General features: G+C 42.5%; 2 protein-coding genes across 2 annotated transcripts; one reads left to right on the forward strand and one right to left on the reverse strand.

Moving 5' to 3' along the window:
* Nucleotides 1-2992: 2992 nt before the first annotated feature.
* On the reverse strand, nucleotides 2993-3691 carry Ascl1 (achaete-scute family bHLH transcription factor 1). The gene has a single exon (XM_026399025.2). It carries the CDS (start codon nucleotides 3689-3691, stop codon nucleotides 2993-2995), a length of 699 nt encoding a protein of 232 aa, XP_026254810.2.
* Nucleotides 3692-29144: 25453 nt separating this feature from the next.
* On the forward strand, nucleotides 29145-95602 carry Pah (phenylalanine hydroxylase). Its single transcript, XM_026397524.2, has 13 exons — nucleotides 29145-29398; nucleotides 35463-35570; nucleotides 52028-52211; nucleotides 66576-66664; nucleotides 78947-79014; nucleotides 82856-83052; nucleotides 84952-85087; nucleotides 85609-85678; nucleotides 89176-89232; nucleotides 90340-90435; nucleotides 90976-91109; nucleotides 92898-93013; nucleotides 95026-95602. The coding sequence occupies exons 1-13, from the start codon at nucleotides 29339-29341 to the stop codon at nucleotides 95067-95069; spliced, it is 1359 nt and encodes a 452-aa protein (XP_026253309.1). The 5' UTR covers nucleotides 29145-29338; the 3' UTR covers nucleotides 95070-95602.
* Nucleotides 95603-144179: the final 48577 nt, after the last annotated feature.

The following is a 144179-nucleotide window of genomic DNA, read 5'->3' on the forward strand; positions in this document are numbered from 1 at the left end:
AAGCATTACTTCCCTCAAGTAAGCTCTAAATTGGCCCACTGCTGGCAGAAAGTCCGATTATTTATGGCGATGAGGAATTTACTGATTTTTTTCCCCTTAATTACGTTCATCTCTTTGAAAGGGACTGAAGCTGCGATGTGCATTCTATAGAGGGTCATTTAGCAAAATGACATCAGACGCTGTGGCGTGCTCCGCGCATCGCGGCTTTAAAAAATGATTATTCTGTGCCACTAAATGGTATAGATGTACCAACACAGACTAGATTTTTAACTCTGGAAGACGTGCTGGCTCCCCGTTCTTTGTTGGGTTTTGTAAGATGCATTTTGCGCTGGGCTTTCCGCTTGGCTGGAGACACGCAAACTGAATCTGCAAGTAATGCAGGCGGCGAGTGAGGAGCCGGCGAGAGGCCCAGTAGGATTCTAATCACGTCCTTGCTAACTGACAAGAAGCAAGCCAGCCAAAAACCCACCAATTTCTTTTTGAATCTTGGTAATTGGGTACTTTTACACGCAGCTCACGCTATTCGGATAGAGTCACAGGCTTAGATAGGCCAGTGTCTCAAAGCGACCACACATTTCTAATGCGTTTATTTAAATCTAATTCCTTCTGCAAGGAATTCATATCATACCTGCTTTTTACTTGAAGTCAACATGGAAAGTGTGTGCATGGGGGAAAAGGACTAGGCCTAGAAGTGAGAGAAAAGGAGTACACCCACCATCAAGGCTAATGTGTGGAAAAGCAGACCTGCCCCCAACCCCCCCCCCAACCTTCAGCACCTCCTTCCTCCACCCACCCCTCTCTCCACTAGTTCCTCCAGCCCTTCCATAGACTCACAAGGCTAAACTCAGAAAGTGAAGGTCTGAGAGTGGAGGGGAGGGGAGGACCTTCTCTTTCCAGTTGACTTTTTTTTTTTTTTTGAGATGTTTAAATGTACAATTTATTAAAGTGAGATGCAGCCATTAAATCATCTCTTCTCTTGGGGACATGTGTATATTCATAGCCCAAAAAGTAAAAATAAAAGAGGCCCTTTATTTTTATTTATACCTCAGCAATCTAGTGAAGCCCTAAGCAAATTAGCAGATCCTGTCTCAAAATAAAAACTGGAGCAGGCTGGGGATGTGACTCAGTGGTTAAGCCTTACTGGGTTCAATTCATCATACCAAAATAAAAAAATATATAAATAGAGAGACAGAAGAAAATAAAATACAGATAATATTTTCCTTCTGCAGCCATCACAAAGTTACCCACAGGGACTAGGACTGGCCATAGCCCTTAGTCTGTCCATTTCTGCCACTTAGCATGTTTTGGACCACCCTTTTCTCCCCTCCCCCCATCCACCCATTCCCTTTGGTAGTTTAATAATAACTTGGCCAGGGGAGTCAGAGTCAAAGAAGCCTTAGAGACAGCTAGTTATTTTAATTTTTAAAAAAAGGAAAAAAGTTTTATTACGAAACTAGTTTGTATAAAACAGGGTTATACATTTTTTTTGTAAGTTTGTAATAAAACAGTAAGGAAAAAAAAAAAGGCAGTGGTAGAAATTTCCAAAAGGCAACCTATCAAAACCAACTGGTTACCACTTTGCGTTTGGACAGTAGCTGCATAAACTTTGTTCTTCTTGAACAGTATTTAATAACATCATTAATACATTAAAAACGTTTCTATAAAGTAAGACACATTGGTGCTGAAGTACATCTGGTGGCATTTTGATCTCACCTATGAGGAGAGTTCTTTACAAAACCACATAGGGAAAACGGCAGTCGCAACGTGAACTACACATCTAAAATATGCAGAGGTAATAGCATTACATGTTAAAGTATCAAGATATACACATTTTAAACCATTTGTACAAAACTTCTATAAATTTTTTTCTCTTTCTTTCTCTCTTATGTACAAAAATATCTTAATATATCCCCAAACTGGTTAGGATAGATACAAATAGATTTTTCTTATAATAAAAAAAATTCACAAAAGATTGGAAGCCTTCTATGATGAAAACTGTAGAAAAGACAGTATGAGGGAGAGAGTAGGGTTTGGGGAGGGGTCCCAGGGAACAGGGGCAGGGTTTCAAAGTACTGAGTATAGCATAGTTGCACTGTGGACAAATCTCCACAGCTCATCGGGATGAGGGTTACTGAGATCAGAGACACCAACCCAATTCTATAGGGCTAAGAACTGCACTTTGAGAGAGGGCGGGGAGGTGAAGGCACCAGAGCAAGTGCTTTCAACTCTTCTTAGCGGTGGGTGGGAGTTACTACAGGGCATGCGCTGCTGCCTTCCGCAGGGAGACCACTGTTTTTGCACACCAGCTGGGTCTTGCGCAGACTTTCAGGTACTAGTTGCTCTTCATATCCCCGTAAGTGATTGGAGTGCAAACATGCTGTTCTGGGCGCATCCTTGATTTCTGAGAGCCTTGTCTCTCAGGCATTCATCAACCAGTGGGCGTTGGGGCTGGTGGCCTGTTGTGTGTGTGTGTGTGTGTGTGTGTGTGTGTGTCCTTCTTCTTTCCTTCTTCTTTTATCTCCCTCCCAACATCGCTGATAAGAAAGCACTAAAGATGCAGGTGGTGCGGTCACGCTATAACAAACAGAAGAACACGAAAAGTTAGTGTGAACGTAGAAGTAGCATAGAGCACCTGAGGTTTCAGGGAGACCCTGTCAGGTAGAACATCTCTTTTGACAAATCCCAGGACCCTATTCGCCAGCATCTCAGCTCCTCACCCCTTCCCTCCACTCCTTGAATTCCTGGTCAAAGCCACTTTCTCAAGGCAGTGTTGAAACCAACAAACTAGAATTTGAAATGCCATACTTTAACAAATTCTTTAAATAAATAAATAAGACCTTCATGTCCGTGAAGTCAGCCTCGCCTTTCACAGACACTCAACAGAAGGATGAAGGACCAAGACTAGAAGATCACCTCAATTTGTCCACCTCCCAAATGCAACCTACCTGCTTCCAAAGTCCATTCACACCAGGGCCAGACAAGCCCGAGCCCCTCAGAACCAGTTGGTGAAGTCCAGCAGCTCTTGCTCCTCGGGGCTGAGAGGATCATAAGAGCCTTCGTCGGACGAGTAGGATGAGACCGGAGAACCGGCCATGGAGTTCATGTCGTTGGAGTAGTTGGGAGAGATGGTGGGCGACAGGACTCCAGCCTGGAAGGCGGCGCTCACCGCGTCGTGTTCATCCAGCAGCTGCTGCAGGGCTCGGATGTACTCGACCGCCGAGCGCAGCGTCTCCACCTTGCTCATCTTCTTGTTGGCCGCACCGTTGGGGACGTGCTCCCGGAGGGTGGCAAAGCCCAAGTTGACCAATTTGACACGGTTGCGCTCGCGCTCATTACGGCGCGCCACGGCTGCTGGCTGCTGCTGCGGCAGGCTATAGCCGAAGCCGCTGAAGTTCAGCCGGCGTTTGCAGCGCATCAGTTCCGGAGAGGACGAGCGCTGTCGCTTGACTTGCTTGGGCGCTGACTTGTGACCGCCCCCTGAGGGCTGGCCGTCGGCCGCGGGGCTCAGCTGTGGCGCCTGCTGCTGCTGCTGTTGCTGCTGCTGCGCGCTCTGAGCTGCCGCTGCGGCGGCTGCCGCCGCAGCTGCAGCCGTGGCAAAAAAGCAGGCTGCCGGCGGCAGGAAGGGCTGCTGGGGCTGCGGCTGGGGCTGCTGGCCGGCGCCGCCGCTCTCCATCTTGGCAGAGCTTTCCATGCGCAGCGGCGGCCAAGGAGTCGCAGGATCAGAGTGAGCCCGGATGCAAGGTGCGGGGCAGGCGAGGGGTAGAATCAGAACTTGGGTGCACGAACGGAGAGGGAAGAAGGGGAGAGAGAAAAAGTGGGAGCCCAGAGGGAAGTTTTTAAAAAAGCAAAATCCCCGGGAGATTTCTTAGGGAGCAAAGAAGGTGCAAATGATTTTTCTCCTCCCTCTTTGCCTCCTCCTCCTCCCCTCCTCCTTTCGCGGGTTGGCTTTGGGAGCCTCGCGTGGCGCTCGCGTGTGAGTCTGTCGCTAGCGCCTTCTTGCTATTAAAAAAATAAGAAGGAAGAAAGGAAGGAAGAAAAAGAAAAAGGAAGAAGTAGCCAAAATCAGTGCTGAGTGAGCTCTGCGGAGTCTCGCGTCTCCAGATCCTCTCTACCTAAAGGTCGCGGTCTCTTGCGCCTGGTCCTGGTCTCTCAGCCCTGGCTCAGGCTGTTTTTATTATTTTGTTAACCCCCTTTCTTTCTTATTTCCTTCTTTCACTCTCTCTCCCTGACCGTCTCCCTGTCGGTGCGCCTTCCACGTTCCCTGGCCAGAAGTGAGAGTGCTGGGCGGCCGGAGCGCAGCCGCCTTTTCAATGGGACACCCAGCCCCACGCGCAGCCCTGGCCCCGCCTCGCCCCCCACTCCCCGCTGCTGTAGCGAGCGGCTGCAGCCCCCACTCCCCCTCCTCTTACCTCCTCCTCCCACCCACTCCCTAAACTCCCCCTCCTCCGCTCCCCTTCCCCCTCCTGTTCCCTGCGCCCGCTCCTTGCAAACTCTCCATTCAGCGGGGTTTGTTGTTGCAGTGCGTGCGCCTGGCGCGTGCCGGACTCCCGGCTGAATAAACAGGCGCCGCGCTAGGAGCGGGCTGCGGCCGGGGGGTGGCTCTAGAAAGGGGGGGCCGGCTTCGCAGGAGGGGTAAATGGCTCTGGGAATTGAGGTGTATGGGTAGAAAGTTCTGGGGTGACATGCTCTTGGATTCTCCTGAGAAACTGGAACAAAATTCAGGGAAGGGTTTGGGTAGAAAGAGTGGCACAGGGGAGGTGTGAAGGTTAGGGGAGAATTGGGGCTCTACTTTTCCTCTTCTCCCCACTACTGCTCTCTCGGGGTTCTTCAATGACAAGAACTGCAGTAGTTTTAAAATTAAAGTGTAGAAGCAGGAATGGAAACAGAGGGGAAAGGACTGGACTCTGCGAAGGCTTGAGTTCTAGTTCCGTCCGTCCTCTCAAGAGCTCTGTGGCTCTTGGTAAGTGCTATCCTCCTGAGCCTCGGTTTCCTCCTCCGTGGCCACAGAAGATTAGATTAGATGGTCTCTACCTCCCATCCTACCCTAATAACTAGGAGGTACCCACCACAATGGAAGAGTGCGGAAAGATTATAATTAGTTCTGCAGGGAGGTGCACCCCGCCCCCCATACACCTCCTCGCGCCCTGGGTAACCTCGCACCGGTTCCCCAGAGGATTATTTCTAGACTGGCTGCGGGAAGCCCAAAGAGGAGAGCGCTCTGGAATATTTCCGGTCTCTCCAAGAAGAAAGATGTGATGTGGGGTGGCAGAGGAGAGAGTGATGGAGCTTAGGGGACTGGAGGAGCTTCCTTGGCTGTTGGGCAGCGCTGCCGCAGGCTCCTCGGCGGCCTTGGCGCAGCCTCCATCCCGCCCCAGGCGTGTGCCCGGCGGGCCGGTGGCAGGCGACTGGGAGCTGAGCCCGGTGGAGCCGTGTGCTGGCGCCACGAGGGTGGGGGAGGCGCCTGCAGCCGTTGCTCGGCGGCTTGGACAGCGCCTGCCCAGGCGCCCTTCCTGGGCCCTCGGCCTTGGCACTCTCTGGCCAGAACCCGGTCCAGCTTCTGGGGATACTGCGCTCTGGGCAAAGCAAACCAAGCAAATGATCTGGTGGAGAGGGAGGCTGGGTCCCATCTCAGGTCTACAGAGGCAGAATCAAAGAGAAGGCAATCTGGTGGATTTGTCCAGTGGAAATAGTTCTGATCAGAGATCTAAGTGCAGGAATGATTGTGAATTATCCGAATAATTGCGCTAAATGAACTTCCTTTATGAAGCTGGGTCCTTCTAAAGGGTCGGTGAGAGTGACCCAGGCAGCCACACTGGGCGTGAGTGGCTGGTTATGAGTGTTTTCAGAACAATAATGATGGTGGGCAGTAAGAATATTAGCTCCCCAGGTGAATCACGTCTCTTTTCTGCCTCAGTTTCCTCTATGTAGAAGAGGTAGGTTTGGGAAGCATATGACCTAGTCCTGCCAAGAAAGGTCTGTTCTGTAAACCTCCTCACTCACACAGTCCCCAGGCCCCCAGTAACCTGTGTCTTGTTGAATACACAGGATTTCACTGAATCCTCCTGGATTTACTGGGAGGATGTCCTCATCCCAAGAAATAAACCAAGAGGTCTCCAGAGTCACATTTGTCTTTTCAGAAGTTTGGTTTCACCACCCAGTCTGGGCCTCTTGTGCTTTCCAACCTCAGGAAACCTCAGGCCACAGAAAGAATAAGATTATTCAGCAGCTGTCCACCATCCACATGCCCCACTGTGAGTCCTGGGTGTGCCACTAGGAGGCCTCCACAGGCCTTACCCACTCCTCTCTGACAAAAGTGGGGGCAGGTGGAAAGCAGAGAGTATGTGGTTAACATCAATGCATATAAGTGCAATTTAATTCATGTTATGTTGAATCATGCAGGAGCCTTGAATTCCCATGCAACTTCTATTGTTCTACATTTGAAAAAGTTTCAGAAGAGTCCCAGCTGTACCACTGTGGTACCTTGTAACCTGTAACAAGCTTCATCCCCTCTATATGCCTCAGTTTTCTGATCTGCACAGGAAAAGGCCTACATTAGTTAATTTTGAAAACCATATCTAGGAGCACAGAAAATTTTCTGGTAGCCATGTGTATTCTGGAATGGGGGCTCCAGGCCTATACAGAGATCCTAATTACCAGAGACTTAAAAAATCAGAACAACACACATTGGCCATGAAATGGGCTCTAAATGTAAGTACCTTGTGAAATCTTGCAGTGCAGTGTTCCTGCTCCTTAGCCCCAGCTCTGGAGAGAGGATAACAGGTATAGTAACCCTTCCAAGCAAAAGTACCTGAGAGTGTATCCCTAGTCTCCCTACTCCGACCCCAATTCTTTCCACTCTCATAGGCTAAGCCTGCTTCCATGCATGCTTTGCAAAGCTTTCCAGAAACCCAGGCATTGTTCTTTTCTTCCTCCAGGAAACTTAAGCACTCCAACGCTGTCTTCACCTCCTCCAAGCTTAAGGTAGAGCTGTCTAGATTTCTTTTTAGGAGAATGCAACTCTGCCCTTGGAGATGGTACAGAACCAAGGAGAGTTTTCCTCTGAGACTAGTTTCCTGGCTCATTCTAATCTAGGCCTGGTCACCTCCTGTATGGGAGTCTAGTTTGGAGCAAAGGACTGAGGCTCAAGGGCCAAAATTGGTATCCTGCTTCTCACTCTGTGACCTAGATTATAACACACTCTTTTCCCTCTTGAGAGAACTGGTAATGTGCTCTCCTAGGCCCAGGGAGCTCCAGATAAAGCAGAAGGACTTGGCAGGTATCCAGGCTTAATCACTTTGAGTACATCGTAGCTTACCTTCTGGGAGTCTTTGTTTCCTTCCCTGTACCATGCAACAGGTACAACACCTATTTTACAAGAGTTGTGAGATTTTGACCTGACACACATGCAGCACTCTGGACTAGGTCTAGATAAGAGATCGATTAGGAAGTCACACTCATCCAGCCTGCCCAGGCAAGGTTTGAGAGAGGGTGTTTTGGTTAGCATTCCCATCACCACTATGAAATACCTGAGATGATTCATTCATAAAGATAAATGATTTAAGCTCTCCATTTGGGGGATTTCAATCCATAATCTGTTGGCTCCGTGTTTTGGTGAAAGTGCACAGTGGAGGAAGACCAGTCACCTTACAGCCAGGAAGCGAAAGGGCAAGGAGTTCCACAATCACTTTCAAGAGCATGGCCACAGTGACCAAATATCTCTCACTAAGCCCGCTAGTCAAAGTGCCACTTCCCAATAGCGCCACCCTGGTGACCAAGAGTTCTACACATGGCCTTCTGGGAAATATTCCAGACCCAAAGTACAGCAGAGGAAAAGGTTCAGCTCTTGGCTTCCTGGAACCACACTGTGATAATTGCTCCAGCAGGTGGAAATCCAGTGCTACCATGTCTCCCTGTCTGAGCAGTTAGGGGTAAGTAATTCCTCTTATTTTTTAAGAATGACTGTGATTGGTAAATCAAGGTGATAGAGATAGCAAGCACATGTTTTAACTTGAGCAGTAGCAAGGAGTTTAAATATAGACATGCTATTATTTCATGTGACCTTCACATGAAAGTGGCTGTAGCACAGTTCCTGGCCCAGACATACACATTGGCTTTCTGTGGTTCCCTTGCCACTCAGTGGGCCTGACTCTGAACAAGTCATCCAGGATTTCAATTAACCAGGATATTTGAACAAGGTCCCATTTATCTGAACATGGGAAGAAGAAAACAACTCACACAAGAAGAGTTCTGATACCTTCACTCACAAATGGGGTGCCCTTTGCCTATTTGTCAAGGCTGTTATGAGAATGAAGTCAAATGCTGTTGCTGAGTTTGCTTTGCAAATATCCCACTTACACCAGGAATTGCCTTTCCATTCTTTCAACTAGTAGCATGCAAACAGAGTTCTATCTTCAGGAGAACAAGACACTGACACTCATTGGTAAGTATTACCCCAAATATAGGTATTCTAGGAAAATAGAAAGGTTTGATTTTTTCCTTCACTACAATAAGTGAATTCATTACTGTACCTTCAAACCACTTTCCTATGTCAGAACCTCCTGGATCTGGACCGTGCTTTCAATTAGCTCTTATCCACACCTTGCACCAAGGTCCACTTAGGGGAAAATGACTTTCTCTTAATGATCCATACAGATCTGCAACCCAAAAATCGGAGACCTTGTTCCCTGGAGTCTCTTGCCACTTTAATTTCCACTCACAGCTGAAGGCCAGACCAGAATCACCTTTTCTCACATGCTATCCTCAAGCCCCAGAATCCTATGACCTCTTTCTGTGGAACCAAGATATGTCTCATTAAAAAAAAAAAAAAGCCCATCTACATTTTATTTTTTTGGGGGGAGAGCAAAACTAAGTTTGTCATGGGATGAATCATTTAATAAAATTGTTCTTATAGTGTATCTTGAATAAGGGGCAAAGAGTGTACAAACATAAACACAGGCATTTGATTCTGGATTTGGTCACAAGAATTTTTGTGTAGTCCTCAATTTGGGGGAGACCTAAGTCCCAGAAGCTTCAGGTATTTTTTTTTTAATATTTTTTAGTTGTAGAAGAACACAATATCTTTATTTATTTATTTATTTTTATGTGGTGCTGAGGATTGAACCCAGGGCCTTGCTCATGCAAGGCAAGCACTTTACCACGGAGCCACAACTCCAGCCCAAAGCTTCAGGTAGTTTGAGAAAAGTTGAGTTTGCCCTGAATTAATTGTGAATACGTGTTTCTGGCAACCATATGTACTCTGACCTGCTGTGCATAGTACTCTGTCTTCTCAGAGAAAAGGAAAAGTACATTACTGCCCAATCTCCTGTCTCCGAAGGCACTCTTGCCAAGGTATATTGAGGGAAGACCACTGTGGAGTTGGAGCTTCTGTAGAGAGAGGGCTTGCTCAGAGGGCAGAACAGCGCAGCCTGCATTGGGCTGGGCTCCCTTCGTTGGTCAAAACAGCCAGGCCTGCACCTGCGTGAAGGAATTCAGACTTACTAACAAATCTATTCGCTTTTTCAATATGCCTTAAAAAGAAAAAAAAGTTGAAAAAGTGCAACACAAAAAGCACAAATTATATTTTATTGTGGCTTTTTGATGAAGGAGGAAAAGTACGGGGGGGGGTGGGGGTGAACGGGGTAATTTGCAGCCACCTCACAAGTCCTTTTGAAGTTCTCCAAATAAGGAGAAGTAACGCTAAGTCTTTAGTTTTTCTAAAGCCCCATTTACATTATGATTAAATACCTTCTTTGGATAAGCATAAAGAAAGTCGTTAATCTATATAGCTCTCCCAAGAATCAATACATTCTCAACTTTTGTAGGATTTGTTACACTCTATTTTGTTACAGTAGGCCAGCTCTGCTCTGTCTAGGCACATGGCTCTCCTTCCCTCTCCCTCCCCATCTCCTCCAAGAATGAAAATAAAGTAAAGGTCTTTCATGGTAAACAAAACCAGCTGATTCTTCACAGAGAACCCCTGAATAGCTGGAGAAGAAAAAAAAAACTTACAATAAATGGTGCATTTTTTTCTCTGCTGGGTATAGTATTCAAGGATCAGGGCAGTATTCAAACAGAGGTCCATTTTTTGCTCAGCAAGAGAGTTTAGAAAAGAAGCGTGGGGTCCATTCAGAGCCTTCCCCCCTTCACAATCGCAGGGCTCTATGAAACCTATCTTCCATGCCTTGTCAGAGTGTTTCTGGGGGCCAATTAGTGCTTTGTTGCACGGCTTCTTTGCTGAATCTTTGAGCAGCAAGAAAAAGCGCTCTTGAGTCTCCCCTTATTTTGACCATTTCAGTCATTACTCAGTGTAATAATTAATATGACAACTGGACGCTCGAGTTTGTATAGAAACACCTCAGCTACAGGAGCGAGCTTACAGTGGGTGGTAACAAGCCGCACATTGGCCCCAGAAGCCACACACACAAAAAAAGGAATGAATGGCGACAGAGAAAGAGAAGGAATAAAGATAAAATAGTTGGCACAACGCAGAGGGACATAAAACAGACTCAGAAAGGAGAGGGAGGGGGAGAGGGGGACAATTAGAAGGGGAGGGGGAAAACACCCTACAGAGGTTAACTTATTTTGAAACTGTTTTCTGACTAGAACCATGGACATGAGTGGCCAGATTTCAGCCGTCCTCTTTCTCCCCAACTGCGTAGACCATCTAGGGGCTTTAGTTTCTTCCCAGAGCTCTTCTGGAAGGTGTACCCAACAGTCAAGCCAGCCCAAGTCTCAGCCCCTTGCTCTGGGTTTGACTTCCATTTTTTTTGCAAAAAATTCTGTTCCCTTCGCGCCAAGTTCCATCTTTGTGGATCCAGAAGAGCCTGCGCAAGTGTAGACCAGGAGCCACCTATGTGGTGCACTAACTCCCCAGGGATAAATTTTGACAGTAGGACATTCCAGATAGACCGCTCTAACTCTGCCGCTTGCACTAGCTACACAGTGCTCTGGGGGACTCCTGAGCCAGGAAGGGTCTCTCTGGTAGCGCTGCGCCCCAGCCCCCGCGCGGTGCCCAGTTCCACGGTCCGCACAAGTGCGCCCTGGGGGTTGCGACCCGCTCCGTGTCGGCATAATAAATAATTAGAGGGTTTAAGCGTGTTAGCCACAGCTCATGCTAATGAGCCAGATAAGGGCTCACGCTAACCCGAAGTGACAGTTTGCATATAGGAGGGAAGAAAAAAGTCCTGCTGTTTACCCCAACTTGATGCTACTTCTCAAATTCATACATCCCCAAACCCCATCTTTCGTTCTGCTAGCCCTCTAATCACATGCCCCCCACCCCCTTCCAGCCACACACTACTTTTTGACCCTTCTGCTGCCTTTCACCCATGGAGGCTGCTCGGTGACGTCACTTCTCCGCCCGGTGCCTATCTGACCATCGCGGAAAGTTCACTTGCAGCGGGTTTTGAACAGACCCAACCCCTAGCCGATGTGGTTCTTGTGTCTTTTTCTCTACACAGCACGGAATGCACCAAGGCTCCATCCTCGTGCATGGACTTTAAGATCAGAGTCAGGGGCCTCTGAGCTCCCGCGCGCCAGGGGGTGCTCTCCACAATCCTCAGGGCGAAGGGAGCCACCAGCGGGGCAAGGAACTTAGGCACCAGGAGCCTTGGAAGCCCCGAAACGCTCCTGCCGCCTCCAGAAAGCAGGGGCAGTTTACCGAAGTGACTGAGGTCAGTCGTGTGTCCCCATTGTGTGGCCACGTGTCCTGTGTCCATCATCACCTCCCCAAAGTCCGGGCTCAGCCCGACTCCTTGCGGTGCGGCCCGGGAATGCTTTGGCTTATAAATCAGCCCTCTGGTCTCCAGCCTTCTCCTCCTCAGGGCAAATCTGGACACTGGCCCTGCAGACCAAGAGAATCTAGTTTACTGGTAAACTATTAGGGAATCAGCGATGGTCAAGGCACAGTGACTACCAGGATTAACTTTGCATCCCCAGGATCTGCTAATGAACTCTTTCCTCCCTCGGGACATTCTTCCCCAGGCCCAGCATTTGCAGCACAAGTGAGGAACACTAGGTATTCTCAGTCCTCTGTAGGAAAGGAGAAGGGGAGGAGGGAGGAAGAGAGTGACATTCTATGTGGATATTCATGGACATGGAAACTTAAAGAAACTAACAATTAAATTAGTTAATGTTTGTAAAAAATGACAGTTCCTGACATATGGGAAATATGTTAAATATTAGAAGCATAATGAAATATGTAACAGGAGGTATATGCTATTCATCTCAGATGTTAAAAAATACAGCTTAGATTTTAAAATGATAAGTGTTCATTTGATTTATCAAATAACTATGGAACATAACTAAGATAAATAAGACACCATCATAGCCTTGAATACACTTGTAGTTTAATAGATGGAAAAGGGGGGTAAGAAAACAAAGTCCATTAAAACACAAAAGTGGAACAACAATGGAGAACATTCTTCTTCCATCTCCATTTCTCTTTGGACCTTCACCCTTCCCCATCTGTCAGGCTATCCCCAAATAATTACAAAGTCTAGGTAAAAGCCGGTGGACTGCGAACACATCATATCGTCCAGCTTCTCCAACAGATGTTCCCAGTATGACAAATCTTCAGCAGACACTAATGAAGGAAATGCAGGTATTTGCCTAAATCACTTGAAGAGAAAGATTCCAGGATGTTCTAGAACTTTCTGACTTTGCAACCCCTGGCAAGTTGTTCATTCTCTCTTAGGATGTTCTCAATTTACAAACTATGGGGAGTGGGCAATATATATCCCCTCCAGTTCTCACTATAAGACAACACAGACCGGGCCATATCACTCTCTAGCCACAATTCCCCTCTTTGTACAGCCAAACATTCTTTGCTGTTCTGCCCTCATTTCACCCGCAAGAATCTTGGGAGGCAATGACGTCATCACCAGTTTGCCGGATTATGGCTTCTGGCGGCCAGAAGGCGGCATCCTGGGATCATGGGATCCTCAAGGCTTTAGCCCTGGGGACCAACCCAAAAGGTGGGTCGTTGGGGCATCGGGAGTCACATTCAAAGGGATGAAACTCACCACTGTTGCCAACAGCTGTCTGTCTTTTATGGCCTGGGCAGTTTCTGGGATTTAGGGACCTGGGAAACTAAATCCTTCTTTGCTGGTTATGTGGGTCGCCCGCCACCTGCCGGCCATTTCTCAAACTGCAGCGGGACCTGAGAAAATTCTGCAATTGGATCCAAAGTATCACCTAGTTCAATTCTATTAATTCGACTCCACACAATTCAGTTCAACCACAGAACACTGGGCCCCCCGTGTCACATGCCCTGGGATACCCACATTAGAGATTTATCTGAGATACTTCTGATATGCAAATTCTGAAACTTCACTCCAGATATCCACCAAATCAGAATCCCTTTTACACGTGAATGATGGGCAGTTCTCTATCTAGAGGTATTAGAAGTGATAAGACAGTTTCCACTCTCTAGACCCGTGGGGATCGAATGTCTTCTGATAAAGAAGCTACACTAGTCCGTTAAGCCTTGGGGGATACCCTATTGACTTTGAGGGAGGAGAAGAAGATGGGTAATTTGGTACACAGATGGCCTTTGTTGCCAGCCCTGATGAATTGTCAGAAACTTGCACGGGGAAGAAAAGGACGGTGTGAACAACCTGTCCAGCACCAGGCCTTTCGTTTCCTTGACTTTCGCAACTCCAGTAACTTTGATCTCCATTGTAGGCATTCCTTTTGAGGCTACATCTTGGACTTTGACTTCATTCAGAACAGTAGCACCTTAGAAAGTTTGACCAATTCACCCATAAATCTCTAATTTATCAAATATCTTTCCATCCTAAGAAAAAGTCAAGCCAGGAGTGGTGAGGCATGCCTGTAATCCCAGCCGCTTGGGAGGCTGAGGCAGGAGGATAGGAAGATCAGAGTCAGCTTTAGCAATTTAGCAAGACCTTAATGAACTTAGTGACCCGGTCTCAAAAAAAAAAAAATCATAAAAAAGGCTGAGGTTGTGGCTCGCTGGTTAAGCACCAATGGGTCCAATCCTTGGTACCAAAAGAAAAGAAAGCCTACCTGCACCTTGATCTCATGCCCACTTTCAAACCTCAACCAAATTCCTAGGTGTACAGTACTCTATACCTATTATTCCGCTCATTTCTCATTTGCCTCTCTTGGATTTGCCCTCCACTGAAGGTCCTCATTGCAATAGTTAATTTTAAATGACAGCTTGGCTGGGCCACAGATTCCCCAGATAGTTGGTTATGTATTATTATGACGATGACTCTGGAGGTGTTTCTGGATGAGATTAACGTTTGAATTAGTAACCTGAGTAAGGCAGATTGCTCAATGTGGGTGGGCATCATCCACCCTGTTGAAGACCTTAATAGAACAAAAAAGGATGAGTAAGGGTGAATTTTCTCTCTGCCTGGCTGTCTGTGTACTGGGGCATGGGGCTTCTCCTGCCTTTGAAGTCACACTTCAAAGGCTGGAGCCATACCCTGAGTCTTCAGTTTGCTGACTGTAGAAGTTGAGAACAAATGAACCAACTCCTTCCATATTCCAAATATCTACCTACCTATCTACTATCTCCCTAAACACTACCTACCTACCTAATCTCCTACAGTTTCTGATTCTCAGACTAACACATACCCATTAATACAGTACTTTGCTAGATGTAATAGATGTTTCACATCTTACCTTATTTGATTGCTTCACTGTATTTGGCTCTGCCGGGACTCAGCTGGTTGTTTTCTCTTATGTCAGTTACCTGGTTCTCATCCTTCAATCCTTTCACTTTCCCAGAACTCAGATTTTAGTTTCCTGTTATGAATGGAATGCCCTCCACCCCCACTGACATGCTGCCCTTAGGTTTTAATTACCATCTCCTTTGCTGATGACTCTCAAATTCTTATTTCTATCCTGCCTCTCTCTTTGGGATCCCAAACTTGTGTGACCAGCATTGCTACTAGAATATTCCCTGTGTAATATTTGAAATCGGGTTCATCATTCTTACTCCCTCAAATTTTTCCCTCCTCTTGTGTTCTGTATTTATGAGTTTGGCATCATTCACCCACCCAGAATCCCACCCCAAATCCTGGGAATCATTCTATATTCTCACCTTCATACCCTCTCCATTATCACTAAGTCTTAGCAGAAAAATACACATGTACATTTCAATGTATATGTTTATATTGTACATATATAATGTATGCATATGTAATGTTTATATAATGTATATGTAATGTGTATAATGTAAGATATATATTACCATTGACCCCCCATATCCACAGGTTCTGCATTTTTGGAATAAACCAACTGCAGATTGAACATATTTTAAGAAACATTTCTGTACCGAGCATGTACAGACTTTTCCTCGTCCTTATTCCATAAATATAGTAGAATAATTAAATACATAGCATTTGCATTATTTTAGGTATTATAAGTAATCTAGGGATGATTTAAAGAAAACAGGAGGTTGTGCATAGCTTTTATGCAAATACTACCTCATTTTCTATAAAGGTATTATGGATTTTGGTCCTGGAACCAGTCCCTTCTGGATACTGAAGGAAGGATTGTCTAAATCCCTTCCCTCTTATCTATCACCAATCCCATTGCTTAATTTCAAAATTCTCCCAACTCCATGGTCTGTTTCCAGTTTTCTCCCCCTGTAATACCTTTTCCTTGCCGCCACCAGAAACATGTGATTAAATGATGTGGTCACACGTTTAAAGGCATCAAAGTACAAAGAATATTGCTTTATATCACATCCCAGTCATCTTTTAAAACATAGTGTACTCTACGTTTCCTCTACTGAAACCTTTCAGTAGCTCCCATCATTCTTAGGACAAGAACCCAGTCCCCTCAAAGCTTCCTAACAGCAGGGATTAACCTCTTTCTGGTTGGGGTGTAGAATAAGGCAAAGACTCCACAAATGCTGGAAGGAATTAATGAACTTGGAAGGACTAAAGCAGTTTAAATGACATAGGCGTAAGCATCTATGACACTGAAAGTGGCATGCCAAACACTTTTCTAATTAATTTAATGGACTCAGCAAGACTATCTTCTTCCTCCTTTCCTGTCTGCAGCCTCATTTGTCACCTGACATTGTTTCTCCAGCATCACCAGTGATCTTTTTATGTGAGTATCTCGCTAGCCTCAGGTCTCCTCTTCAAAGAACACACAGATCCTGGTATATAGCCGGCAATTCATAAATATTTAGTGTGTTTGATATTGATGGTATTACACAATCCTTCATGAATATTTCCACTAAAGTATGAGAAAGGACCCAGTAAGAGGAGTAAGGACCATGTGTTGGTGATGTTGAACGGCTGTGTTGGTTGTGCAGGACTACAGGAAGCTTTGACAGACAGATGGTTTGAGTGATGGGCTGAGAGAGTTTTAAGAAGAGAGATGACCCTGTTTTGTCCATGGAAGATAAATCTGGAGCTATGGAAGGTGGGTTGGAGGGCATAGACTCTGAATGCTTTAAACCCCTTTCCTCATTACAAGGTAGTTCAGTTTGGGTACTGTGGTCATTTATTTCTTCAACAGACACTAGAATGTAAGTCTCAGGAGGCAGGGACTGTCTCCATTTCTGTCACAATGGTTTTTAATGTCCAGAAACACCTGGTTAGATATTCAGTAAAGATTACTGTATAAACATTTATAATTTACTTGCTATATGCCAAGCATTTGACAGGTTCCAGGATGCAATAATTAAAAAAAAAAAAAGACATTCTGTCCCTGTTTTCAGGGAGTTCACATCCTTTTTGTAAGAAGGCTAGCAAAGAGGCAATTCTGAATGCAAAATCAGAATATCAACAGTTCACTGAGGGAGATCAAAGGAAGGGACATCTGACTGTGGGGGGGAGGGAGGGAAGGGAGGTGAGAACATTTAGGGGAGCAAGAAAAGAAGAAATCCCACATTGAAGTCTCAAAGCTTGCATTAGAAATAATACCTGAACCTTGGGTCACTTGGTGAACAGTCACACTAAGTCTCTCCGAGGCTCAGGCTAGGCTTTCTAACCAAGAAATGCTCACAGCCCTTTCCCCCTGGTATCTTCTTCCCTCTTGGCCACCACCACCAACCCTAGTGCCGCCCCCCCACCGCCCCCCGCACAGTGCTTGACCTCTGCCAGGCCTAACGCTTACCCACCCTGTGGCCAGTGCTGCTTTTATCCCGTTCTTCTAAGACTTTAAGCTGGGTGTGGACAGGGTACTTTCCTGTCTGGTTCACAGAGTTCTTCATGGGATGAGGAGGGCGATCCAAATCTGAGGAGCCTCAGGCTTGTAAATCATTGAGGCACTCCTTCAGAAATGGAATAAAAGTATCTAAATATCAAATCAAGTAAAGGAATGAATAATGTCCTTAGAACAGAAATCCAAGGAAATTACTCATTGCTAAAAGCTGGGAGAATGCTATAATTAATGAGTTGTATTATAAATTTCTATAGTTACCTTTTCTGTATCTTTTGGTGCCTACCCTTAGGTCATCTCATGATTTTTACTCGCATTATCTTTAGAGAAGGAAAAGTTTTGTTTTTTGTTTTTTTCAGTAACATTTGATTGAAATCTATTTTTTGTTGTTGATATTTTGGATGCATAAGGAATATCACTTTATACACAAATATATGGATTATTGATAGACCTATGGTAGACATGTGCCATACAAATCCAAGGGCCTCTGATAAATTTATTTCATATAGTTGTCATCAAAAAAGAAAAAAATCAGTGTGCTTAAATTACTTATGCTTTATTATCAAGTTTATTACTGACAAGCAAATTCTATTTTGTCCAGGGATTAAGAGACAGATGTCAGGGGAACACACTCTGCAGAGTTATCAAGATCTTCAGACCTGGGGACCACACAGTGGACAGTCGTTGTGCTCCTGGAACCCTTTCTTATACCTAGACAACCAGCAATCACTCACCCCTCTAATGACTGCAAGTGACATAATCAACTCCACCATGATCACATCAAATGTATCCACATCTTAACTTCTTATCTAGTTTAATTCTCTGATGTTGGCAAATTTTACAAAATAGATGACATTCATAAGCAGATAAGCCAACATCTAGGGTCTCTTCAAACACTTTGGTGACCATGTAGATGTGGTGCCCTAAAGCTTTAACTTTGTTAGGTTCATGATGAATCTGTCAATGTTTCCTAGGGAGTTAAGCAGCAAAACCATGTTGAATGAATAAATGAATGAATGAGTAGATTTGCACTGAGACAACTCCTATGATTTTGGACACATCACTGAACTTCTCAGAGTTTCTTTCCTCCTTTTCAAAATGAGAATAATCACCTGTATCTTACATCTGTATCTTATAGACAATGCACATGAAAAAATTCTATAAATCCTAAAGTAAAATAATAAGAACATATTTTAGGAACAAGACATACAAAGGAAGGTGAAGATTCTCCTCCTTTAACTTAATATATTGCAATGAGTCCCAGTTCCACCCGGATCTTCTCAGTGGTGTCTGGAGACAGCAACTCAATGGTCCTTCTGGAGAAGAAAGAGGTGGAGCCCTCACTGCAGATGATATTGTTTTCATCTGCATAGCATAAGCCTATGAGGCATCTTTAATATGTATCTCATAACTAGGTTGACTCCTTTTTCAATCTTCTAAATTTTTTCTCAAATCCATCCCATTTTCTTTTATCTCCACTGTCACTGCTACTTTGGTTCAAGCTACCGTCGCCATTTCCCATTGGGAAAACAGCAATCACGCTACCACTCTACTTTTACCAAGAAATTGAGCATGACGGGCTGTGTGCCTACCTATATGCTTTCCAGAAGGTCTCTTAGGAGGACGATGACTGCAACCATCAAGACCCAGGATTTCAAATGGTCAAACCTGCCAAGGCCCTAAGGGACCAGCAGTCTCTGAGTGGGGGGTGTTTATGCCTCCCTCTTCACTAAGCACTTGGCTTTCCTTTGAGAGCCAGAGGGAGAGAATAATGGGACTTTACCCAGCCTAACCTCCCAGTCGTTTTCCTCCTGTCTCACAAGACCCTGATATTGTGGACTCCTCGTCCATACGGTGGGAATCCTGAAATCTTATCTCATTGAAGCGTAGAAAAGATGAAATAAGATAACCTCTGCAGTGTGCCTGGTTCTGAATAAATATCTAGGTGTGTGAAATATATATTCGCTTCATTCTTTTCCCATAAGGAATAAAAAAGAAAGAATAAAGCTAAGGGATGGCTCATTTATGTCTAATGAGAAATTCAATGTGGCATCGGGCAGATTCTCGAGGGAAAATACTTTTTCATTGCAACTTTCCTTCTTTTCATATGTTCACATGGAAAAATATAAATATGACACTCAAAACATCACTTCTAATCCCATATTCTAGACAAAATTCCTCTTTCCAGTCTCTTTTTATTTAATTTTTTGTGTATATACTTCTTGATGTATTTATGTAACAGATAATACAAGGCTTTCTGCCTTATGCCAGTAGCTAGTTTAATTGTGTATGTTAAGAAGTGATACGTTTTAAGATCTTAAAAAATTCTGTGTCTGCATCTATTTATAAACAAACTCATTTAATTATTCTCCTGTTGCTGAAGATTTCACTTCTCCCCATACTTTTTGGGATGGTATCACCTGAAACACTTTTATCCATAGTTTTCTACATTTCTGCTTAAACCACCAAGACTTGAATGCTTCATATGCATAAGGCTCTGTGTTTAGTTTTGAAAACTTAAGAAATATTAAGGTTTATTTTCTGGCCTGCAAGTTCCTGTTCTAGGACAAGAGACAGAAGAGTGAAAATAAGACTCCAAGAGAGCATGAGTTTATGGAAGAAATGTCCAGGTGCTGTCCGAGCCCAGGAGAATGACCACTTCTGACCAAGGGCAGTGAGCCAGAGAAAGCTTCTTGGAAGAGGAGGTGTTTGGGTTGATGAATTCGGTACTGTGTTAGTCAGTGTTCTGCCGCTGTGACAAAACGACTGAGCTCATCAACTTAAAAAGGAGAAGTTGGTTTGGGCTCACAGTTTTGGGGGTTTCAGTTCATGGCTGATTGACCCCACTGCCTGGTGGCATAGTACCTCATAGCAGTAGGAGCTGGTGGATAAGGCTGTCATCTCATAGCAGCCAGGAAGCAAAAAAGAGAGAAAGAGGAGGGGCCAGCCTTCCAAAAAACCCTTCAAGGGCACATCCCCAATGATCTAACCTTCTTCCACTAGACTCCGCCTCCTGAAGGTTCTTCTACTTCCTAATGGCACCAAAGACTGAGGACCAACCATTCAACATGTGGCCTGTAGATAATTATCCAAACCACAACAAGTACCAACCCTTACTTCTAAGTCTTGTCATTAGGGAAGCCTCCCTAACATTGATCTTGGATTCTTTTTTCAGATCAACACTTACCCTTCTCTACTTGGATTTGATGTCCCTGCTCTCTTAGCCAGTGGCTGAGCTTGCTGTGTCCCCAAGTGTCTTCAATTCCTGAGTGAAGTTGTGGGCCTGCCCTCTGCAGCATCTGGTTTCCACCCTTCTGTGTCTTTGCTATAGTGATAGTCGGTGGGGGCTTGGTGAATTAGTTTATCAACCTGCCAAACAGCTGTGATTCACAGTATTTAGCTGATTTCCGTGACGTAAACATTCACGGTGCACCTGATGTCAAACTACCCACATGATGTCGCTAAAGACACATTTGGCAAGAGATATGCAGTAGCTTATTATTATGTAATATGTTTACTAAACAAATTCAGTGGGCATAAATCACCTAAAGAGCATAGGTAGTAATAAAATGTAGTAAAATAGTGAGAATGTAATGGATTTTTGAGTATTTATTGTGTTTGTTTTTAATAAAATTTACTCAATTGCAAGTTTACACGATTTGTTTTTTTATCAGGCTTGCATTTAGCAACAGGCTCACAAAGTAGTTGAAAAATCATCTCATGAGAGTTTGCATGAGCTGCCTTTAGCCTACCTCTGGCTAAAGTGAACCAGCTACATGAACTGGTCTTGCTCACTTCTCTGGACTTATCCCATACTCTCTCTCTCTTTCTCCTCCTCCAGCCTCAATGGGCCTATGTATATTCCTGAGAAGAATCCCACTTATTTACATTTTAGAGATCTTGTAGAGGTGTTCCTTCTACCAGAATCCTCTTCCCCCAGATCTTTGCATTTGGAGTCTACTCATAATTCACTTCTCAACTCATAACTTACCTCGGTCAAGAGGTCTTTCCCCTGCATCAAAATTAAACCAGCTTCCACCACAAAGTCTCTTCCAACACTTCTTAAAACTTTATTTCTTCTTGGTCATTATCAGCACTGAGTTTGTTTTACCTTTTTGATTTTCTTTTTGATCTATGTGTTTTCTGTTAGTGTTTCCTAATAGAACAGGAGATCAATGATCTCAGAGACCTTGACTACCCTGCTCATCAGTGTCTAGAACAGTGCCTGGCAAATATATGTTCAACAAATATTTGTTGGAGGAGGGAGATCCTGAATGACAACACTCTGTGATCTCACTCTGATGCTGCCAAGAAGGCATGCCACTGTAATGGCTGCAGAGGCTTCAGATTGTACATATATATTATTTAATTGAACATAACTTTGATTAAATGCACTTGATTTATAATTGATTTTATTATGACCCCATGTAATGTCCAATTTCTGCTCAGAATTCCTGGAAGAGCCAGCTCTAAATCTCATTCTGATAAAAACCATGACTTCATATCTTTATTGCATTTAGTTTGTGTGGGCTTTGGTTGATAATGACCTTCTGATTTCTGGGTTGTCAGAGTGGGAAAGAAGACTGGAAAGAGGGATGCTATAAGAATGAGGTTCTGAAGAAGCTAGCTGGTTTTGCAGTTAGACATTGCATTGTCTTCTAAATTCTGATGAGCAAGAGTAATTGTCAGGTGAATCCATCCCATCATTCTCTTGTGTCTTACATTGTTAAGATTAGTTTTAGCTATGAGTGACAGGAACTTCAAACAATAGGCTTACACAATATAAAAGTTAAATTCTCTTCTATATTGAAGCTCAAGTCAGCAGTTCCAGGCTGCTGGAGTGATACTCCATGGTGTCAAGAACCAAGCTCCTTTTATCTTGGCCTCTCTTTGTTTTTGCTCTGAAAAACATGGTTCCTGTTCCTCATGATCCAATATGGCTGTTCCTGCTCCAACCAGTATTTCTGCATTCCAATCTCTAAGAAAGAGAAAGTGGATGGAGAGGGTGGGCCTCCTTAAAGGGCATTTCTCTTTGCATTTCTTTGGTAAAGTATTAGACCTGTAGCTATACCTACTTGCAAAGAAGGCCGAGAAATGTACTTAAGAAAACTTGAAGACAGGGTTGTGTCATTCAATGAGAAAGAAGGAAAGAAAATGGAGCAACTAGCTGTGGAGGCCTCGGCTTCCTTTCTTCTCTGTCAACTGGTCAAGCAGTTTCTAAAGATCAATGTAATGCTAGGCAGACTTGGCACGCTTCCATGAAATTGTGCAGTAAAGAAACAAATGAGCCCAAACAGATGGAGATAATTTATTGCTCAGGGTACAACAGGGAACATGGCCTTGGTGATTTCATGGAACTTGTCCCCCCAGTTCCACGGACATCAATGCAGAAGGGACCCAGGTGGATGCTGAGCACACAGTGGGTATGTTTTGCAGCAGAGGAACTCTGATCTGGCAGGACACCCAGATCTTAAATAAGGGCTGATAGCAACTTCTCCACCACCCTTTCCAAAGACAGGCATCATTTTTACTCTGGATTGAAAGCACAGTTGGATGGATTTCTCATCATGGAACATCTTCAAGGATGGAGATGTTTTCTATCTTTATTATACTATCAGGAAACTCACAGCAGGAGAAACTTGTCTCCGGCTTGGATTTCAAGTCTACTGCCTGTGTCTGTGTCCTTGAAAAGGTAGAGTATCTCTCTCGTTCAGGGAACATCACCTGGGCCCTGGAAGCATGTTTTAAAGCCTCCAGAGGCACACATAAAATGTTCCATTAGAGAAATAATCAGAATTTGTATTTTTTTTTCTTTTTGGTAACAGAAGATGCCAATACCAGGTTACAGCTATCAATGTCACCATGAAAAATCTGTATGTTGCACAGCTCAGCACGTCTGGTGGTGGGGGTGGGTGGTGGTTAGGGATGATGCCCTGGCCTCCGTTCTGCCTGGAGACTGCAAAAGCAAAGGGCAAGGACATAACCCAAGGTGCAGACAGTTCACAGGAAAGTAAATAGAAATCACTTTTTTGTTGATGCCAGGGATTGAACCCAGGGGTGTTTTACCACTGAACCACGTCCTCAGCCCTTTTTTATTTTCTATTTGGAGGCAGGTCTCACTAAGTTGTTAGGGCCTTGCTAAGGCTGGCTTTGAAATTGTGATCTTCCTGCCTCAGCCTCTTGAAAAAAAAATTACTTGTTAACTGTGTGAAAATATTGCTCAAAAATAAGAGATATTATGAGTTCAACTATATTGAGTTTTTTTTTTTCCTGTCTAGTTTAAAAATTCAGTAAAATCTCATGTACGGCTTAAAGACCACACGTGTGAACAGCTAATGTTTGTTTCTTGTGGGTCTAGAGGAGTAAATTCACAAATATTCTTGGCATAAGTGGTTAACAACACTCAGCCTGGGGAGACTGAATATGATGAGGGGTCTGAGGATACACAGATATATTCCATCCTTAAGAACTTGTGATGAGGGCTGGGGATGTGGCTCAAGCGGTAGCGCGCTCGCCTGGCATGCGTGTGGCCCGGGTTCGATCTTCAGCACCACATACAAACAAAGATGTTGTGTCTGCCGAAAACTAAAAAATAAATATTAAAATTCTCTCTCTCTCTCTCTCTCTCTCTCTCTCTCTCTCTCTCTCTTAAAAAAAAAAGAATTTGTGATGAGTGACCAATATTAATGTGCTGTACCTGTGCAGTTGGCTGGGTCTAGGCAGGACTGTTCAGAACAACTTTGACCTCGTGTTCATCAGGCTGGCTAGGCAGCAGGTGCAAAGCTTCCCTCTGGTCTACTTATTTTCTCATTTACTCACATGGTGCTCAGGTAGAAACTCCCTAGTGAAGATCGCAGGCAGAAACTTAACCCTCTGCTTGTGCTAGATAATGCTGATGACCTTTTTGCTGTGAATACTGACTCAGCAACCTTCTTTGATTTACTCAGGTGGTGTCTGGTCTTCGTGAATCTGAACTTATTGACACTGGTCAGCAGTGATGTATACAACCTCACCTGGAATTGCATTGAGGTGGGCGGAGGGGAGAGGACCTGCAGGTTGCTGGTAGACAATAAATTGGTAGAACCCAGTTAGAGATCAGAAAGGAAAACTAAAAGTATCCCAAGTGCTTTGAATTAAATAAGATGCTCCTTAAGACCCTTGGGTTATTGAGAAAAGTGTATTCAAAACTTAAAACTGAACATTAATTAGAATGATCAATTATCAAATACCAGAGACATAGATACAATAGTGCTTAGAAATATTGCATTTTAAATGCATTTATCAGGAAACAGATGTTGAAGACAAGTGAGTTAAAAGTGTTCAACCCAAGAAACTGGGAAGAGACCAACAAGGCAAACTCAAGCAGGGAACTAATAAGAACAAGTGTAGAGAAATTGAGAAAAGAGAACATAGCACAAGCATCAGGGAAGTTTCATGAAATGTAGATTTTTAATGGAGATTGCCAGATTGACATCTGGCAAGAAGAGAGAAGGTTCAAATAAACGAAATACAGAATAAAAAAGAAAGATAAATGTGCACAATACAGCTTTAAAATTAAGAAAATAATGCTAAGAATAGTAATATGTTCATTTTGTTGAGACTTTGACAGACTGAATTAATTTCTGTAAAAATATAAAATGAGAAGAAATAGAAAACATGAATAGGCCAATAATAGCTAAATAATTTGCAATGCAATCTCCTACTTTTGCTACTCTTTCCCCCAAGGGACACCCAATTGATAGTTAACTAACTGTGATTTATAGGAAGGTAACATCTTCAGTTACTGCCGAAGGCACAGGTTCATATCCACACTGTACAAATGACTTCTGCAAACCAATAATAAAAGACAGAAATCCCTGTAGAAAATAAGCAAAGATATGATGATCAGTGATTCACAGCATGAGAAATACAGGAGGCCTAAATATCAAAAGAGATGCTTAAATTCATTAATTATGTGAGAAGTGCAAATTAAAAATTGCAAAGAGACACGCCTTTATGCAGATGAGATTGAGAAAAAAGTCTCAGTTTTGGAGAAAGCTAAGGAGTAGGGGCACTCAATAACAGGAGCCCTTGGATCTGCTGGTGGGAGTGTGGACTGGTATGATCTAAGACAAACTGGCAGGACTTAGTGAAATGAGGGGAGTGTGATTCTCTCCCAGATCTAGAAGAGGGCAAGGATGAGAATGTTTATCTCAGTGTTTTCTGGGGTAGACAATCTAGGTGTCCATCATGGAGAATAGAGAAGTCAATAGGGTGGATTCACATGGAGGAACAATCTGCCCCCCCAATAAACAAATAACCAAGCAAGAATTGGATCTCAGCAAGACTAGATCCTAAGAATACAGCAGAAAGAAGAATGTTAGAAGCTATGAAATCTATAGTATATCTGTACCCTCACTCTAATAAATCCAGTGTAACATTACACAGCAATAAAAAATACACAGGTGTGTCAACATTTTATTATAAACATACACTATTAAACATATTCATAGGGGGGAAACGAAATGGGAATGGGGAGTCAAGATCAAAGAGAATGAATAAGTAAAACAATTGAAGAGTCTTCTATGTTTTGATTGTTTGCCATGACCTCATGGATCATGGTTAACTCGTTGCCCTGCATGTGAGGTTACATAAAAAGGAGATGGTAACCCAGCAATGATTGGGAAATTTTCAGCTTTCGAATCAGTGAAGGTCATCATCAAGATTTCCAGGTACACAACTGCTCATCTGGTGACATTGTGCCCACATCTGCCCAGCCATGAACAGGATCTCAGTGGTGGAGAGACTGAAAATCTAGGAATGTCAGCTTGAATATTCCTTCTGGATTGGTGCTTCCACCTCGGTTCCCTCAGTATCCAGCACCCACCCCCCTTGTTAGCTACAGTAACACACTGTGTCCCATTCAGTCCTCTTCAAAGTTTATGTCGTGAGCAATCTCATATTGAGTTTTTGCTGTGGTCCATAAATATATTATCTCTTTTCATCAGAATAATTTTTATTTATGCAGATGAGATTGAGAAAACTACTTCTGTTTTTTTTTTCTTTGAGATAGCAATTAAGTGTGTTCTCTCAATCTTGGGTGTCTTTATGTGAGTAAGAACTCCATTTTTAGCAGGTGTGCACAGGGGAAAGAGAATGGCTATCATTTTGTTCTCCTAAAGCCACATGGTTCCCATTTCAAAAGAGAAAGAGCATTTACAAACCAGGGACTTGGAGTTGGGTCCAACATTGTTTGCATTTGGACTATTGATTTAAATTTCCTGGGCCTGTCTTCCCTGATCCAAGAGAATGCATAGTTCATAGGATTGCTGAGGGAAAGAAATCATGCATGTAGAGAGCTTGGCACAAGCTCTAATGTGCACTGTGCAGACTCATAAGTGGCCATCACTGTTTGCTTTTATTTACTGTATGTAGCTAGAGTGCAGATGCTGTCAGTCTTTGCTTCCCTTGTACATCAGCCACACTAAGTTATGACATGGGGCTTGTAAAGGCAGTCCTGGAGGAGCTCAGGCAAACACTGTATTTTGTACTAAACTAGAATGAATACTGGAGTCAGAAAAAGGATACAGGTTGTCCTGATTGTAGAAGTCAAGGTCTTGGCCTTTCTTCCATGTTCAACATTGAGCTTCCAACCTACCCCAGGGAATATTAATGGGACATGCAAAGTCTCCATTGGAACAGACAGGATACTTCTTACGTGTTATTCTTAGCAGCCCGTAGAAAGCCTGGCACGTGGTGGAGGCTCAAGGAATCCTAACCGACAGCCCTTAAAATTGCCGTTTTTTAAGACAAAGAAAGTAAAGCATGGATTTGATCGAAGACATACAGCTATTCAGTGGTAGGGCCAGGAACTCACCTACTTGTTTTGAATCCCAACCTTGGGAAATGTTTTGTTTCATTTTTTGGCAGATGCTTGAATTGTGGGAGGGGAGAGGGTGGACTTCTAGCAACCTCGATTATTGGCCTGTTTTCTCATAACTCATTAACCTCAACGGGGTAAATATTAAGCAGGTACCCAGGGGCTTGATGATCCGATCTTTCATATCTTTCCTGAAACTCTGCCTTTTCAGCATTTTATTTCATATTTTTTTTTAAAAATTTCTGTTGGCCACCAATGACTCCCCTCAGTTTCCTCATCTGAAGGAATGGGATTAGTGACATCTTCCTGCCTGTTTGAAGACCATTCCCCAACACCCAACTGCTCACACTGCTCACCCACCCCCTCATTTACTTCCTTCAGAAGACAGCCTTGCCTGAACCTGCTCATTTCCTGTCTGCCCACCAGAATGGCACGATGGCAGGTCCTCTGTTCTGCTCCCAGTGCCTAGAACAGCACCTGGTACACAGCACATGTCCTCAGTGGCTATTCATTGTCAAATTAAGTGGGCATTTTTTAAAGGGATCTCTTGTTAAAAATATCTTTATTTAGTTTATTTATATTTTTATGTGGTGCTGAGAATCGAATCCAGTGCCTCTAGCCACAACCCCAGCACCCCCTAAAAAAGGGCTCTCATTCATGATTTTCCCCATCTATTTTTCCTTAATTTAACTGCTTTTATTAGTGCCTTCTAGTTATGGACAAGGGATTGGGTTTATTTTGACATAACCGTCCAGATATGGAATTTCATTTGCTCCATTTCAGTTCCTGGTGCCTCTTCTTTCCCTCTCTTCCTCCCTTCCCTCACTCTCCTTCCTCTACTTTACTGGTCTTCCTTCTGTTTATTTATCTACTTATTTTTAACCGGTGCTTTATAGAGGTACACAAAGGTGGAATTCACGGTGGTACATTTATACATGCACATAGTAGAGTTTGGTCAAATTCATTTAGCATTTCCTCCCTTTCCTGTCCCTCCTCCCTCCCAGTCAATCTCCTTCCTCTCCTCCACTGATCTTCTCTCTGTCTTTATGATATGCATTCCTCTCCCCCTTTCCCCCCTTACTTTGTTTTTGCTTCTGCATATGAAAGAAAACATTCTGAGTCTGGCTTATTTCACTTAGCAGGATATTCTCCATTTCCATCCATTTACTGGCAAATGCCATAATTTCATTCTCTATGACATGGTAATTAGGAAGGATACAAATAATAATAAATGCTGGCCAGGATGTGCGGGAAAAGGCACACTCATACATTGTGGGCGGGACTGCAAATTAGTACAACCACTCTTGGAAGCCATATGGAGATCTCAAGAAAAACTAGGAATAGAACCACCACATGACCCAGTCATCCCACTCCTTGGTAATTATCCAAAAGAACTGAAATCAGCATACTACTGTGATAGGGCCCTATCAATGGTTATATTTCACAAAAGTCATATTATGGAACCAGGTGCCTGTCAGTAGATGAATGTATAAAAAAATGTGGTATATATACACACACAGTGGACATACTTTTAAATACAATATTGCACTTACTGAATGCTGAATTAGGTGGCAAGTGGCTACTAAATGTTGAATACATCTCTTCTCACTGTTATTCATGAATATTCCAGCAAGATGCTTCTACAATTCTCCCTTCAGAGCCCTCAGCAGTTACACAGGTAGCTTAAGAACACATGCGTGAATTTTAGTCCAGGTGGCTCTTACCTTTGGTCTGTGGCTGTTGTGCTCAGTGTTAGTAACGTCATGCACGTGTGCTTCTTTAAAGACAAATCACAGCAAAGCCGTTCACTCAGTGGTTAATAAAAGGGACCAAAAAGAAAATCTAAATTAGAGTCCTGGTTCTGTTTGATTGGGGGAGGGGGAATTGTGCACATGCTTGTTATCAGCAAGCTGTCTCAGGTTTAATTCTAATTGTCCAGAGCCTGCCCTCCAGGATTCTGAGAGTCCCAGAGGTGTCAAACCTGTCTAATCACCAGGACACAGATGACCCTGCACTTTCTGACTTCTTTCCTCCCTTCAGGGCAGGTTGCCCAGTGCCAAGTGTCTGCCACACCCTCCTAGAGTCCTCCCCTCCTGGACGCCCAGAGCAGGTGACCTGGAGCCGGAGGTGGGCTGCCCTCACTCTCTGCGTCAGGACAACGCCCACCAGAGGGGTGTCACCCTGCTTGTTACGCAGCAGGAGGCACCCTTTGGAACCTGGTCTCCTCCCTAATGCAGGTTAAAACCCTTCCCTCCACGTTTGTTCAGGTTGCAAACCTACCTGCCACTGCAGCCCAGACTTACAGACTTTACTTCCTAGGGAGCCAGCATGTCGGCTGTGGTCCTGGAGACGCCAGGCATGGGCAGAAAATTCTCCGACTTTGGACAGGTGAGCCAGAATGGGCCGCAGCTACTCTGGTAGGGAAGTTTGGATCCTAAACAGATCTGAAAAATTTCTGTTTTTCCCCAGTTTCAGAAGCTCACCAAGATCTCTGAATTCATTTGAAGATGATGGGAATGTTTAGGAAGTCAATATATAAAGATTGTCCTCAATAATTATTTCCAAATGGAAGCATATCTGTCCTGGGTGGTCTTCAGGGAAAGAAAACTTGGCTTCAAGGATTGGGGATTTGGCTTTCAGCACTGCCACCAACCCACTGTGTGTCCTTGGATCCTTTCTGTTCCTTGCTTTCTCTTCTGTATACTGAAAGGGCTGGTCCTTAATGACCTGGGTGGGGTAGGGGGTCCTTCTAGATCTCTTCTATGATGTTTATAATGGACTCCCTGTCACTTATGAAAATGGACAAATTGTAAGAATTCCTTTCACTTTGGGGAGCAGATGGGGCATGAAGAGTGAAAGGAAAGTGACCACAATACTCGGAGCAACCAAGAGATCTTTATTGCAGCAGTGCAACAGAGGAGAAAAGAAAGAAGGAAAGAAGTGTGGGGGGGGGCAGTTGGGGAAGGCTTTTATAGCCCTTCTGCTGTGCTGCCTAAATCTAACAGGGTCTGGGTCTGCAAGCTGCCTTGTTGGCACACAAGGGGGTTAAGTGCTTGGCCTTGAGCAGCGGGCTATGTGTTCAGCCTTGAGCTGGGGATTGGGCGTTTGAGCTTGAAGCAAACAGGTGATAAAGAACCAGACGGAGGGTTAGAGAAGCCAGGTCATCCTGCAGCTAACTTTGTTTGGCATGCCCTGCAGACAGCTTACTCAGCCTGTCCTGCACCTAACAAAGAGGATCTGGAGACTTGCTCAGATCTGGGGAGAGACAAATGAAGCAGAGAGGAGTTGGAACAAGAGTCAGCACAGACAGTGACAGAATCCTAGATGTGACTAGGGATGCTGCCAGGGAGGGTGGCATTCTTCAGGAGGCTGTCATTCCCTCGAGGTGAACAGGTGCAGAATGCGTTCTATAATTTGACAGGCAGGAAATCTTACTCCAGGACTCGAGAGCAGATCCCAGAGGGGATCTGAGATTGTGACAGGGAGGATTATCACAGAGACCAAAGAGGTAGGAGAGGAGAGGAGGATTGATGTTTAAGTTAATATAACTGGAGAGACTCCTGAAATTTGGGCTGGCTCCTTTTGGATCCCAGGAGAAAGATCACCTCTGAAAATGGTGTGCAGTCTACCAGAGTCAGAAGAACTTAGTGTTGAAGAGGGGTGGTGCGTGGTGCAGGCAGGTCCTAGAACTTAAACTGTCCTCCGTTTTGTTTCTGTGTGGCTGGAGGTGGGGACCCCACAGCCCTAGGAGCGGGTCAGGGCAGCCATCTGAGCACTGAGGTGAGGACACACCAGTTATCACCACTATTAACAGGGGCACTAGTAAAGAGGAGGGTTCCAAGTGTGCTCTGATGCAACCTCTGCATCAAAAGCAGGATATTTTACTTTGCAGAGTCTCAGGTTGATTCATTTGTAAGCTAGGAATAAAAATACATCCTAGTATTATATGAGAATTAAATAAAATAATGCTTATAAATCTCTTAGTATAGTTTCTGGAGCACTCGAAAAGTGAGAATGTGTGCACCAGACCCAATTTGCTTTTTCAATAAAATGCAGCTCCGATATTGGCAGGAAGGAGGGATAGCAGGCCAGGCACCAGGCCTAGTGAAGCCCAGGAGGGGCATGCTGGACATGCAGTGGGCAGCCCTGGGTTCTCATCCTTGACCTACTTAAGCTGCCTTGGGAAGTCACTTGGCTGGGATGAGGAGACTCAGTTGGGTATGTGTAAGATCAAGGTGGGAAGTGTTGGACTAGATTATTCTTTAGGACTCCCTCTGTCTCTGACAGTCTTCAAAAGAGAGTTTATGCCTTCTTAAAATTCCCAACTCAGATAAGCAGCTAGACATCCCTATGATACATAAGGCCGACTGGGGAAGGAGCCATTTTCCTGGGGCATATAGTAAATCAGGGCCTTATTCATGCAATCAGCACAACAATCATCCACACGACCAAGACTCATTGAGCACCTGCTTTTCCCAGGCACCGTGGTTTTTATTTCTGGCAAAACTTTTATCTTAGTGTAAGAAATAAACAATAACAAATTAACAAAATGAACACGTGATGTCATATAGAGATGAATGCCGTGAAGAAAAATGGATCAGATCAATAGGATAGAAGGTGAACAACACAGAAATCACATCAATGAATGGCAAAAACAAACAAACAAAACACCTAGCTCCGACTCCCCAAACTGCACATTTCTTTACTATAATGCTTCCTCCCATAGGTAAATGCTAGAATATAGAAATATGATGTATTCATACCATCCTACGGAGATAACACTGAGACAGAAGATCGGTATCTTGTTTTCAGTAGTAGTACAGTATAGATCTCTTTCTCTCTCTTTGATCACACCTGCAAATACAAACCTCCTCCACAACCCCCCAAAGCACTACTATTAAAAAGTTAGGATTCCCAGAATATCCTTGCCAAAGTGGATTGCTTATAAATTCAAAATCAGCTCTTTTCCAAAGGTAATAGAATGCCTTTGATACACACAACCAAAAAGAACATACTGTGTCTATTGTTGAACTTACTGTGTCTATTGTATTTCTCAATGATCAAAATTCTTTGCACCCTGGTTCCTGGTAAAATTCTCTCCCCTGGCTCTGTTTCTTCCTATGTAACTTTGGAACTGATTTACTCAATCTTTTCTTTATCCTGAGCACACCTGTGGGTAAGTCCACCCACATGTTTGTTGGAAACAAATAAGGTATAGTTTATAAGCCAATAAAAGTCTACGACAAAAAAGTTTTGATCAAGGGTCCCTGATTGTCTGGATCAGAACAGCAGTATCAGAATCCAGACTCCAAATCTATTGAAGGCCACACCATTTCACAAACTACTAGGAGCTTCCTTTCACTTAAAGTCCCTCCTGTGCCAGATGTGGTGACATTTGCCTATAATCCCAGTGACTCAGGAGGTTGAGCCAGAAGGATCACAAGTTCAAGGCCAGTCTCCACAATTTAGTGAGAATTTGTCTCAAAATAAAATTATTAAAGGGCTAGGGATGTAGCTCAGAGGTAGTCTCTCTCTCTCTCTCTCTCTCTCTCTCTCTCTCTCTCTCTCTCTCACACACACACACACACACACACACACCCCTCACACTTCACAGAGAGGAAGCTATTGTACCACTTCAGAGTCTGCCACTGGGAGGCAGAATAAGGGCACTGAATAATAAGGGTTGTTGGACTTGGGTTCAAGGCTAGCCCTGCTGCTCTTTAGCTGGATGTTCTTGCTGAGCCTCTTCCTTCATTTGCAAAATATTGTTCCTACTTCAGGACTCACTGAGCCGTGACATTCAGACCCTTTGAACAGTGCTACCTGCTACCAACGATGATGCAAATTATATGTGAAAAAAGTACTCAGTAGGGTTCCTGGCAAAAAGGGGGTACCCAGTCAGGGACAGGTACTGAGCATTGATACTAATAACGACAGAGTAGCACCCTATCATATGGTAAATGCACATTTGCAGACACATTTGAGAAAAGTCATAATTTAAAAACGGACCAGATATTTATCCATGGTTTTGAGGTTTTCCATTATTAAAAATCACTGGGAATGGTTTTGAAAATACAGAAGTTTATGGGCAAAATTCTGTTGGAGTGGAATCAATGCAGATAGACCACGGAGAGCAGGATTCACATGATGGCTGTGGGAACAGAAAAAGAGATTAACTTCTAAGGTGGTTGCTGGAGACGACTGCAGTGAACTTCATGGGCTGGACACACGTTGAGAGTTGGGTGGGAGATGGGTAGCTGAACTTCATCCACAAGGACATCTAAGACTTCACTGCCTTTGTGGCAGGGAGCATCTGTAGAGCAGATATCAGGAATATCCTACTTTTCTTGGAGGTCAACAGGAGAAAGAAAGTTGCCAAGTGAATTAGAAACAGGGAAACCCTTTGTTATTTGAAGGAAACTGGAAAGGATTAAGGGCTCAATGTTCTCTGTAGGAAGGAGACTGAAATCAGACTCATGGGCACATCCCTGGGAGAGTTTATTGATTTTTATTGTTTTGGTTTCAGGGACTGAAGCCAGTGGCGCTCAACCACTGAGCTATATCCCCAGCCATTTTTATTTTGAGACTGGGTTTTGCTAAGTGGTATAGGGCCTCGCTAAATTGCTGAGGCTGGCTTTGAACTCACGATCCTCCTGCCTCAGCCTCCAAGCTGCTGGGATTACAGGCATGTGCCATTTTGCCTGGCCCCTGGCAGGATTTCGAAGTGGAAGGTAAGAGTCCGCAGCAGGTTGTGACCTTGCACAGGACACAGGGATCAAGTCTCCTAGGTTCAGATCCTAGCTCCCCCACTAACTGCCACACCATGGGCCAGTTCCTTACCCTCTACAGTTGAAGAGGGAACTTGGTACATAATCAAACCTAGTCATAAGATGGTTTTCCAAATCAAGTGCTTATAATACCCAGGACACTACAGATTCTTTTTACTTTTTTTTTTTTAGTTATACATGACAATAGATTTCATTTACAAAAGCATGGAATATAATTTGTTCTAATTCATTCCTCAGTACATTCTCCGCTTCCTCCCCTCCTCCCTCCCCTGTACCCTTCCCTCCACTCTACTGATGGTTCTGCTATATGCTTATAATTTTTTAAAAAATTAGTAATGGCAGATTAAAATTTTTTAAAGAAAGATAACATCTGGTCCAAACAGGGATATGTAACAGTTCAGTCTTTTATTTGAACCACCCCATAGTCCTACTTGCTGATAAATTCCCCATACTCCTATTTCATGTGAACTTCTGGGAAACTCTGAATTCTCTGAATCCAAAGAATTTTGTCCTAAGGGTCATCAGTGTTCATGTAGGGCCATTATCCTGAGACACTGATAAGAATCTGCCCAGTGTAGCTTTCTGTCACTGAGATGATGTAACACCCGCCCCGTTAACCTCATTAACTCGCTTACAAGAGAGTCATTGTTCTGCACATTTTTCTCCTTCCTGTTTTTGGGGGAACATGCTGCCTATTTATGGGCACACTCAGAATTTTACATATGATTTTTTAAAAACTCCAGGAACTCTGTTGGCAAACTCACAGACTGTCAACTCTAATCCCATCTCGGTGTGCATGTCACACGCATAGAGTCTGTGCTAGATCCCCGACATTCTTCACCAGGTAGTGAAAGGCATCCATCTTCTGATAGGTTATTTGTGTGGTTTGCAATTCTCTTTCAGCAATCGGCCATCTCAGATCCCAGGACGTGGCAACAAATTCATGCTGAGTTTTTTTTTCCCTGCCAAAGGTTGAGAGGTCATTTATGTGTTCTTTATGATATTTCCATCATTTTTATAGACTCCTTTTAATATTCTATTGAAACTTCTTCTTTTTATATCATCTGAATAGTGATTGGTTAGGCTTATCAAGAAAGTGCATTTATAGGCAAGGAAACTAAGAAGGCTACAGCTGATAAATAAAAAAGAGAGAGTTCCAAACCAGGTCATGGACTCAAAAGCCTGCCAGTGTTCTATTTTTAGCACTTTCCAATCTATTTCTCAATGCTTTCCTGGGATACTTTTTGAACCATATTTGATCACTTCTGTGGATCTTTTGATTTACTGTACGAATGGCGTAGAGTCAGATTGTAGCTCCTAAAAGGTGCAAACACTTTATTCATCTTTGCATCTCTCCAAAAGATACAAAGTAAATCCTGCCTGACCTTTAGTAGTGCTCATTAAAAGACCTCGATTCTTGGTGACGTCATGAATAATGGAAACTTCTTAAAATTGAAAGCTGACCTGGGAGTATCATTGACCATTCCATTGCCCTTTATTTATTTATTTTCTACACCACCACGTATTTCTGTTTAGAATACATGAAGCTCATTGTATTCCAAGGCTTAACAAAAATACAAGAACATTGTATTCCTACTTGGCTTCATGGGAATGAATTGCTAAGTGATGAAAAACACTTTAACCAAGTGCATCTGATTCTGTAGGAAACGAGCTACATTGAAGACAACTCCATTCAAAATGGTGCCATATCACTGATTTTCTCGCTCAAAGAAGAAGTTGGTGCACTGGCCAAAGTCTTGCGCTTATTTGAGGTAAGTGCTCTCTTCATTTTTGTCTTGAATAATGGCATAGCAAAGTTTTGAGGAATTTTATAATTATATGCAGTAAAAAAAATAGGATATAGAATTGAAGGCTCGATTTTTAGATCAGGCCCTTAGATTAACCAGCTGTGCAACTCTGTTAAAGTCACACAATCTCTCTGAGCTTTTTAGTTTAAATATTCATAGTATGGTGCAGACAGTATGTGACTTGTTGTCTTCAAATGGGATTCTGTGATAAAATCATGTGTTTTGTAAAATGCCTAGATGCATGTTATATAAATGTTATATAGGATTGTAACTAAAGACGAGCCAAAAATGAAATGAAGAACCATTTGTCCTTTTATTCTCTAAATTAATTTTGATTATCTTCTATGTTTAGGCAGAAGATAACAGTAAGACACCATCCCTTCCTCAAACAGCTTAAATCCAAATTCTGTTCTTGAAAACAGTTGATGTTCTTGAAAATACTGGTAGTAGAGGTCTTATGATTAAAGGGGGTTTCATGATCAATGTGCTTGGAAAACTTGGGGTTGTTTCATCTTATCTGATTTCTTTACTGTAGGAATTTTAGAGTCTATAAAATGCTAAAATATATCATGTTAGTTTAAATGGGAAACGTGTGTACTGTTTTCCAAGCTTATCACTGTGGACTCTTACTTTTTAGGACATATATTAACATGTTGGAACAGAATTTAGGAAATGCTGATTTGAGCTTTTGCTGGGCATGTCTTCCTAACCCAGATTCCTCCCAAATATTTTGCCAATATTTTAGCTGGGACTTTTCCTACATGAGGATACATTGCTTTGTACCCATTTTTCTCTGACCTCTCAGCTGATTGACACATTGGTTTGATCACACATTCAACAAATCCTTCGAGAATCTGGCTGGGTAGAATGAGACATCACATGGAAACCTATGGGGTTCTCAGTGCTTGGAGAAGTGTGGGGGCTACACAGAAGTTGTAAGGAAAAGCTGCCTTCTTTAAGATCCAGCAGAAGGTCTGAGTAGCTGTGGAGCCGGGTTAGAGTGTGGGAATGTCTCTCAGTGATGTCAGCTCTACAGACATGATCTCATTGAATGTTATTTTTATAGCATGAGGTAGGGGCTATTTCTTTCTCTATATTTCAGGGAAAAGAACTGAAGTTCAGAGAGGTCAAGTAACTTGCCCAAGGTCACACAGATCCTGGAGATATTATTGGAACCCAGGCATTCCGACTCTAAGACCTAGTCCCTTAACTGCTATTCAGTACTGCCCCAGAAAAGACTGGCTTTATTATTCACCAAAGACAAGAAAAGGCACTTTAAGAATAAACTAAAGAAAAGTGCTGTCAAGAAAACCAAAACATAAAACTGTTCCATTTCTTCTGCAATCTCTCTCTCGTGCTGTCTCGGTGGCTTTTGTTATTTAGTCGTCTTCACCTTTCCTGGGCATTGTGGCCCCTTAGCTGCTGGACTGACAGCCATGCTCCTGTTACTGGTGGGAAAGACCATCTCCCCTCTTCTGGGTCTGCTGTGCCACCTCACAGTGATGGTGACCCCCCAAGAGATTGCAGCCCTGGAAGAGAGATTCACAGAGGACCAAGTCATGCACCAACCACCTGCCAGATCTATGGGTGGGGAGGGTGGCAGAGGAATGTGTCTGTCCCTCTGTCCCTCTTGCCACCTGGTCACGACTATGGTGATGTGGTGAGCCTGGGTGGGGCCCTTGGTACAGAGAGCTGGGAACAAGTCCCCTATACTCCCTGCTGGGAACTAGGGAGGGGACAGAGGCAGGGTTCCAGGTGAACTGGGACTCCACACACCTGGTGCGTGCTTCACTGCCCCCTCAGACTTGGCTTATCACCCAGAAACTCAAAGACGGAGTGAAGAATTTCAAGAGGACTCGTGGGCACCTTAGACCCCGAGAGTGAGCTCTGTGGAAATGCAGGTTCCATACCCAGGAGATGCACCTGGTCTCAGACCTAGACCTCCTATCTCCAGCGTCTTTGAACAACTGGCTGTCTTCTCTGTGCTTCCAAACACTTTGACCTTTCCCTGTAGAACTGATTCGCCTCTCAGCGTGTACATTTCTGTCTGACCCTCAGGGTGGTTTCTTCAAGAGGATGTGATTATATCATCAGCCGACCAAGATTTTATAGACACTAATTGTTCAATTAAGAATCAAACTAGATTTAAATATGAGCAAAGGAAATTCGAATCTTCACTCTTTTACCATGGATTTGAAGGCGTATTCCTGAACCAGTCCATTGTTACTCTGAATTTGCTAGTGAAATTAAATATCAGTGATGAGTACGTAAATAGGTGGAGAACACACGGATTTCTTACACAGAGGAATTCTGAATAATTTAAGCGGTTGTTCCTACTCTTCAAGTGCAGACTTCCTTACCACACTTTGACCAAGGTAGATAGATATTGTGAAAAAAGAAACCTGATATTTAAAACAAAGCTTTTCTTAATGTTAAAAAAGATCAAAGAATATGTGGTAAAAGTGGCCCTTCACCCCTGAGCTCTTCCAACCCCAAATCCAGAATCCTGTCCAACCACAAGGAAAACATCAGATAAACCCTGATGGAAGGGCATTATAGAAATTATCTGGTTACTATTCCTCAAAGTTGTCAAGGCCATTAAAAACCGGGAATGTCTAAAAAGCTGTCCAAGAGGATCCTAAATAGACTTGAAGAGGAAACGTCTGTGGCATCTTGAGTGAGCTCCTCAGATGGACAAAGGACATTAGTTAGACACAAACTCAAGAAATATGGATTAAGCATGACCTTTAGTTTACCATAATGCATCGGCATCAATGCCTTAATAATAACACATGCTCGGCATTAATATAAGATGTTCATAATGAGAGACACTGGGGCCAGGGTATGTGGAAACTCTCTGTACTATTCTTTTATTTTTTTTTAATGCTAGATATGGAACCCAGGTCCTTGTGCATGCTCTAACACTAAGCAACACTGACAGGTGCCTGACACTGTATAAATACAATGTCATTTTGCTGTCCACTGAAAATTGTTCTAAAAAAAAATGAAACCTCTTGAAAAAAATCAAACCGGGTTATCCAAATGAATGGAGGCTGTACAGCTAAGCCACAGCAAGCAAGATCTGTCAAGAAGACATCATGTTTTCTGAGTGGCAAAGTCTTCCTTCTGGTCAACTTTTGTGTTCCACAGTTAATCACATTTTCTCTTTGAGAGGTTGCCCCTCGGGCTAAAGTCAGAGTTAATAGATTAAATAATAGTAAATGAGCAGGATGTTTACAATCTAATAAACAAACTGCAAGTAATTAAGTTACTAGAACTGGATGGAATGCACCCAGGAGGGTTGCGTGCGCATGTGTGCTCTGGGAGAATTCTTTGGTGCATTATCCAGAATCTCAACTGTCCAAATCATTGAGCGGTGTTTCTAAACCCATTGTACAGAGGAGGAAGCAGGATACTGTACTGGGTGGTCAGTGAACAGTTGTTAGTGTGTGTGTGTGTGTGTGTGTGTGTGTGTGGTGTATGTATATTTTTTTTTTCAAAAAAATTCAATTCAGCAGTTAGTCAAGAAATTGTCTAGAGCAGCATTACTCTGATACCTTTTTAACAGCCTGACAAAATCATAGTTAAATTAGATGCACATATATGAATACACCACAGTGAATCTCAATATTGACTGTGAAACCACAAGAGTGGTATCCTAATTAGAATAAGATATATCCTATGCTTGTATAAATATGTCAAAATAGAGTCTACTATGTATAAGTAAAAAGAAAAAAATTAAAAAATTATAATCATTCGAAATACTTAGTTAAAGGAGAGAATCCAGTTTTAGTATTTGTGGAACAACATTATATGATGTCAGGCACATAAGATTCTTGCTCTGATCCTTATTGAACTTGCAGCGTTCTTGTTTTCTGGATGAGGGAACTGAGGTTCTGAGAGGTTGTGTAACTTGCTCGAGATCACACAGCTGATGCTCCGTGAATGTGAGTTTGAACCCAGAATCTCAGATGCCAAAGCCCATGATCTCTGCACTATACCCCACAGCCTGCCCACGGCTGTCCTTGAACATCTGAATCATCTTTGGAATGTTTAAACAATGCAATTATCCTGACCCCATTCTCTTTTTCTTGTGTTCTGTCTCCAGATATTTCTTTCTTTCAAACTGAAAAATGCATCAAAGTCTAAGAAAACTACTCAGATTCTCACTAGTCACTATCAACCACTTTTAGCATTTTGACATATTCACTTTCCTTTTTTGTATAATTATGGATTAAAAAATCACAAACACATTGTTTCTTTGCATGAAAAATTAGTACGTGAAAGATGAAGCTATTTTCCTTTCCTCTCTTCCCTCAATCCTGGCCCTCTTACAAACTTCCTGGCCAAGGAAACATTTATATGGGTTTAGTGTAGCTCCACTCTGTCCTTTAAAACATTAGTTGACATTTCAGGTGTCATGCTGTGCACATTGTTCTGCAACCTCTTTGAGCAGTCCAAATCATGGACTGGATGGAGGGACAGGGGCATAGGCTGTGGCTTTGAGAGCTTTGTTTGAGGACCTGTGCTTCAGTTCCTCATCTGAAATATGGGAATAACTACTGTGTCTGCTTCATAGAGTAGTTCTGAAAATTCAACGACTTTAGAACAGTTGCTTTAGAACTATTCAGTAAGAATGAATATATCTGTATATTATATATACACATATTTTATCAATTGCAATATTTTGATTGTATATACATATTGATATATATGCACATGATTAATACCTTTTAACTTTTGAAGCATAGTTCTTAATATGTGTGCACTACAACTTATTCATCCCCTTAACTCCTACAGGGTTTTTTTTGACTCCTACAGGGTTTCCTCTTTTGTGCAGCCACAGATAATTCTGTAGTACTTATTTTATTTATTTATTTGCTTATTTTGGTACGTAATATGCAAATATTTATCTAGAGTAAGTACCGAGAAATGGACTTGTTGATATTAGGGTATGAGCACTTTTAATTTTAACATAAAGTACTAATTTGTTCCCTAATATTGTGTACCAATTTATACTCCCAATAGTTTACCTTTAAGAATATGCGCTTAAGAAGTGGCTCAAAAGGCCGACCAAGGAGGATCACGAGTTTAAAGCCAGTCTCATCAATTTAGCAAGGCCCTAAATGGCTTAGAATGTCTCAAAATAAAATATTTTTAAAAAAGGAGGCTAGGGATGTGGCTCAGCGGTTAAGTACGCCGGGTTCAATCCCCTGTGTGTGTGTGTGTGTGTGTGTGTGTGTGTACACATGTATATGCACTGATATATGTATCTTAATATTTATTTTAATCTCAGACCATAAAATGGGTTAAGCATGATAATTTATTGCTTTAGGTTTTATTTCCCTGATTATTAGTGAGAAGAGGGCATCTTTTTATTTTTCATAATATTAGAAATTTCCTCTCATAAATCATGAATTGTTCACTGAGGGTGTCATTTTTTTCTTTTGGAAATTTGTCTCATTGATTTTTGAAATTTTATCTAATCTGAAGTTTTTTATGTGTGTGATAAATACTCCCCCCCCCAACCCTTTCATTTTACTTGGGTTTATGGTATCATTTGTCATCCTGAAACCTTAAATTTTGATATATCCAGTGTTTTCTGTCATTTCTCTCATGGCTTTGGATTTCTAATCTTTCCTTAATTTAAAAAACTCCCCTGATGAATGTTTTCATACTCTGACTCCAGGTCAGGTTTTAAGCTACGATCAGACACTGACCTGCCGGGAGGAAGCTATTCAATGTTCTCTCTCAGAATGTGCCAAACACATTTGATCATGGGATCCTGTTTAGGGAAGTCCTCTTACTAGTTTTTCTGGTATGAGTGTCTCACTAAATGAATGCTGGCTTAGAGTTATGAGCTCTTGACCATCAGTATAGCCTAGGTGTGAGGTGCTGGGGAACAGAACAGCGCTGGGGTTCACAATGTACTGTTTGGAACCAAACCATGTGGATTCAAAATCCAGTTGTGCCACCTCTGAGCTGGATGACCACAGGGAAGCAATTTATACTCTTGGTGGCTTGGTGTTCTCATGTTTTAAAGCAAAGGTAATGACAAGCCTATTTTATAGGGCTGCTATGAAAATTAGATGAATTAATTCGTAAAAAAGTCATTAGAACAGTATCTGTCAGATAGTAAGATCTCAAGAAATAAACGTGTTCTAATTATTTCTGTGCTCCATTATCTTTACAGGGATACAGAGCCTCAGGGACTTTTAAGTTCTTAGTCATAGGAAAAATAGTTTAAGGATGAGTTTTATTTGGTTTAAAGAAAGAAGACTTAGTGTAGGCAACATGAGAGTTTAATGAACAAATTTTAAGGTTGATCATGGAAGAATCCCAGTTCTTTTCTTTAACTTGAGAGTCAAGGTCAATGAGTAGAAATTGGAGGCGACATGTTCCAAATCACTTACAGGCAATATCTCTACTGCAGAAGGGCCCTGGAAGATCTTGATTTCAGCATTTCAAAATAGTCAGCAAAATGCAGGGCAGAATCAATATATAAATAAATATATTGTCTTTCCTTAAAGAGACAAAAGAGAAAAATCTATGCAGCTCCTCCAAGATCGGTAATAGTGAGAAATCTCATGTATGGGCAGGCCCATCTGTGTTCTGTGGATTCTTGCTAAATACCATGGCAGAAACTCCATGCCTGAGGAAGTAGAACCATCCCTTGCTAGGCGAGCACTCTACCACTGAGCCACAAACCCCAGCCCCTCTCCTCTAATTCTTTCTATGTTTATTTAAACATTTTCCATCACTCTCTATATTTTTAGCCCCTACTAGTTTATGTCCCACATCTTCTTTGGAAAATAATCTCCCCAGAGTCTGACTGCTTAGTAATGAGCTATAAAATTAGAAGCAGGCTCCTGGGGGGAGTTGCAATGACGAGGTCTCCCTTCCTCCTCCCACACTCACCTTACCGTGTATTCTCCAGGGAAGGGAACAAGCAAAGACACAAGAGCAGAGATATGGAGCTCTGAGATCTCAGAACATCCCAGGGGCCCTCGATTAGTGACATTTAATGGATGGAGACATAGAGCTTCAGACCATGGAAGCTCTCCAAGGCCAGGCACATAAAATTTGCTTCAGAACTGACCTCCACTTTCACAGTGCACTGGTCTTTTGTAAACAAAAGGAGAAGACACAGGCCATATTAGTCACATCCATTTGCTGTACCCTACTCAAGCCCAAATAATCCATTCCTCCCTAATCAGATATTGGACGATCTCACATTGTCTCATTTATGCATCTAATTAATGTCTTTGGAGTATCTGCTGTGGTCACCACCTAGACAGGTGATGCAGACGCGGGCCTCAGTGAAACAGCCCTCCACTGCCCGTAAAACGTGAAGACTGCATCAACAGGGAGTTTCCATGGTGTGTGTATACAGCAGGTGCCCTGAGGAACTCAAGGTTCTGTGGGCTTCTTCACCCAGACCCGAGGCCGACAAGGTGGTGGTGGTGGTCGTGGGTTCTTGGAGTCATAGTGTTTCAGGTGAAAAGTGAAAATGATGGCCAAGAGGAGGCAGAGGAAGGGTAGATTCTAGAATCAAGGAACAACAGCCTTAAGGTGAGAGAAGAGCAAGTGGTGAGGTTGCAGAATCCGCAAATCCTTTCCTGTGTGCAACCTCAGCGTTTCTGGGAGCAGAAGGACCAGAACATACAGGTTGTTTGTCGTTCTCAGGTTTGGACTTTAAAGCCTCACCTGTGATCCCCGGGGCCTTGCTGAGCAAGACGGGGTTGAAGGTCAATCACGAGAACCGCTTTTACCCCCTGGTCTTGGGTCCAGAACATCCACGGGCAGGAAAATGTTTCCCAAGAACATTTCGTCTTCTTTTTTTTAAAAGAAAATTTATTTATTTATTTTTTAGCTGTAGTTGGACACAACACCTCCATTTCACTTGTTTTTTTTTTTTTTTTTTAATGTGGTGCTGAGGATCCCAACCCAGGGTTTTGCACATGCGAGGCGAGCGCTCTACCGCTGAGCCACATCCCCAGCCCAAGAACATTTCTTCTTTATTTAAAATAAGACATTTGAGTTCTAATGGAGGAAAAAAAAAAGGTTGTATAGCCCAGATGACATTTTCACTTGATTTAAATGCCAAAATATAGATAATGCTATAAAGAGGATCATGTAACTCACTTGCTTAAGAAATAAAACCGTATAACCAACTAAGTCCCTGGATGCCCCTTCCCCAGGCACCTCTCTCCTCAGAGGTAGTTATTAATCTGAACTTGATACATTATTCTCAGACACATTTTATATTTTTGTTATATAGAGATACCCCACCAGTGACACATAGTTTTGTAAACCTCTGCTCTTTGTAATAGGGAAATCATATTGCAATTCCCTCTGCAGTTTCCTGTTTAGGGGTGGGGGAGTGGACCTTTTTTTTTTTAGAGAATTTTTTTTAATATTTATTTTAGTTTTCGGCCGACACAACATCTTTGTTGGTATGTGGTGCTGAGGATCGAACCCGGGCCACATTCATGCCAGGCGAGCGCGCTACCGCTTGAGCCACATCCCCAGTCCTGGACCTTGTTTTTGAGGTTTGTCCATGTTGATGTGTGCAGCTCTTGCTTTTCATTTCCCCCTCTCTCTATTCCATTGTGTGATTACACATTATTCACCCACTTGGTGGACATTTAGGTTGTTTCCATGTTTGTCTGTATAAACGCTATTACCCTGAACATGTTACAGAGGGTTGGTGACTTAGGAAGTAGAAGAATCTCTAATGGAAAATTAGCCTTGCTTTCAGCTGCACGTATTTGAGAACTAGCAACACAAAGCTGGCTCTCAAAACATCCATTAGGAAGCCAGATCTCATATTGTGATGGTGTAGACAGAAGACGGTGGCCCATTGGTGACACAAGAGTTGGGACTCCTCATCAGTAGCCTCAATGGAAATAGTCCGCAAGGTCTTTTTGATCCTCCATCTCTTATCACTCAGCTGGCCAGAAAAATTGTAGAAGGAGGGATAAAAAGAAAGAGAAGTTCTTCTCCCTGAGGCCTGGGCAGAGGCTGGGATAAGCTGCTGCTCTGGCTCTTCTGGCCCAGGAAGGGGTTCCTCTGAATTGGAGGCATGGGGAAGGCAGAATCTCTAACAGAGGGAGAGGACAGAGAGAAGACAGTTCCCAGGGGTGGCAGAGGACCCTCCAAGAGGGAGCCAGGGTGAGATCCTGGAAGAGTCTCCAGGGGGAGAATCCACTGAAATTCCAGCTTTCTTCTCTTGGAGACCCTCAACTCCCACCCCCGGGTGCAGTGGACTAGTCTTGGGCTTCATGTAGAATTTAATTGCATTGCCTCGATTTTCCTGGATGACTCTGGTTTTCTGATTAAACCCTGTTGGCATAATTCCTAGACCTTTGGCCAGCCAGGGCTGTTGCTGACCAGCCAGGGCTGTTGCTGACCAGCCAGGGCTGTTACTGAGAGATCAGTGAAATATCCAAGAAGTCCTGCCTGCACCTCCGTGACATTTCTCTAATCTTTGCAATTATCTTTTATCGCCCCAAACATGGTAGTAGCCTCCGCCTCCTCTCACTAAAGTCTACTCTTAAAACAGCTGCTGGGGTGCTCCTGTTAAAATATGAGTCAAATCATCTCTCTCTTCTGTCTCCCATAGCTTCCTTTATCACTTAGAGTAAAATCCGAAGATCAAAGTCATGGCCAATGGGCTTCCAGGGTCTATCCTGGTCACTTTTCCTCCTCTTGTCCAGTTACCTTCCATCCTGCTCACTCTTCCCCCAGTTGTACTGGCTTCCATTGTGGTCCTCAGTTATATCGTCTATCCCAGGACCTTTGCCCTTGCTGTTCCCTCAGATTTGTCCCCACACTGACATTAGGTTTATGCTTAGATGTCCCTTGCATATATATTTTGAATCTGATCCCTCTTTCCTGCTCTACTTTTCTCTATTGGGCTGAACACCATCTGGGGACTGTATTTGACTCATTTTCCACAGCTCTTGTTTATTTCTTCCTTGGAGAATCTGAGCACCACGAGGTCAGGACATGTTTTTTTTTTTTTTTTCCTGCTTTGTTCCCTCGCTCACACCAGCATGGAGAACAGCACTGGGCACAGGGCAGGGGCTCAGGGGAACGAATCATTGAAAGTTCTCTGAGACCAGTGACCAGGGACATTCTTTACAGATGTCTTTCATGTTGTAGAAGGATCTCTAATGGAAAATTAGCCTTGCAACCTCCCAAAGAGGTTGGGGTATCACTTAGTTGACAGCAAAGCATGGCGGTAGCACAAGTAGCCCTTCCCGTCCACCCTGGTCTCATCTCAAAGTGGGCTCCCCCTTCTTCCCTTCTCTTTTTGGAAGTCTGCTCTCAGAGAAATGGCTGAGAAATACTGGAGGGCCAAAAAAGGTTTTAAAGGGAAAATGACCTAAAATATCATGTGTCCCACCTGCCAGGGAAAGGCGTGTCTATTCCAAGGTGAGGAGGAAGAATACAGCAGGAATTGACTGTACTTGTAAGAGTCAAACCCAGTGGTGCTGGGCATGTTTTCACCCTTCTAATTCTCATTCATTTAGCTGCCAGGGAAAAAAAAAAGAAATGTTATCTCTAAACACAAGCAAAAATTCAGAGTGGCCAATGAGCATATCCAAGGGCAGTGAGCGGCAGAATGAGAATTTGAACTTCCGCTGGTTCTAAAACCCATGCTATTTTCAGGAGACCAATCCCCTTTCCTCATGGAATCAGATACTGACAGAGAGAAGGGGACTTCAGTGTGAAGCCAGTTTGGGACCCATTCCATGGCAGAGTTACTAATAATGTAGCAAATATTTCAATTCAGAGAGGAATTTAAATGTTGTCACCACAAAGAAATGATAGTTAGCTGAAGCGATGGATAGGTGAACCTCCCCTGATCATTCCACAAGGTACACAGAAAGCCAAACTGGACATTGTATCCCATCAATATATGCAATTATTTGTCAATGAAAAATAAAATACAAAATGGAACTTAAAGGATCCAGAATATCAAGCCAAGGCATCGTCATTGTGAATCCTATAATTCTATTCACTTGCTTCCAAAGCCTCTTTAAAAAGTCTCCTCCAAGATGGGAAAAGAAAGGGGCTTCTGGTCCATCCTTTGTAAAATAGACAATTCATCTTAACCTGCCACCCACTTTCTATTCCAGAGTCCTAATCAATCAAGGTTTTACGTGGGTTATGTGTATGAATAAGTTAACTTTTGAACAAATCATGAACTTGGTTTTTAAAAGTTTAACATTTGCAGGGCTCAGTGGCACACACCTATAATCCCAGCAGCTGGGGAGGCTGAGGCAGGAGGATCGCTAGTTCAAAGCCAGTCTCAGCAAAAGTGAGGTGCTAAGCACCTCAGTGAGACCCTGTCTCTAAATAAAATACAAAATACTGGGGATGTGGCTCAGTGGTCGAGTGCCCTGAGTTCAATCCCAGGTAACCCCCACCTCCAAGAAATGTTTTTTTTAACAGTAAACCTTCTTGCCCTTCCTTACCTGTTCCCTTGGAGTAAGATCAAGATATGGTGACTGTGGGTGGGTTGGTTTGGAGACCTACAAAGAACTCTTGTTTAATTTAGAAAATTCATTTACAAAATTATGATCTTAACTAGGCTCAGAAATTAATTTCTAAAGCCTCTCTTGGTAATCAGAATTATTTGTTTCTAAGGATCTGTACTGATAAGCGGGAACACACCCCAGGAAAGAAATTGCCTGGTAAACACAGGGTTAATTATTAACAGATTGATAGAAATGGGGAAGAAATAAAGACCCCAACTGAATGTTCAGTGCATGCTGAGCCAGAAACTCCTCTCATGTAAGACTTGGAATATTCACCTGATGTCACAATAAATATTTTGATGCTTTTCATCCAAGATTTTTTTTTTGACCTGACATAATTGTTTTAAATGTTTTTAATTACCACATATTAATATACATCACAAGTATTTTTTCTGAGTGGTTATCATTATAATCATTTAATAAATAAAGTTAATTTTTATAATATAAGTAATAAATGATATTTTTAGAAAAGTTCAACTATGATACAAAAAATAAAGAGAAAAATGAAAGAAACCAAATCACCCCTAAACCCATCATTTAGAGATTTGTACTTTTAACACATCTTAAAGGATGGGTGACCCTTCATTTTTTGAATGTCGTTGTTACTTGCTTTTTAGTGGTTGCATAATTTTCCACTGAGGGAGGGTACTACAATCCACTTAGTCATTCCCCTTGGTTTACCTAGAATAAAAACTTTGGTGAAAAGTGTTGTGAATTGTTCCCCTTAGCCTGATCTGCAGCACTATGACTGAGTCATGGCATATGTGTTGTGGTTATTCCCAAAGTAAGAAACTTAAACTTCTCTTTGAAAGCGGCTGCTTCACGGGGTGGGTGGTGAGCACTCCTGACCTGTGACTCGCCTCCCAGAACTTCCTCCCTCTGCACACACCCCCTCCTACTGCCCCTGGCCTGCATCCTAAACTCTAGGACAAATAAGCCTGCCCCACACGTGTCCCTTTGTGGTTCATGGTTCTTCTGTGTTCTCCGCCCTGCAGAAGGCAGGGGTTGGTTGCCTCTCGTTTGGAAGTTTCAACATAGGTCAGTAAATGGGAAACTTCCCATTCTCTTTCTTCCTGAGCCAGGAAGGATGATCTTGCTCTTTGCTTTGTTTAGGAAATAATCTGTTTGCCAGAGATAGCTTCAGAGCTTGCATTATCTCTCTGGCCTTCCTAGGATCCGTCTGTCCACCACTCGGGCCTCCTTCTAGTCTCACCTGGTCACCACGTGAGCCCACAAATGATGGCAGCATCTTGTGTCCTTGGGGTCATGGAAGAGAGTCTGAGGTCACTTAGTTAAAAATATCTAGGGCCCTTAACTTTTTGCATTTGACTTAATATTAATGATAATGATAAAAGCTGACATTTGAGGAGGGCTTGATCCCTGGCAGGAAAGGCAGTGTGGTGAGGAGACTAATGACTCAAAACCAGAAGAGATAATTGTCCCTCCCTTTTGCTGGCAGTAAAGCATCTTCATCTCTAATTTTACCTTTTTTTTTTTTTTTACATTTTCTTTAATGTCCTCAAAGGATTATGGGAAAGCTCACGGAAAAGAAGATCAAACTGTAAAGTGATCCTCAAGTGGGAAAAGGTTTCATTATTGTAGTTCTATGTGGCCTTTCCTACCCTCGACCATAAACAAGGCCAAAGATAAAGACCTCTTCAACTATCTGGTTGATGAACTTTCTTTTTTTTTTTTTTTGACATTTTAGAGTTATTTAGGTTGTTGAATTTTCATGGCATTTTCTGTTCATTTAAATGTTGAGATCACCCTTGTTATTTGTTTGTTTTAATAAAACATAAACCATACTCCCTTGGTTTTTCTCTGTAATGAACTAGCACTAGCAGTGTTCTCAGCAGATGATATGCTCAGTACTTAAAATTTGAGGGTGGACTTAAGTAACTAATTATTTGTGTGCCTATGTAAGAAAACAACCAAAAGAGCTAAAATGTCACCGTCTAAAAACATGGAAGTAGAGTAGCCACAGTAGATTATCCTTATTTTTGCTTCTGTATGGCATTGGACACAGCAACTTTCACAGCTCCTTGTAGGGATGTGGGTGTGGCAAGCTGAAGCTTCAGGGGAACTTCCCGTGGGGAGCTGACTAATGGCTGAAGGTTCACTCCTTTGTGTTGGGGTCCAGCAGGTTTTACCAGATTTCACCAGGCTCTGCTGCTGAGCAACATCAGTCTCTCCTTCTGAACTGATATAATGTATCCAGATGTTGCAAGAGAACTGTGACATCTCATTGTTAGAGATGGGCTCCAGGCTCCAAATCCCCTCTGTTTGGAAGGAAGTCAGAGCCAAGAAATAAGTGAGACTTTCAAGTTATCCAGCAGTGCCATTGCCATCACCATTATTGTCACCACCATGATGATTTTAGGAATGCATTTGGACAAATGACACAGCCAGCTGTGTGCTTCTTGTTTATGTTCTGGTGATTTTGCACCTAGAACTCCATCAATGCCAAAGTAAATCTCAGGGAACTTGATTGTAAAATTAGGGAGTTCTTTGGACAAATTGAGGAAGACCTGACATAAAGGTGGTGATGAGGAACAAGTTGCTCTTTTCTAAGAATGCATTTCAGGTGCAATCCCTAAAAACTCATAAGAGACTTACTTACATTTTTTTAGTTCCCTACATTTTTTGAGAACATTTTAAATATTTTTTTGTATGTGTGAAGATATTTAAGAGTAGCCAAGGATAAAAAATGACTTGAAAAAAATACATATAACAGAGATAACATCAATATACAAATGGTTATTATTAATCAGTTTAAAAAAAAAACAGAAAACTTCATAATGGGAAAATGGCATGAACCAGTAATTTATGAAAGAAGAAATACAGATGATCATTAACCACAGGAAAAAAAATGTGGTCTCCTCTAAACAATTAAATTACAAAATTGAGTAATGAGTTACGAGTTTTCTTCACTATCAGGTCAAGAGGATTGAAAGTTTGGGCAGATGAGAAGTAAGAGTTCTAATAGAGAAGTGGAATGGATGAGTATGGCGTTTCCCAAGGGCAACGGGTCAATATATAAAAAATATTTTAAAGAGAACACAACTTTGCAACTCAGCAACATGACTCCTAGGCATTGATGTTGAGAAATCAGGCAAGGAGGGAAAAGTGTATGTGTAATGTTACTCACTGATTCTAGTGGTGAAAAATAACAGAGCAACTTACTTGTCCATCGTGGAGTGCTTATTGAAGAAGTTATGGAGCAGCTGGCCTGAGGGGTTGGGGAGGGTAAGGTCAAAGTAGAAGCTGCTTCTCCATCTCTGTGCCTCCCCTGACTCACTGTGCTTGTCTTAAAGAAGACACTGAAGGGAGACAGGAGGCTGAATTGGTGCCTCTTCTTTCCCTGGGGTTTCTACAATCTTCCTTGTTCTGCCACATGGTGATTCAAAGCCATGGTGAAATCTGAGTGTGGTATGGATTAGGATGGACCTTTTCCTACTTCTTGACCCACAAATCTTTCTCATGTGCCTTGATAATTTTGGTCCTTTGAGGACATTGTACAAAGTGTCAAGAATTTCACCTCTTCTCACCCCCCAGGGCACAGCCACCGTCACATCCCACATCACAGCAATGGTCTCCTGGCAGGAGGCCAGACCTATTGGTGGGTCTGTCATACCCCCAAAGCTTATTCTCCAAGTGGGAGTCAGGTTGAATCTGTGGGCACTGGGAAAGCCTATTTTCCTATGCTCAAAACCTCTATTTCTTTCTGAATAATCTGCATAACTGGCCTCTCCCCTGGCACTATTCTGACTTCTTCTACTTTTCCTTCATCACTTCCTCGGCCTTGGTCATGCTGGTCTTGCTGTTGTCCCTTCAACAGGGCAGCACATGACCTTAGTCTCTTTACCTCTGTCAACTCCTTAGGACTGACCCAACATCAGTCTTGCCTTCTCCCGAGACCTCATGTGTCCCCCTATCCAATATTCCAATGCACCCTTCTTCTTTATCAGGACCGTCTCTCCCCTTCACCCTGCTCTGCTGTGCTTTTCTTCCTTATCCTTTATCTTTATAAAATAATAACTAAATTATCTTTTATGCTTGTTGTGTGTATGTCTTCAACTTGAATGTTTTGTTCACTGAGGGACCCCAATTACCTAGAAAGATTATTGGCATCTGATGGGTGTTTTACACACACACACACACACACACACACACACACACACACACTTGTTGAATGACATAAAAGAAACCCAAGGGATCATATAAAGAAATTAATGGCAATTACTTAATTTTTACTGAGCATTTACTATGTGCTAAGTAGTGGGATGGTATGCACCAGCTCATCCAGGGCTCCCAAGGAACTGATGAAGTGGGTATCTTTAAGACCACTCATTTAGAGATGGGAAAACTGAGGTTTAGAAAGATGAACTAAGCTGCCTAAAATCTCATAACCAATATATTTTAAACTTGTAAAGCCAAGAAGTCTGAGTGCTGAGAATTCTGTTTCAGCAAACCAACATTGCTTCTGCACTATCTCTTAATTGAGATTGTGTGAGATTTAACTTGGGGGAGGGGTTTTTTTCCTATGTAAATAATTTTGGCCACCACTGTCCTTGATATTTGAACCAAACAAAAATCCTGTGGTAGCAAATCCAAGCCAGTAGTAGGTTTCCATGTGATCAAATACCATGACATTTGAATAATTCCTCCCACCACTTGCCATTTGGGACTCGGTTTTGCAGAAGAAAAAGTAAACATCTGTTGATAATTTAAGGACTTTTTTCTACTGTTATTAAAAACAAAATCCTACCCCTCACCTCCACACGTTGCTGTGCTGTGTCTGGGTGTGGCTTTGCATCTTTGGCCTCTGTTGGTCACAGTGACTGTCCCCTGATACTCGATTCTTTCTTCCAGGAGAATGACATAAACCTGACCCACATCGAGTCCAGACCTTCTCGACTAAACAAGGACGAGTATGAATTTTTCACCCACCTGGATAAACGCAGCATGCCTGCCCTGACCAGCATCATCAAGATCCTGAGGCATGACATTGGCGCCACTGTCCACCAGCTCTCCCGGGATAAGAAGAAAGACACTGGTAAGAATCAGAAGGGCGGGGTGCGGGTGGCACACACCTGTAATCCTAGAGGCTCAGGAGGCTGAGACAGGAGGATCGCGGGCGAGTTCAAAGCCAGTCTCAGCCAGGCGAGGTGCTAAGCAACTCATTGAGACACTGGCCTTAAATAAAATGCAAAATAGGGTTGGGGATGTGGCTCAGTGGTCAAGTGTCCCTGAGTTCAATTCCCAGTACCTCCCCGCCAAAAAAAAGAATTTGAGAAATCCTGGGACACAGGAGTCTGTTTTTATAAAATGACACACAAATAATGCCTCCCCTGGAAACCATTGTGGGGGATTAGACAAGAAGATGTAGGTAAGGGACCAAGACTAGCTTAGCATGTCAGGGACATATAGCAAATTAATTTCCTCCCTTTCAAAATAGCTGTTTGTTAAATTAGTAGTTCTCTTTCTCTCGCTGCGATTTTTAGACCCTGAATCCATCATCTCTCAATCTTCTACCTCTAGGTGGGATGGTTAGGGTGCCAGGTGCTTCCTATGTGAGTGCAAATCCAGAACAAGACGCCTTGTGGTCTCCATTGCCACCAGAGGACTGTCTCAAGAGCTGTGCATAACATGCCAGTTCTGGAGCTGGGCCTGCCTGGTTCCTTGGTCCTAAAGGTGTCATTGTCATTGTCTGTGTTTTTATCTGCCTCTGCTCCTGAACTGCCAGCTCCTCATGGGAAGGGGTTCCCTCGTACCTGTACGTATATCCTCAGAGTTCAGCTCAATATGCTCGGTACACAGCAAATATTTGTGAGTGAATGATTAAATACAGGATTTATTAAGACTTATGCCGTCCTGTTCTCTGCTTACCAAAGTGCTGCCCATTTCTGTCACCTGGAGAAGTGAAGCGTGATAGGGCATAGGTATTGTAAGTATGGGCTTGAGATTAGATGGACTTGGGTTCAAGTCCTACTTCCTCCTCATTATGACTTTGAGACTCTGACAAGTCCCTTGAACTACTCTGATCTCAATTTTTCATTAAGCTTATACAAGCATTAAATAAGATAATATGTAAACCATGCTTGGAACAGTATCTGACATAGTAGAGGGCTGGTTAAATGATGGTATGAAGTAGTTATGATTATGATTAGTCTAAAAAGAATATAGTGAAACAGGAAGCTGTGTTTTAGGGTCCAAAGCATATTTTTAATAGACTTTAATTTTAGAACAGCATTAGGTTTACAGAAAAATTGTGCAGAAAGCACAGAGAATTCCAATGTCTTCATTATCCTTATCCCGAGTTCTCCTTATTAAGAATTTGCATTAGTGCAATACATGTTTTATAATTTGACGAGTCAATATTGATAAATTTTTGTGAACTTTTGACGAGTCAATATTGATAAATTTTTGTGAACTAACATCCACGGTTTACATTTAGAATCGTGCTTTGCATTGTATAATTCTATTGGTTTTAACAAATGCACGTCATGTATCCTCATCAAACTAAACAGAGTAGTTTCATTGCTGTAAAAATTCGCCCCACCTAGTCCTCCCTCCTACATGACCCTCCCTTCAGCAACCTCTGATACTTTTAGTGTCTCTGAAGTTCACCTTTTCTAGAACGTCGTAGAGTTGGAATTCTATGGTGTGTAGCCCCGTAGACTGGCTTCTTTGACTTAGCAACACACACGTGCGGTTCCTTCATGTTTTCTCCTGACTGGAGAGCTCATGTTGTCTCTGAATAATATTCCATATGAACTTCACGAGTTTGTTTATCCAGTCGCCTAGTTTAAGGACATCTTGGTTGCTTCCAATCTTTGGTGATTATGAATAAAGCTATGATAAATATTCACGAGCAGGCTTTGGTGTGGACATAAGTTTTCAACTCATTTGGGTAAATATTTAAGACTGTGGTGGCTGTGGTGAACTTGTTTATTAATCAAAATTTTTTTTCCACTGTAAAATCAAAAGTTTCTTTCAGAACAATAAAAACCTTTAGGTCAAGAGAATTTCAAGCACTGTAGCTGAATTGGTTAATAGATACTAAGTTATAGTTAGGTAAGAGAAATAAGTTCTGGTGTTCTATTGCACTGCAATGTACTGTCTTTTTCAAAAACAAAAGCTAGTAAAAAAATATTTCTAATACTCCTACTACATCAAGGTGATCCATGTTTACAGAGATGGATCTATTTACCCTAATTTGAGCATTATACAATTTATATATGTTTTCTCGTAAATAGTAGACTTTTTTCTTTATGATGGGGATTGAACCCAGGACCTTGAACGTGCCAAGAATATGTATAGTTCTTATGTGTCAATTAACAATGATTTAAAAATAGGATTTTAATAGGCAGATGCTTTAAAAATGAGCCTCAAAAAGTGGCTTTTGTCAAACAGGCCACTGAGTTATTTCCTAAATGGTAGCTCCAAGGCCCTCCTAGGAGATCCCTTCTGCCCTGTCCTCCTGAAGGTAACACTAGGACAATGAGGCCCGCTCCTGGGCTCTGCCCTTGCCCACCATGGACAGCCATGCAGGGGCTCAGGTATCCAGGGGCTGGGCCCTTGGAATTTGTCCTCTGTTCAGCCCTTTCTGTCCCCCCCCCCCCCCTTTTAGCCTCTCAAGCTGCCTCCCCAGTGACTGTCCTCTCCTGCTTTTCCGGCCACCTGCTCCCAACAGGAGCTGCAGGCCCTCAGGACAAAGGGCCTCCAGGATCCTGGGGCAAGCTCTGCCTCTGGTCGCAGCAGGTGGAGGCTGGGCCAGCTGGGGCTCTGGGGTCGGAAATCAAAGCAATTGACAAGCAGGCAGGCGGCCCCTCGAGGGGCCCGGAAGATGTATGTGGACCAGCTGGAGGGCCGCAGCCCAGGCTAGAGGCTCAGAAAGGAGGTTCTCAGCAGGGATATCACGGGACAGTTAGGAGCCAGGGCGCACCGCACTTGGTGTGACTTTGAGCAAATGACTGACCTCTGCAGCCTTCTATTGTATCCAGTGGGGAAACCAAGAGTCTCTGCCCTGCAGGACGAAAGAAATCACACCTAGGAAGCACCGGAACAAACTTAAAGACTTAATCGATCGTCTCTTTTCTTATCATTATCATCCTTACAAATTATTATCATTGGGGACGTGAATGCAGGAGCCGCTAACAGCCAGTCTGTACACAACGTCTCAGAGACCCTGAAAACGGCCACCTGACCTAGGAGGTGACGTGGCCCTGCAGACTCCCTCCTTAATGTTTCATTGTAAAGATGGAGGCCACGACTCGCCTCAAGGCACAGTGAGGATTCTGTGTGGTCACTGGCAGGGGTGCCCTGAAGCCCCGTGCTGTGCCTGACACTGCTCAGAGCTGTGGAGAGCGTGGGGCCAGCTGCCTGTTCCGCAGGATCTCACCGTCTGGCAGGGACAAGACACCCGGGTCAATGCCGTGGAGAGAAGGATGCTGTGAGAGAGACAGCTGGGTGTCTCTGAGGACCAGCAACGTGACGGTGAAAAGGTACCACGATGTCACCACTGAGTCTATCAGAGGCGGAAGGTAGTAGGGGTATGGTCCCTTAGCAGGGTTCCTCACCACCTTGCTCCAAATGGCAGGGTGCTGATGTTTGAAGCTGGGAGGACATTTTACCTGGAGAAAAGAAAACTTCCAAGTCTTTAAAACAACAAGTGTTTCAGGACCCTGACTTCTTGGAATGGCCGGTCAGACATGCCCTGCTGACGACCACCTGACCTCCTCTTATTTTAACCGCTTCTAGGGATGCAGCAGATGCAGAGGTGGCACCTGCCAAGGGAGAGAGGGCCCCTTGGGTCTCTGTGGTAGCAGTTGTGGAGTTTGGGCCCAGATTTGTGTAGCGGAAACAACGGTCTCTTTACAGAGTTGTTCCTTCTGCGAGGCCTCCGTGGGCAATGATCAGAGGAAGAAAAGCCTTGGAGTAGCCCGGAACCTTTGATTCTTTCTCTGGACAAAATGCCCTTTTTAATGAGGGGCTCAGATCTCGGGCGGGTCTGACAGCAGGTTCAAGTGGGAGATCTGAACCCCTCAAATCAATTAAGCTAAACCACTTTCCACTCTAGTTTTCAAACCATTCAAAGAGCCATGTGGGGGACAGAAAATGAAAGTTTTTTTCAGTTTCTTAATTGCTAAAGTTCCCCACCCAAAACAGCTTAAGGGAAGGTTAATTATGGTGACATGTTAAAGAAACCCCCAACCTTCTCAAATGCCTCCTGGAGAAGCTGATGTAAGTTTAATAGGATTTTAATCCAGAGAGTCTTTTGAATAGTTGAGGTCTATTCTCCTCTACTCTCTCTCCTGAGGACCTCAAATCCTTCTCCAACCCAACATGAAAGAGCATTAATATCGGCCATCGATCAATCTCCTAATCCTTTTACTTTCCCTTTGAGTCTTCTGCATGACATTGCATTTACTGGGGGGATGGAAAATGCCTACGTGGAGACAGACTGCAGCCAGGGGAAGCAGACGGACAGCGCGTCTTGGAGGGACGGAGGTCGAGGAGATCACTTTGTGAGAAATTTATCTCCTGGGCGTTATTTTTCCAAGAGCAGATGGATACTTGTTAGATTTGATTCAAGTTATAGTAATTATGAGGGTATTGGGGTGGAAGTTAAGCAAGTCCAGGCTGCAAATACAACTGCATATTCTGTGTGGAGCTGAAAGGCTGTCTGTCTGTCTATCTATCATCTATCTGTCTGCCTGCCTAGGTAATATGCATGTATGTATCTACCTCCCTACTTACCTACGTATGTATCTGTTTGTGTATATATATATGAATGTCTACATATTTTTCTATGTCTCTTTCTTGTCTATTATCTATCTATCCATCTATCCATCCATCCATCCATCCATCCATCCATCCATCCATATAAGCTGGGAGCTCTTGTGATTATTGCAAGAAGACAAAAGCAACTCCCCAGGGCTTTCTCCCTCCCTCTAATAGCCAATCCCCATCCCCTTGAGTTTTCTCTCTTTTCCACCATTTCTGCCTTGAAAGCTGTGCTGAGTAAGGTTGATGCTTCAGATCAATTTAGGATAGGGGAAGGACAGGATCCCTTAAAGTACTCTGAAAAGCCCCCCTGGGATTGGGGGCACAATGGCACATTTGCATGTGCATGCACACTTTTTAGGAGAGAAGACTTTTCCGTGGAGTTGTGGTTCCCAAAGAGTTAGGAATCTCTAGAGGAAGGCTGCTTAGGGCTGGAGGCCAATGCGGATTCTGTTGGGATTTTCCATCCCGGCCACCTGTGCCCTTCCACTTGTTTGTGTGTTCTGTTTCCATCTTCTTGCTGCCTTCTTCTCAGTTCTAAAATTTCTCCCATGCATTTCGCTTTGCCCCATGAATGCCTGTCATGGCCATGGTTAGACATAGGTGCTTGTAGCCCTATATCTGCAGAAGTCCATGGGTTTGCATGTTTTTAAAAACACACAGAAGTGACTACAGTTTTTCTGTTTTAAAGGTTGCCTGCTGGATGTGTTGGTGTAGCCCTACATCCTGACCACTGGAGAGTGACTTCTATTTCACAGGCCTGCTCCTGTTGAGAGCAAGCAGACCCCCAGCTCAGAGAGTAAACCCATTTGGGGAAGGGGGTACCCAGTGAGGTCCTTGACGTCCTTGGTATTTGCTTGCTCCTTGAAATCTGGGCAGCACTATTTATTGGCAAGAGAAAACCTGAGAAAATGCTATTTCTGAAGCCATCCAATTGGCCAGGTCACAGGGGATCAAGCTAAGGGAGATTACAAAATTATAACCAGATTCTAGGAAGAATTCCTTATTTGTATGCCGAATCATTTTTAAAATTCTTTCCCCATAAGATTGTCTCATTTAAACTTTGCAATAACCAACTTAGGAAGGTACAGCAAGCAGATGACATATACCCTTGTTGTCAATAATAGAAAACGAGACAGAGAGGTCAAGTTGAAAGGCAGTGTGGATTTTGCAGTCTTCATTGTTCTAGTTCAGTTCCTGGGCTGCTGTTGTTTGGCCAGGTTGCCTGTCTTCTCTAAACCTGTCTCTTCTCATCTGAAAATGAAAATACCGGGGTGCCAACGCATTTATGTGGATTATACAACATAATTTGCATAACGTATTTGGCACGTAGGACCCATGTTGGCAGGAAACTTATCCTTGAGTCTTTTATCAGGATAGACAATGAATCTTTTGGTTAAGCAGGTCCAGAATCCTCAAATTCATGATCTGGGATAAAGAAAATCCACCATCTCTCACATACTGGGAACAACTGTGAAACTTAGAAGTCAGACTGAGAACACCTTTTCTCTGTGGGACAGGTGTGATCCCTCAATTGAAAAAGGAAGTAAGAGGACATGAAGTAGTTATAGTTGAATTGGGGCCGAGGATTCTTTCCCTCTGGATGGCCCTTGTTGAAACGTGGATCAAGACTGTTACCCAAAGTTTTGTCTTAGTTATTGCACCTGGCTTTAGGATCCAAAAAAAAAAAAAAAAAAAAAAAAAAAGAAAGAAAAAGAAAAGAAAATATATGTTTTTGCCAAGTTGTGCCTTTCCTTGTGGAATTGTAAGTGAACACAGTCATAGTGCCTGTTTACACTGTGACGCGGATATTGTTACGGAGAACACCCCAGTGGCTCTCACTGCTGAGCTCACAGTGCCTAGTGAATGTGTGACCAATGGAGAAACCCCTGTAGGACCTGCTGATGCTGTTTGTCTGTTGGAAAATAAACTTTGAATGTTTTTTTTTCCACTTACAAAAAAAAAAAAAAAAAAAGAATGGAGAGTCAGAGCCGGGTGCAGTGGTGCACATCTATAATCCCAGTACCTCTGGAGATGGGGGCAGGAGGCCAGCCTCAGCAACTCAGCAAGGCCCTAAGTAATCTAGAGAGACCCTGTCTCAAGATAAAAAATTAAAAAGGACTGGGAAGGTGGGTTAGTGGTTAAGTGCCACTGGGATCCATCCCCCGTATATAAAATAAATAAATAATAATAATAATAATAATAATAATAAATAATAATAAAAAATCGAGAGCCAGAATTTCAGGATTTGAATCTCTGCTTTGCACACAGACACTTCCTGTTGCCGGTGATCATATCAGGCTTTTCTCCATCTGTGAGATGGAACGAAGACCCTCTTCACCACTTTCTGTAGGTCAAGGAGGGGATCTTGTGAGATATGCTGGCTGTCAGGACAGACCTAGTGGAACAGGCTGAGGTAAACAGGCCCATGGTCTCCATCAGGAGGGCGAGATCTCTGTGACCAGTAACCACCAATAACCGTCCATTTGTCAACCCCAGCTCCCTGGATGTGGACACCTACCAGGCCAGTAACACATAGGGAGACGGTGGCCACCTCCCCTCACTGGGGCCAGTCTTACATAGAAACTGGGGAGGCAACTTCAGGTGTGGGATTAGTGGGGACCTGCAGAGTGTCGCCCATTTCCAGATGTTTCTTCCTGGGCTGGGTGTCCCCCACCTGGCCGTGGCACCTACTGGAGACAGCACAGGCCTAAGAGGCAAGAGACCAGTCCCCCACGTAGGTGTTCCTCCTCCCCTGGGTTTTCTTCCCATTTTCTTCCTCCTTCCTCCCTTTTTAACCTTCTTCCTTTCTTTCCTATCATTCTGACCACAACCATTTCCAAAACAAAGAGCCTACTTGGTTTTCGTCATCCTCCTTGGCAGTGTTTGTAGCATGGAACAGCACCAACCCTTTCTTTAGCATTTTATAAATGACATGGCCTATCTTACTAAAAATCCTATTTATAGGGATTTTCTTTCTTCTCTTAATAGTCCTCAGAAACCAGAATCAACTTGGCCACCTTTTCCTCTTTTTTTCACATTTGTCCCGAATTCAGTTCATTGACGCATGTCACCCAGGGGCATACCCGGGATAGGAGGCAGGAGAGAGAAGAGACGGAGCTGGTGCCTGCATCTGTGTGTCCTGTCATCTGTGGGTCGCTGCTTCTTGCAGGATGTCCTGCAGCAGTGGAGAAGTGTGACATGCCTGGGGATCTCCTTAGGAGGTGCGCTGAGCCTAGTCTTTCTTAATTTGATGGAGGGGAGGGAGAAGGGCCAGGCTAGACCACTTGGAGTGAGACAGACCATCCGTGGAAGAGGCTTTCCATGTTTCAACTTGCATTGACACAATGCAAGTCCATCACAACTAAGTCCCATCACCAAGTTTCAGTGCTACATGAGAATTGGTACTTGGGGACAGAGTGGCCAACCTGCCATTAGATGTCTTTATGAGATATATGACATCTATTGGGAAGGTAGTACTGCATAGGTAGGTGGCTGGAATAAACAGCCCGCAGGATGTTATTTATTCATAATTTCCCTCATATCCTATTCCTTCACTTCATCTATTTATTCAACACATTTACATTCTTTCCTTTATAGGCCAGATCCCTTTATTCATCTGGCCCTTTGGTTTTCATTTTAACATGTGAACAGAAAGAACAGATGGTTGGCCCTGAACCTACCATTCCTGACCACGCCTCTAAGAGGTAGAGGGTAGTAGCTGGCCCCAGCGTTCAACTTTTGTATACTTCAGACCTTCCTGAAGGGTATTGATCCTCTGAAAAGAAAGAAGTTCTTGGAGAAGTGAAAGATGAAACCCTCCAACATCTTCTTCTGCAAGGTGCAAGCTGCCACCCCTTCACCCCTTGTGGGAACCACCAGGATCAGCACAGCGATCGCTTGTCTGAGTGGCCGGAGACCATTGCCTCGGAGGCGACATCCAGGAGCCTGGGTGGTGGGGGTGGAAACACCCTTCTATTTTGGGCTTCAGAGCTGGAGGATTTATGGCTTTCCCTGAGACAGGCTGGAGGCAAGCCGGGGTGCCTCCTTGGCTAAGCCCTGGGGCTAGGGGACATCTGGTGGCGGGCGGGGTTCCACTGGACTCAGCCTGCACCTTGAACTGCTGTAAATTTAATGGGCCTGCTCTGACCTGCTGGCCAGGAAGCAGGCTCCAGCCAGGCCAGTGGGGGCCTTTGGCTCAGGAGCACTCCTGAGCCAGCCGCCCCTTGGTGTTCTGGCTGAGCAGTTGACCCTGACTTAATGGGACCACGACGTGGGTGTCCAGGGCCAGCTCTCCAGCGGGCTGCTTCCTTTGGAGCCAAATCAATATTTATTAATGATCTGCCCCCCACTCCCCGGGTGACTCTGACTTCACAGAGGGCCTCTGTTGCACCAGCCGGCCGAGTCATTCATTAACCGGGGCCGGTGGCCTGTGGAGGGGCCCGTGGAGGCCGGCCTACCGCCAGGGTATTTGGCAAGGTCATTAATGAGCTAATCTGATTGAACTTTTCAAAACAGAGGCCTGGGTCGCAGGGGTCAGTCTCTACTCCCAGTTCTGTGAGACCCGGGTTCGTGGGGGGAATCTGCAGCCTTCAGTGAAAAAGAGAAAGCGTAGAAGGAGGAGAATGTAGGCGGAAAAGGCTCAGGAGAGAGGGCCCAGGGTGTCCTAGGACTTCTTCCAGCCTCTTTGGGGTCCTGCTTCAGCTTAATACCTCCGGTCTCTCTCCAGGTGGGGGGACAGGAGCCAGTGTGGCCTGGGGCTGACCTACACAGGTGGAAAATTCTAATATTGGCCCAGCCAGTTCAGTGACCTTGAGCAAGCCACTTTGTGTATTTGTGCCTCAGATGACCCCTGAGTGGATGGAAATAATAATGTCCACCTCCTAGAGATAGAGGAGACAATGGAACCAAGCCAACCACTTAGCTCTGATCTGTTATACAGTAAGTTCTCTCTCTCTCTCTCTCTCTCTCTCTCTCTCTCTCAAAAAAAAAAAAAAAAAGTAACTTTAGAGGAGAAATATAACTTTTTGGCCAGTATAGAATTTGGGAACATGGGTATAGGCTCTGGCTCTGTTACCAGTGGCCTGCCCTGACTGTATTTAACCAGGCAAGCATCTCTAGGGTTTCTTGTGAGGCTCAAATACAATGACTGATGATGAAGATCAACCTGCTGTGAGTCGGTTGCTTCCCACCCTGAACAAGTAGGCAGTGAGGGATCCGTTCCCTGGCCCATTTCACAGATGAAAAGCCAGGATCCCAGGAATTAGGGAATGGGCTCAGAAGTGTATGGTTTGTCGGTGCGAGAGAGGAAACTTGAGCTCAGACCTGCCGGCTTCCTGGGTGCTTATGTCCCTTGCATGATATCAAGTGTCAGTACAACTGGACTTGGGGTTGAGCCTGTCTGGGGGTCCTGCCTTTAGCTCCTGGGGTCCTTGGACTGGGCTTGTCCTTCATGTTTTGCACAGCCAGGAAGTGAGCCACTGCTGAGGGACATCCTACTATAGTCATTTGCAAATGGAAAACTAGGAAGAGAGAGATTAAAGAATTTGCCCCAAATCCCAGTGTTACAAAGAAGCTTTGGGTCTTGGAACAGGATCTATGTCCTTAGCCCCCAGGGTTTGCCACTTCTCCAGCCTGACTGTATTTGGAGCTTTTTTTTTTTTTGGGGGGGGGTGATAATGGGGCCCAGAAGCCACCAAAGGCCTTTGGACTCTAGTGGATACCCTGTGACCTTGCAGTGCTGCTGTGGGGGGTCCCTCACAGCCTCTGACCAGGTCCTGGGCTCAAAGGCCTGTGGTTGGTAGCCTGCTTTGATTTTTTGACTTGAATACTTGAGTCTTTGTAACTCTCTCATATTCTATGCATTGTTGCTTTCCATAAGGTGTCTGAACTAAGCCTTGTGGCCCAACTAGTCTTTCCCCTTTGGAAGAAAGTTAACAAGGAGCTGGAAATAGCTGGCTCTGCTGCCCTCTGGTGGTCTGTTGGGAGACAACCAAGCTCCCAGCTCTGAGTCCTGCTCCAACAGGCTATGTATGGCTTTGTCCCTTGGGTGAGAAAAAAAGGAGAAATGGCAGGTGGGATGGGTTTGAGGGCTGAACAAATGCAGTGACTATGTTTCCAGGAAATAAAGGATGGTGACACATTGGTTGCAGCAGGAGCTTCTTTGCATGTGTCCTCTGATCAGCTCTCCATAGGATCCCAGAGATCCCAGAGATCTCAGAATAAGAAATCCCAAAGGGATTATAGCACCCTGTTATGGGGTATAATGTACAGCATAGTGTCAATGGTTAATTACAATGTAAGGTAGACCTAAAATTGCCAAGCGCTATCTTAAGTATTCTCAACACACACATGCACTCACAAACACACACACACACACACACAAACACACACAAATGGTAGCCACGTGAAGTGATGGGTGTGTTCATTAACATGATTGTGGTAATCATCCACACACTGATCATCTTTTTCAAGAACTTCCTGGCATTGGTGAATATTTGCATTTATTCCTTACTTATTTCATGGTGCCCTGGCTGGGGTGTAAGCACCACAAGGAGCCAATGTTACAGTCACTCTGGTGGCTATCATGCCCAGTGCCGGGTACATAGTAGGTGCTCACTTCACGTTTGCGGTATCTTCTTTATCTCAGAGTCCCCCAGTCAGAAGGAAGAACAGCAAGAAGGCCTAACTTACCTTGTCTCAGGTGGCAGCTGCTGGGACTGTGGGTGATTCTTAGGCAAAGGAGATGATGGAGGAATGGTAACAGGAGGCTGTGGAATTGAGGAGTTGGGGTTGTCAATGGTGCTTCATGCAGGGGAGAGGGATAGGCCTCCTTGCCCAGGTGGGTGCCATTCACTAAACCCTTTGGTGACAGTGTTCTGGAGAAGCCAGAAAGGTCCCATGGGAGATCCTGAGCCCTGCCTGTCCACAGGAGGCCGTTCTTTCCCCAGTTCTTCTGAAGTTGGCTGGGAAACAGCCCCATGCTGGACTCAAGGAGAAAGAAGAGCTGGGGAGGAGGACAGCTGATGAGGTGGGAGGCCAGGTCCCATGCCAGGCGAGCAGAGCATGGTGCTGAGTCACGGAGACTTTGGAGTCTCAGCTGTTGGGAGCAAGGAGGTCTATTAGTGGTCTTGCCCTTGTTGTTCCCCAGTTTCCTTGTCTGCAACATGGGGTAACAGTACTTCCTGCTGCTCAGCACCATGAAGACTGATGTGTTGGACAGCACCTGGCCCAGAGTCAATGCTACACACGTGTCCACTGCCATTACCAGCACAAGCTTGGCTTCTGTCCTGACCATCCCTAGGGAGTTGATCTCAGAAGTGGGCTGGGATGGAGGGACATGGAAATCTCCAGAAACTACAAAGAGCCAGTCGGGCAGTCGGGCTCCAGAGCCAAAAGTGGCAGGATAGATTGGTGGTCAAGACCAAAGATGACAGAATTGTCTGGGCCAGCATTTGCACCCTGACTCCACTGCTTACTCACAGCGTGTGGTTGAGCTAGCCATGCTTACCCCAAATTCCCGAAACCCAGAGATCTCTGAAATAAAAGGGCTCAATAAGCCCTTTTACTGAGCCATTGTAGATGATGGCCAGAAAGGACCAGTCCTGGAATAAGGACCAGGCCAGAAAGGACTGGTCCCTGTCCTCTACTGCCAGCAACGGGGCAATGAGGCAGAAGTTGGAAAAATGTCTGCTCAACCTTAACGAACCAGACAACTTCATAGTGAAAGACTGGGGAAGGCACAAGCTGTTTACAGTGAACCTATATTGGACATAGAAAAGTGAGGTGGGATTATAGGAAGCAGGAAAGGCTTTGGGCTAGGAGGATGTCCACAAGGAGAGGTAGCCATTGCCTCTGGATTGGTTTGAGGCTGCAAGCAGGATGCCGTGGGACCTAGGGGTTCACAATAAATTTAAGTTAAGGTTTTAACACACATTCAAAACTATAAAATGCTTTTTTTTGTCTGTAAAAGCTATTAGCTTGTTACTAATTAACCTCCCTCGTCTCTTCTCCCTTCTCCCACCTGCATAATTAAATTTAGGACATCTCTTGCCTCTGTTTTCGTATCTGTAATAGAGGGCTACCAAGAGTTATTGAGAACAGAATTCAGTGTTAGTTTTTATTGTTGACATGGCTGATAAAGAGCTTGAGCAGATCCGAGCTACAGAAAAGAGGCTCTAGGCTGCGTGTATGAACACCTGAACACCATCCAGGTGTGTGCTGGAAAGTAGTCCAATCTTGTCCTTGTTCACGGACAGCATCTCCCCAGATTGGCCACTAGATGGCAGACATGCTCTTTTCTGCCCTTCCTGAGCAGGTGGGAATCAAAACCTCCCTGTGCCAGACCTGGGCTGCGCCCACTGCCTACTTTCTCATTTACTCCTGGCGGCAAACCTCAGATTAAAACAGATGCTCCACCAAAAATACCGAGTGAGCACAGTGCCTGGCACACAGCAAGGTTTTAAAAATATTTGCTCTTCCTTCTGTTGTTATCATTATTATTCCCTTTTACAGAGAAGAGACCGAGACACAGAGAGAATCAGGAGGCAGAAGAAACCTGGGTTCCAAGCCAGAGCTAGGGGGTCAAGTTCAGCTGTGTCCCCCGAGGCTCATCTAAGCACTGGGTTGCCCTGGCTCGCATCCAGGATGCCTCCTCTCCTCCCTGCACATGTTCTGGATCAACACTGTGAGATCTTAAACCAGCTATTTAGACTTTCAGAGGCTCACTTTGTCACCTGTACAGTAGAGGTCATAATGCCTTCCTCATTTTGGAGACACTCCAGAAACAGCAACTAGACCAGAGTAGACACTGTGGCTGGTGGTTACTGCTGTCAGTGCCTCGTGTTAACATATCTAGAGCTACTTCTTCTGTTCCTTCACTCTTCTTTCTTCCTGGAACTACAAAATACTCCTGGTTCCTGCTCTTATGGAGCTTACAGTGCCAATATTCCTAGTCTCTGTTCACTTCTGGGGTAATTTCTTCCCAGTGTGTCTGCTTTCCTGGAAGCCCCAGGGATTTGGGTGATATCACCTCCTATTTCCCTGGGGTTTCTCTCTCTCTGCAAGACCCCATGGTTCAGGGTTTTGTGAGCCACAAGACTCAGGCCCTATCTCCTCCCTACAATAGCAAGTCCACAAGGTTTTTAGGTACTGCAAGGTGCCTCCAAATCCCACACTACCGGGACCCACCCACTCTGCTTCAATATTGACTTTCTAACTGGCTTTTGGATTAGAAATATTTTTCCAGCATATCTGGGGAGACACAAGTAGGAAGATGGGGTCTCATGAGATCATCCTTGTTTATAATAGAACAGTTCTGGTATTTATAGTTTGGGACTATATAATATGCTAAAAAGTCATAGAAGACAACTAATAGGATGGGTGAGAGGGAGAAGAGTTTGAGATAATTCAGGAAAATCCCCAGGAAACAGAATCTGTTTGGGATATACTTCAAAATTTAATTTTCCAAGAAAATTAAATAATGAACTTTGCAATTACAGGAGTTTAGGGGTTGTGTGGAAACCTTCTTGCTGACACCATCAATATGACCGACTGGGGCCAGGCCTGTGCTTTCTGACTCAGCCACATCCTGCGCATCAGCACTCAGGACTTTGCCTTTTCTGTGTTGCAGTGCCCTGGTTCCCAAGGACCATCCAAGAGCTTGACAGGTTTGCCAATCAGATTCTGAGCTATGGCGCCGAACTGGATGCCGACCACCCGGTGAGTGCATGGCCCTTGGGATGCTCTGGGTGAGAGTCTTTCATTGACTCCCTCCTCCCACATCCTCATCTTATAGCTGTGTGTTTGTTTACTTCTGCAACAAATATTTATTGAGTTCCCACTTACACCAGGGCTGCAGAAGCAAAGACTGACTTGTTAGACTTCACGTCATCTTCATTATCACCGTCATGCTTGGAGCAAATATGACTCCCTGTCCAGAAACTGTCTATTATATATACAAAGGTTCACATGCATGATCTGTATTTCTGCATTTGTACATTCTATGAAGGCTTAAATCAAGTGCCTGGGAAGGGCAGAGTGGACTAACAACTCTGCCAGCTGCAAAGGGTGGTGGGGAGTGGTGACATTGGACCTGGACCTTAGAAGCCGAGTCCCAGATGCTGGTCAGATGAGGGAAGGGGAGGCTTGGTGGTGGGGAGGAGGGTGTATGTGAAGACCCAGGGTCTGCAAGGGTGTGGGACTGGCTGGTCAGTGTGTCGGGTGAGGATGGGAGCTAAAGTGGGGCTGCGGTTACATTTTCAAAGAGCTAAAGTATCAGCATGAGGAACTTGACTGTGCCTCTGCCCTGTGGGCAGGGATGGCTCCTTTAAAGCATTCTGAGTAGAGGACGGGGCTGGGGGGAATCTTCTTGTTCCCTCTTCTGTGGGCAGAATCCTGGCTGCAGCTCAGGGTGGGCTCTGAGGGCCTCCCTGGGCGTGAAGGGCACCAGCCTGTTGACCACCCTTCATTCATGGCCAGACAAACAGCTCCCTGGTCTTTAACAACTCAGAAGCTGTTTAGGTGCAGGAGGGTTTGGCGTGGCTCTGTGCAGGCAGCATCTGCCTCCCATCCAGAGACTGTGTTTTGCTCAGGACCTTGTGGGTCCTGACGGTTGGGGTGGAGCTGGCTCTTCCCAAAGCTACTTCTCAGCAAGCAACACAGAGGCCTCCATCTCCCTGATATGTGGAGGCCGACCAAGGGCAAACGCTCTCTGCCCAGCGCTCACAGCACCTGGGGACAAAGGCCTGGCTGGTGGCAGAAATCCAGCCCTTCACAGGAACAAAGGTGGGAGGGCTTTTTTAGGGGCAGTCTGACCTTCTAAAATATGGACAACTGATGATGCTTGCTCTAATTCAAATAGTAAAACCCCCTGTAGTGGAATTGAACATACAGAAAAGCATGAGGGAGAACTTGAAGATCAGCCATAATTTCAATTATTTCTATTTTTCTCTTCCTATTATTCTGTGTGTGATTTCTTTTTTAAATAAGAGAAAGTATTTGCAAACAAAAACAAAGAAGAATTCCCTCCTATTCCCCAGACTTCAAGACAGAAAAAAAATCATCTGTTATTATGCTGTCCTAAAATAATCAACTTTATATTTGGGTATGCTTCCTGTATCCCTATGCATTATGGCAGTGCACTAATAAATATGTTAATATATGACATTATATTACATATAACTAGATAAATATGTTTCTAGAATAAACTAATTGATTAATTATTATAATTAATATGCATATATTAATAAAAGTATATATGAATATATATACATATCTATATTTGCTAATGCAGTTCTTGCTAAGCAGCACCCATCAGTGAGTCTTGAGGAAGTTTCTAGTTTTCCCTGTTTAACCATAAAGTGAAGGTCCTGCCTGTTCATCTTCACGTGAACTTCCAGGGGCTTCCTCAAATATTCATTGTGAAGTTAAAGTAAATTATCCTAAACCGGGGGCAGAAATGGTATTTCAGTCTCCAAATCTATACTACTTAAAGAGCTTGTCCAAGAATCAAGGGACGTGGATGCCCGGATCCGTCTTCCCATGTAGGATGCAGACCACTCTGGAGCCAGGTGACAGAGGTCACCCCAGGCAAGGCTCTGACACGCTCTTGGATGGGCCTCCAGTGTGGCACTTCAGCCATCTGTCCCGTTAGCCCAGCCTCTCCCAGGTCTCCTCTCAGGAAGGGATCCGTCCCGCTGGAAGCCAGCCATCAATATCCCTCTCCCCCCAGGGTCTCTGGGTCTGTCCTCCTGTGTCCCTGTAGTCTTCTTGCTGGCCTTTCTCCCTGGTCATTTGAGGCAGGAGGAGAGGAAGCCAGTCCAGAGAGAGGGACATGTCCTTCCCTGAGTCTTCATGTCCTCTCGGAGGCCGACGGATTGGCCTTAATGCTCTGGAATTCTTTCTTCTCCGCCAACCCAAGCCCCACCTCTGGCTCCCTGGCCTTTCAGTGTCATGAATTTTATCGTAAAAATACAACTTATCAGGTACACAGTCCCCCGAAGAGGAGGCACCAGGCTCTCGCTGTTCCTTGGATTTCTCATCAGGTTCTGGGAGCCGGAGCCAAGCACAGAGCAAACCCTCCAGGGCGCCTCTCCGCAGCCCTCCAGGCCCCCAGGCCTGGCCTCAGCGTGAGAACCTGGAGCCCACACCAGCCGGCGGAGAGCAGGGGCTGTTCTCCCAGGGACCCTCTGTTCTGCTCTGTGCCCTTGCAGACAGTATGATCCCTCCTTTCCTGACCCCTGCCTTTGGCAAGGGGCCTTAATTTTGGACCCAGTATCTCACATCAGGGCCTCCAACATAGCCGCTGTGAGAAATGAGGGAAAGGAAAGGTTGTCACCGAAAGAGAGACATCTGCCTTCGGGCTTTGGCTAAGTGGGAAAATGAGTGGCTGTTCTTCCCCCTGCGCCTCCTGCTCTGCCGTACGCCTCTGTCCTCCCCTCCTTCCCTTCTTCCTTCCACAAACATTCATCAAGCTAATGATGTGAACAGCTAACACTTCCAGAGCACAGGCTGCGAGCCAGGCACGATGCACGTGTTTTTAAATCTAAATGTTGGTCACCAGCCTGGGAGGGTTCTGCTCTTCATCTTCTGATGAGAAATCTCGGGTGCAGAGGGCCTCGGGGCCTCTGGTGGATGTGAACTGTGTTCCAGGCCAGGTGAATGGAAGGAGGTTGGAGTGACAAATAGACACGACCCCTGCCCTCCAGAGGCTTCCAGGTGTGAGGCAGACGGTGAAGGTGTGTCAGAGTGATACCAGAAGGAACTGGGACAGCCCCTGTTTTTTTGTTTGGTTTTTGGTGCCGCAGTGGATTGAACCCAGGGGTACTTCACCACTGAGCCACATCCTCAGCCCTTTTTATTTTTTTATTTTGAGACAGGGTCTTGCTAAGTTGTTTAGGGCCTTACTAAGTTACTGAGGCTGCATTCGAAACTTGCGATCCTCCTGCCTCAGCCTCCTGAGTTTGCTGGGATGATAGGCATGCACCTTCATGCCTGGCTTGGCACAGCTTCTGTAAATGAGGTGGGCAAAATCCCAGTCTCATTTAATTTCAGTTTCCAAAAGTGGCCGTGCTGGGTCTTCCCCCTTAGATGCTTTCCCTTGTTCTTTCCCTGATGGAAAACCTCAACCCATCTAGGGAGGCTTAGCTCCTCTCCCCTGCCCTCCTAAGCTTTCTCATGTCTCTTTCCAGGCTTAAGCACTTCACATGATTGCTGTAGGAAGAACCGTGTCTCAGGGATGGTCGTATCTCAGTGGGTTCACACTTTGAGCACAGAGCATCAGATCCAAGTAAATTCCCTCTTCCTTTCCTCACGCCTAAAACCTCATAAGGCCACAAGATTATATACACACACCAGCAAAAGGGTCTCATGTGTATTTCCCAAACTGTAGTCTATGACGAAATCCCATAATCGAACCAAGGAATGTGGTATTCTATCATCCATTGTAAGATGTTTTGTAGAGACCAGTCATTTCTACAAAAATGAAACCCATTCATCTTCATGTTTCCTCATGGAACTCCCTGTCCATGAAATACTTAGCAACACTACCTTGCAAGCTCTTGTTCTATGGAACACGGTTTGGGTAATGATCAGTTAAACAGTAACTCAGACCTGGCTTAAGAAGTCAGTGTGTGCTGTTAGTTTTATGGGCACCGTGGTCTGGAAGGGTTAGGGAGGCCTTCTAGAAAGGGGGAGACCTGAGTTGAGCCCTCTAACAACCAATGTAGGCTTACTGTCTATCAAACCAGCCCCAAATCTCCACAGCCCAAACCAAGAAAAATGTACTTGCAGCGTAGCTCAGTGGAGAAGCTGCATTACACTCTAGAGACCAGGCCCTCATGGCTGCACCCTCCTCCAGCTCCCCAGAGCCCTTCCTTTTCTTCCAGCACCTGGGATGGGGGAAAGAAGGAGCAAGAATTGCTCTTGGGAGGTTCTTCTGGACCATGCTGGAGACGGCTCACGTCCCTCCACTCAAATTCTACCATGTAGAACTCAGCCGTGGGGCTAGTACCAGTCACACAGGAGACGAAGTCAAGTACTTAGCAATGCGCCCTAAATAAAGGAGGCAGGACAGATCTTGGGGAGCACCAGCAGCCTCTGCCACTCAGAGCTGAACCCCAGGGTCCCCTGACCCAGCTGACTTGGTGCCTGTGCTTCAGTCTTGTGAAGATGGCACTAGAGGGGACTGTCGGGGGAGAAACACCAGCCACCACAACTGTCCTTCTGTGTGGAGCTCCACATCTGGAGCCAAGTCTCTCCAACTGCTTTTTCATCTTTCACCCTGTGGGTGTTGAGTTCCCTGCTCACCAGCAAATTCCCCAGGAACAGGATATGCTCTCCAGGGCTTCTCTCCTTTCCTCTTTCATTCGCCCTCTGTCCTTCTCCACCTGGGGCTGTCACAGTCTGTTCTAAGGGTCAGCCATCCAGCTGAGTCATCAAAGGCCCTTGCCCTCTTATTAGCTGCTCCGCCAAGGCCTAGTTTTCACAGTTAAAAACAACTGAAATACAAGTACACGGTGAACACCTGTGCACGATCCATTTGACTCATTAACGAGGAACTGTCAAGAGATGACGAAGATGGTACAAAGGACACGAGACACCAAAGTATATAGAGTCAATAGGAGACAGAACCCTGGCTCAGATCACAAAGAGGGATGCACCGATGACTAATGTCCACCAGGCAATGCAACCACAGTCCACAAGTGTGACTTTTTTCTTCCTAGACAGAGATCAATTGCAACTTAACCCTAAAATAAACATTTTGCAATGTTTAATCTAAAAGTCAGCATCCACTTTGAAGATTCTTAATTAATAAGTAGTAAATATGTTTTCCAAGATCAGACAGTGAGCTTGGAAGACCACGCTCTAAGATGACATTGAAAAGACATAGGGTAATTTTGTTTTGCAAAATCACCAAGTTTTTGTAAAATTTGTTCTTAATAGTTACTACTCAGGGGTATTCCAAGTGGGCTATACACTGACAATTAAGTGATAAGGAAGACAAACAGGTTCTGTGTTTGGTTGTAATCAATACGCGTGATGGTCTTATAAAAGGAGAGAGACACAGATGTTGCAGAGGGAAGCCAATAAACTTTGGGGAAATCAAAGAAGGTCTCTAAAGGAGCCCTTTAAATCAAGATGGAAAGAAAAGGTCGTCGCTCATTGATCAAATCCAAGTCATCAGCAAGAGCACGTGTGAAGACCTTCAATTGGGGAAGAGTGGCAGGTTTAAGGAATTGAAAAAAAGACCAGTACAACTGGGAGTCCCATTGGAGAACAGCAGTGGCTCAGCCTAGGGCAGGGGACATAGACAGGACCAGATCCCATAAAGCTTGGTGAACTGTGCCAAGGGCTTTGGACTTTATTGCAAAGCAATGCGAAACCCTTTGAGGTTCTTCAGGAGGGGATAACCCTCGAATATCTGTGTCTTCCAAGTCTCCTTGGGCTGAAATAGAGGAGGCAAGCAGGCTCTGGAGAAGCCACTTGGAGGGTAGGTGAAAGACCACCTGGACAGCAGACACAGAAGTCCAGGCAGGAAGGGAAAGTGGCCTGAATGAAGGAGGAACAGTGACAATGAAGAAGGTGGCAGGGATGTTTGGAAGGTCGAGTGGGCGGAAATGGATTACTGAACACCAAGGAAGAAAGTGGGGAGAAGCTGACTCCCAGCGCCTGGGCCTGACCAGCCAGGTACCCAGATCCTCTCCACAATAGGCTTCTTGGTCTTCTCAGTAGTGACCAGGACAGCAACCCGGAGTGAGCTAGGGCAGGGTCATGGTCAGCGTTTCCCCTGTCCATTGGTTTGCAAGCCTCCTCTGACCAGTCTCTATAGGGTGGGAATGATAGGCACCTAGTAAATACCAGCTTGAAACTCTTGTCCCCTGGGTCCTTATGGAATGTGAAAAGCCTCTCATTACTGGCCTACATGAAACGTGAATAGCAAAGTGAGAATTCTGCAGGTGTCATTTATAAGGCCCAAGGTGGGTGGTGGGACTCTATAACCTATTCCAGAGAATCCCCTCCATGCATGGCGAGAGGCACCCCTCAGGTTTTGGAGTTTCTAATCATTTTGTGCAAATGTATCATACTTTGAGTGCATACTTTGTGCTCAGAACTTTATCTCATGCCCTACCTCCATTACTGAATCCAATCCTCACAATCCTGTGAGGTGCCTAGGATTAATGATTCCATTTTATTGATAATGAAACCAAGGCTCTGATAGGTAAATCAGCCAACACTGGAGGCCATGCTTCGGTGAATGAATGGATTCTGATTCCAAGCCAGCCTGTCTGACTTTAAAACGTGTGTCCTTTTCCTCACTTATCCTAAAGATGGCATTTCTGGGGTTTACTCTGAGTTAGAATATCAAGAAAGATGAACTAAATGACTCAGTCTAGAAGAATCCTTGGGAGACTTTTCTATATTGTTAACCCCCAGTCCCACTCCCACCCTGCCAAAGTCGTACCTGCAAATAACAAACTTCTGAACTTAAGGAACCGTATGAAGACTTCAGGCAATATTATAATTTTGCATCCTGTCAAATTCTCTGCTCTTTCCCCTTTCTCCTCCTTGTTGCCAACTTTCCCTCACCACTCCTTCACCAACAATGTATTTTTCCTGTCAAAACATACTTGGTTACTTGCAGTGCAACCAAAATTGCTGCTATTAGCTTAATTGAGACAGGGTGATTATAAATAAATGACATGCAGTGCTACTGAAATTGCTGCTATTATCTAAATCAAGACAGGGTGATTAGTTGTCACCAACAGCAGCTTCATTGAGAAAGCATTTCATGTGGATGGCCACAGAGACTCCGGGGTCACCTGACACCCCAAAGATGCAAGCCCAAATCGTGGAGAAGCTGGGCTTCAGGTCCAGAGATCTCTCTGGCCATTAGCCACTGAGAGGGCAAAACTCCCTGGGATCTGCCTGGTGGGCACTCCTTGCAGGCTGATAGTAACATAAAGCTGGAAAAGGCCTTGGTTGAAACTCTCTCACGTAGAAAGTCTGTGTGGCATGTGATAGGTGTGTTCACACAGCTCAGTATGTGGCTCTTCTGTCACTTTCCCAAGATGACTTAAGATGGATTTTAATATTACTTTGCTTTCTTTCCAAATTATGAAAGATTCATACTCACTCACGGTAGGAAGCTTCAAATGCACAAATAGTATAGAAGAAAAAAAACATGGCCCCCCACTACTTACAAGTAACATTTATTAGAGCTTGGTGTATTTTTTCCACCATTTCATTTATATAATTTTATTTTCCCTCTGACACAGTTGATGCTAGACATACAACCTGTATGAAGCTTTTGTTTTCACAGGTGGCAAAACATTAGGCCACACAGCATATTATAGATCAACCGTGGAGCCAGGTGGGGAAGAGACATGGCCACGGGCATCCTATTCTGGAGGCAGCATGAGACGGGGATCCACTGATTAAAGGAATTCTTCTCTTGCTTCCCCGATCCTCTCATTCAGCTCTCAAATCTCAATTGCCAGCCTGGGTAGGATTGGAAAACCCTGATGAAGTTGCTGGTTCTGCAGTTAAGGACCCTTTAGCAAATGGCCCAGTGGGATTAATTGTCCTCATTTCTAGATCAAAATATACACACATTCCCCAAGGTGCCTGGAGCAAAGGTGTTCATTTTATAGCTAGGGACTAGAAATGACATTTCTACTGACTGTTAAGACGGACAGTAAGAATGACAAATATTAAATTTATATTTAAATGTACATTTTGAGTCCTAAGCATGCACATGTAGACAGATAAGTGTTCTCTGTTTAGTCCAGTAGATGGGTTACTTGTATGCATGTTAATATTGCTTGGAAGTCAAATCACGATTCCAGGTTTTCTTTTCTTTTTTTTAATTCTCTGTTTTTTTTTAAAATATTTGTTTTAATTAGTTATACATGACAGTGGACTGCATTTATGCACTTTGACATATCATACATAGATGGGATATAATTTCTTATTTTTCTGAGTGTACATATTGCAGAATCATATTGGTCATGCAGTCACTTATATACATATAGTAATAATGTTGGTTTCATTCTACTACCTTACCTATCCCCACATCCCCTCCCCTCCCCTCCCATCACTTCCCTCTGCCTAATCTAAGGTAATGCTATTCTTCTCTAGTGTCCTCACTTTATTGTGAACTAGCATATGCATATTACAGAAAACATTTGGCCTTTGGTTTTGTGGGATTGGCTTATTTCACTTAGCATGATATCCTCCAACTCCAACTATTTACTGGCAAATGCCATAATTTCACTCTTCTTTAAAGCTGAGTAATATTCCATTGAGTATATATACCACATTTTCTTTATCCATTCATCTATGGAGGGACACCTAGGTTGAAACATTCATTAAAAGAATAAAAAGTCAACAAATAAATGACCTAACACTACATTTCAAAGCCCTGGGGGGGGGGAAACAAATCAACACCAAAAGCAGTAGAAGAAAGAAAATAATTAAAATCAGAGCTGAAATTAATGAAATCAAAACAAAAGAAACAACTGAAAAAAAAATTGACAAAACAAAAAGTTGGTTCTTTGAAAAAATAAATAAGATAGATAAACCCTGGCCATGTTAATGAAGAGAAAAAGAGAGAAAACTCAAATTACTGAAATACAAGATGAAGAAGGAAATATCACAATGGACACATCTGAAATATAGAAGGTAATTAGAAACTATTTTGAAAATTTATACTCTGATAAAGTAGAAAATACTGAAGACGTCGACACATTTCTAGAGACATATGGCCTAACTGAATGAAGAGGTCACACATGATTTCAACAGATCAATTTCAAGTAATGGAATAGAGAGCTGAGGGCATCAAAGGCAGAGAAACTACTTGGGGTGGGAGTTATGCTTCCAGGGCATAGCATTGGGGGTCCTGTAATCCTGCCACACAACTAAATGCTTTTTAAAATTTTTAAGCACTAACTTTTGAAAAAAAAAAAGCAATGAAATAGAAAACACCATCAAAAGCCTACCAACCAAGAAAAGCCCAGGACCAGATGAATTCTCAGCCGAGTTCTACAAGACTTTCAAGGAAAAATTAACACCAATACTCCTTAAAGTATTCCATGAAATAGAAAAGGAGAAAACCCTTCCAAACTCATTCTATGAGCTAATATCACACTGATACCAAAACCAGACAAAGACACATCAAAGAAAGAAAACGTCAGACCAATATCCCTGATGAACATAGGTAATAAAATTCTTATAAATCGCATACAAAAACATATTAAAAAGATAATGCACCACGATCAAGTGGGGTTCATCCCAGGGATGCAGAGTTGGTTCAACATAACGGAAATCAATAAACATAATTCATCATATTAGTAGACTTAAACCAAGAATCATATGATCATCTCAACAAATGCAGAAAAGCATTTGACAAAATACAGCACACCTTCATGTTCAAAACACTAGAAAAACTAGGGATAGTAGGAACATACCTCAACATTGTAAAAACTGTATATGCTAAACCCAAGGCCAGCATCATTCTGAATGGAGGAAAATTGAGAGCATTCCCACTAAAAAACTGAAACAAGACAAGGATGTCATCTTTCACCACATCTATTCAACATCATCCTTGAAACTCTAGCCAGAGCAAATAGACAAAAGAAAGAAATTAAAGGGATACAAATAGGTAAAGAAGAAGAACTCAAATATCACTATTTGTTGATGACATGATTCTATATCTAGAAGATCCAAAAATTTCTACCAGAAAACTTCTAGAACTAATAAATGAATTCAGCAAAGTAGCAGGATATAAAATCAACACCCATAAATGAAACACATCCCTATACATCAGTGATGAATCCACTGAAAGAGACATTAGGAAAACTATTCACAATAGCCTCAAAAAAAACCCCAAAAACCTGGGAATCCAGGAATCCAGATTTTCTTACAATATTATTTTACACCAACTTATCTCTGACCAATGGTAGAACACCCAATGGTAGTCTCAAGTTCCCAGTTTCCTAAGCTTCCCTATCTATAACTAATGATTCCAAACCAGTCAGTTCTCCAGGGAAGACAATAGGGTTATACATCATCATCACCATGCCATGTGAGAGTCAGCTTTCCGTTGCTCTGATAAAACGCCTGAGAAAATCAACTTACAGGAAGAGAGATTTCTTTTGGCTCATGGTTTCAGAGGCTTCAGTCCATGGTCTCTTACCTCCATTGCTCCTGGGCCTGAAGTGAGGCAGGACATCATGGCGGAAGGGCATGGTGGAGGAAAGCTGTTTACTTACTACCTGGCAGTCAGGAAGCAGAGCATGAGTGGAGGTTGGTGGGGTGGGGTAGAGGGGAAGGGGCTGGGGACAAACTATACCCCTAAAGAACACTTCTGACCTACTTCCTCTGGCTGGCCTGACCTTCTAAGTTTCTACTGTCTCCCGTAACACCATCAGCCAGGAACCCAGCCTTTAACACATGATCTTTAGGAGGACATTCTAGATCCATGGCATCTTATCTAAACTCAGTAGTCACTTACTATAGTAACTAGGATTTGGGTTTGTCATTTTAAAATGTGTAGTCATTATTATTATTATTTGCTTTTCTAAGAAGTATTTGGATTTTTCAATTTCTCAAAATTCACCCTAGTTAACAAAGTAGGTTCCTACCCCCAATTCTGTCCATCAGCAGGTGTCCGTAGTTCCTTTTGCATGCCAGATCCTCTGTTCCAGACTCTCTGAGGAAATTTCATCGCATTCATTGACTTCTGGTTCTTCATAATTATTGGTTGTCCATGATATAAAAAGGAAAGAAAGAAAGAAATAACAACAACAACAACAACAACAACAAAAAAAACCCGGCCAACCAATCCAGCAAACAAAAGAACAGCAATATTTGAAAATCAGGAAATTATTTATCTTAAAAAAAAAAACTTCTTTAAATGCTGAGCTTCATGTTACAAGCCTTAACTTTCAGTTCATTAATGCTGTGGTTTGGGGGTTATTGGGACAGAGAATTGCAAGGGAAAGTGGTGGACTGTGAGGCTTACTGGGAAATGCTTGGAGGGAACCAAGCAGAGTTCTGAGGTGATGTACCAGTCCGTGTCTCACCAAAATTCAGACTATAGTAAACTTTTTTGGAAAATGCCCTTTTGATCAATTGCAATCATTTCCCACTCAAGATGTGCCCTACCACCCACTCCCCAACACTTGAAGACATACTTGTCCTCTGTTCACTTGGAAATGTTCTGCTTGGAAATTGTTTAAAAAGACTGGCTGACAGTCAGCCTCAGAGGAGAAGCCATTATCATCCTTTTGATGTCCTGAGATGGATTTCTCAGTTGGTTGGGCCCCTGCCAGGTTGTAAAGGCTGACAAGCGACTGGAGTGCAGTGGAAAGGGCTTAGAACTGAGTGATCCAGGTCCTGGCCTGGCCTTTGTTATGACTCCATTTCTCTGAGCTGCTGTTTATTCTAGAAAGAAGGAGATGGTTGCATTGGTCTACCTTGCAAGTTTGTTGTCAGAGTTGTGGATAGAATAACCCTTTGGCACACAGAGACTGGCACGTAGTAGGAACTCAATAAAGGTTATCTTTAAAAATTGCTATAAGCAGGTACCTATTTAGCTGTCAAGCAGTTAGGAAGCCATGCTGAACATGCTCCGTGGGTCAGGAAGGAAGGGCTGGTTGTGATCTTCAAGCCAGCTGTCTATCCTACTATCTTTGCCTGACTTAGCAGGTTCAGAAGGGAAAAATGCTGTGGATGAGATTTCTTTAAGAACAGAGTGTGCCTGTAAACCTTGGAATCCCACTGCAGGGTGGGTCTTGCCTAATTGAAGGCATTGCTGATAACTTGTCATTCAGAGTGTTTGGTGTGAGCTCACCCTAAGTTTAATGAGACTGTATTTTTAGGGTGCAATCAGATGAAGGAGACTCTCACTGCCCAGCACGGAAGCCCCCATTCAAGGTGTTTATAGAGAAGCTAAATTTTTACTACAAAGGCCTGAGTAATCAAGTGTCTCCTCTCTCTTAGGGTTTTAAAGATCCTGTGTACCGAGCAAGAAGAAAGCAGTTTGCTGACATTGCCTACAACTACCGCCAGTAAGTCTCACCTATTGCAGAAAAGATCAGAGAGAAGGGCCTACCCCTAGCCTACATCTCTTTTGCTTTTGATTGGAAAATACCAGCATGGAGTGTGCCATGGTGTATGTGCGCACGTGTGTGTGTGTGTGTGTGTGTGTGTGTGTGTGTGTGTGTTTAGGCCCTCCTTTTAATAGCACATGTTAAAAAAAAATTGCTACCAGACAAAACAAAATTACCCACTGCATTAGGCCTCAGTTCTCTCCCAAACTTTGTTGCCTCATGACACAATGTCTGAAATCATTACAGAACGTCTCAGTCTTGAATGAAACAGCCTCTGGTCTTCTCCACATTGAAGGAAAAAAAAAGAGGATAGTTTGTATTCAGGAAGGAACTGGCGGCTTTACTGAAATAATGAATCATGAGAGGTTTGGGGCCAGCAGAGTTCCACTTCTGTCTGGTCTCACCCAGCTGTGAAGGGCAATTTTAGGATGTTTTTCTCTATTCAGGATTGAATGCCCCTCCCCGATGCTAACTTAGCCAAAAGAGAATGCAAATATCAAAAACGTTGTTTGGGAAGAGAATGGTTCTGCTATTTTCAGTCCTCATGAATCCCATTGATCCTACCATGGGACACTTATGTTTGGAGGGACAGTGCCATTCCCGAGTTAAGGAAATGAGCAAAGATATGCACAGGAAGAGACCAAAAAGGTGGGCAGAGTACTAAGGTGATAGTACTTCAGCAGCTCTGATGAGATTATCACCGAGGTAACGGAGATGCTGGGACTTGGTACACTGAGGTCACTGAGTTCCTAGTTAACCTGAAAACAGTGGAAAGACCTCTAGAGAAAATGGGGGAAAGTTCCTTCTCTGAAGAACTCCTGATAGTAGAAGGATCCAGAACCTGGCAGCCCTTGGTCCGATCTAAGCCCATTTGGGCCATGGCTTCTGCTGAGCAGGAATCACAGAACAGGTGACTTCTCTCTGTCCTCACCTTTGTCCCTCCATATCAGGCACAGGCAAGAGTCCTCCTTCAGAGTCTGTGGGAACAGATCATATTTGAAATGTCCTTACAGTGTGTTTTGGGTTTTGCTAAATACTTTGCATATGTTATTTTTTTTTCAATTTTCAAATGAGAAAACTAAGGCTTAAAAAGGTGAAGTAACTTGTCAAGGTCATATAACTAATAGGTGATAAAATTAGGCTTTTAATTTTACCTCTAAAGTTATTCTCAATACTTCTGTGGTGTCTGACAGCTGGGTACAGGCAGGTGCAGGACTCAGGGATTCTCTCTCTCTCTCTCTCTCTCTCTCTCTCTCTCTCTCTCTCTCTCTCTCTCTGGCTGTAGTGGCCTCTGCACTAGATGGTTTTCAGGCATTGACCTCACCTCTCCTGAAGATGGACTCTAGTACCTCTAGGCTGACCCAATAGAGGTTCCATCTCTTTCCAACAAAGTCAAAGTTCCGTGGTTGAGTCTCATCAGCTCTGACCAGGACTTGTCTATCCCTCAGCCAGTCACTGTGACCAGGGAACAGGACTCTCTCATTGGCCACATCTGGTTATAACACTCACCTCCGAAGATGGGGAATGGAACCTTCTTGTACCCAGACATTGTAGACTGACAGGGGAGGTGGGTACTTTACTGAAAGAATAAGGAACAGATTCTGGGTCCCTAGAATAGCAAATCTTGACCAGGGGGACATCTTGGTGCTTTGGATATTACTATCTCTTGAAATTTGTTGCAGAAGTATCAAGGTATGGTGGCACACACCTTTGATCTCAGTAGCTCCAGAGGCTGAGGCAGAAGGATAGCACATTCAAAGCCAGCCTCAACAACTTAGGGAGACCCCAAGAAACTCAGCAAGATGCTGTCTCAAAATATAAAATAATAAAAAGGACTGGGGATGTGGCTCAGGCTCAGTGGTTAAGCACCCCTGGGTTCAATCCTTGGTACAGAAAAAAAAAAAGAAAGAATGAAAAGAAAGGAAATATCAGATGCCTTTCTTTTTAAATGAGAATCAGTTAAAATGGTCATGATCAACAATCTCCTGGTTGCTCTTTGTCAGTACCAGTGTTAGGGACTTTACCCTTAGTATTTCACTTAATCTTATCCACACTTTACCAATAGTTATTGCCATTAACCTGTGTTACAGCTGCACAGACTGAGACGCAGAGAGGTTTATTAAATTTCCTGAGGACACATAGCCAGGAAAGGGCAGACCAGTGTTGAACCAGTTTCTGTTCATTTCCAAAGCCTCCCCCGACCCCCGCCAAGTGCCAGCGCTTGGCCCTAAAATAATGGTACATTCCGAGGGGCTCACCTGATGTTCTTTCACAGTCCTTGATGGTCCCCACAAGATCCTCCAAGCTTGTCTAGCTTTTAATTCATAAGCAAAACCTTGTCTTTTCCCCTAATCCCTGCTCATATTTCTGTAGAAAATAACAGTGACTTGACTTTAGTTTCCTTGGATGTGCTACAACTTTGAAAGGGCAGGAGGGATCAAATTTGGAGCCCCATCTGAAATTCCGAGGTAAACAGTTTGACTTTGTCCTAGACTGTGTCCCCTGTGAGGGAAACAGGCCCACAGCCCAGGACACATCACTGGTCTTTGAGATCAGACTTTGTTTTGTTTTCGTTTGTTTTCACTGTTCAGAACACAGCTCAGGGCCTTTCAAATAAATGACTCTTCAACAAAATACGTATCAGTCACCTGGGGAGCTGATCAGAATTCCAAAGTCTGGGTCATACATTCAGTACATTCAGAACCCGTGGGGCAGGGCCCAGTGTGTGTATTTTGTCAAGCTCGGTGTTGGCTCTACCTTAGCATGTATTTATTTACCTGTCTCACTCTTTATTTAATTTTTACCCTTGAATCTAGAATTTTTTCCTAAATAAAAAACACATACAATACACTTGTATGCATTCTATATAAAATATGTTTGTACTGACAAAACACATACATGTTTATATATATATATATATATATATATATATATATATATATATATATATATAGTATTTATACATATATATACATTGTGGACTCCTAGCAGGTAAATACCTTTGTAACTTCCCAGGAGTAGAAACACCAAATTCAGCAGGCACACACCCACTCAAGAAAGGTGTTTGAAACTCATGACCCAGGACCCACCTATCAGATCCAGCTTAGCCCACAGGGTTAATTGCGTTAGTTGCTGTAACACAAGGCGCTGTGTGGCTTTAACTGAAGTCAGGTATCTTTGTTTAGAAAGAGGAAGCATTCTGGAATTGCCTCAGCACCCTCCTCCTTATCACCTTATACCTGCTACTTTATACCTGTTGGCTACCTGCCTGGCCCCTACAGGTAAACAATTAGAACAGCAGCAGGACCAAATGATTTCCCACAGTGAGAGCAAATTCACAGTGGGCAGTGAAGTGAGGGCATATATTGCTGTTTAATCAAATTTCTCATGCACCAGGAGAACCAACACGATAATGTTTCTATATCAGTACGTAGAATTTTCCCCTTTTGCATCACTTTTTTGGAGGAGGGTAGGTACTGGGATTGAATTTAGGGTCACTCAACCACTAAGCCCCATCCCCAGCCCTATTTTGTATTTTACTTAGAGTCAGGGTCTCTTTGAGCTGCTTCGTGCCTCACTTTTGCTGAAGCTGGCTTTGAACTCTCGATCCTCCTGACTCAGCCTCCCGAGCTGCTGGGATTACAGGCATGTGCCACGGTGCCCTGCTCACATAACTTTTGAAGCTAGGCAGTGGTGGCATCCCACAAACCCTGGAGCTCGACTCTTGGTGACCTGGCCTGCGTCCCCCTGTCTGCTCTGCCCGGGTCCCCTGGAGACACCTGTTTCCTGTCTGTTCTAGTGGGCAGCCCATCCCTCGGGTGGAATACACGGAGGAAGAGAAGAACACATGGGGGACGGTGTTCGGGACCCTGAAGTCCTTGTATAAAACCCACGCTTGCTATGAGTACAATCACATTTTCCCTCTGCTGGAAAAGTACTGTGGCTTCCGTGAAGACAACATACCCCAGCTGGAAGACGTCTCTCAGTTCCTGCAGAGTGAGTCCCCACCAAGGTCAAGGGTCCTGAGGGAGCGGGAGGGCTGGGGGGAGAGGAGCGGGAAGGGGTGGTACCTGGAAGCCAGAGTGAGTCAGAGAGTTGGTAGTAATGACCTACATCTGTCCCTGAAGTTGGGTTTTTTTTTAATTAAATTTTTTATTTTTTGATGATACTCAAAGCTCAAGGTGCCCAGTGAGGGTTCTCTCTGCAGGTTTGCTCTCAGGAGATGGCTGCAGTATTTATGTAAATGCCCTCTGTGGGGTGGTCTGTGCCTGGGACATGAGTCCTGCCCTTGACCTTCTCTAGCTGGGTAAACCTGCCTCAGTGTTGCCACCTGTTCAATGGAGACAACGCCAACCATTTAGCCTTTCTCACAGGGATGTCATGGCAGTGAAATAAGATGTCGCACATGAAAGGAGCACCTACTGTTGGCTGCTGGGGGAATTTGGACTGAATTGCCTCTGAGTGGCTCAGAGAGAGGTACTCTCCCTTCTGCAAAGAGGGTGTGAATCCAGAAAACAAACAAACAAAATAAAACCATCAGCACGTACTGAATACCTACTATGTGCCAGGTAGAATGAGGGAAAAGGTAGGAAGACAGAGTGCAGGTTTATAGCAACTGAGGATTTTCTGTTCAGACTCTGGGGCGAGGCTCCAGGAAACTAGATGGCAGGGAGGGATGTTGTAGCTGGGACAGGTTGGGCTCTAGGAGCTTTGGGATCTTTTCTGTTGAGAGAGTCTCCTAAGATAAAGAGAAGAGCAAGAGGAAGCTTTAGCCTGAAGATACTGTGAACACGAGGGAAGAGGCAAAGAGGTCCTGAAGACATTCTGTAGCTGATTATTATCTTTAGCCAATGATAAGAATAATAAAACAGTAATACTAGCATTTGGGGAATTACATAATCATAATTAAGTGACCAGCCTCTGAAGCCAGATTGCTTGTGGCGTGTGACAAGAGCTTCAATCTCTGTGTCTCAGCTTCCTCTACTATAAAGGGGGATAATAACGGCATCTACCTCAGTGTCAGTGCAAATATCGGTGAGCACATGTAAAGTTCTCAAAACAGTGTCAAGCATGTGGCAGGTCATGTAGAGTGTTAGCTGTTCTTATTATCATTATCAATGTGATTAGTGTTCTCCTTCTAAGTATGGAACAAATTGAATGACAGAGGACCTGGAAAGATGGTGATCACAATGTCAGTTTTAAAGAAAAGATACGCAGGTATAGATGTCCAGTCAATCCTGTGTTAGACTTCCCAGAATTTTATCCTTGGTTAGGGAAACTAGCCTGCCAATTCACAGTGCATAGCTAAGAGTAGACCAGAATGTGTTCCTCCGTGGGCAGTCAATGAAGAAGGAGCCCTAGGGGAAGGGTTAAAGTCACGACCTTTGTTTCTTCTTCCCCAATACTATAGTCAGGTTCCAGCTCCTCCTGGGGTGGACTGTGTGAGGCACAGCAGAGAAACTAGAACTATTCCTTCCATTCTCTTTCCTCTGGGCAACAGAATGAAAATTCCCTTCCAACTCTGGGAAAAAATAAGAATTAGTGAGTAAGTGTTCAACTCTAACAAGCAATAATAAAAGTGAAATATACTAGGTATTTCCAGTGAACTAAGCTCTGTGCTAAGTACTTTGTACTTAGCACTCTCGTGATGTTTGAAATATCCTTAAGCACTATCTATCTACATTTTGCAGATGAGGAAACTGAGGCTCAGAAATGTGTTTACTTGACCCAAATCAGCCATTCATAAACAGTGGGGTAGAGATGTGAAGCCAAACCAGCTTGGCATCAGAGTACCTGTTCCAGGGCAGGTGCATGTACTGCTTTCTTACCTGGAGTTCTTTAGGACCCTCTGGCTGCTCCGCAAAGGGGTTTGAGTCTTTGTTCTTTGCTTCTCAGGTTGTACTGGCTTCCGCCTCCGACCAGTGGCTGGCCTGCTGTCTTCCCGAGATTTCTTGAATGGCCTGGCCTTCCGAGTGTTCCACTGCACACAGTACATCAGACATGGATCCAAGCCCATGTACACCCCTGAACCGTGAGTACTGACCTCCAGCACCTGTTGCTAGCCACGGTGGGTGTCACCCTTTCTGCTCCAAAAACAAGGTTTAGGATCACTGTAGGCTGATCCTCAGGAGTGGTTGTCTAAATTATTTGATGGCAATACTAACAGGGAAGGAATCCTGTCTATTCTGAGGATTTTCTCTGTCCAAAATGACCAAATTTGAACATACAGAAGACTTGGAATGGGAAAGTGCTTATGAGCCACAGCTCACCTGGGTGTATGAGAGGCTCTTAGGTCCTGCCCTACACCCTAGTGGACATATCCATACGCCCCCTGGCTGCTGTGCCCTGCCCTGTGCCTGATCCTTACTTTCCTTGCCCTTCTTCCGTTTCTCAACCGACCTCACACTCTGCATATCACTTATTCTTGAGAGTGAAGGCGTTAGCCTAAAGGAGTTTTTTTTACCTTCTTTCTGCCCATTCCTCATGTAGAAAGATGAATTCTGGCCTGGCCTAACCCTCCTCCCCTCCAAACTCTTTGTTTGTGTCTTTCAGTGACATCTGTCATGAGCTCCTGGGACACGTGCCCTTGTTTTCAGATCGCAGCTTTGCCCAATTTTCCCAGGTAAGGAATGGATTGATCTCCCCCTTCTAGTTATAGGGTTGGGACTGGATTTCTCAAATGAGCCGAGCCCTAGAGAGAGCCTTACACATCCTTTGCAAGAGTGGTCGAGTCCTGTGATCCTGTCTGAGAGGGGCGTGTGGGTCTGTGGAGTTGGCTAAATACCCACTTTAGGGCCATCATCGAGGATGAGTTGCTCATCCTCCAAATCATATTGTGCACGGTCAAACTTACTTATCTTACTTATCCTACCAGATGTGGTTTAAGAGCCTTTCATTTGTGAATGTCTCCTTGATTCCCGTGCAGACATCACCTTGCCTTCTTCCAAGTTCCCCTGGTACTTTTCCACTCTCATTTTCTTTAGGGACTTTCATACAAGTATATACACCAGTCATTGGTGTATGTATTTGAATTAAATAAGATGACATTTATTGAGAATCAAATGCCAAGGACCTGAGTTGCAGTTGAAAAAAAATAAATAAATATGTAAATAATTAAAGAGCCCAGTGTCTCCTCACCATTATCAAAGCAGCAATCTAGACCTTGATTTATCTTTTACAGTGATGAGCAAACTCAAAAGAAAAATCTTTTGGGGTGAATGAAAATATTCTGCTAATTCTCTCCAGGCACTGAGAGGCAGCTGAAAACCAGGCTTGGGGTAGCTGGGATCATGGTTGAGTGGCATGATGGCTCTGATGCACTCAGAGGATCCAACCCTACCAATGCCCAGCTCCGTGACCTGGGACAGATTGCCAGGGCACCCTGTCTTTGTTTGCACAGATCTGATCAGTAAGAAGCCTTCCCTGACAGTTCTCTTCCTCACAGTGAAGAATGAGGATCAAATAGAATAACCCATGAGGAAATGCCAGGCCAAGTCTGAATTTGAGAATAGTGGGATTGAGTGTGAATATTATAATCATTTTTTTTGTCAGCTGGAAGAAATAAATATTTCCACGGAGAATTAAGAGGATATCACTTCATGTTTGAAACAAATGGACAAAACAGAAAGCCAAACTCATTGCTTACTAAGTCTGGGAGAACTGTGCTTGTAAGACACAGACTCTCTAAACAAACAAAGCTTTTGTTACTTCTGTGTGAGGTTTGGGGGAGCTAATGGAATTTGGAGATTGTTGGACTTTTAAAAGTGGGAGGGTGTACAGCTTAGTTAACTTTGATTCTGGAAGCACTTTCACTGACAGTGTAGTTACAGCTGCCCAGATAGCATTGATTACTCAGGACAGGCTTCAAATAGGGGCTGGTTACTATATTAGAGAACTATCCCTTTTCTCCTTGGAGAGTAGATACTTCTTATTTTCACCTCCAGGAATTCTTCTACCAAGTGAAAGGCTAAGTGTCAATCCTCCTTAAACCATTTCCATTTGGGGGAACCCACAGAGGGGTGGACAGTTAGGTATCACAGATGACAGCTGTGGGGCCATCAGTGTCACATGGTTCCAACTTTGATCTGGAAAATCCACAGGCAAGGAGACATTTTAAAAGTTCTATGAGAACATTCCTTTTTGACCTAAAGGTAGAACTTGCTTTTCCCTATAGGGAAGTTTGGGGTTGGGATGGAGCACAGGGAAATAATGGGGGCCAGCTCTGGGCTCAGGGAGAATGGTAATGAAAAAAAATTGGGCACCATTTTGATCTTGGATTTATCAATGGATTTTGTTGGATTTGGGATTATGGCTTTTTTGGAAAGGTGGTTGGAATGGAGACAATGGAGGGAGAGCCAGGTTAAGGACAATATCTGAATCTGATTTACTCTACATTTGATGCCATTTTCTAAGCAGAGTGGGGTTGAGGCTCTGGGCTCGGTGCAGGAGGGATATAGAAATGCAAACCATGTATCCTCTTGCTTCAAAGTTGTCTCAATCATTAGTTCTATCTGCCTAAACTTATTCCTTGGGTGATCTCATCAAATCCCATGGCTTTGAATACTTTCTTGACTTTGATGATGAACAAATTTATGTCCTCAGCTCAGACTTCAGTCCTCAAACTCAGGCTTATATATCCACCTGCTTACTCAAAAGCTCCAGTTGGGTATTAATTAGATATTTCCATCATCTGGTCCAGAACTAAATTTCAAATCTTGTCCAAACTTCCACCTACAAACATCCTCATATCAATCCATGACTACTCCATTCTTCCAGTTGCTTAAACCAAAAGCACAGGAGAATGTTATCACCTCCTTATCCGTTTACCACATGACCAATCGTTCAGTCTCTTCTGTGCATTCTACTTTTCAGATAGGCATAGTGCCTGACCATGTCTTACCACGTTCACTGCTGCACCCTGCGTCAGTCACCCACTGTCATCTTTTACCCTGTTGACATCATAGCCTCCTTACTGGCATCCGGCCTCTATTCATGACCCCTACAGCCCATTCTTGCTCAGTGGCCAGAGTGAGTCTTTGATAACATATGTCAGATCCTGTCCACTTATCTGGTCAAAACCCTGGAATGGCTTCCCATTTCACTGAAAAGAAAAGCCCAAGCCCTAAAAGACCTAAAATGGTCCGACATAATCTGACTCTGAATCCTTTCTCAGCCACACTGGTTCCCTCTCTATTGCTTGAACCAACTTATATTTTCCCACTTTAAGGAATTTTTACGTTGTCTGTGTGCTTGGCCTACAATGTAGTTTCCTCAGAGATCAGTAGAACCAATGATCTTGTTCAAAGTTCTGCCCAAATACTGCCTTCTCAATGATGCTTCCTCTGAAACCCCGTTTAAGGTTGCATCTCTCCCAGACTCCCTTTTTTCTTCTGTCTCTTCTTTCCAAAGAACTTTGATTCAGAGTACCACATATCTATGTATATGCATGGATATACGAACCACAAAGTCAAGAATCTGTGTCAACTTTGTACATAGTCAGGCACACAGAAGGCATTCAATAAATATTTTTGGAAGGAATGCATAAAGTCGGAAACACACACAAACACACACACACACACACACACACACACACACACACTGACAAACCAAAAGACCATGAGAGGAATTCTGCAATTGAAGTTATGATGAGAAATGATCCATGACATTTCAAACTCTCCAGCTGGGTGATAGACCTGGAAGGGTTTCACACACTCATCTGAGTTCTCCTATGGTGTCCCAAGGTACATGATTAAGCCTCATCTGATACTCCAGGAATGTTCCATGTTTGCTATGGGAGAAAAATAACTGGACTGGAAATAAGAGATGAAGCTTTAGATACCAACGCCCTGTGTGACCATGGACAGTCACCTCCCTTCTCCGTACCTCATTTGTAAAGTGAGCGCAAAAGAACCAAATGATGTTGAAAGGTTCCGCAGGCTCTAGAGATCTTGGCTTCTATGAGGTGTGGCAGGGAAGACTTGACAGAACACCCAGGATCCATCTGGGCCCTTCTGAAGACAGCTGGACACTCGTGACCTTTCTGTGGTCAAGCCTCAGCCTGGAACCGAGGGTAGGGGTTGGGATGGGCCGAGTTGGTGACACTGCTTCTCCACCGTGCAGGAAATTGGCCTGGCCTCTTTGGGTGCTCCTGATGAGTACATCGAGAAACTCGCCACCGTGAGTCTTTCCTCCCCCCAGGTGGATGGTGGGAGTGCTGTGATGTGGCCCTCAGAGCTTAAAGACTTGCTCTTTCCTGGAAGGCAGGCTATTTGGGTGTGTGTGGGGGGGGAATCAGAATGCAGTGGGTTCCATTTGCCCAGGGGAAGCCTCACGTTTTGATTTCTCCTTCTTGGATTATTTTGGAGGCAGCTGCATGCAGATGTTTACACATAATTTTAAACAGAGTGTTCTTAAAAATCACAACTGGCTATACTAATCAAAATGCCTTGGTGCTGTGAAGTAGTCTGGATTCACAACTTTGAAGAGGGAATGTTCACATCTCCACCTTTATAGTGGAGCCAGCATTAGGCTCTTTTCTCAGACACAAGGTAGGAACGAGGCGGGCTCTCCATTCTCTCTCCCATGTGACTCTGATGACACTCATTCACTGAAGCTATAGACGCAGCAAATCTGCGTAGTAGATGATTTCCTCCCTTTATACTCCACAATTTCAACACATCCTTCCCCAGTTTCTAAGCCAAGAACCCCAAGACACTTTTCCCCAGCACAGGCATCTAAGACGTGTTGGACTGTTGAAGGGAAAGGACTTGGTTATTTGTGGAGATAAGTACAGTGGTTGACTTTAACAACACTCCAAGTTTTAGAATGGACAATGGGATGCGCCCCTCATTGATTCCATTCATTGAGGTGAGGTGGTGACCCGGTCCTCTATCACCCACTGCTAGACCTGATGGAATCACCTGACAAACCCTACCAATTTCAGAACATTTTAGGGACATAGCACCATACTTTATGCCACAGTGAAAAAAATTAAAAAGAAAAGAGGGGTTCCCATGTTAGAGGAATTTATTGGGGTTATCTTTAGGAGATTTCCTTAGTGCCCATCAAGGTGTATTTCCCATCATACTTTGGACTCAGCCAACTCCTGATTCAACAGGTGAGTAGGTCGGGTGAGGCACAGGATACAGAGAAGTGAGGTCGAGTAGCACTAACTCAGAACAGACTCACACAGGCTCCTACCTGGGCAGTTCTGTCCTTAATCCTAGGGTATCTGATACCTTCTCCTTCCTTGGGATATGCTCTCAGCATGGCTTTCCATTCCAGATTTACTGGTTCACCGTGGAGTTTGGGCTCTGCAAGCAAGGGGATTCCATAAAGGCATATGGTGCTGGGCTCCTGTCATCCTTTGGTGAATTACAGGTATGACCCTAATAGGAACCAGGAATGGATTTAAAAGTGGTGGGTACAGGAGACCATTCTCATTTTCTTGGTATTGTTGAGGCCACATGTATCCATTCTGAGGTTCAATTGGAGGCTCATCATCCAGTGATTGGCACCTTAGTAGTTATGGTTTGATTATGACTGTGGGTGTCAGAAGTAGAAGTTCAACTGCAAATGCACAGGGCCCTAGGGAGGAGGGAACTCCTGATTCTAAGATTGACCTGTGTATGCAACTTTCCATGGATGCAAACACATGCCAGAAGATGTGGTTGACTCCCACAGTGCCTGTTGATCTCTTTGCTTGAAAGTACTTGGAATGAGTTACCACTTCCTATCTTGGTTGTGGGTTTTAGATGAGCTAAGAAGGGTTGAATCTAGTATATGCAAAATAGCGTGATTGACTGCGTTTGGGTGGAGTGTAGAAGGAATCAAGGTAAAATAAGATGTGCAGATAGCCTATGGGAAGAGCAGGACCCCTGTTCTGGGTTTAACTGAAAGCCTCTCCCTTGGTGCCTGCAGTACTGCTTATCTGACAAGCCGAAACTCCTCCCCCTGGAGTTGGAGACGACAGCGACTCAGACATACAAGGTCACAGAGTTCCAGCCCCTGTATTATGTGGCTGAGAGTTTCAATGATGCCAAGGAGAAAGTGAGGTGAGGTGGTGACCAGGTGGGTCCTTAGCTCTGGGAGTCCCTGACCCGGGCTGGTGATGCTGATCTGTGGGCGGTCGGCCTGCAGAACTTCCCCACCTCTCATCCCTTTCCACTCTCTGTTGGGAGACTGGATATCTGACTCCCTCAGACTGTTCTGACATCAGGTCTCTGTTCAGCGTAGACACCAAATCCAGTCATGTGTGCAGAGTGGCCACAAAAGTCTCCCCCACCCACCCCACCAAATCAGTCAGGGAAGTCTTCCAACCACAGGAAATACCTTCTTCATTTTGCTCTTCTAATACCTGCATAACTTGCTTCTTTACCTCCTTTATATCTTTTCCCAAATTTAATCTCTTTGTCTTCATCTCTTATGGTCATTCATACATCAACCAACCACGTATCTGAGAAATTCATCACTAGGTGATTGTCATTGTGTCATTGATGTCATAGCAGGAACATACATAATAACCTAGATGGTGAAGCCTACTGAACCTGCAGCTGTATGGCACATGTAAGGCACAGCCCATGGCTCCTAAGGCCAAAATGAACAAAATAACACAAGATTAACCAAGCACCAGAGAAAATGATGCAAACATTCTTGCTATGAGGCACAATAAAGCCGAGATGTATGAGGCTGCTGCTTGGCATGACACGGAATATTATTTGTTTTTACAAGTAGAAGAACACCAAAATAATGATTAAAAAGTACAGTATAGTAAATCCATAGAAAAGTAGCATAGTAACATAATTGTTGCCAAGTATTTTGTACCATACACAATTGTATTGCTATACTTTTGTATGACTGGAAGAGTAGTGGGTTTTTTGACATCAGTGTCAACATAAACACATAAGGCACTATGACATTACAATGGCTATGGTGTCACTTGTCAAGAGTAATATTCCAGTTCCTGGATAACCTTCTGGGACCTCTGTTATATATATGGTCTATAATCGGCCAAAATGTGTCTATGCAGTACCTGACTGTACTTAAAATCTCCATCCAACCATTCCCTCCGCACTTCTGTGATTTATTTTTCTTCCTAGCACTTCTTAACTTCTAACATAATTTAAGCTCCATAAAGGAAGGAATGTTTGTGCTTTCTGTTTCCTGCTCTTTCTCGAGTCCCTAGAATAGTGCCTGACATAAAAAAGGCATTGAATCGATAACTAGTGAAAGGGGTCAGTCCCAGAGGCAGTTCAGCAAGAGGCCTCAGAGTGGTTTCAGGACTCTGGGGCTCTCGGGCCTCTGAGCTGAGAGCTTGGCCTACAAGCCCTGCAACCCTCAAACCAGGTTCTCATCCAAGCAGGAGACAGGCCAAGCAGAGCATCTACCCAACGTGGATGTCCTGATAGTCACCGTCACCACTTTTAGGAAATAGCTTAGAACCATCAGGTGATGGACCCAGGACATGGAGGCCTCTGGAAATCTTAGGCTGAGTATGTCAGCCTTTGGTGCATTTAGATTGAGTAATTAAAGGTAAAATCCTGGCCCACAAGTCCATTTGCTCTGCTCTAAAATGACTCCCACCTCCACCTCTCTCTCAAGGACCCTCAGTCCTTCCTGCTGGGCATTTCTAGTTCTCTCCTCCATCCTCCTCACTCCGGGAGCCTCACCTTCCTCCAGCATCATGAAGGCTTCCCAAGAGGCTCTCCCTAAAGTTCTATGTGGTTCTCAGCCCTGGCTTTGGAAGCCCCTGTTCTGGTGAGGCTTCAGTGTTACCAACAAGGGAAATGCCACAGGAAAAAGGAGACTTTTCTCCAAAGGCTGCCCTGCGGTTTTGGTTTCAGGAACTTTGCTGCCACGATCCCTCGACCCTTCTCAGTGCGTTATGACCCCTACACCCAAAGGATCGAGGTCTTGGACAACACCCAGCAGATTAAGAATTTGGCGGACTCCATCAACAGTAAGTAGTTACCCCTCTTTCCCAGAAACACAGGGTTGTATTTTCTTACCTCACTAGAGGAACAATAGGAGATTTATTACATGTTGGATTTGGAGACATCCCCACGTCAGCCCCGGGATCATCGGGAGAGAAGAATTTGGCAAAAAGGAGAGGTTGCCTTGAGAGTTCCTTTTCCTTTCACCCTCGGAGACTCCCTTCCATCTCCTTTCTCTACACCACTTTTCTACACCTGGTCTGCCACTCTCAGGTGCCTCTCCATCCCATTCCTCCAAGTGTCCGGGTGATATCACTCTGCCTGGAACCTCATCTCCTAAAGAGCTAGCTCTGTCTCCATTCTCAGCTCCCCAGTAGCTCATCTATTGCCTTCTACTCTTCCTTGGTTATAGAATTATAATAGCTGTTCTTAAAAAAATTACCTTTTTCATATCTGATTCTCCCCCAACCCTTCAAATTGTTTTCTAGTAATTTTGACCAGTTTCTAGTTCCTGTGCTCTCTGGTTGTTCCTGGCCTTTTGCCCATGTAATTCTTTCCATTTAAAATAGTATCTTTCCCAGGCCCTTTTAGAGATGTCCACAACCTGTTTACCTTTAAGTCCTGGGTAGATACCTCTTCTTGTAGGAAGAGTGGTTGGAGGCCCTTCCTTTGTCTTCCAGTGTCTGGAGATTCCTCTCATAGAGGATTTCTCACTGTTGTTTTATAATTGTTCGCTTGGCTGTCTCTCCAACTAGACTTGGGCAGAAAGCCACAGCAGGTTTATTCATAGCTCTATTCCTAAGAATTATATTAGGTACTCAAGAACTATTGAATGAATAGATGGAACTACCAAAGAGGGGAGCCCATAGGGAGGTATTCTGGATTCTGGGCCAGGCAGGAATTCCTGCCTTGCATAATGCCAATGCAGTCCAAAGGGATAGGTTGGCTTGAAGTGTCTCTGTAATGCCCCTTTCACGTTGCCTGTGGTAACCTCCAATACACAGAACTTGCCCTCATCACTGACAATGTTCCACAGTAGGTATGGCTGCCTGTGATTTCTCATTTCAAAAAATCACTTGAAACACTCATTTGGTGTCAATGTGTTCAGTGAAGAAGCGCCAGACACTCCAGAGGCTGGGATGTAAGACAGAGGTGTGAGGCTATAGCTGCTTTTACCATTTCCATAGCTATTTTTTTTCAAATTGTTTCTGAAAAGACAAAAATAGATTATCATTAGGGAGTTCTTAAGAGCACAAACTAACCAGTTTAGGAACTGAGGGTTCTTAGAACTATATGACTTTATATAAGACCTCATCATCTTTCCACTTTTGATTCTTCTGGATCTAGGAGGGAAGGAGGTTTATGGATACCCAAGGCTTCTTCCACTTTTATGATGAGTATCTGACCTGTGTTCTTTGGCTTGTGAAAACTTGGCATGAATGGAATCACATGACACCTTAGTCTAGGGATCTGACAATCTAGGCTATGTGATCTGCTTAGAGCACACATTCCCAAACATTAGTGTGCACCAGAATCATTTAGGAAGATGGCTAAAAATTAAAAAGTTCCAAACTAAATTCACTAAATTTGTGCTAAGTTTTGGGTGTTTTTATTGGCAATAAGACCTCAGGCGATTCTCACATGTGAGATTTGTATGAACCACTCTTTTGGGTTTAGTGACTTAGTTCCTTGAGGCACTTTTGGATAGTCATGTAAAAAGTAACAGAATAGCTAGTATGTGCCTGGGCAGAATCCTGTTAAGTCCTTCCCTGGTGAACAGACTCTGGGAAGAGGAAGATAATTATATTAATAGCTCTAGCACATACTAAAACATGAGAGTACCCATATCACAACTGCCCAACTCCTATCTCCATAACATATCTCCTATCTACAGAAGTTGTAGGTGCCATAAAATTTGAGTGACACCCAGCTTCTTCAGGAAGTCCACTGATTCCCTAGGGTTCCACACATTGTGGATACTCCAAGGGTATTTTTAAATTATATGTGTGGCCCTTACCAATGGTTTTCTTCTTTTTAGGTGAAGTTGGAATCCTTTGCAATGCCCTCCAGAAAATAAAGTGAATCTACAGACAGAACTTGGGTCAACTGAGAAGCTGTCCATAGAAATCTGGCTACTTTTTTCATCCATACAACTGAAAAAAAAAACAACAAAAACTTTATGTGACATTTTAGCCTTAAATACTCTTTTAGAACAAAACAGAAGATCAACAAGTAAATCAAAATAATCTGAAATGACAGTATATTAATACAAATCCAAAAGCATAATGATGGATCTTTTGGAGTCCTCTTTGATTTAGAGATCATGATCTCAGACTCCCAATTAAGATAAAATAGTATTCTGTAACATTTCATCAAGGTGAATTAATATTTGGGAAGGGCTTTATTGAAGCTTCATATATGCTTTTATTTCTCATAGAGAAGTCCTAAGGGAGTATATGTGGCTACACGAGAGAGAAGACTGTCATCAGAATCGAATTAGTTGGTTTAATATAAATCTTATTCTACAAAATTCAGTTTCTATTTTCATTAACTATGACTCCAATTACTGCTTTGTTATTGTGCCCATGTAAAATTTCTTTAATTTTGGAGCCCATTAAGATCATTACAAACATTAAAATTTTAAAGCATTGTAAAAACATTCTGTATGTTTTATTGTAATCATAATTACTGCTGTGGAAGGCATTAACTCCCCACGGGATCCCACAACTTCCAACATCATTTTCCAACAATTTGCCAAGTTTTTTTGGGGAACTTTTAAAAGACACTTATGGTGCAGCCGATGTTAACTAAAGACATAATTGGTAGATGTTCAAAAAATATTCATTGAAGAAATAAGTGCATATATTATTAAATAGCAAGTCCACTAAAAATAATGAGGAACTTACATTAGAAAGCACATGAGGGGTTATTAAATTTTACTGTTTTAAATGCTCCTTGGAATGAAATATTCCTTTCACTGCCTTGGAAACACATTAGCTGGATAGTCTTCTGAATTGAAGGGATAACCGGAAGCTCCTATGCCCCAACCATCACAGAGGCTCATTGTGATAATCAGTCATGTGTGGATAGTCAACAGGCTGACTTTTGTCAAATGTGCATTTTAGCTGAACACATGCATGTCTGAGAGGCAGTGGGAGAATGTCAGTGTCTTTAAAGCTTTGATTTCAAATTCTTACACGACCTTACATTTTAGCTAAGTCTTAAGGGGTTTGCATAGTGCTTCCTCAAGAGCAGTTCTCAGACCAGCTGTAGTACCATCAACAGTAAATCCTGGGCCCTCTCCCGCTCTACCCAATTAGAACCTTTTGGGATAGAACCGAGAGACCTGGATCTTTAAGTACCTGGGTTGTTTATTATTACTATTAGTGTGCTTACATCAACATAGGGCAAAGAGGAACAGGAGAAATGAATGGAACATAATGTCACCAAAGGAGCACAGTAATGTTCCAGTAACTTCAACTCCCCAAGTGGAGATCTGTCAATGGCCTGACAAAGAATTAAAAAACAATTGTTTGACAGAAGCTCAGTGAGCTTCCAGAAAATACTTAACAAAATCAGAGCAACAATAAATGGGAACAAAATGGGAAATTTAATGAGTTGTAATAATAAAAAGAACCAAATGAAAATTCTAAAGTTGAGGAATACAATGAAAAAAAAAAACACACAGTAGAAAACACCAACAGCAGAATTGACCAGGCAGAAGAAAGAATTTGTGAACTCGAGACAGAATAATTGAAAAGATACAGACTGAGGAGAAAAGAGAAAAAAGAATAAAAATGATTAAAGAGGGTTCAGAGAACAGCATCAAGAGTGATAGTTATCATGATGTGGGAATTCACAAAGGGAAGAGAGACAGAAAAGGACAGAAGCTTACTTTAAGAAGTAATAGCTGGGGGCTGGGGATGTGGCTCAAGCGGTAGTGCGCTCGCCTGGCATGCGTGCGGCCCGGGTTCGATCCTCAGCACCACATACCAACAAAGATGTTGTGTCTGCTGAGAACTAAAAAATAATAAATATTTTAAAAAAAAAGAAGTAATAGCTGAAAATTTTCCAAATCTGGGAAAAGGCATAAATATGTAGGTACAGGAAAGTCTCTTTTCAGATTCAATACAAAGAAGACTACATCACATTATATATTTCAAACTGTCAAAAATCAAAGATAAATAGAGGATCTTGAGGACATCAACAGAAAAAAAAATCTTACATACAAAAAAGCCTCTATAGACTATCAGTGGATTTCTCAGCAGAAATTTTGTAGGGCAGGAATGAATGGAATGATATAGGCAAAGGGCTGGAAGAAAAGAAAAAGTGCCAATCAAGAATATTTTTAGCCAACAAAGCAGTCCTTCAGAAATAAAGGGAAGATAAAGACTTTCTATGGCAAGCATAAGTTGTGGGAATCATCACTGGAAGACCTGTCTTATAAAAAATACTAAAGGAAGTTCATCCAACATGAAAGAATGTTAATTAGTAACATAGAAGTATAAAACTCACTGGCAAAAGTAATATTTTTTTCCAATATGGAACATTTATTTTTACGTGTTGCTGAGGGTCGAACCCAGTGCCTCACACATGTTAGACAAGTGCTCTACCACTGATCTACAACCACAGCCCCTGGGAACATAAGTCTAATGGTAGTATGCAAATCACTTATATTTATATTATAAAGTTTAAAAGATGAACTATTAAAGTAAGTGTAAGTACAAAATTTAAAGGGTAATAGATAATATTAAAATATGTAAATTATGACATCAAAAATAAAGTGTGGAGAGGAGAAATGAAAGTGTAGCTTTCACAAGCAATTGAAATTATGTGATTATCCACTTACAAAAGCCCATATAGCTATACAATGTTTTGAGTCAGTTTCATGATAACCATAAAGCAAATACATGTAGTGGATATACAAAAGATAAAGAAAAAGGATTCAAGGTATAATACACTACAGAAATCCATTAAATCATAAAAGAAGAGAACAAGAGAGGAAGAAAGAACAGAGAATCTACAAAACAAGAAAACAGGGGCTGGGGCTGTAGCTCAGTGGCAGAGTACTTGCGGTGGGTGTGGGAGGCACTTGGTTTAATCCTCAGCACCACATAAAAAAATACACAAATAAAATAAAGTCATGCTATCCATCTACAACTACCAAAAAGAAAAAAAAGAAAGAAAGAAAAGAAAACAATAAAATGGCAGTTGTAAATCTTTATCTATTAATAAAGTCTTTGAATACAAATGGATTAAATTCTCCAATCAAAATACAAAGAGTGGACTGGGGCTGTATCTCAGTGGCAGAGCGCTTGCCTAGCATGAGTGAGGCACTGGGTTCAATCCTCAGCACCACATTAAAAAAAAAACAAATGTCTAGCTATAACTACAAAATAAATTTTTAAAAACCCACAAAGAGTGGCTGAGTAGATAAAAAACAAAACCCAGCTATATACTAACCACAGGAGACTCAGCTTTAAGGACATACAAACTGAAACTAAAGGGTGGTAAAAGGTATTCTGGCAAATGGAATCCCAAAGACATCAAAGGTACTTGTACTCACCATCAAAAAGTTAGATTTTATCACTGGGATGAAAGGTCAATTCAACATGCAGTTTGTGTGAACTGCAGTCTGTATTTTTTCTTAGATCATAATTAGGAAGTATGTGATATTCAGAGAGAGCAAATGAATCCGTATCCTTTATTGATTATTAAAATTAGTCTATACTTTGGACGCCTATAATTTTATTTTCCTAGAAGTAGGACTAAATTAGGGATAACTATTAAAAGAGAAATAAACTTAGTCCTCTCTGAGGATCCTTTATACCTACAGGCTCTCAATGAAATGTTAACTGGGTCATGTCCCTTTCTCCAACACCTTCAACTGGGGAGAGTAGTGTCAGAAGACTGATTTCCACACCTTGTGAGAGGACTAGGGAAGATGAAATTTGGATTTTAGAAAGAAAGATTCAGAATACACCTTCCTTTGTGACTGAGTTTCTCCCCACACTTCTCTTTTCTAAAGGATGGACCTTGGGTTTTGTTGAGAAATTTTATTGTACCACTCCATTTCTCTGACCTCGTGATACTTAAGGGCTCAGTTGAAATCTACCAATGAAGAAAGGCATAGATCAGCTGGCTGTCCCTGTAAGTCTCTAATACTTGTGTATCGGTGGAAAACACATTTTAAAGCTGTTTGTTTCTTAGAGAATCTTCAGACAGCAACCTCTCCCAGAGGCAGAAAATCCATCTGGAACAATTAGGAAGGCTTCTGGGATCTTTGCAGTGCTTCTGGTGGCCGCCAGCCCTACATTTGTCAAACTGGGAGAACTCCATTTCTATGGCCCCACAAAATAAATCAAATTTCAGACTGGGGTATGAGGAAGCAGAACCCTTCTATTTCCAGCATGTCCTTGGGAAAGCCAAAGAGTCAGGAGGCTCCTTTCAAAGTGGCTCTTGCAAAAAAAAAAAAAAAAAATTTCCAGAGTGGAGGACAATCTGGAGTTAAAAAATAGAAGTTGTTTGATCATGACATGTCTCTGAAGACCAGGCACTTGAGGCTGGGATGAATGGAGAGAGAACCAACTGTCCATGCCTACCAGAGAGGAGATTCTCAGCACCGTGGACAGCGCCCCCACCAGCATAGTGAAAGGGGCAATAGACTCGAAAGCTTAACTTTCTGTAAGTATTTATTTTTCTTGTGGTGTTGGAGATAGCACCCAGAGCCTTGTGCATGCAAGTCAAGTTTTCCAACACTAAGCCATATCTTAAGCTCATTTTCTCATGCAGCAACCATCAGCCCTAGGAAAGAGCAGAGAGTGTGTGAATACAAGACACCCAAGGTTCTAAGGATTGTCTTGCTCACTGAGACTTTAAATAAATTTTGCCTGAATAAAAAGAATGCATTTTTTTATTCGTTACCTCATTAATAATGTCTGATGTCTTGTTATTTATTCAAATGAAAATCAGGTATCCTATTTTTCCAGTACACTATCACGTGTGACTGTTGGAGATCAGAAGATGCAGTATCTTTCATCAGACCCTTCTGTGGATTCCAAATCAAATGCCAGTTTTCCACCTCTCTGTATCTAATTGGATAGACCTTTAAGCTCTGTGAGTTTCAGTTTCCTGACTTGTAAAATGGCAAAGATTTATGTCTTCCTCATAAGATCATGAGAAAGATCAAATAACATTCTCTGTATAGAACCTTTCCTTCATTGTCAGCTGCATCTAACAATTTTAAGAATTTATTATTTTGAGTTGAATCACAATTATGCTTCCATAAAAATTGGATATTACTCGGGTCACCTTGGTTCAGAAACACGATCCCATTGGACCTTCTTTCCAAAGAGATAACGGTTGTAGAGAAGCTTGACTTAAAAACTGGCTTCTGTTTGAAGAAAGAGTTAGTTTTTTTAAAAAAAATTTCTTTAAAGTTTTTAGAAGAGTGGTTTAGTTGCTAAAGCAGAATGTAAAACTTTCATATAAATGTTGCTCCCATATGCGCTATTATGTCAATCATAAAATTTGCATGAACTTGAAACTAAAACTTTATTTTGAAAAAGGCAACTTTGGAGGTTGAAATTAAAGTGTCCTGTTTAAAGCCAGTGGTAGTGAATCTCCACGGTTTTTTATGGAGTTTTTGACTTTATTTATTTATTTATTTATCTGTGATGCTGAGGATGGAACTCAGGGTCTTACACATGCCAGGCAAATGTGTTACCACTGAGCCACACCCCCAGCCTGAACCTTCATTTTAAAATCCTTATTTCTTGACATGCACTTATAATTTTTCACCTTCCACTTCCTCCTAGAGCTGTAGCATTGCCCTCGAAGTTCTAAATCATAACCTCCAGAAAGCCACCGTTCAATCTACTACATAGAAACCTTCAGTAAGGTTTTAGGAAACAGTTAATATAAACACAATTGATTTTAAAAATGAATCATTCTCTAGACATGCTCCTTTACTAAGGAATCAAAGCAAGAAAACATGATTTCTTTGCTGCCTAATTTTAAGACTGCCTTGGTAAGTGAGGGTTGGAAAGGTTTTTGTGCCTTCAGGGGCAGGAAGTGGAAACCAATTTTAAAAATGAAAAGTGGTTGGCACTGTAGTCAGTTCATTTTACCTTCTGAGCCCTGCCCCTTTGAGAAGTTCAGTGGGCCAAACAATTACTGCAAAATAGAACAAGACAAAGTAGGCCCTGAAAATGTAGAAGTAATGAGAGAGCAGTATCTTCCTTGAGAGGTATTGCTCCATTCCCATTCATTAAAGGTTAGTAGAATAAAGGATGCCAAAATCTGTCATCAGGCCTACAGTTTGATGAAAGAGAGAGTCTATTAATATTAATATTATATATATTAATATTTAATATCAATATTAAAACAATATTGTGTTTTTCCCCAGTTTTAATTCTTTGAACACTGATTTGACTATTTGCTTTGTGTTTAATGCAAGACCAGGAGCATGACGCTGATTACTGCCAAGGTTCTGCACCTCTGTTGCTCCACCACACAATTGATTTAGCCAATCTGTTTCTTTCTGTGTGCTGCTGTAGTCCTCAACCTTCCTTTCTCTTTATTTTCTAGGAGCTCTCCCACCCAAAAGGGGGAGCCTTCCTTATACCATCCCTAACTCAGGATTTCTCAGATCTGTGGACGTACGCTGCCTTTTAAGAGGTCCAAACCTCAAGGTTCCAAAAATTCGGTTTCTATTTGATGAACTTAAATTTTCATCCTCATGACATACAGGCCAGCACCATGGGTTTTAACCTAATCTCAGGCTCAGTGTGCCCATGCCCCTGGACCTGCCTGGCTGCTTGGGGATCAGAAGTAGGGCTAGATGTCACCATTTGGCTACAAATTCCTCACCTTGCACTTCTCCACCTGTATCCAGGCATGGAGTAGGGGAGGAAGCTGGAGAGGGATAATAAATGCCAGGCAGACTGGGGACAAAAGTGGGGAGGACATCAAAATAGTTGCTGAAGTCCTCAAAGAGGGATGACCCAGAGGGAGAACATGGCGAGAATCTTTCAGATTTAACCCAGCAATAACATGCACCACAAAGGGCCAGAAATGCAGCTCTCAGAACTTGCCTTGCAGGAGGATTAATGAAAACCAGCCGTGGCCCCCTCAGCCTCTGACTCCTCCCTGTGGTTTAGCTGTCCTGGGTCTTTAATCACCTACTCACCAACGCTGGCCTGGACCATGGACAGCTCCCACCCTGTGGCCCTTGTAGGGTCCCAGAGCTGAGTAGTTTCTGTACTGTCACAGAGAATGAGGGGTGTTGGGCAATCTCAGCAGTTGTTTGTTGCTTTTGCATCATTTCTACCACCTCTGGGTGTTTATTGGACTGCTAGAGTCCAGCCTGGAGCTAGGTGCCCTATGAGGGGTTGAGTCGGAGAGGCTTGGCCAGTTGTACCATGGATAGACCAAGGTTAGCAAGCTGAATCTCAGCTTACTCACCCAGGGAGATGACAACCAGAGGCAGTGACCTCAGTCCCATAGGTAACAGGATAGAGTGACTTTGCTTTTTATCAGGGGGAAGGCTGGCTTGTTGAAGGCTGGCCAAGCCACTGAGGTACCTCTTCTCTGGGGTGCCTGTCCAATTCCAAGTGAGGGAAAGGGGAGAGAGACATGTCAGAGACCTCCCTCTTCTGCAAGTAAGGATGATTTCAGGCATAATAGGTGAGGTCCCTCCATTTCTCCTTCCCACCCCATCTCCTCTCCTTTTCCCCAGTTCTCTGTGGGGGGAGGGTTTGGCTAGATGTGCAATTCCCTCACTTGTGATCCTTCTTAGGGTCCCCCCTTCACCAAGCATCTGGAGAGCTCCACGTTCTTCCCTCTTCTCTTTCCTAACCTGTCAATCCCCAGGATAGGTGGAAACAGGCGGGAGGGAGGTCCAGTCACTGGGCCCCGGGGACCCAATCCCTTTAACAGGAGATTAGTTCCCTCCCTCCTGAATGGAATAACCTGTTAGTGTGATTAATGGACTCACGGGTTCTCTTTTTTATTTATTTAAATAAGTAATTTATTTATCGATTTGGTTTTGGGTGTTGCTAGAGATTGAACCCAGTGCCTCTTGCATGCTAGGCAGGTTCTCTACCACGGAGCCACATCCCCAGCCCTAATGGGTTCTCTTGACAGAGAATGGGCTCTAAAAGCTTGTTTGGCTGCGTCTCTTGCACACTCTGTGTCTTGCCATGTGATGGTCTGCCCCACCATGGGAATCCGCCAGCAAGAAGGCCGTTACCAGATGTGGCCCCTTGACCTCATGCCAGGATGGTGAGACAAAATGAGCCTATTGTTTTTGTTTTGTTTTGTTTTTTAATAAATGTGATATGGTGTTATTAACAACAGAAAATGAACCAAGACGTTGTTTTTAAAGAAAAATTATGTGGTTAAAGGTAATTTGAACTTGTTTGGGAGGTTATTATTTTATTTATTTCTATATTTTATATGATAAACAAATATCACTGAAGTCATGGGAATAAAAAAAAAAAGAAAAACAAGTACACGGAGATGTGAATTACTGTTCTACCTCTTCCTTTGAGGCAAAGACTCAGCATCTAAAATCCAGATCTGTTTTTAAGGCCAACAGTGCTTTTTTTCTCTGAGAAAATTCACATGAAACATGTTTTCCCTAAGTCCAGAATCACCCTGTTTATTTTATTTATTTATTTATTTTTATTTCCATTTAATTAATTAATTAATTAATTTTATTTGTTTTAATTAGTTACACACGACAGTACAATGACCTTGACATGTCATGCATTTGAATCACATGGGATATAATATCTCATTTTTCTGAGTATACAGGTTGCAGAATCGGCCTGATTGTTGATGCCTTGAAATAAGAGTTCAGAGGTATACAATGATAGACCTCTTTCCTTTGACCCAAAGGAAAGAGGTATATCATTGTATTTCAAACTTGCTAAATCAGAACAAGTTTGTGGGAAGCCATCCGTGAATTACATGAGGATCTTCTCTCGGCATGGAAGCCAAGGATATTTAAGTTTGGCCTTGGGATTGCCCAGTGCACATGACCTTCATCTCCACTCTGCTAGGAAGATCCCTCAAAATAGCTTCAGAAGTGGGCAAAACCCACCGGGAACTGGACAGCCAGCCCAACTTTAACCTTTTCTGGTGGAGAACATTCTATTGGAAGGTCTTTGATGTTTCCCTATATAAATAAAGCTCCATTTTGGCCAGAATCTAGATCTGATCTGCTTGCCCGTCCTGGCCCTGCTTTTCAAACTACTTTCTGTGTCCTGTGGTTTCTCGACATTCTTTTATTGTAACCGCCCCCCCTATTCCACCAAGGGGAGCCCCATTTCCACCACCTGCGTGGGACATGGGCGGCACAGAGTGGAGATGAAGCTGTGGCTCCTCTGGATTGGCTGTGACCACAAACCTTGTTTTATTTTAGCCAAGGGCCATGGACTTATCAAAACCTTGTTATTTAAAAGTTTTCTGGCTTAGGAGAGAGCACAACATAGTGAGGAGTAAGTAAGGGAGTAGAAGCCAGGCAGAATCGTGATTTTTCTATTCAATGAATATATGATCTCAAGCAAGTTATTGATCACCTGTGGTTTTGTTTCCTCATGGGTAAAGTGGAGTATCATAATACTTACCTCGTACATCTGAGAAGAATATTGAATAAACTCATAAAGAACTTAGGAACATACTAAGTGTCAGCAGTTAGTGTCACTAACCTTCTTCATAAAATAGAAATCAAGCATTAGGGAAAACCTGTTAGAAGAAACGGAATCTTTTCCAGATAGAAATATTCAGTATAGACACGAAGGTTGAAGCCAGAGAATTTGGAATAGATTAAGGAGACTGGAGCTAAGGTCTGTGTATACTTAGATGAAATTACGTGATGGATTTCAGTCAGTCTTCCTGGAGCTGATCTCACATGAGCAACGATGTTACCTTCCTATAGTTTTTGCTAATTACAAAATGCCAACAATAAATGTACCCACTTTATATGGTAGTTATGATACTTAGGTAAATTCTGAGCCTCCAATATGAGTCAGCTACTGCTTGTTTCTTGCCATCAATATCCTGATCATGTGGGAATCTGACATTAATCTCTTTCCTAAGAATATGACTATAAATCTGAATATGGATTTAGGTCCATGTACGTGTTACACTGCAATCCCAACAATATAGACAAAGGGAAACTGAACTCTTCTACTCTTGCATAGCTTGGAAAGTGTAATTCCAGGCCAATGTAAAGCCTATTTATTGCCATCTATCAGGTGGTCACAGATAGTACCTAGTACTAGCTGCAAACAGGAGATCATTTCTCTCTTTTGGGGAACAGTATTGCCAGGAATCCATGTTCCTTGGGCTGCCTTGTGGTCTAATTTATGCGTTACTGATTTCCAAAAAGATACTATTCTCATGGCAAAAAAAAAAAAAAGTATTGTGAACAATTTAATTCCTTACTGCAATCTTAGGAAAGGGTATCTAAGGGAAATTCATTTGTTACCCCATGATAAAATTCCCTGATGCTCTACAAGTCTCTCTCCTCTCTTTCCCCAGTACTTTCTCTCTCTCTAAAACCTCCAGCTTCTCTTTCTTTCTCACCCCCCTGTTCTTTATACTTTCTGGCTCTAACAATAACATAGTGTATTGTTCAGAGCATGGTCTTTGGAGCCGGGCTGACATTTAAAGTCTTTGAAAAGTTGCCTAATATGAGCAGAAACAGATTGACTTTTACCTTGTGCTAGGCAGGTCTTAAATAAGTTGCCAAAGTTAGTTAGCAATAGTCAAGCAGCTTGACTCCAAAGCGCACACTTTTGATAACTGTGGTATTCTGCTATGTTATGGCCTCAGTTTTGCCATCTTTAAAATGAGGATAAAATAATAATATCTCTCCATGGCAAAGGATGATATTGTATTGGTGAGTGGCAAGGTTGTAAACATACGTTTTTCCTTGACTTCAAATGTTTTTAATAGTTCCATTTTACTGAGTTAACGCTGTTCAGAGAAGTTGAATTACTTTTCTTCTGTTACATCAGCAAATTGATGAACCAGGTTGAACTAAATTGAAATCTGTACTATTTCTTTTTTATTTGTTTTAATTAGTTATACATGACAGTAGAATGCACTTTGATACATCATGTCATATTGGAATATAATTTTTCATTCTCCTGGTTGTACATGATGTAGAATCACACTGGTCATACAGTTATATATGTACATACAGTAATAATATCTGATTTACTTTACTATCCTTTCTACCCCATATCCCCTCCCCTTCCTTCACTCCCCTGTACCTAAAGTAACTCTATTTTTCCCTAGCACCTCCATTATTTGCATATCAGAGAAAACATTTGGCTTTGTTTTTTTTTTTTTTGGATTGGCTTATTTAGCTTAGAATGATATTCTCCAGCTCCAAGCATTTACCGGCAAACGCCATAATTTTATTCTTCTTTAAGGCTGAGTAATAGTCCATTGTGTGTGTATGTATATACCACATTGTTGTATCCTTTCATCTGTTGAAGGGCACCTAGGTTGGTTCCATAGTTTAGCTATTGTGAATTGAGCTGCTAAAAACATTGAAGTGGCTGCCATCACTATAATATGCTAATTTTAATTTCTTTAGGTATAAATCAAGAAGTAGAATAGCTGGGTCAAATGGTGATTCCATTACAAGTTTTCTGAGGAACCTCCATACCACTTTCCATAATGGTTGTACCAATTTGTATTCCCACCAGCAATGTACGACTGTGCCTTTTCCCCCATACCCTTACCAACATTTATTTTTGTTTGTATTCTTGATAATTGCCATTCTATTTATGAAGAAGGTATTCAAACCCATACTTGACCATCTATTGATGGCATATAAGGCTTGTTTATTTACCTTTCTGAGCCTCAGTTTCTTCACCTTCAAGTTAAAGAAAGATAATTCTTGTCCATCTCATAAAGCTGGTGTCAAAAAAATTCAATATGAAAATGCAATTTGTAGACCTTTCAATAGCATGGAAATGTACACATGGTCTTATTAAACCATTGTCCTTGGAGATTTCTAGAAGCTCCCCTAAGTAGCACTCAGCTGGGAATGAACAGAATTTGACGGGCACATCAGACACACCAAAGTCACCCAAAGGGACCATAGATGGACACTGGAAGATCAATTAAGTGAACCTCCTAGGGGGAAGTGCCTGAGAATGTCCCCGAGACTAGAGATACAGAATCAGGAAGTTGACCAGCTGCACGTTTGGGGATGGGAGGAGAATTTCTGTGCAGACAGCAGTGTACTTCAGAGAGGCTACTCCTGGTGAGGGAGGAAGCTTCAGTGGTTGGGAACCCATCCACCCTCACATTAAGGCTCCTCCCATCCCTCATCAAGGCAGAATCGCCATGGTTGCTTCCCCTTTGGATACGGTTTCCTCAGACATTTGTTCAACAAATTTTTGTTGAGCATCTATTATGTGCCCAAAGTACTGTTGTCATGGATCTGCATCCTGATTATGGATCGGGAAGTAAAAGGTAAGAAAATACAGGAAAACACAGAAAATATAATTCTTATGTGTGATAAATACTAGAGAGGAAGTAAACACCTGATTGCTTATTAAAATGAAATTTGATAGTACATCATGGTGCATTTGATAAATGAATTGAGTGACAATTCTACCAAAAAACTTAAGTTTTTATTTGCTTGTTATATTATAAGGGCTTTTCAATATCTATGACTATAAAAAATAGGAAAAAAAATTGAATCAATACTGGTTCTTGTCTCATTCTAGAAATAAGTAAATCCATATGAACTATGAGTAAAGAAAAAAAAATCCCCATCTATACCTAATTAGTAGATGCATTTCCAATTGAAGTGTATTTTTGTAGTTAATAAATATTTATAAATTATGTATTAATAATATTTGCAAGTATTACTCAATCAAAAATAAATATTTTAACTCTTAGAATCCACAGTCACAGAAAAATTTAAAAAACCAATGTATTTTTAACTTATCTTCATATTTTTGTTGCAAAGATAAATAAAATCTTTGAAGAATAAACACATCACATTGGGATACAATTCTGTGTGCAATATGTACTAGAAATGGAACTTCCAAAAAAAAGAAAGATGTAAAATTTCCAAGTATTATAAAAATATTATCACCATTTCTGACTGCATTATTGTAAATCTCAAGTTGCAATTCAGATTTCAAGGGATACCCACAGAAGAATGATCCAACCGCTTTATTTTTTAAAGTCAGTATCTCAATACTCCAAGAATTAGGTTACTTGAAATATGTGATTGTGTGATTGGTAGGCTGCATTATATTTATGGCCCCTAGAGAAAGTCTCTCCTCTCATGTTGTCACAGTTCCACTTCAAGGACAATTGGGAGGGGTGGAGAGTTCTCATTTGCAGAACTGCTCCACAACTTATTGGAAAGACCCTGGTGGGGAGCTCACCAGGAGAGAAATAAGGCATTATGGAAATACACTAATGTAAAGTGAATCCTGATTCTATTCTTAACCATCTCTTTGGCTCTCTGGGCCTCAGTTTCTCCATTTGAAATACGTGTGGTAGAATATACCAATAAAGAACACAGAGTCTGGGGTTGGACTGCATAAGTTCAAATGTTAGCTTTCCCACTTACCAGCTATCGGCTGCTTTGGGTATCTTCATGCTCTTGGGTCATCTAATAGTCATCTTAATAGGAATAATTATGGTACTTGCTAAATAGAGTTGCTGTGGTAATTAACCAAATTAACCAAATTATAGATAAAGTGTTTTGAAAATAGTTCCTGGAGCTATTACTTACTCCCTAAGCTATTACTATTATTATATCCATGAATGGGACCACTGAAAAAGTCAAATGAGGCAGTGCATGGGAAATGCTTTACATCCCGTGACTTCTACACAAACCAGAGAGACGCTGATAAAACTGCATAGATTTTTCTTCAGCAAATGACAGGACACAGGAGCAAATAAAAATAAAGGAAAAAAAAAAACTAAAAAGGGTTTAATCCATAAGAAGATTTATTATTTCCTAGTAAGCCCATAGATATGACCATCAGGGCTCCATGTCACTATTCTGTCCTCTGCCCTATAAGTGTGTTCACTTTGTGTTCACGGGGTCTTTCCTCTTGCTCACAAGATGGCTGCTGGCAGATGAGCAGTCTGGCTGGGCACAATTCAGGAGCCACTTGTCAAAAGAAAGGAACTTTATTTTTAGAACACACACACCAAACCACACAGCTCTTCAGGAGTCCCCTCAGAGCCCAACTGCCACCACCAGCTTCCCACAAGCCTCTCAACCTCCCCGACTCCTCCTGCTCTTGAGGCCGATTGGCTGGGTTGTGTGGGCGGAGCCAAAAAAGTCCCCCAATGAGCAGCTCCGTGGTCTGAAAGGGCGGGGAAACAACCCAATGAGCATCACTGCAGAGGAGCCAATCAGTTGGCAGCTAGAAGTTTGCTGGGGCCTCTGTGAGCCAATCATCAGCTGGCAGCTAGAAGTTTGCTGGCAGCTGGAAGTTTGCTGGCAGCTGGAAGTTTGCTGGCAGCTGGAAGTTTGCTGGGGCCCCTTTGGCTGTGGCTCTCAACAGGCAGAAGCTGAGGTCAAGTGCTTCCCTGGTCCCTTCCATCTAATGGACCAATGTAATTCAGGTGTTCACCTCTATATCAAAACGATTTCTTAATGGAATGCCATAGAGGAATTGCCTTAACTCTGGGTGTTTCAACTGATGAAGGGTAAATGGGATACTGTGATTAGGTTAGCCTAATCAGAATCCAGCCCATGAAACTGGAGACACAGAATATCTTAGTGGTGCCAGCAGGAAGCAGGTGGCTTATGAAAGCTAGTCAAATGAGGAGAAATTAATATAGCCATTATTCATAATATTATGGGAAAACTTCAGGGATATCCACAGATGTTGCTGTAGTACCCTGGGGCTGCCACCATAGAAAGTCTGAGTGCTCTCCGTCTGAGTGGGGAGCAGTTATTAGAACACAGGGAGCCGAATACTGAGCACAAGTGGATGCTGAGCTCACGAGGGCGGTGCAGAGGAGGGGCCTCCTCAACAGAATCATGTCTTGGTAGGAAGAGAGGGAAGGCTGATTAGTCGGCCATCCCGTTCATGTCAAGTATCCTTGTTCAAAATAAAATTATTCTGTTTCCTTCTCAAATATAAACATCTAAAAGTGTAGACATCTTTAATTTGTAAGTAAAATTCATCCTCAAGGGAACGACATTGAGACCATAACAAGAGGCTGAGCCATCACTGCTTGACAAGGGATTCAGGGAAAGGCGGATGTTCTGACCTTTCAGAGAAAGTGAAGAAATCCATTCATGGGGGAGGGTGGATCCCAAAGGGAAATGGCTGCTCTCTTGATAAAGCCAAAGAGGGCAAGCCTAATGAGGTCTAAGCCAAGACATGGTGCAATCTACTGAATAATGTTGCAATGTTTGAAGGCTTTTTAATTTTTGATTTTTAATTTTTGCAATACATGACTAGTTGGAAAGGGAGATTTGGATGTTGCCATTTTTCAAGGGAAATTTGACTATAATTAGTAATAGAGAAAAATACTCTCCTTGAGAAATTTCATGTTTCTAGGCAAAGTGCTGTCCCAGTTCAGAATTTATACAATGTATTATTGCCTAGAGTGTGAGGATCACCCAATTAGTTCTGAACTAAATGCCAAGATAAACAAATGCAATCCCTAAAGAACTCCAAGAATTTCTATAACCAAGAGGCACCCTTAAGGGCATGGAGAGTCTGCTCTCGCAAGTTGTCAACACTGGCTGCACATACACATTGGAAATGCTCAGGGAGCTGGGCGTGGTCATGCATGCTTGTAATTGTAGCAACTCAGGAGGCTGAGGCAGGAGAATTGCAAGTTCAAGGCCAGCCTCAGCAACTTAGTAAGGCCCAAAGCAATTTAGTAGACCATGTCCCCAAAATAAAGGTAAAAAGGGCTAGGGATGTGGCTCAGTGGTAAAGTGCCCCAGATTAAATTCCTGGTACAAAAAAAATGTTCTGGGAGCTTTAGAAATATTTCTGTGCCCAGGGTATTGGCACAAAAACAGACAGGAAGACCAATGGAACAGAACAGAAGACACAGAAACACACCCACATAAAAGTCATCTCATACTCGACCAAGGCTCTGTACACAAACATTGGAGAGAAGATAGCTCCTTCAATAAATTTTCAGTGCTAGGAGAACTGGAAATCCATATGCAGTAAAATGAAATTGAACCCCTATCTCTCACCCTGCACAAAACTCAAGTGGATTAAGAACCTAGATTTTAGACCAGAGGCCCTATGCTTACTAGAAGAAAAGTAGGCCCAACTGCTCATCATGTTGCCTTAGAAACAGACTTTCTCCCTAAGATTCCTGAAGTCCCACCAGCAGTGTATGAGTATTAACTTTTTCCCCCACATCCTCGCCAACACTTATTGTTGTTTGTCTTTATAGTAGCTGCCATTCTGACTGGAGTGAGATGAAATCTTAGAGCAGTTTTGATTTGCATGTCTCTGCTAGAGATGATGAGCATTTTTTCATATACTTGTTGATTGATTGTGTATCATCTTCTGAGAAGTGTCTGTTCAGGTCCTTGGTCCATGTATTGATAGGGTTATTTGGGGGTTTTTTTTTGGTGCTTTACTTTATATTATATTATATATTATACATTCTTTATATACCCTAGAGATTAGCACTCTATCTGATGTGGGAGGGATAAAGATTTGTTCCCAAGATATGGGCTCTCTGTTCACCTCACAGATTGTTTCTTTTGCTGAGAAGAAACTTTTTAGTTTGAGTCCATCCCATTTATGGATTTTTTTATTTTAATTATGGAAAGCAGTATGGAGATTTCTTGGAAAATTGGGAATGGGACCACCATTTGACCCAGCTATCCCTCTCCTCAGTCTATACCCAAAGGACTTAAAAACAACATACTACAGGGACACATCAATGTTTATAGCAGCACAATTCACAATAGCTAAACTGTGGAACCAACCTAGATGCACTTCAATAGATGAATGGATAAAAAAAATGGGCATATATAAAAGAGAATAAAATCATGGCATTTGCAGGTAAATGGATAGAGTGGGAGAAGATTGATTAAGTGAAGTTAGCCAATCCCAAAAAACCAAATGCAGAATGTTTTCTCTGATATAAGGAGGCTGATTCATAGTGGGGTAGGGAGAGGGAGCATGGGAGGAATAGATGAACTCTAGATAGGGCAGAGGGGTGGGAGGGGAAGGGAGAGGACATGGGGTTGGAAATGATGGTGGAATGTGATGGACATCATTATCCAAAGTACATGTATGAAGACATGAATTGAGGTGAATATACTTTGTATACAACCAGAGACATGAAAAATTGTTCTCTATATGTGTAATATGAATCGTAATGCATTCCGCTGTCACATATAAATTAAAAAAATAATTTAAAAAGACTCCTAAAGTGCCAGAAGTAAAATCAAGAATCAATAAATGGGATGGTATCAAACTAAAAACTTTTTCACTGTAAAGGAAGAAATCAAGAACATGAAGAGAGAGCCTACAGAATGGGAGAAAATCTTTATCATCTGCACCTCAGATAGAGCATTAATCTCCAGGATATATAAAGAACTCAAAAGACTTAACACCAAAAAATAAACAAAGAATCCAATCAATAAATGGGCAAAGAAACTGAACAGATACTTCACAGAGGAAGGAATATGATCAGTCAAGAAATATCTGGGGTCGTGGCTCAGTGGTAGATCACTTGCCTTGCATGTATGAGGCACTAAGTTCAATTCTGAGCATCACATAAAAATAAATAAAGGTGTTGTGTGCATCTACAACTAAAAAATTTTAAAAAGAAACATGAAAAAAAGTTCAACATCTCTAGCAATTAGAGAAATGCAAATTAAAACTATACTGAGATTTCATCTCTCTTCAATCAGAATGGCAATTATAAAGAATACAAGTAAGGGCTGGGGATGTGGCTCAGCGGTATTGCGCTCGCCTGGCATGTGCGGGGCACTGGGTTTGATCCTCAGCACCACATAAAAAAAATAAAATAAAGATGTTGTGTCCACTGAAAAGTAAAAAATAAATATTAAAAATTTCTCTCTCTCTCTCTCTCTCTCTCTCTCTCTCTCTCTTAAAAAAAAGAATACAAGTAACAATAACTGTTGGTGAGGATGTGAGGGAAAATGTACACTCATACACTGCTGGTAGAACTGCAAATTGGTGCAATCACTCTGGAATGCAGTATGGAGAGTCCTCATGAAACACAGAATGAAACAACCATATGACCTAGTTATCCCACTCCTCAGTGTATAACCAAAGGACTTAAAATTAGCATACCACAGTGACACAGCCATATCAATGTTCATAGCAGCTCAATTCACATTAGCCATGGAACCAACCTCTGTTTCCTTCAATAAATAAATGAATAAAGAAAATTCATATGTATATACACAATGGAATATGACTCAGCTATAAAGAAGAATGGAAGCATGGCATTTGCCAATAAATGGATGGAACTGGAGAATAGCATGCTAAGTGAAATAAGCCAGTCCCAAAATACCAAAGGCCGAATGTTCTCTCTGATATGTGGATGCAAACCCATAACAGGGACAAATAGAAAGAATAGAAATTCATTGGATTAGACAGAGGGGAATGAAGGGAAGGGAGGGGGAGGAACAATAGAATTAATTGAACCTAACTTTCTTAGCCTTGTTTTTGAATACATGACCTGGTTGACTCTGCATCATATACAACCACAAGAATAGAATCCTAATTGGAATGTTATATTTCATGTGTGTTTAATATGCCAAAATACATTCTACTCTCATGTATATCTAAAAAGAAGAAATAAAAAGAAAACAACATTTGTATTTTCAGACTCCACACTAGAACAATGAAATACGATTCTCTTTGAGGTTCAGGCATTGGCAGTTTTTGTTTTAATCTCCAGGATATATATAAATTGGCAGTCCAAGTGATCCTAATATGCTACCAAGGCTGAGAAGCTCTGGTCTTTAAGACACCTACGTATTTGCTAGCCCAGATTCATCAGATAAGTTGCTTTGCCAACTAATCAATTCAGTCCAAGTACCTATCTTGGTCTGTGGAGTCTGTGCTTCTGTTTTGCTGTGTCTTTTTTTGCACATATTGAGGCACTATGATAGGAAATTCAAGAGTGGGGGCTTGGAGATCAGGCTGCTGGGTCAAGTTCAAGGTCCATTTATGGGGCTGTGTGACCTTGAGGATGTCACTTGATCCATTGGAGCCTTAGTTTTATCAAGTGTGTAACAGAGGTAAGATAGGAATTATCACATTGGCTGTTGGTGAATTAGCTTAGAGAATGTTTATGAAGGTCTTTGTGCTGTACCCACTCACTCAACCCTCCCGAAAAGCACACTCTCCTGTGTTTTTCTCTAAAACAGCTTATCATTTTTACAGGGTTAGCTATTCTGGTTAGTCACATTTGCCGGTTAACTGTTCAGCAATTTTGCATCTTATTTCAAATTCATGCCTTTGTTAGATGATGGAGTTTACCTTCCTTCCTCAGTGAGGGCTGACTCAGTCCAGAGAAAATGTTCTGGGCAAATTACTGGAACTTTTATGAACTCTGCAGTAGCTCCTTGAGATGCCCAAACTGTCAGATTAGAGACATGCCATTCACTTCCACTTTCTGCCCCTCCTTTCAGGAACTCAACCAGCCAGCCCTTCTTTTCTGCAAAACTTATCGATCACTTACTGTATGCTTGTCTGAGCGATGCTCTACGCGGGATTCATAATTACAAGGTGCCTTTTCGTGGAAGCAACTTACAGCCTTAGCTCTTGCTGTTTTATTTTTATATCTAGCAATTTTATAAAGAGCTCCTCTTCAAATTATTTTAAAACACATCTTAATAGAAAAATCACTTGCTTTTTGTTGTTGTTGTTGCTGCTTGTTTTTGTTTCATTTTCTCATAACTACACCTGAGGATAGCTTGTATCCACAGGCACTGGGCTTCTGACCAGGGTCTTTCTGTCCACCTGGGGGCAGCATACCCTTACGCAGAGAAGTACCTTGCAGGAAACAATTGGCATTCTTGAGCTCCTGGCTTTCAGACACAAGACTTTGGAGTAGTGTTTCTCAAATTATTAATCCATAAATATTCTGAAGACTTGTACGTGGCGAAGGGCTTCCAGAGTCAAATAAGTGGACAAATATGATATAAGCAAAGTAAAACTGTGGTTTTAACTCTGTAGGACTTCTCAGAACATTTGATGTACTTCCATGGTACAAAAGAAAAAAAAAAACAGATTTTGAATCTTTTCACCATCAAAAAATAAAAAAAAAAGGAGAGATAAACGTTTGAGAAGATACATGTGTTTGACCTGACTTGGACACTAACACTGTGCAATGGATACATGTATCAAAATCACATGGTACCCCATTACTATGTGTAATTTTTATATATCAGTTAAAAATACACTTAATAATAAAGTAAATTTAATAATTAAGCATCAACACAATGACACGCTTATTCTGAGACTAGCCCTGTACTAGTGCTTTTCTCACACTGACCTGATAAATCCCCACAGTAACACCACGAGGTAGCCACTAATGTTTTTTTTCTATTTTACAAATGAGGCACAGGATTTATAAGTGATGATTGAGTTTCAAATTCTGACCACATGGCTACAAAAATTGCATACTTAACCATTATACTGAAATGCTTTGCAATGAAAGACTCCAAGAGGGGGGATTTATTATTCAATATTTCCCAGAATTATTTGGCTTTGGAACTCTTGTATTCCTTCTGGTCAGCAGAGAGGACTAGTGTTTGATGGAATACACTTTGAGACATGCTCTTATAAAGTGATGATTTGTGTCATCCCTTTCGAAATGTAACTGAAAATGTAAGTCCACTGTCCCATTATTTAATTGAATGGGTAACTGCTGAGTTCTGATTGATGGGAAGTCTCCTGTCACAAGAATCTCTGTTCTTAAAGCAAATACCATTGATCCAGGATAATTTGGTAGATTTAAAGAAAGTCAAATACCAGTCAGAAATGAGACTTTTCTGGGGGAGAAAGTATATGGAGAAGAGGTAAGACTCGTCTCAGCGAGGAAGCTAAATAGCTAAATAGCTAAATATGGCATGTAGTGAAATGGGGAGGGCACCCCTCTTCTTGCTAATTCAAAAATAACTCTGGGATTCTAGATAATGCTGAAAATTAGAGCTAGCAATATGGTACCTGTGACCAACATCAGACCTTTTGAAAACAAAATTTATACAGCTAAGGGATGACATGCCAGGAGCTGGATGCAGGATAAACCCAGGGTAAGTTTAAGCATTGTTTTGAAACTTCAGTCGTTTATATGCTAACTTCATTATTATTTTCTATTAGTATACTACTAATTTTTTAAATTGTCTTACATCTTTGCTTAAATTTATTTTTACAAAGCTTAATAGCTGAAATAGCTGTGCACGTGGTTTTAACAGAGTAACTATATTTTCTTTAATATATAAACTAAAAAATCATAGGCATTTCCTCTATTCGTGTCAAGTGGTATGCATGCCATTCGATGGAAATGATCTTCCAAAGGGTAAAATACTTCCAGTGTTCTGAGGAAAAAAATGGGGAGAATTGAGACTGAGTTAAAAGAAAATGAAAATAAAGTTGAAAATAGGACTGTTTTCTCTACTTTGAGGTACGATTTTAAATTCTTTTCATAGGTTGTTTTAAAGACATCCGTTTTTCTTTTACTTCTACTTTAATACAATGGTCGAATAAACAGATGATCTGGTTTCCTAAACAGATGGTCTTTTTCTTAGTTACATCCAGTAACTGCAAATAAAACATCAAATACACTTGACATAAATTGCCCAATCCAAAGGATGCTCATGATACATAGATTTTTTTATGATAATGTCTATTGCAGGTTTGAGCTTCCATTAGCTCATGTGGCTTTTTAGAAATCAATCTTGCATATTTTAAAACACCTTTTGCTGCTAATGAGTAAAACACATATGAACATACTACAAAGTCCAATTCTTCAAAGAACATTTCATCAATCCATGGATTACCTGTGGCAACAAATATCCTTCGTATTGGTATTTGACATCCAAATTGAAACTCAGATGATTAAACCTATTTCAATAAAGACGTATTAGCAAATTATTTGATAAGAGCATGAGACATTCCCTATAGCAATACCATCCAATAGAACTTTCTGTGTCATGGAAATCCTCTGTGCTGCGCTGTCCAATTCAATAGCTACTAACTACATGTGACTAATGAACACTTGAAACATGGCCAGTGTGCCTAAAGAACTGAACTTTAATTTTATTTAATTTTAATTAAGCTAAATTGAAGTTCAAATGTCCGCAGGTGGCTAGTGGCCTGCACAATGGGAAGCAGAACTTTGTGGGTTGACAGCATTCTGCCAGGGATACGGCCTTTCCAAGAGTGTTTGGAGAAGAACTTTTCATTTCCATTCAATCTCCTTTCTTATCAGAAGCACTCACAATTATTCATGCTTACATTTTAACAAAGTGGTTTCAATATTCTGCTTAATAACTAGTTTCTCATAATTAGTCATCATCAAAATGCTCAACTACGATGATAAAATAAAAATAAATGAATGTTTTCAGCTGTTTAATGGTTTTATTTTCATGCCCTCAGTGCCATCAGAGGTAAATTTATTGATTCAAACAAACAGGCAAATTGTTCTTACTTAATGGGAAATATAACTCTTGTACTGAAAATTTCTCTTAGGGAATTTTAGAAATTATGTTTTAGAGTTTTTTCTGTTAAAGGGAACTAGACTTTTTAAAAAACCTCTAAGTTGCTTCTACTTTAAGAGTACTTTCTTCTTGTGGGTTATTTTTATTAGTGAATTATAGTTATACATAATATTGGGGTTCATTTTGACATGACTATACATAATTTAACAATATAATTTGTTCTGATTCAGTTCCTAGTGCTTCCATTTCCCTCCTCTTCTCCCTCCTCCAGCTCCTTTTCCACTACTCTACTGGTCTTTCTTCTTTAATATATAGCTTTAAAAAAATGAGTAATATATATATATATATATATATACACACACACACACACACACACACACACACACACACACACACACACATATACTTATACATATGCCGCAGTCTGGCTGGGCACAATTCAGGAGCCACTTGTCAAAAGAAACAAACTTTATTTTTAAAACTACAAACGCCAAACAAAACAGCTCCTCAGGAAAAACCCTCAGAGCCCAACTGCCACCACCGGCTTCCACATGCCTCTCCCCCACACAACCACACCACCTCCCACAATCCTCCTGCTCTTGAGGCCGATTGGCTAGGTCGCATGGGCGGAGCCAAAGAAGTCCCCCAATGAGCAGTTCCGTAGTCTGAAGGGCAGGGAAACAGCCCAATGAACATGACCGCAGAGGAGCCAATCAGCTAGATGTTGCTGGGGCCACTGTGAGCCAATCATCAGCTGGCAGTCTGAAGGGCAGGGAAACAGCCCAATGAACATGACTGCAGAGGAGCCAATCAGCTAGATGTTGCTGGGGCCACTGTGAGCCAATCATCAGCCGGCAGCTGGAAGTTTGCTGGGGCCCCTTTGGCTGTGGCTCTCAACATACATATATATGTGTATGTATATATATAAAGTATATATATATATATATATATATATATATATATATAAAGTTCATTGTGTCATATTTACATATGTACATAGAATAGGTTGATCAGTTTCATTGCACCTTTCCTCCATTTTTCGGTCCCTTCTCTCACCTCCTCAATTCCCTACTTCTACTCCAATGATATATATCTTGCTAGGACTTCTTCCCCTCACTTTTCCCCTCTTATTTTGATCTAGCTTCCACAGATGAGAGAAAACATTTAACCCTTGACTTTCTGGGCCTGGCTTCTTTCACTTAGCATGATGTTCTCCAGGTCCATCCTTTTACCAGCAAATGCCATAATTTCATTCTTCTTTATGGCCGAGTTAAAACTCCATTTTGTGTGTATATTGCATTTTCTTTATTCATTCATCTGTTGATGGGCATCTGGGTTGGTTCCATTGGTTCTTGTGAATTGGACTACTATATACATTGATGTGAATGCATTCCTATAGTGTCCTGATTTTAGATCTTTTGGATAAATACCAAGGAGTGGGATAGCCGGGTCATAGGGTGGTTCCATTTCTAGATTTTTTTAAAGAATCTCTGAGAGTGTTTTCTGATGTGAGAAAATTGTATGTCTCCAAAGAAAAACATCATTTCAAATAGGAGATTTACTGGCAATGTTGCATGATAGTTTTTAGCCTGGTTGGTCAATGAGGATAAACAGAGCTATGCTATATAAGAGCCATCTGTCTTGAGAGAGGTTTGAGCTAGTCAACCAAATGGTGTAGTGTGATGTGGACCATGCTCAGGTTATGAGCAATGATATCTCGTGCACATTACATCATAATGGCATGACAAAATTTTACGTAAATATTCTATAAATCTTTTATTATTTTCTGATTCTGGACCCTAGATAGAATAAATTTTCAATCTGATTTGGTCAGACTCATATATCTACTGTCTTGTTAATGTAATTTTTAGATTTTTCTAGCAGACTTAATTTTTGAGCATTTTCTTTATTGTCGCTTGGTAGCAGTATGCAAATTGCAAAAGCAACCAGAGTTTGTTCCTTTGGTAAATGTTTATTGCAAGTATGCTCTGGGGAAGATCCTGGTGATGTACACAAGACAGGCATAATTCCTGCCTTCATTGAATTAGATTCTAATTGGGTAAGATATGCTACTCTATAAAGCTTCATCAGTGAGAAAACAGCCCTGTGAGAGTATTGCACAGATACAGGATCCAGGGACTACTGTGCACAGAACTCCTTTGATATGTATTTTACTCCAGTACCCACACGGGAGAAAACTATCTAAACCAGGAAGTGGGGCTTTATTTATAAAATGTCTTTCTTTGCATCTTCTCTTTTCCCCTGTTTTCTAAGTGATGATCCCTTGCCAAAAGTAGATTATACAACCCAGAAAATTTCAACTTGATGAGCATATCCCATTCATTCATTCATTCATCAATCATTCATTTATATAGGTTGATTTTACACTTTGCAAAGGAGAGTTTCTCTTGAAACCATCATGAATATATTCTTTGAATAGCTTTTTGTTGATAGCCCTGCCATTAATTTGGTATCATTTAGCTGGTGAAGTGAAGTCATGGATCTACCCCAAAATTTGTTTTTTGTCACAAATTAAAATATAAAAAATTATTTTCATATTCAAATGGAGACAACTGCATACTTCTGATTTATCAGCCAATTGAATGTGCCAAAAACATGTTTTTAGGCAGGAAAATTTCTATTTATCATATAATAATAGTTGAGTAGAGAAGACATCTTGACATTTTTCTCATCATAGATAAAAGGGTCACACTCTAGGACTGGGCAGGTCATAGTAACTGGAAGGTATAAAATGGATGATGTGTAACACCCTAGAGATTAACCTAATATTCCTGTTAAGCTATCTCCTGGCTGGTTTCATTTCCTGTTAAAATACTCTGCTGGCCAAAAAAAAAGGAGTTTTATTTATTAGTGATTTTAAAGATATATTATCCAGGACCTAAGTTGTTTTTAAGACCCTACAGAAATGCTTGAGATCCTGGAAACAAAACAAAACAAAATATTGGTTCTGAAACATAGAAAAAAAATTACAAAATTAAATTCGGTATTACATGATATTTTATATGGTTTGTAACCTACCAAGCAATCAACTGAAATTCAACTATTTTGTGGTTAATATGAATTATATATAGGTCAGAATGTGAGATATGGTTGATTTTAACACACTTGATAGATTTGATGGGATGACAAGAAAAAGATCAGCCACAGCCCTGAACAAAATGGTAATGGGAGACCCTGCTAGAAGCCATGTGGGGACATCAGGCTGCCAGCCTTCAGGCTCTGAATGATGTGCTCACTGTCTAGGTAAGAAAGTCACATCCAAGGAGGGCAAGTGATTGCATAAGTTCCCATCACTCTGCAGAAACACGTCCTCAACTAGAATTGCACAGGGGCTTTGGACCATCTGGGTCTGATTCATCAGGATGCTAATTAAAATGAAGAGTCATGGCCATATTATAAATCTACGGATTGAGAACTTCTGGGTTCCAAACCCAGGAATCTGCATTTTGCCTACACAATGCCGCCCATCATTTTACCTCTTTCCAGTGTCGTATTTAGCTCTTTAGATACTACATAGTCTGTTCTGCTAGCCAATTTGTTTCCAGTGAGTTGATAAATTGGATTCAATAGACCTGTTGGCACAATGTGCTCATGATCAATCCAACAGTGGTTTCCTTTTTTTTTTTTTTTAAAAAAAAGGCCCTGAAATGGAGAAACACTACTTAGATTCTTTCCTCAACAATGCAATTGGATCAGACATTTCAAAGCTCTCTTGGAAGAAGAACTTGGATCTGCTGGTCAATGTCAGGAGACAACTGTGATGGAGGGTTAGCTAAGGACAGAGGTGGAAAAACTCACTTGGTGAGAGCTCAGAGATAACTACTTCAGCCATGAGAACTCTTGTTCTCTCTACTTAATTTGGCTTGTTCTTCTAAATACGATGTTCAAAATGGCATATCTATGGGTTTATTGAATGTTCCAAGTATGTAAGTACCAGGCACTGTCCTAGGTGCTGAGGTGTCCATGATGAGCCAGTTAGACTCCATCCTTGCTTACAGTCTGGCTCAGAATAGGGCAAATGGCTTTAATCCCAGCTCTGTCACTCACAAGCTGTATGACCTTAGATAAACCACTTTACCTCTCTAGGTTTATGTTTTCCTATTTTAAGCCCTACTTGAGCATAGCAATTCGAGGGGCACAGGATAGCCTTAGAGAATCTATGGGATTGCCATCAACACTGACATTTTATTGGGGTTTATGCCACTTTCTTCCTATCAGTCAATTCTTGTTTATTTAAAGTTAGGCCATACCAGATCAATAAAAGGATTGTCTTCACACGGCCCCACCCAGGGACCCCTGGGATCAGTGACATCAACTCTTTTCGAAATTTGGTCTCCAAATTAGTACTCATGTGCTCTGGCTGGTCACCTTCATCCCATTGTTGTGATGACCCCAGAAAAACCCCTGGGGACCTGTGCAGCCCAGGGCGACCTCCTCCAGACTTTCAGGAGAGGAGCAGCAGGATCCTTCCCCTCTGTGGTGCCTCAGGTCCCTAAAAAGGAAAGAAAATGATCCCAGAGTCCAAGGAATCATTTCTAAAACAGCTTCAGGGCTAGGACAAATGGTGGTGGAGACTGGGAGGGGAGGAGGAAATAGAAGGATACCTACGGAAAAAGAGGAGCCCCTCCCAACAGTGGGTATGAAGGGAAAATATGCACTTTCCAATCACAATTCTAACCAAGCCTGGCAAATTCTGATGGGGACCATTTTATGACCATTTAGCTTGAATCTGGACTTTCCAATTACTAAATTAGTGTAGAATACATACTCTGGGCATCTGTATCACGATTGCCATCAACTTAACCCATATGTATTGAGCACTTATTATGTGCTGCCATCATCATGGGCCTTGGGGATAGGATGAACAAAACGTCTTTGCTCTTATAGTCCATACATTCTAGTTAGGGGATGTGGGAAGGAAAAGCAAAGTAATTAAATGAAAATATTTAATTTCAGGTAACAAGTGCTATGAAGGAAAGGAAAGCAGGAAGGGATAGAGAAAAAAGGGAGTGCTCTTTAGAAACATGGTGAACAAGGAAGGTTTTCTCTCCCTCCCTCCCTCCTCCCTCCCTCCCTTCTTTCTTCCTTTCTTCCTTCCTTCCTTCCTTCCTTCCTTCCTTCCTTCCTTCCTTTCTTTCTTTCTTTCTTTCTTTCTTTCTTTCTTTCTTTCTTTCTTTCTTTCTTTCTTTCTTTCACCAGGCTTTGAACTCAGGGGCACTCAACCACCGAGCCACATCCAAAGCCCTATTTTGAATTTTATGTAGAGACAGGGTCTCACTGAGTTGCTTAGCATCTTACTTTTGCTGAGGCTGGCTTTGAACTCATGAGCCTCCTGTCTCAGCCTCCTGAGCTTCTGGGATTACAGGTGTGGGCCAACACACTGGGCTCAAGGAAGGTTTATTTGACTGAGATGTTGAGTAGAAATTTCTATGAAAGGAGTGGGGTGGTCCAGGCAGATATTTGAGGGAAGAACTTTCCACATAAAGGATACAGCCTCATATACAGCATACAGCCTCACCAAGTGTCTGTCAGAGGCTGGATGCTACGTATTTCACACATGTTAAAAATATTTGCTGAATTAAATCATCAAATGTCATACAGATGTTTGTATGGACATTTGAGAGAACTGAAGGGCAGAGAGGTTGAGGTATGTGTCCAGGGTCACTCCACAAGCTAAGTGGCAGAGTTGGGAGCTGACTCTAATTGGGTGGTTTTTATTCCTATGCCAAATTGTCCCAGTTGTTATTCATTGTTAGGAGGGACAAGGCACTGCTAGGATTCACTCAAATCTGACCCTTTGCTCCCCTGCAAGGTAAGACACACTTCTCTAGCCATCCTAAGCTTACACATCCTGGGATTTGATGCAAATCCCTAGAAACAGATTTTGGTATCAATGACTTGACTCTCATAAAAAATTAGATGAAGAGCCTTGTGATAGATACCTGAGGCATGTGCCCAAAGGCTTCTGGCTCTGAAAGCACTGGTAGAACTTTTCCTAAGCGCATTGAGGGGTGAGGCTAGCCTGTCCCAAGCACTCAGGCTGCTGTAGCCACAGTTGACTCCATTTCTGCCTTTCTGGGGGAGAATGGGTGTGGAGAGGGGTTTCAGTTACACCCTCCCTTATGAAGGAAATGTGCAGAATGGAAAGAAAGCCTTTACCCTGAGCTGGCCATCGCCTCCTTAGCAACAATAGCCGTGTACACATTCACATACAAACACTGCACCAAAACAAGCAAAGGTCACTCTCTGTGGGCACTTCCAAGAATGATCTCAATTTTTCATAAAACAATGTTTATAAATTAGATGGAACCCCGGAGCAGTCCGGGAATAGAAATAACCATTTTATGAGGCTTCCTGCCATTACATTATTGCTTGTTTGCTTGGAATGAGAAAAAAATATAGTGTGCAGCTGACCTCTTCCAGAGCCAAGCAAAGATCTCTTTACAAAGCCCCCAGGCAAGCCAGCCTGCTTTGGGAGGTGTGTTGGGTACCAGTAGGGACTTCCATTCTGGGTCTCTTGACTGGAAGCATCTTAGAGGTAGGGCCTTTGCCCTATCCATCTTTCCATCCCAGCACCTAGCAGCTACTGACCCAACACAAGCAATAAGGAAATGATTTTAACTGTTGAGTGAGTGAATATAAGAGGGAATCAAGGAATGGAGGAATGAATGAATAATCAGATACCCAGGGCTGGTGCTAAAGGAAATGAAGATATTCAACAAGAACTGCATACACTTCTGATCCCTTGTTACAGGTGAGGCTCTGCTCAGAGCTGCGTCCGTGAACACACAGCCTGAGGCAAACACCCAAGTGGAGTTGGTTTATTTGGAAAGAGACTGGGAAAGAAGACAGACAATAAAGGGTCCAAAACTTAATCCAGTTGCCACTGTGGGCCACCTGACCTTAGTCTCATGAAAACTCTGAAGAATGGCATGGAAAATAGGCCTCCTACTCAAAGTTATCCCACCCAGAGGCAAAGGAGCTGGGGTAGTTAGACACCATCCTGACAGTCTTTGTTCAGGGGTGTTGATTCTCCGGCACTCCCGGCATTCTCTGCACATGGATAGGTTGGCAATAGGACTCTGGAGAAAGCAGGCAAGCAAAGTGATATAGATACCCATGGGGGAAGTACCTGGAGCACAAGGAAGTGGTAAAGCTGTAAAAATGTGAGGAGGGCGCCCTAACTTTGATGGAGTGAAATGACTAATTGCATCTACCACAGATGACCCCCCTGGAGGGGTCTGACCTTCTAAGGAACTTGGTTGGGGCAGTGCTTTATTTAACTCAGTTGCTTCTGTTATTCAGGTTGAAGACAAAAATGAAGTACAGATTTTGTAGTGGAGGTAGGCAGATGGGTCCTCACGGAAGATGGCTCAGACTCATGGGCTCTCCTTGATGTTCTGAGTGAGGTGAGGTCCACTTCTACAAAAGAGTAATAATGAAACCAGTATTCTTTCCAGGAGAGAAGTCTACCGGAAACTGGGTAGCCTCTGTCAAACGTCTCCAGGTACTTCCTGTCAGCAATACCCGGATGCCTTTCAGCTGTGGGAGAAATTCTACACCTCCTCAGAGGACCCAGTTCTTCAATTACAGGGCAAAATTGGATCCTGAAAAGTCAAATTATTATCTTCTCTCCCTTCCTTGCTCCCCAAGCTATGAGAGAGAACTTAATAATTTTGTGAAACTGTTCTGATCTTAAAACTTAGAAGGAAACTCAGAGGTCATTTCCTGCAAACCCCTCATTGGGCAAGATGGGAGCTAAGGCCAGAGTGGGGGAAATCTCTTGCCCAATGTCACACAATGGTTAGTGACAGATGTGTTTTATCAGGCAGTTCAGTCAGTAAAATCCAATCACTCAAAGTCTGTTAGGCAAAAAAAAGGACTTAACACTAAGTAATAACTCGAAGAAAAAAAAAAGTAATTGAAAGAACTAAAAGGGTGAGTGCAGAAGATTGCCATTAGTTTTCAGGTTGTGGTTCCAGAAGTCACTAAACTTTTGAAGTTCTCCAGCCCTTGGAAACCAGTTATCTAACTTGGGCCTGAGGCAGGTAAATTTCAAGAGACCATTCCAGAATCTCATGCTGGTATGGCCTCACATCCTGCTCCTTGGGAAGAAAATGATGAAACTTTGGTCTCCCACCTTCCACACCTTATGCTAGCGAACCTCACTAACAGACAGTAAATCACACTTATACCAAATCACAGTTTGAATCCTGGAAACAAAGGAGCCAGAGAAGAGTATTTCCAGCAGCATCTTTCCATCCGTCTTGTAAATTGTCTTCCATATCTTCTCCTCCCCACACCTACACTCTCGTGGTGCAATGTTGGCCTCTGAGAAAACCTGGGGCCCCTCAGCTCAAGTAGTGGGTACAAGTACAGCAATGGGGACATTTGGAAATCTCCACTGAAGCCCCCTTTTAGTGCCTCCAGGGTACATAGACATTTGGAATAATGTGGCTTGTTAATATCCATAGATTCTGGGTCACTTGGTTGGGGTTACAACTCCACACTAATTTGATGCCTGATTTTGGGCAAGTTACCTCTGTTTCTTCATCTCTAGGGAGAGTATTGTTGGACTGCATTATCTGTATTCCCAGTTCTAACATTCTAGTATCTTGTTCCTAAACATCTTGTTTATAAGTGGCAACATGGCCCTGAACCCCAAACCATGGCACGGTTTCACTAGAATCTGGGACTTCCTGGATTAATCAGAAAGGTTTCACTGAGACAATTCTTTCCTGATCATTTCTCCCTGACTAGAGTCAGGGTTGACCCAAGGAGACCAATACACACACAAATGTGTAAGCTATAGTGCACAGTGCATTTGTGAGACTCCCATTAGAAGTCATCCCAAGTCCCCGATTCCTGTGTTCATACTATTCCCTGTGCCAAACCTGGGTGATGATAAGACCTCTGCTTCCTTTCAGTATCAATGCCTTCCTGTTGCTCCCCCACTTCAAACTTCTCTAGTATGGACACGCCTCACGTTCATAACCTCTTCCTTGCAAATCAAAACTTAACAAGCATCACTTTTCCCAGAATTTTGCTCTCTGTTCTGAGATTTGAGAATGGTATTAATCAAATGCTCAAACCTATGTTAACTTATTAATGAACTGATGTGTTATATCATTTAACTTATGAAGTGTCTGAGTCGATTTAAAATGTGGCATTTGTGGTGGGTTCATTTGAAATATTGTTACAATAACAATTAGGGCTGGGGCTCAGCTGTAGCGCACTTGCCTGGCATGTGTGAGACACTGCGTTCGGTTCTCTGCACCACATAAGAATAAATAAATTAAATAAAGGTCTATCAACAACTAAAAATATTTTAAAAAATAATAGTAACAATGATTATTGATGATGAAATAGCACATTAATTTTGCAGAGTTTGTGGTTTTTCCAACTATTTCTTCTTCTTCTTTTATTTTCAGAGAATTAAGTTTCGGAGAAGCTAAGAGATTGTCCCCAAATTACCCAACTAATGAGTGAGAGAACTGGAATTAAAACCCTTATCTATTGGCTCTCAGTTCATGCTCTTTTCATTGCCTATGTCACTTCTAGGAAGAGAAGTCTACCCAAGTCCCAGAATAAAGATGACTGAAGAGGGTGGAGGAACTCAATGGAAGGGCTGATTTCATGGCACGTCCCAATGTGGCATTGAATTCTCAGTCTTTCACAACAAAATACCCATCCTGAAAGAAAACCAAGTAGCTGCTTCTCAGACTTAATGATTTCTGAGTTTCAATGGTAATCATTTATTTCTAGCTATATCAGTCTGGTTTCTGGCGTATGTAAACATAGCCAGGACCGACCGCCATATTTATGTTGGTTGGATGCTGTACAACACTTGGGGGTACCATTCACCATACCAGGAACAATTAATGTTATGGTTCGGAGCTGGACTGTCCCAGAGAAATTTCTCTATTTGCAGATTTGGTCCCCAATGCATCAATGTCCAGAGGTGGGACTTTGGGGAAGTGATTGGATGATGAGGGCTCTGACCTCATCAGTGGATTAATCCATTTAATGGACTCATAATTTAAAGGGACTACTGGGATGAGGTGGGAACTCTAGGCAGGTGGGGCAAGATTGGGGGAAGTGGGTCACTGGGGTTGTGCCCTGGGGGACTACATCTTGTCCCTGCCCATCCCTGTTTCTCCCTCTCTGCTTCCTGGCTCCCATGAGCTGAGTCACTTTCCTCTGCCACGCCCTTCTGCCATGATGTTCAGGCCCAAAGCAACACAGGCATCCAACCAGGAACTGAAACCTCTGAAACTAGGAGCCAAAATAAGCTTTTCCACCTTTAATTTATTTATGTCAGTTATTTTTTGTCACAGTAACAACAACAACAACAACAAAAAAGACAATAGATTCATACATTTTCCTCAGTAAAATTTTGGAGAAGACAACAGTGAAATTTTCTTATTCTAACAAAATCAATGTATTATGGCAATGTTCTGAGAGATGGGAATGAAGTATCATGGAAGGGTTATTTTTTTTTTCTTCAAATCCACTCAAAGCCAGACAGATGAGTGTCACGAACATGACCTAGGGTCCAGACAGATGGAAGACAAGGAAGAGAAATTTGGCCTTCCCTTTTTTACGTATTAATTTATTCATATACTAATTTGCATATTCATGGATTCATGCATGCATTATGCATTTATTTAAAAATAAACTTTAAGTGATAGTCTGTGGGAAACATGGTACTAGACACAAAGATGCTTCAGACCAAACTCTTGCTCTTAGGGAGTCCAGATTAATAGGAGAATCAGACAAGCAGATCAAATGCCTTCCAATTGCAAAGGGTTTCCTGGGAATTTGGGGGCAGGAAACAACTCAGTCTTGTCTGAGAGCAGATGGACAGGGTGGGGAGAGTCACGAAAACTCCCTTTCCTACCTGGGCAGTACCCTGAGGGCACTCCAGGCTAAAGGAACAGCATGTACAAAAAGCCAGGTTAATAGGCTGTGTCTTCAATTAACTGCATTATCTCCTTTGAACCTCATAGCAATCCTATCAGATTGGCAGCTTTAAGATTCCCATCTAACACAGGAGGGAACAAAGGCCCAGAGAGATTGGATAATCTGCTCCAGGTTACACAGCAGATAAGGAGCAAACCCCACATTTGAACCTAGACCTCGCAGCTGCAGCAGCCAGGCTACTCCCCTTGGCCTCTTGAGAGAGAGTTTAGGTTCCTTGGGAGAATCCAGAACCCGGTTTGGCAGACGCTCAGTGTTGGGACTGGGCACTGAAACAAAGGCTGAAGGAACAGGATGGTGAGAGCCAAGCCCTGGTGCCTGGGGGTGATTTGATTCAGGGCTGGTGGTAAGAATTTGAGCCTCCTCTCTTCTTTAGCTCCAACTAGTGACTCCACCTTTCCTCTGGGTGCTTCCTGGAATCTGGAAGGGCCCCCCAAAGGCATGTACCTAACACACCACGGGGATCCCAGGAAATGACTCATCTTCCTCATTCTATGTCTGTACTGATTCCAGAGACACTTTCCAGAAGTGGATTTGTCAATTTTTAGACTAAATTTCCACCCACTTGTTTGGTTGTTATGAGGCTCTATTTCCTAATTGTTGAGTGAGGGTGAGGGCGAGCCCAAAGCAGTTCCAGTTATTTGAGGGCTCTGGTTTAGATAGATTCCAGTTCATGGTGAGTTCACTCCACTGTGTTACTTTATTATTCAAGTTCCAAAAGGCTGGAGGGAAGGCACAGATTTCAAAAGATCTGTCACTTGCCCTCTTGGAACTTTTGCTCTATTTAGTCAGAGTTGAAGTTTATCCTTGAGAGATTATTAGACACAATTAAATTAAAACTTAGTATATAAAATAACTTATTTTGTGTATAATAGTCCATTAAGGTCCCTGTGCAGGGTCTTGCCACTGTTCATAGGGTTTAATCAAATGAGCAGAGAGCTCTTCTTTTCTATTTTAATTTTTATGGCTCTATCCTGGGTTAATCATCAGATACAAATGCTCAACCAAATCCTCACAGGCCAGACACAAAATGTTTTAGCAAACACTCGAGTGTCTCTGTGTAGTACATAGTAAAAAAAACATCTTAATAAAACCTCTGAAAATCAGTTCAGTGTGGGTATGTAGATATTGACCATGGAAAACAAAGGCCTGTCAATTGGCTTCATTTGCTGAGTGGATTAGCTCACTTGGTTGAGAGACAGCTCCTAAAGTAGACATGGTTCTGGTCCAGGAGTTAATTAGACACAATCCTGACCCTAGTTTTACTATTAACTAATCCCAGGCAAATGACTTCACTTTGTGAGCCCCAGTTTCTTATCTACAATGGGTTGGGCTCTGTGATCTCTGAAGACACATGTTAATTCTCCAACTATACAGATCAAAGCCTTCATACAAAAAGACAGACAAATCTCAAGCAATCTTACACTTGGCTTAGGTCAGTGTTCTACAAACGTTTTCTGTAAAGGACCAAGTAGTAAATACTGTTTCCTACAATATTTACTACTTGGTCCTTTACAGAAAACGTTTGTAGAACACTGACCTAAGTCCCAGTCCCACACTGAGCGTCTGCCAAACTGGATTCTGGATTCTCTCTGGGTCATAACTGCTCACCGTCCCTTGGAGGGTGAAAGCAGCCATGAACAGTGGGTAAATGAATAGGTGTGGCTGGTGCCAGTAACAATTTATTTATAGCAACAAGCAAAAAGTCGAACACCCAGATTTGGTCAGCAGGCTCAGGTTTTCCAACCCTAGATTTAAAGGATGTTTGTCACAGAGAGGGTTAGGAGATTCCACTAAGGTGGAATGCAGGACCATTTCAGGAATCTGGGGACAGGAGAAGTCACATGAACTTGCTCCAGACCCACTTTGCAAAGGCCAGGCAGCTAGTCTACCTCCCAGAACCACAGAACAGGCCTGAGTGTGTTTTACTCAGGGATGAAAGAATAGAAGAGGCAGGGACAGACACAATTGTTTCTTTCTAGGGAAACTATTTGGAATTGGGAGCACGGCTCTGCCACACAGCTGGTACTCATTACTGCCCAAGTTTTTCAAGTTAAAAAGTTTCATTTAGGGCCCTGAGAAGGTTCTCGTAGGCCAACAACGAAACCTGGTGCCCCCACTGCTGTCTGTCTTCAGCCAAGGGCTCCTGCCCGTCTACCCCAGGCCTGCACCCTCTCCAGGTGCATCTTGCTCTCCTGGTCCTCCTTCAACTGGCCTCGTCCCTGCTTCCCCTTCTTCCAGATTATTTCATAAAATCCAGGTCACCTAGATCTTAGGGAAGTGGGATGGGCCTGTTTCATCAATACAGAAAACTGCATAACTGAAAATAGAAACATTCACCTTTTGTCCACTGGGCTCTGAATATGCTAATATTTTGGGTGGACACTAGAATCTCTCAGCCAGAGCCTGGTGTAGGCACAGAGGGCATGGTTGACAGATGGGCAAGAGACAGGGCAACACTCATATTGAATGTCAAGTGGAGAAACTAATGGACCTTTCCCCTCTTTCAGGTTCATTCAAAAGGAGGTGAGGGGTGCTTTGCCTGGTGTGACTTTGCTTTAAAGTGGAAAAAGTTTTAAAAAATGAAGAACCAGAGAGCGTCAGGGCTTGATAAACAGTGTTTGAAGTCAAGCTCTTGGTGGTATTTCAAGACCGACCTCAGCAAGAGTTTGATAGAATAGTAATAATCTAGGTTCCAAGTAACCACCCCTCAGCACTACTGTTTCAGAATCATCATGGGTCAATTTCGTTCCCCATCCTGCTTCACCCGAGGATCTCAGATTTGCTATCAGGATTATCAATGACTCTAAAGAAGCCTAAAATTCATCAGAATACTGCTACAAGGAGCAACCCTTCCTCCAAACACTATAAAGATCTTCTAATTCTAGGCCACCATGGGGTTCCTCTGGTCAAGTTAGTTGTCCTTTCAGAAATCTACAAGTAGCTACCTGTGGCAGCACTAGAAAGAGTACAGAGGATTGAAAAGGGAAGATTTAGGTCTGAGATCTCACCAAATAAATTCAGCATTCTATTTGCAGATTTGGATTCAGCCAACCTACCTATTCTGAGTGCTCATGGTGTCAGAGTCTTTGCAAGGTGCCAGGCATTATACCAAGTGCTTCCCAAGGATTATGTGAGGCAGATACAGCTGCTCCCGTTTTGGAGACAAAGAGACTGAGACTCTGAGAGATGAAATGGATTGGGTAGTAACATGTGGTCACCAAGCTGCAGAACCAGACTGCAGGCCACAGAACACTGAATGCAAAGCCTGTGCTTTTAATCTCCATGGTCTATGTGGCCTGGGGGAGGGGAGGCTGCAGCAGACCTGGAGACCTGGATTCTGGTCAAAAGCTGCCACCCAGTAACTGGATGAAATCCTTTCTCCTTCCCAAGCTTCAAATCTACCCTTTTCAGCTTTTGTAAGTGAGTGAAAACACATGGGTTTGTCTTTCTGTGCCTGGCTTATTTTACTTAACATAATATCCTCTAGTTCCATCCTTGTTGCCACAAATAACAGGATTTCATTCTTTTTTGTAGATGAATAATATTCCATTGTGTGCATAAATTCCACATATTATTTGCCCATTTATACAAACATTGTGTCAATTAAATGCCTTTTTTTTCCCAAATGCACCCTAACATGAGCAGTTGTCCCTGCAGATCTGAGAGTGTGGGAGTGGCCTGGTTCTCTGGGTCAGAGCTGGTTCATTCTTCTCTCTCATTGCAAACAGAAAAGATTTGCAGCTGCCCCTCACCACAGGACTGGGACTTCCTCACCAGCCTCAACCTCAGGACCTACAGAGCACTCAGCACTTCAACATCCCTGGTCCTCAAAGCCCTGACCTGGACCACAGGGACACTGAGGCTGCCCACTTTGGATCTGTGCTTTTCCAGATGCAGAGCTCCAGCTGTGCACCCCTCCAGGTCTGAGCATCACAGGTGATGCTCGTGAATACTCTCCTACGGAGGGCAGCAGGCAGGGCTGAGAGTCAGCCAGTTGTGAAAATATTTAAATATGTCTACACATCTTGGTAAAATACTGCATGATCCCTGCTGATCCCCAATGCTTTCCTGGTGCCCAAGAACACCCTGGAATCCAGTCGTGGGAGGGTAGATGCCCGTCCAAAGACCTGCTCTCGTCCACAGCTGACATCAGGAGGCTGGTGAGGAAGGAAAAGAACTGGTTACATATTTTAAATATCACCCCTGACCCCAAGTCATCAGCACTACCCATGTAAAGACCAGGTGGTTTTCTCAGACAACACCTTTCCTGATATAAGTAGAAAGAATCTTACTATTCTTTTAATTCTTCATCAGATATCTGATACTCTCTTAATATGTACCAGGTACTGGATTAGTGTTGAAAACTGAGCTGGATATGAGAGAGAGAGAGAGAGAGAGAGAGAGAGAGAGAGAGAGAGAGAGAGAGAGAGAGAGAGAGGAACATGTCACTTGAATGACAGCACTGAGCGGGGGCAAGATTTATTCATTATCAGCCCTAGCAATGCGCCAGGCTCTGTTCTGGGCACCAGGGGAACAGCAGTGAATGAAACCCGCTTCCTTTCTCCAGGGGAGAGACAAACATCAGCAGGAAGCAAACATGCAAATATAATCATTACTATGAAGTGGCTGCTATATAGCGACAGGTGCTATGAAGACATTAAAATGGGGCTGGGGAATAACTGGTAGCAGGGATTCGATGTGCTCAGGGAAGGTCTCTGTGAGGAGGTGACATTTGGAATGGGGACTGGCTGGAAGAGTCAGTGAGGAGAAGATCTGGTGGGAGTCAGGCAGTGGCATGTGTCGGGGTGTCAACCTGGAACCAGTACTGCTAAGCCCAAGGGAGGAGGAAATGATTCTGCCTGGAAGCCGGGCCTCAGTGCTGCACAGCCGTGTTTCTTTGGTCTATGTCTTCAAGGATGGACCATGTTCACCAGGAGGCATGAGGACATTGGGGGCTTGGAGAAGAGCAGAAGGAGGGGTAGGTTTCACCCCAAGGGAATACAATAGAAGCTGGAGTCTGAAATCATATTGGTATGTGGGGGCAGTGTATGTGGTAGGAGAGAACCCATCTATTCCTTAGAGGTGGTAATTTGGAGCATAAATTTATACCAAAGGACAAACTGGTGGTATTGATCTAACTGAAGGTGCTTTTAGAGCATGGAGAGTATCCTCAGTAGTTTTTTGGAGATAGGAGACGGTAAGAAGAAGCTGAAGAAGATGAGATCAGAAGCAATATTACCAAGTGACCCTCCTCTCACATTACCCTGGAGACCCCCAATTCTTCCTTCTGAGGGTTCTTGTAGAAGTCATCTTTGATTCTCTCCTTTCACAGAAGGGAAAACTATAGAGTTCAGAGAGGTAAAGCAACTTGCCCAAGGTCACAAAGCCCAGGTTTAGTTTGTGCACCTCTGTCCCCAATACCTCTCCATTTGTTTATTATCCAAACTACAGGCTCATTGTTTAAAGCAATTGTTCTCAATCTTTTTTCCTGACAAAGCACATATGGTGGGTGTCACTCGTGTTTCTGACAGATGCCCTGAAATGTGCCAAGATCAAGCACTGTGATAAAGAAGAGATTCATTGTGGGTATGTATAATTCACAGCTGAGATTCAGACTCTGCCCCTCCACACACCAGAAAGCACATTGCTATGCAAATGAGCCAGAGAGGCTATCATAAAAGGAATCAATTTTGAAAGTTATTAATGTGCTTTTTTCCCATTCTAATTGTAGTGTTCCTAATTTCTCCTCTCTGCAGATGGATATGTTAAGCCATATATTTGGAAAAACAAAAATGTAAAGCACATTATTATCCCCATTTCACTCTTTTTGGTAAAGTTTTGCATTCCCCATTCCCCTAAATAACTTTCACTTACCTCTAAGGGAACACCCTATTGCAGTGAGTTGGGTTCATCTCTCTCTCAATTCTATTTTCCTCTCCATCCCTAAACCCTCAAATCCTGTCTTGGTAATTGTGATACTGATGAAATCTTACCTAACTACCTCTAAGGGTCTTTACTCAATACACAAAGAGGCTTAACTCTCCCAGAACATTGACTCACCCAAGGATTCCAATCCCTCAAGTAGCTACAGTGTTCTTTTTTTTTTAATCTTTATTTTATTTTTATGTGGTGCTGAGGATCGAACCCAGTGCGTCATGCATGCTAGGCAAGTGTTCTACCTCTGAGCCATGACCCCAGCCCCTACAGTGTTCTTGATGCAGGACTAAACACTGAGAGGCCCTATAGAGCCAGGAGTGAGCAACTTGTTATGTGTGTACCAAGCCATTTTTCAACCCAGTCATCCATCATATTTCCCTTCCAACCTTTTTGAATTATTATCCAGGCTCCAGCCTTCTTGGATTGAGAGAAGTTATACTAGTGACCATACTTGAAGTCTGTCCCAGGACTGTGGCTGCTAGTGACATATACCCCAGCATCATCTAGACCTCCCTATGGGATCCCATAGCCCATGCCTTGGGACTGTCACTGAAGTTGCCCCAGCATTATCCATGCTTGTCCCTGAGACCAGGGAAAGAGCCGATCCATGTCCCAAAGTTCCAGGAATATAGCTGCCAGTGCCACAAGCCCCAGTCCCACCTGTGCTTGCCTGTGGGACCTGGGGATAGCCCCATTCATATGCCGCATCTCTAGGACCATGGTTAACAGTGCCATAAGACCTAGTGCACCTACACTTAGCCCACAGGACACAGGAAAGTTCCCCTCTACAATCCACATTTTTGGAACCATAGCTGTGGTGCCAAAAGCCTTAGTATTGCCTGTCCTCATCTCATAGGACTGGGGAATGTCCCCTCTGCACCTTGCAGCTCCAGGACCTTGGTTGCTGGCCTCACAAGCCAAGATGTTATCTGCATTCATCCCAAGAGCCTACAAATGTTCTCCTCCACATTCTGTGGCTCTGGGACCACATCTGGCCCCACAATCACCTGGGTCGCCTGAACTTGTTCCATGGGAACTGGGGATATTTCCTTCCACATCCTGCAGCATTGGGACCATGGCTGCCACCATCACAAGACCCAGTACCCTCAGCACTACTCCATGGGACCTGAGGAGGTATACCTATACAATCCCACATCCATGAAAAAGTTGTACCACTATCTTTATGAGTTGCTGTTGCCTAAACTGTTGATGCATTCATAGACACTGCCAACATTGATTAGAGCTCAAGGAATCATGTGTAGAGTATACATATTAGAGCTGAAGAAGTCACATGGAGCTCTAGATGAGCTTATATAGAACAAAATCAAAGACCTGACTAACTTACACTGTCCATCCCATCTAAATGTAAATGTTTTCCTACAAAAGCTACCACAGAAAACTGAAATAATGGCTATTATACTAGATGCACAGACATTAATGTAAGGACACAGAAACATGAAAAACTAGGCAGCATGACATCTCCAAAGGAACCTGGTATTTCACCTGAAATGGATCCCAATTTGAAGGTCATCTATGAAATGCCTGAAAATCAATTAAAAAATAATGACTGAAAGTTAGTAAGATGCATGAGAAAAGATAGAAAATGTAATGAAATGAGAAAAACAATTCATGATATGAATAAGAGTTTCAAAATAGATAGAAATCATGAAAAATAATCAGAAATATTAGAGCTTAAAACCTCAGCCAATGAAGTAAAAAGTACAATCAAGAGCTTCTGCCACAGACTACACCAATCAGAAGAAAGAATTTCTGAACCCAAAGACATGCTTTTTGAAATAACCAGACAGACCAAAAGAAAAGAAATAAAGAAAGCATACAAGAAATAGAATGGGATTCCTGAAGGAGAAGAAAGATAAAAAGGCATTGAAAACCTACTTATTGCAATAATAACTTAAAACTTCCTGTGTTTTCAAAGAGATAGGGATTTCCAGATCAATGAAGCTCAAAGAATCTCAATGAAATTCAACCAAAAAGGTCATCTCCATGGTCAAACTGTCCAAAGTATAAGACAAAGAGAATAATACTGAAAACACTGATTATAAACACACCAAATCCTATATAATGGAATCTCGACTAGACTGTCAGATTTCTCAGCAGAAAACTTATAGACCAGAAGAGAATGGGATGATACATTCCATGTTCTGAAAGAGAAAAGAAAATGACCACTTTGAATACTACACCTAGTGAAGAAATCCTTCAGAAATAAAGAAGAAATAAAGCCTTTCTCAGGCAGGCAAAAACTGAGGGATCTATCACTTACAGACTGGTTTAAGGAGTCCGATGCTAGAAATCAAAAGAATGGTGAGTATCATCATGAAAACACAGAGATGTATTAACTCCATTGGTAGAACATATACACAAAAGAGAAAGAGAATAAAACCTTGCAAAACTACAATGACAAATAATAAGAATGTAGGAAAGGAAAGTGTATATAAACCAATCGGAAAACAATTCACAAAATTACAGAAGAAAGCTAGTACCTTTTAGTAATAACCTTGATGTAAATGGCTTAAGTTCTCTAATCAAAGGACATAGACTGGTTTAATAGGTAATAAAGCAAGGTCCAATTTTATACTGCCTGTAAGAAACTTACTAGAAGGATACATCAACTAAAAGTGAGGGACTGAAAGACATACTATGCAAACAGCAACCCAAGTACTAAGGAATAATATTGACCAAGTCATATTGTTATATCATGTGCACATACAAATATGTTACATTGAATCCCACTATTGTATCATTATAATGTGCCAATAACACATGGGAAGAGAAAACCAAAAGCTAGCATGAGTAGCTATTGTTATATCAAATAAAACAGATGTTAAGTCAAAAATTTTAAGAGAGACAAAGAGACTTACCATATTTATAGGAGGATAAATTCAATAAGAAGATAAAATTACTGTAAATTTACAAGCATCTAACCCTGGACCACCCATGAAGATAATAGTACTAAATGTAAAGGAAGAGAGAGAGAGAGACCTTAATAAAATAACAGCTAAGGATTTCATTGTTCCATTTTAATCAATGGATGGTCAAACAGATGGAAAATGAAGATAGATAGATTAGAGTTGAAACTTTACTACAAAGAAAATAGACCAAATAGATATTTAGGAGCATTTCATGTAACAGCAACAGAATACACGTTCTTCTTATCACAAACGTGGAACATGCTCCAGGAGAGATCAAATTTTAAACCACACATTTTTTCAGTAACTTTTAAAGAGTCTTTGTATTAGTGTGTTATAGTTATACATAGTAGTTGGGCTCATTTTGAGATCATCAAACATTCATGGATTTAATTTGCTCTATTTCAGTCCCAAGTGCCTCCTCTTTCCCTCCCCTATTTTTCCCCCTTTTCTCCTTCCTCTGATCCACTGGTCTTCCTTCCATCTATGTATTTATTTTTATTTGGTACTTTGTAGTTATAAAAAGGTGGAATTCACTGTGGTACATATTATACACATACACACTCTAAAATTCTTTCATTGTCAAATTTATTCTGCATGTGCTCTCTTTTCTTTCTCTTCCGCTCCCTCTCAATTTTCTTTTTGGACTTGACTGATGGTCCTATCCTTATGAGGTCTGACTCCCACTTTCCTTTCCTTATTTTGCTGCAGCTTCTGCATATGAAAGAAAACGTTCAATCCTTGATTTTCTGTGTCTGGTTTATTTCACTTAGCAGGATATTCTTCATTTCCATCCATTAACTGGGAAATGCCAAAATTTAATTTTTCTTTATGGTTGAATAAAACTCCATTGTATATAAATACCACATTTTCTTTATCCATTCATCTGTTGATGGGTACCTGGACTTGTCCCATGACTTGGCCATTATGAATTGTGCTGCTATAAATATTGATGTGCTTGTGTCACTATAGTATGCTGATTTTATTTCTTTTGGATAAATACTGATGAGTTTAATGGTTTTTTTAACTAGTGTATTACAGTTACACATAATAGATTTGTTTTGACATATTTGTAATTACATATAATTGCTCCATTTCAATCCCTAATACTCCCCTATTCTCTCCTCTCCTCCCTACTCCTGACCTCTTTCCTTTTCTCTTTTGATCTTCCTTTTGTTTATTTATTGTTTCTAAATTGGTGCACTATAGTTATACATATGTGTGAAATTTACTCTGAAATATTCATATATGCACATAGCATAACTTGGTCAGTTTCAATAACTTTTAAAAATGGAATTAATATAATGTATCTTCTCAGAACCACAACAGAATAAAGCTAGAAATCAACAATAAGTGGAAAACATGCAAATAGATGGAAATTGAATCAAAACTATTTTGAAACAAATGAAAATGAAATACACTGTCACCACTCTTGTTCAACACAGTATTAGCAAGGTTGAAATATCACACCTATCCCATTCATGTGTATAATCATTACACATCAAGGAAAAAATTTGAAAGTATGATCAGTTGCAGACACATGTAGCTTCATTTTTTTTTCGTGTAAGGTATGAATTAGAGAGGAGGAAGTCAAACTATCCATGTTTGTTTATGAAATTATTTTCAACATAGAATAACCTAAATATCTCATCAAAAAGCTGGTAGAACTGGTAAACAAATTGTGTAAAACTGCAGGTTACAAAATCATCAAATAAAAGCAATAGCATTTGTATATGCCCATAACAAACTTGCTGAAAAAGAAATAGAGTTAAAAGGCAACCTTTTAGATCAGAAACTATGCAACTCCTAGAAGACAACATAGGGTAAACATACCAGCATATAGGCTCAGGCAACAACTTTCTCAATAGGACCCCTAACGCCTAGGAAAAATGCCAAGAGTGAATAAATGGGATGGCATCAAATTAAAAATCTTCTGCACAGCAAGAGGAAACAATTAGAAATGTGAAGGGAGAGCCTACAGAATGAGAGAACACCTTTGCTAGCTACTCTTCTGACAGAGGATTAATACCTAGAATATATAAAACAACTAAAAAAAAACCTTACATGAAAAAATGAAGCTACACCTGTCTGCAACTGATCATACTTTTAAATTTTTCCTTAATGTATATTAATTATACACATTAATGGGATAGGTGTGATATTTCAACACATGAATATAGTGGGCACTGTTGAAGTCAGGTAATTCCCTTCTACTCATTCTTTATATAAAGGTACTTAAGCTCCTCTCTTCCTGATCTTCATAAACGGATGGATTTTTTTATAGAGTCTTAGTGAAAACAGATTATTTGACTGGACATTTTTTTTTCACAAGGGTGCTCTCTGAATTAAGATCTATCAAGGAGGAATATGCTCCAGAAATTTCTATTATAAAATGGAATCATGTATCACAAGTCTAGCTTCATGTCGAGGTCTTCTCTAGCTATGAATTGGATCATTCCCTCAATATGGAGAGGACTCTTCTTAATGTTAATCAAGAGTAATTATTATAATTCCCCCCATGAATATTCTGACAAAAACATTTTAAACTTTGTCAGCTAAATGGTGCCTATTACAATAATTGAGCTCTGCCACTTTCCCATGAAAGCTTCCAGTAAAAAATCATAAGTGAATAAGGAAAAAAAATCAATGAACCCCAATTAATACATGGGCAAATGAATTAATCAGACATTTCTCAAAAGAAGAAATATAAATGGTCAATAAATATATGAAAAAAATGTTCGACATCATTAGCAATTAGGGAAATGCAACTCAAAACTAAACTGAGGGCTGGGGATGTAGCTCAGTTGGTAAGAGTGCCTGCCTCACATGCACTGGTTCAATCCCCAGCACCATAGACAAACAAACAAACAAAAAAAAAAACAGACTTCATCAAAGCCAGTCAGAATGGCAGTCATCAAGAATACAAATAATGATAATATTAGGAGAGAATCCTCTTGCTGGTGGAATTGTAAAGTAGTTCCACCACTATGAAAATCAATTTAGAACTTCCTCAAAAAGTAGGCATAGAACCACCATGTGACCCAGCTATACCATTTCTTCCTAAAAAATTCAAGTCATCCTACTATAGCGGTACGTGCATACCCATGTTAATAGCAGCATGATTCACAAGAGCCAAACCATGAAACCAGCCTAAGTGTCCATCAATAGGTGAATGGATAAAGAAAATGTGGTATATATCAACAATGGAATTTTATTCAGCCATAAATAAGAATAAAATTATCTCATTTGCAAGAAAATGAATGGAACTAGAAACCATTATGTTTAAGCAAAATAAGTCAAACTCAAGAGAATAAGGTCATATATTTTCTCTCATATGCAGAAGATAGAGAGGAAAAGGAAAAGAAAGATGGGGGTGGATTTCATGAAAATCAAAGGGAGATCAGTAGAGGAGGACCAAAGGGTGGCAAATGAGGGGGAGTGGGGAAATACCGGGGAGTAATATGGGCCAAATTATACAGGTGTGTATATATGAATATGTAATAACAAATCCCATTTGTATGTACAACTATAATGCACCAATAAAAATGTGGGAAAAAGATAAACAAACACGCAAAAACTAAATAAACAAAATAGAAAATAGCAATTGATGACTTTAGGTGATGCAAGCATCCAGAATTCCTAGTCTCTGAATAGTCAACACCGTCCTCACCCTGGTGCCTGTGGTATCTGTTTGTACCTGGAACCACCCTGGGGAGCTGAGCTAACCCAGTGATTTGTTATCCCCCAGTTCTTACATTTATTTTACATCAAAGCCACGTACCTTTTTTTCCCCATGCAGTTTTTATTGATGGGAGGCTGTCTTTATTGAAAAAAAAAAGTGTCACATTAGATTGGGTAGAGAGAGGTGATGGGAGGGGACGGGAGAGGAAGGGAGGATAGGAAAGGCAGCAGAATAAAACAGACACTAGTATTGCTGTATGTATATACGTGTCTGTATAACCAATGTGATTCTGCAACCCGTACACTTGGAAAAATGAGAAATTATACCCCATTTGATTCAAATGTATGATATGTCAAGATGATTGTATTGTCATGAGCAACCAATAATAAAAAAAAAAGAATAGGAGAAAGCATTTTCGAACTATTCATGCAATAAGGGATTACTGTAAAACAGGCACGGAGGTGCACACCTGTAATCCCAGTTACTGTGGGGGCTGAGAAAGGAGGACCACAAATTCAAGGCCAGCCTGGGAAACTAGTATGGTTTGGATGTGAGGGGTCCCCCCAAAGTTCATGTGTGAGACAATGCAAGAAGGTTTGGGGGAGAAAAGATTGGGTCATAACCTTAATCTAGTCAGTGAATTAATCCCTGGTGGGATTGCTGAGTGGTGACTGGAGGCAGGTGGGTGTGGTTCTGGAGAAAGTGGTTCATTGGGGGTGAGGTTATGGGGCATATATTTTGTATCTAGAGAGTGGAGTCTCTCTCTCTCTCTCTCCCTCTCTCCCTCTCCCTCTCTCCCTCTCCCTCTCTCCCTCTCCCTCTCTCCCTCTCTCCCTCTCCCTCTCTCCCTCTCTCCCTCTCTCCCTCTCTCCCTCTCTCTCCCTCTTTCTCTGCTTCCTTCCACCCCACTCTTCACCATGATGTTAGCCTCACCTGGAGCTCTGAGAAATGGAGCTAGCTTTCTATGGACTAAGACGTCTGAAACCATGAACCCTCAAATCAGACTTTTCTCTTCTACAATTGTGCTGGTCAGGTCCTTTAGTCACAGCAGCAAAAAAGCTGACTTAACATAGCAACTTAGCAAGACCCTATTTAAAAAAATTTAAAAAAGAACAGAGGTGTAGCCCAGAGGTATAGTGCTTGCCTAGCATGTGCAAGGCCCTGAATTCAATCCCCTATACTGCAAAAAGCCCAAACCAAACCAAACTCAAAAAACTAAACAGCAGCAGCAACAACAACAAAACAAATAGTCCATTTTCAAAATGGGCTGGAGATCTGAATAAGGATTTCTCTAAAGAAGAAAGAAATGGCCATCAAGTATTCGAAAACATAGTAACTCAAAACCAAAACGAGATATTACCTCATCCCAATTAGAAAGGTCACCATCAAAAAGAGAAAACAACAAATTCTGGCGAGTTTGTAGTAAACGGGTAAATCCTATGTGTTTGGTAGAAGTGCAAATTAGGATACCATTATCAAGAACAGTATCGAGGTCCCTTTTACCCCAAGCCAGCACAGGCTTTATAAGTGAAGGTTCGGCTACTTGAGAAATCCACAGGGAGTTTGAATTACAGAGAGCGACTCTAATTACCTTTAAACCAGCTCCAGGACAGCTTCTCGTACCCCCAGCCTCAAGATACCTATTAGGGTAGCAAGGTTTACTGAAGAGGCGAGAGAGAGAGAGAGGGAGAGAGAGAGAGAGAGAGAGAGAGAGAGAGAGAGAGAGAGAGAGAGAGAGAGAGAGAGGGAGGGAGGGAGGGAGAGAGGGAGAGAGGGAGAGAGGGAGAGAGGGAGAGAGGGAGAGAGAGAGAGAGAGAGAGAGAGAGGAGAACACGCCAGGGAGTGGACTTTTATTGGGGAACAAAAAAATTCTGGGGAAAATCCCATCCAATGAAGATTAAAGGGGGCAGTGTCCCGAGGTCAGGTGAGCCGATTGGGTCTTCAGGGGCTGTGGTCAGGCATGCCCACACAGACAAGCCCTCGGACCCGAGAAGGGTGGGGAAAGCTGTGAACATAAAGATGTGTCTCAGTGCCTCTCATCCAGCCAGGGAGGTGACTCGAATCACATGCAAGGATGGCCTCCCACAGTTCCTAAAACATCTGAAAATACTTCTACCATGTGATCCAGCAATCTCACTAATAGGTTTATATCCAAAGGGAATAAAGTCATTATATCAAAGAGATACCTGAAAATCACATGTTTATGCAGCACTATTCACAACAGTCAGGATATGGAATCAATAAGGTATTCAACAATGGATGAATGCATAAGGAAAATGTGATATATTTACACAATGAAATATTATTCAGCCCTAAAAAAGAATAAAATTCTGACATTTGCAGCAACATGGATGGAGGCAGAGGTCATTATGTTAAGTAAAATAATCCAAAAACAGAAAGACAAATTCCATGTTCAATCATTTTTGGGAACTGAAAAATTGATCTCATTGAAGAACAGCATAAAATAATAGTCACCAGAGACTAGTAAGGGGGAGAGGGGAAGTAAGAGTGGAAAGAGGTTAGAAAAGGGTACCAAAACACAGTCCAAGAGGAAACGGTTCTGGTTTTCTATAGCACAGTTGGGTAAATATTGTTTAAAATAACCTATGATGGATCTCAAAATAACTAGAAAAGAAGTGTACCAAAGTTTCCAACATGTGGACATGATTTGGCTACAAATATTATAAAACTGTTTCAAATTATTGTATGTGAATCACATCAATATGTAGAATTTATTATGGATCAATCATTACAAAACAAAAACGTTGGTACTGGCTGAATCAGCTTTTGCTGGAACATTGTGATTCTGACACAGCTCACAGGGCTTCTTAAGCAGGGTCTAGCGTCTGCAGTACTACCCATGTGCTTTCTGACCCTGATATGGAGTGCTATCTTTACCTCTGGAGTGTCTCAGAAGAGCCATGCCAGTAATTGGTGTT

Source organism: Urocitellus parryii, chromosome 5 (genome assembly GCF_045843805.1).
Source record: "Urocitellus parryii isolate mUroPar1 chromosome 5, mUroPar1.hap1, whole genome shotgun sequence".
Lineage (NCBI taxonomy): Eukaryota > Metazoa > Chordata > Mammalia > Rodentia > Sciuridae > Urocitellus > Urocitellus parryii.

Bases quoted from the DNA above. Each gene is read 5' to 3' on its own strand.
- Ascl1 (XM_026399025.2), bottom strand. From the start codon at position 3,691: ATGGAAAGCTCTGCCAAGATGGAGAGCGGCGGCGCCGGCCAGCAGCCC.
- Pah (XM_026397524.2), top strand. From the start codon at position 29,339: ATGTCGGCTGTGGTCCTGGAGACGCCAGGCATGGGCAGAAAATTCTCC. The intron at 79,015-82,855 runs GTAAGTCTCACC...TGTCTGTTCTAG, and splicing joins ATTGCCTACAACTACCGCCA to TGGGCAGCCCATCCCTCGGG. The intron at 85,088-85,608 runs GTGAGTACTGAC...TGTGTCTTTCAG, and splicing joins CCCATGTACACCCCTGAACC to TGACATCTGTCATGAGCTCC.